Source organism: Fringilla coelebs (assembly GCF_963513975.1).
Source record: "Fringilla coelebs genome assembly, chromosome: 3".
Lineage (NCBI taxonomy): Eukaryota > Metazoa > Chordata > Aves > Passeriformes > Fringillidae > Fringilla > Fringilla coelebs.
In genome coordinates, this window is record NC_140030.1 from 100,280,206 (window position 1) to 100,423,806 (window position 143,601).

Below are 143,601 nucleotides of genomic sequence, written 5' to 3' on the forward strand. Positions count from 1 at the left end.
GCACTAAAGATGTGAGACTTCATAAAGGAGTCACCAAGAGGATCCTGCTGGAGGGTTGTGAGCACTCTCAGCACCCCTCAGCCGACGTTGGCAGTATTTGCAAACAAGCCACGTAACATCCATGCCAGTGGGTGTGTTATGCAATCATGTGCCTTGAGTCAGAGTGCCAAGGGCAAGATTCTCTGCCAGGAATCTCTTAAGCAGCTGCTCCTTCAGTCTCCCGGCATCCCTCGTGGAGGGGAGGGATAGGAGATCGTACTGCCTTGAGCTCAGAGGTTCATCAAGCACCACCATGTGAACAAAAAATACAAAACACGTAAAAAAGACAAGAAGGACCAATGAAGGATGTTTATTTCCAGGACAAGGCTCAGCCATATTCATAGAAATCTTGTGCAAGGACACGCCAAAGGAGATTGCTGTGGAGCTAAGTCCAAACAAGCATCACAGTTCGGTGTTCAGGAAGTGCCCATGTGGGCATAATCACCATCACTCAGTGCTGTCCAATTTTAGTGACAGAGCTCAATTCCAGTATATTCTACATTCAGTACAGAGGGGGAAAGGGAACCTCAGCAATATTTAAAATAAGAGCAAAATAGATCACTGCAGGTGGGCAGCCTAGCTTCCCTACAAGCCAGCACCTAGTCCCTTAGGCTCTTGCTTGAAAGCCGTTGGTCCCTTATTTAGGACAAAATCACAGCAGCAAGAAGCTAAAGCTTCCCCCAGGCTAAAGCTACACATGAACACTGATCAATTCCTAATGACAGCTGTACCTGGCTCTCCCTTCTCTTGTGTGTACAAACTGCCTCCCCAACCCAAATCAGATGCTGGAGGCTGGGCCACAGTTCATGAATCCTTTCCAGCCCTGATGTTCCTTGAATGCCTTATTTACTTGTTCCTGCAGAAAAGGGGGAGAATAGGTATTTGGTGAGTCCTTGACAGAAAGAGGTTTTAATAAGATTCAGAAAGGTTTAAACATATTCCCCACACAGGATTCGGTTGCATTTTATGGAGAAGTCAGATCCCAAGGGTGTGTAATTCCTGCCTCCCAGAAAGCATTTGTCTCAGGCTTCCAACAAAACATTACATTGTCATTTGCAGAGGGTGAATTTTATGGGGTTTTAGTGAAGTGACCTAGAAAAGGCTGTGAGGCTCCACTTATCTCTGGATACCTAAACAGGGATGTAATGCTCAGCTGCCTGATAAGGGTTTGCTTCAGTGATTCATTGATTTGCAGTGACTTAAACAGAGCTGCTTGCTTTGTGAGTCAACATTTCACAATATTTGGGTGCAGAACCTAACTCCCAACCACCCTGATGAAGTAATTTATGGATAGGAAGGGTTCTTACAAGGCTGGAGTTTACTTGATACACTAATTTAAAAATGGTTTCATTCTGTGACCTTCTAACTGCAATAATCCTAACTGCACTTTGCCACCTGAGAGGATGATGTCACAATGCTGACAAATGGACAAAGGATGGGATGGTTTGACTGCACTACTCTGACCTTGGTAAATTAATTTTGTGTCCTTGTGCCTTGTATTCCTGCTTGTGAAAGCAGAGGGAACTAAAACCTCGTTTCTTCCCTGATATGGTTATGGTGCCTGTTCAGATGAAAGCTTTTCAAGAGAGGACAATGCAAAGCAAACCACAACCCATGAAGAATACTAAAGCAATAATCAATGTCATGCATTTTTTGGCATCAGTTTGCAAAAGTGATTTGGTGGTTATAAATTGCTGTGGGCCCATGACAAGAATTGCAGAGAACTCTGGTTTTCAGAAATGAGGCAAAATCTGCTTTCATAGGAAGAATTTACAGATGATCAGCAAGTGAAATCATATTTTACTTCCCAAAGAAACAGAAAGATTAAATAAAATCCTGAAGTGCCTTATTTTCAGTAGTTGGAAAATAAATCAAAGTGAGAGTTATTAATCTGAGACATGTAGGATTAAAGCAAATTTGGGAAAACAAAAGGAAGAAACACAGAGATAGTTACAGTTTGGTTAAAACAGCAGAGCTTGTATTACCCATCACATGCCCTGAGCTGAGCTCAGCAATAAACCAGGGGTTTGGTTTGAGAAAGAGGGACCTTTTCCTTTTCTAACTCAGGTGTGTTAATAAAGAAGAATATATGTTTGCCTTGGGAATTACTTATTTCTGGTATGCTCACTAAATTCTTTTAGGTTGCCAATTGAAGTGCTGTGGATCACATGGGAAGACTCATTACTTGTCCGGTAAAAAGGATGTGAAAAATCCATAACTGATTGATGTCAGCTTCCCCCCAATTTCCACTTCAGCAACACTTTAAACTAGGTCAGAGCATTAATTAATTTTTGTATGAAATCTCTCCTCGGCCCATCCAGCCTCCCATTGGCTAGTTAATTAAAATCAGCACCATTATTTGGCTGCTACTTTGCAGCAAGAAAAAGAAAAAGCTAGTAATTATCCACTGGGGGAATAAATTAATTAGGCTACTATGTGTTAACGCTCAGCAGCTCTCTTGTAGCTAGAAGCCAGAGTCCTTTCTGTCCTGCCTGGGTTTCTGGAAGGTAACTGGGTCACAGGAACATGTGCCTTGGCTTCAGCCTTAGCTGTACTTCCTCTTGACAAATCTTTGTTGAAGATAATCTCCTTAAAATAGAGGCTGTTTCTTCCTGCCTCCTTGTTGGAAACCGACTCCCTGAGCACCTTACAAGGACCTTGGAAAAGTTTGATTTCATGCTGGCAGTGAGCTGGGCTTCCCATTCATGGAGCAGCCTCCAGGGAGCCAGGCAGGGTATCTCCTGAGGCTTTGCTGCCCACCCACTGCAGGTTCCTGCATGGGTGTGCTCCAGATGCTGATCACTCCCGGGAATTATCACATCCAGGTAACACCCATCAATCACACCTGGCCTATGTGGAGTGGGAAACTTCTGTGCAGCAATATTTAGACAAGAATCTGATTCCTGTTTTGGGATGGGTCTCTGCTGCTCAACAGGCAAAAAGGTCCTGATGCTCACCAGTTCTTTGAAAGAGAATCCAATGCCAATAAAATGTCACTTATATCCTGACTGGTGAATTTATACTATAAAAATGCAATTTCATGCTTTGGATGTATGAGGAAGAGCTGAAGAGATCAAACAAGATAATTGCCAAGGTAATAAAATCAGAGAGATCATGGCAAACAGATCGGTTGAACTAGGGGTTCAAAGGACAGAGGTTCTCCCCTAGCTGGCCACCAGAATAATTTTCCTGCAACAGAAGGAACTTGCCTGTGTTGCACCAGAAAACTCCTGGTGTTTGAAGCCATGCATTTTGTTCTGGCAATACAGGTTTTTGTACAATACAGATTTTACTCCTAAAGCCAAGCACCATTTTCTCAGTTCTTCACATTACACCAGCAGTATCCATAGGGATATGCCATTGTGCAGCACCTCTGAGACTGAGTGCCACAAACTTGCAAGCAAATCCTTTATTTTTGTCTTTGCAAAACCTTTCCCACTGATAACTGAATCCCTAATGCCAACATTCTTTCTTCCTTCTCTGTAAGGAAAATTGCTAGCAGTTTTTTTTCAAGCCAGGCTTCATCCCCCATGGCTCCTTTGCTATCTCTATCCAAGATACTGCTGTTGTTAGAAGTGCCAGACATGGTGCAGTATTTTGTCTGGGAAAATAATAGAGTCATGCCTGTTCTTTGCAATCTGAATATGATAAAAGACAAATTAGGCTCCTTCCAAACCCTCAGCTCTCAGGAACTCTTCATCTGTCTTCCAATTTTGTCTTCCAGATTTTATCTGTATCTATCTAAAGTTTATCTGCAGTTTGTGCAAGATGCAATCACACCATGAGATAAAGAAGACACAATGATTACATACTTCAGAAGGAAAAAGCACAGTTGTAAAACACTGATTTATCCTAGCATTTGTTCTCTTAGCACAACAGTTGAAAGGTAATGTGTGATGTAAACAATGACAATTACTTCCTCTTGCCTTTTGAATTCTGGCAATTGCAACAAAAGAGGCTTTGTACTGCTCATAAAGTAACGCATAGTAGTCTACTGTTTATAAGGTAGCTGTGCATACTGAGATATAAAGCAGCCAAACATCAGAAAATAGTGTTAAGATCTCAAATCTTCTGAATTTGAAGGGTTACACACTCATATTGGCCCTGTAGACTTTGCTGGCCTGCAATGAGGACTGGCTCCTTTCCTTCCCTCACCCCAGTCTCTACAATGTTCCCTACCCTTGCTTCCTTTAAAGAGGTGTTCAGTGGAGAAGTCACCAAATCATTGATGGATACAGATGCTGGATCAAGCCTTTAGCAAATAAAAAAATCACTTCTTGGGTTGGGGACAGCTGAGTGGAGTGTAGGGGGTTTATGGACGTGCTATCCAGTTATTAATTTGTTCCCATGGATAATCCTTCATTGTGCAAACAGTCCCACTGAACACAGGGATTACAGTTAAGGCAGCAGGATGGAATGGTGAGATGCAGAGTAAACAAAGTATGATATTAAAGCTATTAATGTGTACTAATAGGCAGCTAATGAAGTCAGGATGGCCATGAATCACAAAGCTTCACTGGTTCCTGAGCCTATCAGCAAAACTGTTCTCAGTGCAAAGCCAGAGTGCCATTTTTAAATATAGCTGCTGTCCATAAGCTGAGGCTGTGTCCTGTCTGTGACTGGGCAGCTAGAGGTGACAATGTCACCCTGGGCCTAAAGTTTCAACAGGAGCTCAGTGTTTTCTGCTCAAGTCACTCTCCCTGCTAGCCTCTCAGCTAGTGATCATTTTGCTTTATGTTTTTATCAAGCTTAATTTCTTTTGCCCAGTACCCCAAGAACAGTCAAGGTTCACTTATCTAGGCAGTGTGTTTATATTTTCTTATTTTCCAATACATTCTGAATCCATACACTGGTTTTGGATTATACTGACAAAGGGGCAAGGCCATGGGAAAACACATCATGATGCCATCCCATGTCCTTTGCAGGCCAGATTCCCAGCACCTGAAGGTGCTGGGAATCTGCTGTTTGTTTTTATTCCTATTTTCATTCTACTGTATTACAATATCTGTTTTATTATGCCACTTGTTCTTGGGATTTTCTTATTGAGATCTGGAAAAGCCATGCACCATCTTGCCCACTTACCCTCCCAGGGGTGCAGAGCAGGATCTGGGTCACGTTGGAGAGAGAGTGCACAGGCAGGACAGGAGAGGCAGAGCTCATGTGCCACTTCTGAGGGAAAACCTATTGCACAAAATTAGTCTTTAAAACACACAAGTGGGAAAGAGATGCTGACAAAAACTTTTCTATTCCAGAATCTGTAATACTTAATTTTAAAACATTTTTGTGGAAGGTGCTGCAACTCAGTTGATAAATATAAAACCATCTCTGAGCACTGAAGGCGTTTTGTGCAAGTGCATCAGTTGGAAAAGCAAGATATCTTTGTTTTATTTCTACAGTAGTTTGAAAAATACTGAAAAAATTTTGAAAAATAAAAAGGATTTTCTGAATACTTACTTTTGTAGAAACATCTGCTGTGTGGGAAGTTATTTGACCAAAAAAAAAACCTCTTTATTTATATTAGAAAGTTCTAAAAGTCTGGAGCATGTTGCAAAACAAAGCAAAGAGAAATAAACAGGAAATAAGTGACTGAGTAGTCACAACATTCTAAGGTCAGCTCCCATTGCTTTTGATTTAAGCTGTGCTCTTTCCCATTGTGTATTTTTTCCAAGGAATTTTCTCTCTCTCTTTTTGCCTTTTTTTTTTTTTTTTGGTGACTCCTTTTCCTTTCCTGTTGTACTTGAATTATTCCCTTTGGTCCTCTAGAGGGTTTGAAAACAAACTTTATTTCTACTTCACAGTGAGTGTGACAATACCTATGCACAAGTCACAAACTGCACTTCAGAATATGTCAAACCCTGGTTCATTCACTGTCTTTTCAATGACTTTGATTTGATTCAGCCTGATCTTTGGTGCGCTTCAGGACAGGATCCTTTGCAGAAGATCTATTGGATAAAGGAATTAGAAAGATCACCTAACAGTTTGTTGAGATGAGGTAGTCTCCTGCCTCAGAATCAGCCTGCTCCATTCAAAATCCTCCCAGTAATTCCATACACCCATTCCCTAGAAGAGTTCTCATTTCAGGCAGCATCTAAGAATCTCCACAGATTTTGACTGCATGCACACAGTCCTGAGATCTGCTGAAAAAGAGGTTTCTGCTCTTGTATTCTCAGCATTCATTAGTCTGAAAGACCTTATTGTGGCCTTTCAATACTTGAAGGAAGCTTGTAAGAAACATGGAGAGAGACCTTTTCCCTGGGCCTGTAATAACAGGGCACAGGGTAATGGTTTTCAGCTGATTGGTTTAGATTGGACATCAAGAATTAGTGAGGCACTGGAGCAAGCTGCCCAGAGAAGCTGTGGGTGCCCCAATCCTGGAAGGGCTCAAGGCCAAATTGGATGTCACTCTGAGAACTGCATGGTGCCCCTGCCCATGGCAGGATGAGATGGTCTTCAAAGGTCCTTTCCAACACAAGCCATGCCATAATTCTGTGTTCCTTAAAGCTTCCTTCCAACCCAAACCATTCTGTCATTCCAGTTCCAGTGAACTAGGGTGAATGTTTAGTCTCCAAAAGAAGTCCTTTGAGTTTCTTGTTATCCTTTTACACAACTTATGTTCTGAGTCCACAGGATACTGGAACTCTGGTTTAATAATGTTAAAAACTGGTTCAGTTCTTGAGGGTTGTAACTATTTGTGGATCAATACTTTGAATGCAAACAGCAGAAATAATTACAGCTGCACCTTGTTCTAGAAGAGAACAGGAAAACACCACAGGCATGCCATTAACACTGAGATAATTTCTGTGCTCATTTTACTCCTCAATGCTACCCATTCAACTGTACTTTAGAAATGTGAAAGTTTTGTATAGTACCTAACTGTTCAATCCTATCAGAATTTAAAGGCAAATACTATTTCACCTTGGGAGTAGATGGGTGCTGTTTCTGGAGCAGTCTCTCTCTGTAACACAGTCTGAGCCCAAGGCAATTGCTAACAAAATTGGAGAGTGCCTCAGATCACCTCCCTGCAAACCGGAGAAGTTTTTTGGCAGCTCAGAGAACCGCAAGGTGCAACAAAAAGATACTTTCTGCCACCTCAAAGCTGTGCCTCCTTTCCAGCCAGCACCCCCAGGGAACTAGCCGCGTTCTGTGCTGCTCTGGGTTCAGGATGACCCTGAACTGTCTGGGACTGCAGCGCTGCTCCTCCTCACCAGGAGCCTTCCCCATGGACTCTTTAGTCATTATTTCACCCAGCTCCTCAGCAGGGTCAGGTCCCTGGAGGAAGAGCTGCAATACAGCACAGAGGTTTTGCCCATCTGCAGTTTTTCCAGCAAGAAGCAGTTTCCCTGGATTGTGAGCAGCAGCTAAGCTTTGCAGCTGCAATCTCACTGGCAGAGCTGCCAGCAGCGCCAGGACAGAGGCTCACACCCTTCAGTTAATCAGTCATTTATCTGTCTGGGGCATGTCTGTGCTTTATCTGTGCTGCCCATGCACACAGGCTTGGGACCAGGCCAGTACTCCAGCACACTTGGATGTCTTTTGCTCCCATGGCTGAGAGCAGCTGGGCAGGATTTTCAGTGCTTTTCTGTGGGGCTTTTTTTCCACATAAAAGAGTGTTCTCATCAACCAACAGGCTGGCTTTGAGTTCTCACTACCTCACACCAGTTACAGCCTAGACTTTGCAGCTCTTCTTTTGCCACCTTTGGTCCTCTTTTTTTTTTTTTTTTTTTTTTTTTTTTTTTTTTTTTGTGAGAATATCCACTGAACACTCCAATAGATTTTGTAGTATTTCAAGAGTTTATCTATACTTGTCTGCAGTGAACCTGATCAACCAGTTTTTGCTGTCACACAAATGCTACGTATTGTTCAGCTGCACAATGTGTCTTTTATCACTGATCTTGCATTTTCATGGGGGTTGCTCTTAACTTTTAAAGCTTTGACTAAAAGGTAAATGGCAAACTTGTGAACAGCTTCACATGGAGAACTGTCAGACTCAGTAAAGGATGTTGACATCTTTAAAGTTACCTGTACTCATATGGATCCTCAGAAGCTTGAAAATGAGAGTTCTTTCTTCTTCCCAGCAAGGAGAATAAGAGTCAGAATTACTCAAAAAAGTTTTCTTGGTTTGTATCTTATTAATCTTATTAAAAATTAAAAAAAAATAGTTTTTTGATATTTCCAAAGCTGTGGGCAGAATAGGAATGTTTTGTTTACAAGAGTTACTGGCTAAGCACAACAGAGAGAGCTAAGAATACAGAGTAAGTGTCAAATAAGTGACATGTTCTCACATTTCCCCTCACAAGTCCACTTTGAGGTGGCTCACCCTCTGTTTTAAACATAAATTGCTAAATCTGCTTGAGCTGCTCTGTCACAACAAGTTCCCTAAAAACTAAGGACAACTCAGCTTCTGCCTGCTGACATCCCCACTTAAACCAAGACAGCTCCAACATTCATCCAACTTGAATGTGAATTGTTTCAGCCCACTGACTCAACACAGAACGAACCTCATTAAAAACCAGCCACCCAGCAACAAAACAAAAGAGAACCCTAAGCAAAACGCCCCACTTTCTGACTGAGAACTGTCCTAGCTCAGTGAAAGGTTAGACAAGGGCCAGAGAGAGTACAGAGGGCAGGTAGGAGTGCAGGAGGAGGTGTAGCACATCCAAAATACTGCAGCCAGGTGTGAGGCTGCCTTAAGGCAGGGACACCCTCAGCTCCTCCTCAGGCTGACCTTTGCTCCCAAGAAAGAATCTCTCTCTGTGATATGTCTGCATTTCCAGGCACAACAGCACAGTGCTGCAGTAAACATGGGAATTGTTACTATTTAATAACCATAAAAAGGAAGATGATATTTCATTCTACTTCTAAGGACTTTCATGTCAATAACTGAAACTTAAACCACATTTCTCTGTCATTAGGAGTATGTGTGGCAGATGGAGGAGAAATGCAAGTGATGGAGGAGAGGAAAAGCTAACATTTTCCCCCAGTTAGATTTGTCCCATTTACTTTCTGCATATTGGTATATTCAGTAGAGGCACACTTTAAGAAATGTGGAGTCTGGAAGTACAGAGACCCAATGGCCAATAAGTAGCAAATTTCAGGCCCTGTTGGGCCCTTTGGTGTTCCCACAGGTCACTGTGAACATCACTTTCCTTCTCTCCTGCAAAACACAGCACCACCACACCACAAACCCCACACTGTAGCTACTCCTTACCTGCAGAATTCAAAGGAAGCACTTACATCACTACTACTGTTATCTGGCAGAGCATAAAGGTCAGCCTCACATTTCATTTAAAACACAAACATGACCTTTGGAATGGGATTTTAAAGGACAGCAGAGTCAAACCTTCCTGCTGTCATAGGAAGCTCTGTCTCTCCTTATCTTAAGGTGTTCCTCCCTTTTTCCGAGATTAAAAAAAAAGGAACAAACAAAGCATTATCTGTGTCATATTCCATAACTGCTCTTCATTTTCTGACCATTGTCATTGCTTCTTACACTGTGAAATGGGTACTGCTGGGAAAACTAGCACAGGAGCACAAATCCAGAGATAAGATGGAGATAGTAACACAAGAATATTTTCTGCAAGAGCACAAGAGAACGGCTTGGCACATAAACAGAGCTAGGAGTTCACAGGAACCACATACAGATTCATCTTTACAAATGAATGTAAATATTTGTAGTACTATTAAGTTATGGATATAACCTCAGTTTTATGTTTATATACAAGAAATCTGAATATAGAACTTACTCTAGTTATATTAAAACTTTAAAACCTTCCCATTTGCAATTGACTTTGCCAGATGAAATGTGGTGCTGTGACTGTGTTGCACTTGAGTCTTTCAAGTGTTTCACAAACAAACAAACCCACCACCACCACCAAAACCAACCAAAAAAAAAAAAAATCACAAAACCAAAACCCCCCAAATTATATATGTTTGATTTCAGAAACTATAAACCAGCCCAGATCAAGAAGCAAATCATGCTGGAACCCTCAAAACTAAATCATAGCATGTCTCATTTAAAATCAAAATTTAATGCCTATTATGTAATAATCTATTGGCACTTGGGGTTTTGTGGGGTTTTTTTAGAAAACTTTTTGCTGTAACATTGTCTATCCCAATGCCAAATTATACATACTAATTAACAGTGTTTGAAAGGGGCTGAACTTTTGATAGAAGAAAGTGAAACTCTTCTTTTTCCTGTTATAAATTTGATTATTGTTAATAATAGCTATAAGAGGGTTTCATTTTATATTTATGATAGTTTGCACTTGATACTTTGTTACTTTATATTTAGTGATTCTCTCATAGCCCACCTTGCAAAGCTCTAGAGAATATGACAAAATATTAATTCTCACTGAAGAATGTCTTAGCCTTCCTTTCCACATAAAAATTGGGACTGGGAGGATGAGAGGGAGGGTAGAAAAGAATCAAAATTGGGGAAAAAAGCTCCTAAACAATCCATAAATCAATGTCCCATAGAATGGTTTTGGCCATGAGGGACAAGGCATCCACAACTCCCCCCAGCATCCAGTGTCTTGATCCAGGTAAAGAATTCCCTCCTAATATTTTGTCTGAAGCTCCCCTCTTTCAGTTTCAAACAATTCCACCATCACAGAATGCCCTTGTAAAAATCCCTCTCCAGCTATCCTTGTAGCCTCTTTTGAAGCTCTGAAGTCCCTAAAGGACTCGAAAATCTCCTTGGAACCTTCTTTTCCTCACACTGAGTAACTCCAGCTCCCTTATCCCGTCTCCATGGCAGAGGTGCTCCAGCCTTCTGAGCATCTGCATAGCCTGCTCTGGACCCCAGAGCTGGCCACAGCACTGCAGGTGGGGTCTCAGCAGAGCAGAGGGGCAGAGCCACCTCCCTCAGCCTGCTGGCCACCCTGCTTTTGATGACAAACTGCTGACTTGTCCACAGAGAAAAATACTTTATTCTGTACCACAGTAAACATTACAGAAAAAAATGCCATTGTGCAATGGGCAATTTTTCTAACAGTCCTTTCTCCTCATTCTCCATGAGACTGAGAGGCTTTTGCCATGCTGACAGCATGGTTCTTTCTTGCAATTTTTTCCATCTTCTTTAGCATCACTTTTCTTTAGTGCCTATAAACTGTCCAGATTTCCCATTAGGTAGTGATACAGCAATATTCTCAGTGCCAGAGAAAAGGTCAGAAGTGTATTTTCAACTGTGACTCTACAAAAGATCAAAGAACATTAATTTGACACTTCATGCCTAATGCTGTGCCTTCATTTGCACTGTTTTACCAGCTATTTTTATTCCCAATTACCCACCAGACCCAGAACAAGTGCAGAAAGATCAAGTGCAGTAAAATGAGGAGTGAAATTCATCTGTACATGCAGCTTTCATCAGCTGTGAACACTGGTGTCAGTAAAACCAGATCAGTGGAACTCAATGCAGGCTGTGAAAGAGGAAGCACAGCTGTAATTTGATGTTCACAATCTTTATAGCTACTTGTAGCATCAATGAAGCTTGATTATAGGTTGAATCTATAATTCTGGCAGCTGAAAAAATAGTCCATCGGCTACAGAAACAGACAAAACCCCTTGAAGGCCTTTCCTAGTGCCTTTTTAGTATGGGCTTGCCAGTGTATTGTAAATGTCAGCCTCAACCACTTATTTCCTGCACTTGGGCAAGTATTTGTCTCATTATTTATAGAAACCATTGCAGTCCCATTGGGCTCCACGTCCCAGCCAGTGCAGCCTCAAGGCTGCTTTGATATTCCACCTGCAGCACACAACACCTCCAAGCAGCTTCATTGCACATCATCAGGGCAGGGAATGAGATACAGTGAGAGGGCAGATTCCCCAAGGACCTTCAGCACCTTCCTTTGGCTCTTTCACGCCTGCTCAGGGACTTCATCACTACAGTGTCACTGCCAGGACAAAGACAGAACATTTTACCCTCTGGTTAAGTATTAGCAATTCTCATTCACCTTGTTAAATTTTTATTCAATAAGAAAACATGCTTTCCAACCGGCACACACATGGTTTAAATAGAGTTTATCCTTAGGCACTGGAAACAAATCTTATAACCTTGTCTTTCTGGATCTCTTTGGGACTTCTGCAAACAGCACCTCAATTCAATGAAGGTTTTATATTATAAAAAACCCATTTCTCTTGTTTAATTTCTTTTTTTTTTCCTGTATAACAAAGGAAAGCAGATTATCAACCTTAACTTTTTTAACAGACACTTAAGAAGAGCTCTATAAACTGAACCACATGCTCTAATTACTGCAGTTTTATATTCTCTTAAAGACTAGCTGAGACTTGTCTGCTGCATCATGGCAAAGTATGAGTTTATCTGACTCAGCCATATTGAAGCAACTCCTTAGGGTGGAAAAAAGAAAGTGTGCTGGCAAGTTTAATTAAATGTAGACTTTTCTTAAGTCAACATAAAACAGTATTTTCCATCCCACCCTTTTCCTACTTGCTCCACACTGGTGCTCATCTTTAATAAAATGAACACATGAGTATTTCTTGAATCCATTAAGGGTCTAAATTGTAACTTTTAGCTACAGTGAATTATGGAATGAAATGCAATATTAGTTTGACAAAATAAAGTCCTTTTTTTTTTTAATTAACACTAGGGCTGAATGAAACCAAGTGTTACTTTTCTAGTTTTTTAAAAAAAATTAATAATACAATTCTATAATATTTCTGGCATGACATCAAATTTTTGAAAAATTTATCACAGCAAACCATGCTTGAAAGTGTTCAATTCTATCCCTGCTTTACAACAAATTCCTTGAACTAATAAATCTTAAAAACAGAAAAAAGAAAACAAGTAGACAATTGCTTTTCTAAATACTGTTTTCTCTAAAGTTTCTTTATCCTCCTTCTTCCCTCAGTAGTGAGTACACCTGGAGAAGTGATAGCTCCTAATGTTTTCCCAAATACTGAGGGCTTGTAATTAGAGTAGTTCACATCTGGATTTAACAAGGAAATCACTTTCCACCAACCCTCCCTCCTCCAGAGGAATTAGCCAGAGGAATTCCTCTTATCTTTTTCACTTAAAAATGAACTGCTTTTAGCTATAATTTCTTTTTTTGCATGCTTCCCCCTACCTTTCTTTCCTTGAAGCTTGAAACACTAACACAGAGACCTCAGCTCTTTGGATACATTACACACTTTTCTGATATTAACATTAGTTCTGCCTACAACACACGGTGGAACGTCACAAATTACTTATAAACACAGCTAGATCCGCAGGGCAGGAAAAAATGGAAAAGAGCCCTCTATTTAAAGGGCAGATTGAGGGACAGCATTGAGCAGCATTCCTGTAACAGCACTAACTCCCGACACAGGATAAATGGCTTCTCTGCACACAAAAGCTCACAGGGACAGATCAAAACAAGTGAAATCAAAGCCCTTGAGGAAAGCCAGAGCGCCGACCACTTTATATCACAAAAACAACCCCCAAAAAAAACCCGAAAAACCATCATGGCCTTGGCGCCATAGGCTTATAGCCAGCTTTAACTACGGTAAATCGCTAGGAAGCAGAACTCCCTATCCTTAGGGCAACCCGTACCCTCCCAGGCTGGGCACGGAGGACACGGGCTGAGGTAGCGGTGACCTCAGAGAGCGTGCGGATGGCAGCAGAAGCCAAACTCGCCTCAGCAGAGCCCCTCTCCCGCCCCAGCCGGGGCCGCCATCCCAGGTCCCCTCACCATCCCCAGCGCTCCCTCAGCGCCGAGGCTTTCAAGGGAACGGCGCGCGCCCCTCCCGCCCCGCCCGCCCGGCCCTGATTGGCTGCGCTGGGAAGGGCGGGGCCCGCCGCAGAGTGACGCGTCAGCCGGGCGGGTCACGTGGCCGCGCCCTCTCCGGTGCGCTCGGGGGCAGCTGGATCCGGCTGCCGGCCCCACCGCCCCCTGCCTTGCCCTGCTTCCTCCGCGCTGTCAGCGGCCCCGCCAGCGCCAACAGGAGCCCGGCCAGCGCCGCTCGCAGCCCCGCGCCAAGGGGTGGGCAGCCGGCTGCAGCGGTCGGCCAGGTCAGTGCACGCCGCCAGCGGAGGGGGCGCGGGGCAAGCGGGAGTGCTGTAGGCGGGTGTGGTGGCGACGGCGGCAGGGGGCGGTCGGGGCGCGCTCCTTAGGAGGTCTTGGAGGCTGGAGGAGATCGGGACGCGCTACGGTCGGGAGAGCGCTGGGGGAGCGGTGCCGCGCTCTCTGAGGAAGGTACCGGGGATATGGCGCGGGGAAGCGGTGGTGCTTGGCCCTCGGGAGAGGTGGGTAGGGCAGAGCTCCCCCGCCGTGTGCAGGCGGCCGCAAGCCGCCCCCGAACCCCCCGTGCCTCTCAGAGCCCCCCTGCGCCTGCCCCGCTCCGCGCACTCCCCACGCCTCCCTCAGCCCCGCCCCGGGCCCGCGGCTGTCGAGGAACGGGCCCGGCCCCCGGCTCTTCCCGCGCTCCCATTGGCGGCGGCGGGACGGGCGGGCCCGCGGGAGCGGTCACGTGTTGGCGGGGGGCAGCTGGAACCGGTTGGGGCCGCGCCGCCCCCTCCCCACCCCCGTCAGGCGGCCCCGGGCGGCGGCCCCGGAAGGAGGGTTTGCTGTCCGCAGCCCCGCACAAAGCGAGCGGGGAGCCGGAGCGCTGCTCTGCTCCGCCAGGTCAGTCGGCGCCACCGGCCGCCTGTGGCGGTGGGTCCGCGCGGTGGCGGAGGGGGCGGTCGGTGTGGCTGAGCAGGGTCTGTTCGAGCCTGTGCGGAGAGGGTGCTGAGGGAGCGGTGCCGCGCTCCCCGCAGCACCGCGGGGCCGGTGTGTTATCTGAGAGGACGTGGGAGAGGAGCGCTTTGTCCGGGCACCGGGACGTCACCTCAGGTTCCTGAGAGGCGGGAAGAGCGCGGCTCCGTGCGCCCGGGGGCGGCCGCTGTGCTGCCCGGCCCGGGGCGGGAGTGCCGTGCCGGGAGGGCTGCGGGCGCGTCGCGCTCCCCGCGCCGTCCGGCCGGGCCCTGGCTGTCACCGGTGGGTCCTTGGCGGGCGGCGGGCCGGAGAACGCGGGGCCTACGGCTCTGTTTGTTTACGTCGCCGCCTAAAGCCCTGGCCCGGGGCGGTCCCGCGGCTCTGCCGCATTATGCAAGCGGCCGGGCCGAGGCGGGCCCGGGGACGTGGCGCGCCTCCTCCCGGCCGGGCTCCCGCTGCGGGCGGTGCCGTGCGCGGCGCCGGGAACCCTCGGTCCGTGTCCGATCGGGCAGCGAGGGGCGGCGGGCTGGGCACGCTGCAGCGCCGCTGGGCTCTGCCGGGCGTGGGGGTGTGCGCTGTGCTGTTCTTTGTCTCGGCTCTGCGCTAAAGGAACACAGCGGTGGTGCTGCCGGCTCGAGGTTTGATGTTTTTGATCGCATAGGAGCTAGTGAGGCAGCTCTAGATTAAACTGAACTTTAAAAATTAATCTGTTACCTGCACCCTAACCAGGCACAGATTTGTTCTTCCATTTTTCTCTTTTTCTTTTTCCCTTTAAGTTAATAGCTTGTCAGTGTTAGTGTTTTAATTTATCAGAGCGTGCAGTGTTAGATGGAGATTAACCTTCAACATATTTTAAATGTTAATGGTAGGGTGAAATGGTTGATAAGTGGACTTATTTTCATCATATATGTTTCTATTCTAGCACTGCTTCCTGTAAAATAACTATATAAGATCTTAAAAAAAATAGGAGATTGCCATTGATTTTGAATAGACGCTGGTAGCCCAAGCTGCCATGTAATTAGGCTTTCAGTAAAGCATGTAGCCCCTCAATAGAATGGATCCAGGCTTTGGAAACCTGTTAAAAAAGTGGTTTGTTGAGAGCTGTGGGGAGCATTATTCATATTATTTATCCAAGTCATTCCTAAGTGAGGAATGTTAGTTTGATCACAGAGAGCTAAATTACTCCCTGCCTAAGATCTTCTCAGCCGTATGTTATTAATAAGCAACAGCTCACAAAAGAGGAATCAGACTGATGCTGCTCTGTCTCACTTACAAATGTGCCCCAGCTGTTTCCTGCCTGCTTCAAGAACTTAGCAAAACTGCTGTGGCATAGCTGAGGCAGAAGAGTCTGTCACATGGACAGGTATTTGCTAAATGCTGAAACAATTAACTTATTGTTACTTAAAACAAAGCAGATACATTCTGGGTAAGCAGAGATAACCATGGCTGATGTGGCCCCTCACATGGGGAGCTAAATTGATACTGAAAATACAATCCTCAAGATATTTTTCTCATTTGCTGTGTATTAGTGTGATGCAATTTCAGAGGTGTCACTTGGGCTTTGCTGTTTTCTAAATGTCAGCATAAGGCTGTTGGTAAAATTTCAGCCTTTGAATCAGAACAGGGTGTCCAGATCTTCTGTGCAAGTTTGTTTGCTGTCCAGTGTTAGCACTGCAATGCAGAAGGAGAGACCTGCTGACTTTGTCCTTGCTCCTGCAGTCAAGGTGCAGTGGGGGGGAGAGGAGGGGGCAGGAAGAACCCTCTTGTTTGGTTGAACATGAAGGAGTTGATGCTGTAATGCTGTTTCTAAAAATTCTCTCCCAGTTTTTAAAGGGAATGCCCTGACAAATATATCCTCTGACGCTGCTCTAAAACCCAGGTGTCGTCAGCTACTGTTACATAATTTTCTTGCATGTCTAATTTGTTGCTTTAGATGTATTCTGTAATATCTGATACCTCATTAGGACCAACCACAAGCAACAAAATCTGTTCATCATACTACAAGATTAACCAGATACAACATGGTATCTTTGGAATATCACAGTGTGTGTTTTAGGCTTATGTCCCTTTGTTCAGCACAGCAGTAGATTTGATGCAAGGTGAATTTTCTGTTGCTGTGTGTAGCACATCTTTTAAGAAGGTAAAATCTGAGCACTGTACCTTCTCCAGCAGTGCTGGGCTGTGTTCAAATTCATGGTTCGTGAGGGAGGCTGTTTGTCTTGCTCTTTGTCAGCCCCAGTGCTGCCAGTGTGTCCTCCCAGCTGTCAGATGACTTGGCTGGGGCTGTGGCACCTTTCCCCTGCTTCAGCCTGGAGTTGGGCTCTCCTGGGTGTTGATACAGCTCATGAGTCTTTTCTCTTAAGGTGGAAAGTGTCAGCTTAAGACAACAAAAATAAAACCAAAAATACTCCAGCCTTCTAGTCCTTGCTGATTTTATCTTTATATGCAATAAATGGAGAGATATTTTGAAATAATTGAGCATGTTTACTTTTAGGATTGTGCACTTCCAGGACTGTGCACCAGGATCTGTGATGAAATGTGTGCTAGCATTATGAAAGAGCCTGTTTGTGCACAGCAGGTGCTGGTGGGTTGACCTTGGCTGCGTGCCAGTTGCCCACCAAGCAGCCCTGTCATTCCTCAGGGGGAGAAAGGTGGAAAAAGCCTCAGGGGTCAAGGTAGAGGCAGTTAATACAGCAAAAATAATTTCTGCAGAAGCAAGGGGAAACAGAAGATTTTGTCCTCTGCTTCCCTATTAGGGAAGGAGGGTTTCCATATGAATAGGAGTTGCTCTGGAAGACAAAGGTCTTAAATGACAAACACCCTCCTTTCTTTTAGCTTTTTTTTTTTTTCCCTTTTATTTTTTTATTTTTTTAATCTATCAGTCTCTGAGCTGATGTCATATGATAAAGAATGTCCCTTTGGTCAGTGTGGGTCACCTGCCCTGGCTGTGTCTCCTCCCAGGATGTTGCCCACCCGCAGCCTCCTGGTGATAGTGGGGAATGTTGGAGAGACAGTGCTGGTGCTGTGTGAGCACAGCTGAAACTCTGGGTGTTATCCACACCTTTCTAGCTGCCAGTACAAAGCACAGCTCTGTGAGGGCTGTTGTAGGGAAAATTAACTCCCTCACAGTCAGACCCAGTACAATGGGCTTCCTTTTTCTGCAGCTAACCAAGCAAATTTGGTAGTAGAGCAGGCAAAAGTAATTTGACACTAAATATCAGGTGTTTGAAAGTACTAAAATGCATTCCAGAAAATTCGTGGCACCTGTGTACTTAGTTGTCTAATTACCTTTCAAAAATCTCATTAAGTATCTATAAAATTTATTAGTTAAAAAAAAAACCCTCCCATTAAAATGGTACTTTGTGAGCTGTATTTTTCCATCTCATTGGAAAAATCTGTGCTGCATATTATCCTGTCATTTTAAAATATAATGTTACCCAAGAGAGTTTTGGGTTGATAGCTTTCCATCAGATTTTTTTACTTTTTGTTCATTAGATAGAGATTGGTGGCTTTTTGTGGGGAGAGGAGAGGAGAAATGTGACACTTTGGTGTGAGTCTGATACTTTTTTGCTTTCTTACCAGCGTGTTGCCAAAGTCTGATTATCCATAATGGATATGCTAAGTGTAACCTGCCATTCTACAGCCCTTACAGTCAACTTAGAGTTGATAAAATCAGCTTTTCATTCAGGCCTGTCATGGTAGTTGCTTGAAGTTCCCTCCTAATTTTGAAAGCCATCTGTCTATGCGACTAAGTTCAAGGTCTTCAGGCTTGTAAATCTCCACAGTTTAAAAAAATATCCCATTGTACTTGGAGCCTGCCCTTGGACCACTAGAATCAAAGCCTCAAAACCTTTTCAAGTAGCTATTAAAAATATTGGTTGTAAGGAGTAGAGAGCAGGCAACCGGGCTGCGTGGCTGCTGTGAATTTTTGACTCAGGAACTTGTTCAGCGTTTGTCAGATAGGCTGTTACATTCCACAATTGCCCCAGATTACCTGGTGTGTATTTAGCTAATCCTGAAAAAACATACAAGACATGGTACAGCAAGCAGCCGGCACCTCTTAAATCATATTGGAAAGGTTAGGGAAGTTAAGGGTGGTGCAGAATAATCCACTAAAGCTGAAGGCTTGTGAAGGGTTTTAATATATCATCAGACCTGTAAGCCACAAGATTCAAATAAACTTCAGGATTTGAATTAATAAATCAAGTCCCTGTCCTGGTGTATTTCTAACTACAACCAAAAATATTTTGGTCTTCCCTATCCACGATGACATTTATTACCTCATTTTAGAGGAAATCTATGATACTTTGTGGCACTTTAATAGTTGATTCTGTTAGGTCATCTTTTCTTTCTTACCTGCATTTTCTAGAAGTTCTCTTTTAGAATCAGGGAGAGGAGAGTTTGGATTTCCTGTTCTTCCTATTAATGTTTCATGTTGGGGTTTTTTTGTTTGTTGGGGTTTTTTCTTTTTTTAAGGGCTGAGAAGTCTCTACCTGTGTGATATGTCTTTCCCATGAGAAGAACTGAGGTTCAAGTGTTCACTGCTTTCTTGCATGTGGTTGTAGTCTGTAAAAACTGACCAAAGGAAGAGGAGTTCTGAATGTTTGCTGCAGCAGATGTGAATTCAGCTTTACTTTTGGACTCAGAGGTTGTTTAAAAAGGGTTGTTGCACAAGGATTTCTAGTTTGTAAATCAGCTCAATCGATTTTATTAATATTTGCTGATGAGGAAATATTTATCATTTTTAATGTACCTCCTCTAATTTGCTTCAGTTCCCCATAGCAGTTATGACATGACCCCTCTGAGCTGAGAATTCTTTGCATTCCCCAAAAAGTCCCATCATTACAGGGGTGGGGAGTGAAAGAGGATTTTGTTAATTCTTTGCCAGCTTCTTTGGTTAAGCAGTGCTGAAAATCTGAAGGAAGGAACATCCCGTTTCAAAGATGCCTGACACTTAGAGGTCAGAGGATTTGATTTTTAAATCTTGTCATTCCCCTTTAGGAATTAAATTATTATCTCTTTTCAGGAACCATCAGTAACTAGACAGCTAAACTTAGGTTATTAGGTTTTTTTTGCCTCCCCCCGCAGTAAAATGTTTTTGTATCATGTCTTGAAAACACAGACTGCTTTTATAAGTGCATTATAATATACCACATAGGTTTGATTCCTTAACAAAAAGCAGACCTCGTTTTTCCTTGCCATGTGTTTGCATTCAGTGCTCTGCTAGAAATGATGTTTTTTTCAGAATGAGAGACGGTACTTTGACCCTAAATATAAGAGCAATACCTGTACCTGCAGTTCTGCTAGAAAAAAAGCATGCTCTTGCTTGGTGAAATTTTTGTTTTCTTCATACACATCCCTTGGGTAGGCTGAGTAGATTTTTGAGATAAAATGCATTTTGGGTAGAATTCTGGCATATTTACAAAGTCAGTTTATCAAAACCTCCTTACAACCGGCTACTCCTATATAGAAAAGTAAAATTATTTTACTAGGTACTTTAGAAAACCCACACCTGTCTGGAAAGTAGGTACATAGAATTTTTACAAGATTGGCTAAAAGCTTTATAGACTTAGAAGGATTTTGGATGATTTTCTAGGAACAGTTGGGTAGTTAATTTGCAGTAGGACACATGTTGGGTTTTGTGAAGTTTAAATTTGAGTTGTTGCGTTGGCTCTGGAAACAGGTTTTTGGGTTGTTTTTTTTTTTTGTTTTGTTGTTTTTGTTATTGTTGTTTGTTTGGGGTCTTTTGGTTTTGGGTTTTTTTTTTTTTTTTTTTTTTTTTTTTTTTTTTTTTTTTTGCAAGCCAAAAGCGTATTCTTGCTTTGGGGAAGTGTCACACGTCAGCTTTCGCTTTCCTGCTTGACTTTTGCAAGGCATTTTTGCCTACTTCATTTCCCCTTTGGCTCCTCTGCCCTTTCAGTTAAAGGCTGTCCAAACAGGCATTTGGTGAGCACAGCCAAGCCCTTGACTACTTGGTGTCATCATAAATCCACACTAGTAATTTATATTCTCTGCATTACACTGAGATTTCTTTGTCACATTAGGCTAGTTTCGTGAGTCCAGTCTTAGTTTCAGCACTGAAACGTGCTGTGCTTCTCTGTCTATAAATAACTGCTAAAAACAAGTGCTAGAATGTGTCACTTAACACACACTGGTGAAAAGCTCCTAAAGGGCATGCTCTACATGGAGTTCCTGTTTATCAGCTGTGCTTATTTCTAGCTTCAGTAGTCTGGGATTTTATCATTTGCAGAATGATAAAATTTGTGAAAGGCCAATGCAGAATTGGAATATGTGACCAGAAACCTTTATATGTCTACTGTTTTTTTTTGCTCTCATTTCACTACTGAAAAGTCATTTTCCTTGACATGGAGAGGGAAAATAAGGGAGGAAAAAAAGGAATGTAAAGTAAAGGCAGCTGTAGTTACAGTAGGAATAGAGGATAGTTAGAATTCGGAGGAGGAGGAGGAGAAAATTCAGAAGAAACAGTTCTGAAGGTTCAATACCTGCAATAACATTCTAAATGCCCACAAAGAATGAGGTTTGATGTTGAGCTTTTTTCCCCTCCTATTTGGTATCTGTCTTTTGCTTTCAAGGCATATTTAACTGTCCTGTGCCATTTGAAGGCAAGGGCTTCCCCTTGTAGTAGTAGAGCTAATGAAAGGCAAATTTTTCTTCAGTGTTGTTAGTTCTTTCTGATGTTGTTATTAAAAGATTGCTGACCAAGATTGTACTGAAATAAAGTTCTATTTGTCCTGTTCAAAAATAGCAATAGTAACATTCTACTTCCTTGGTTAAAAAAAAAAAAAGAACCAAACAAAACACACACAGAACAAAAAGCTGCCCACAGTGATGTAGAGAACTGGATTCATTGAAACCATTGGAGAATTTATTCTGCATATAATTGGTACAATTATTTTGTAGCCCATGTCCAGATGGATATACTTGGGTGATGACAGTCTAGCCACATCCATATGTGGATTTTACTATGACTGCTGCTTTTGTAAATAATATAAAAGGATGTGAGATATCAGTAGTGTTTCTGCTGTAATGGTGAAAATGGCATTCTGCCAGTTTTTTTTTCAGTCAAGGTGTTGTGCATTGGAGGAGAAAATTGAGGCAGAGTCAGTCTTCCAGCTGCTGTCCTGGCTAAAGGCAGTTTCTTCCTGCTGTGCTGCTTTGAAGACTGCTTAGTGCTTCCAGTTGCTCCTGGTGCTTCCTGTGAAAGCCTGGAAGTAGGGGAGCAGAGTCTACAGGGATGGACAAGTGACAGCAGAGAGCTGTCCTCTCTTATGAGTTGTTCCCCTTTTCCTTCAAGGTGGTTGTGCTTCTCTGTGGAAACTTTCTTGTGCCTTGTAGAGGATTCTTCAGCACTGAAGAGACAGAAGTTACTGTTTGCCAAGGGACCTAATATTAAATCTCTTAAAACCTTCCAGTGGCCTTCTTGGAAGCAAAATTAGTCAGAGAGTTTTGAAAAATCTCTGCTGAAGACTGACAAATGTTGCAGAATACTGATACTTGCATATGGTATTTGATTTAGCAGTCTTTTTCTTATGCCAGTGTTGCAGCTGGATGCTGTTTTCTGGGTCTGCAGCTGCTTTTAAAGAGCTTTCTACTTCTACTGCTCACTCAGGCAGTAATATCACAAGTGACTTGCTTCCCTGTGAGTGGTGGGATTTCTCTTTCCTCTTACTTAGAGCAGCAACAAATGTAGTGATTGTTCCTCAAATTAGTTCTCTTTCTTTCCACTATAGGAGATTTCAACGATCCCAGGACATAAGTTCTGCAGAAATGACGTCTTGTCAAGTCACTTTTGTAGTAAGAGGACCATCAGCACCAGGTACTCAAATCATGCTTTCTCCTTTTTGTATGGTTGGTGTAAGAGAAAACTTAACAGAGGAGTGTTCAAAGGCTGTCTTGTGTTTTCCTCAGAGATAAAAGAACATATTAGATCAAATATCAAGATGATAAATCATTGTAAAATATATTAAGACATTCCACCAATGAATTTGAAAGTGAGAGCTGGGAAATAAATTTTACCTCTTTCTTCAAACAAAATTTCATGATGTGCTAGGGATTTTGATGCTAACTGAAATGGTTATGATTGGTTTAAAATCTTCTCTCTTTAGTACTTCTTTATTCCATGGAAACAAGCATTTGTATTCTGACCCATGATACTTAGGCACACATTGATGTGTTTGTTCTGGTTTTTATTCTCTCTGCATCCCTGTTGAAAGTTTCACAGGATGTGACCTCTATCAGAAGTTACAGGCAGAAAGAATATGCAGCTTAATTCAGTATTCGGTCTATGGGGGAAAAAAAAATGTAAAATAACTTCTGTTATCCAAATGAGGAACACAAGGTATCATGTCAGGTAGAACATGAAAATCTGGTATTGATAAATTGTGGATATTATGTTAACCTTCATCTTCAGGATCTTGGAAGGAAGGAGTTGTGTTTAACCACAACTGTAACTGAGATCCACAAAACTGCTCCCAGCCGTGTTCCTTTCCAGCTTCTTCCTTCCCAGCCCCCTCTCTGGTGGGGAGAGAACAGAAAAGGCCTTGATGCTGTGAGCACTGCCCAGAAGTAACTGAAATATCCCTCTGTTATCAGCACTGCTTCCAGGACAAATTGAAAACACAGCCCCTACTAGCTGTTGTGAAGAAAATTAACTCTACCCCAGCCAAAACCAGCCCAGAAGTTACACCAAAAAAGAAATTGATTGTTGCCTAACAGAAGCAGATGAATGTGGGAGCAGATTGGCAAAATTCCTGTGCCAGGCCAATACCAGATGGCAAAAGTGTCCCCTGTAGTTGGCGAGGAAGAAAATGATAAAAACATTGTACAGGTTTGACATCTGCCCTGTGTTAGACCTGTCCTGTGTTTCTCCCTTGTGATTTGGCATTTGGGAACTGAAAACTGCTACTCTATGTTGGCATAAAGCTGTTAGTAAGGAGTAGAGTTTTCTGTAGCATTCTGGAGAAAATTTTAGAACTTTAGAGTAAATTGACCTTAGTTCAAGACCTGTGTAGCTGTACCATGGAGTATTGCAAACTGTGCTCTCTTTGTCCTGCTTACACTGTTGCTTCCACAGCTGTGATGACACTGTCACTAGCAAAGCTGACTTTGGATGTATAACTTCTTCCTGTGCTAATAATATCTGCAATGAAAAGTAGGATTAGTGAGGACCAGATCCTGCCTCAATGGCTGCTCACAAAGAATTATCTGGAAATACAGTATAAAGAGATGACACAAAAGGGTGCTTTGGCTTATGACAACAGTGAAATTGTTGGGGTTGTTATTATTATTGTTGGATCAATGAGGATGTTGCAAGCTTTGAGTTGGGGCAGAAGGCTTAGATTAACCTTCTTTGCTAAAGTAGCTGAAGGAGCTCTGCCAGGAGCAGCCTTGAATTCCATGACAAGGAGAGGGGAGAAGCTGAGGACCCCTGAGCTTGAAATGCAAACCCAACCCAAACCCCACTGTGTTCAGAATTGCCTGTGGGGAGGCAGCTTGCCCTGCATTTCACTTTGGCTTTACTGGGATAATTAAGGCAGGGTTTTACAAATCATAATTGAGCCTCAGTGCAGTTGTTGAAGAGAGTTCAGGGTGGCTGCACATCCTATTGCCTTTTGTGTGTGGTGCCTTACTGAGTGGGAGGTGGTCACTGGGTGTTTGCATGTCTGTTTAGAATAGGAGCCCAGAGAACTGTGGCACCTGTGAAGAGGAAGATAATTAGATGGCACTTCAAAGGTTAGCTGTGTGTATATGAAGATGTATTAAGTACTGCTATTTTAAAAGGGATGTTAAAAGAATTTTAGTTTTTTAGTATCTCCACTCAGAAGTTCTACCTATGTGGTGTTCAGGTGATCTTCCTTCCCCACTTTATTTACTCCCTGCAAAAACAAATGATCACATGCCTCAGGATAAGGTGGAAAAGGTAAAGCTAACATAGGCAATTTCATACTAAATATACTCATAATTTAGATTTTTCTCTGCATTTGTATGCTTACAGTAAGCATCCAGAAAGCTCAGGCTTCTTTTTTTTAATGAATTGCAGCACAAGATTTAAAAAAAAACAAACTGCTGAAGTTCAAGGTGTTATGTAAAATTATTTCAGTAAGCTGCTTTCAGAGAAATGTTGTCTTTCTTTCTGTCTTCTGTAGATTTTTTCCAACCCTGGGTCTGCAGAGGTTTCTTTCATAAGCAGGCCTGTGGTATCCCTTATTTAACTGGAGAAAAGGAACACAATTTTAGAGACAAAAGGGCATCCTCAGAACTGTAACTGTGTGCTTTGAAGTGTCAGCTATGATTTGTGGCTTAGGGAGAGGTAGTGTACACTTGCTGCCTATAGCTGGTCTACATTGTATCTTGGGATTATTGTGTCCCCCACACTACTCATTTTGAGAACAGGAAAGAAGTCAGATGCTTGTATCATTCTTTTGTGGTGCCTAACTGTACTTTAAAACTCCACAGTTTCTCATTCTGCAACAGCTTTTTATTATGTTTAAAAATCTTGTTGAAACCCTGTGAGAGCAAAATACGAATTTGTTCTTTCCATTAGTTCTTTCCATTACTTATCATTGTTGTTCTTACAGTCAGATACATACAGGTTTTATATAAAAAACAAGGGTAAGTTGCAATGGTCACTTGGGATATCCAAAATTAAATATACTGTTGTAACCTTTTGGGTTCTGTGGGCTAAGTGTGACAATTTCATGTGGGTTTTTTGTGTAACAATGTTATGTTTTGATACCCAGTAAAAACTGAAAGCATAGCAGCAAAATTAACTTTATTTCTTTTGGGAATCAAATTAATTGGGTATGTTGCCTTGGGAATAATGCTAGCAACTTCCTGTTTGTCTGTGCTTTCAAAATTGTTGGGATGAATTTGAGGAAATATGGACATACATTAAAAAACACAGAGTATCTAGGGAAATAACTGTGTTATCTTGAGATTAAACATTTTACTGTGAAAATTTGCCTGCTGCATTCCCAGAGATGTTTTGAACACTATTCCTTAAGAATGGTTTGGAAGTCAACCTTTTTAAGGGCTGGGGTTGTCATTAGTCCCTCTCTCAGGTCCTTGGCATGGTGAAGAAAATGCTGTTGTAGTTTTGGGTGGGGTAAAATTCCTTTCTGGACAGGAAGGATCTTACGATGAGTGATTCTGGTGTATATGTTTAAAATACTTGAAAGTTTGACTGTGGCTGTACTTTCTAATGCCATCTATCCTGAAGTAATGATGACTGTGGGCTTTTTTCTGTTTGGATTTTTTAGGAGAGGTTTTTGCAATATGTGGGAGCTGCAGTGCTTTGGGAAATTGGAATCCCCAGCTTGCAGTGGTCCTCCAGACTACGGATGAGTAAGTTGGTTTTGATTTTTGTTTTTTTGGGGGGTTATTTTTTCTTCCATTTTGAATTTTTTTTACTTGTTCCATTTGAAGTAGCTGGAGTTCTGGAGCAACAAATTTATTCTGTCTTTGAGTTTGTAAACTCCTGAGCTGCATGTGCTGTTAGTAGAACTCCAGAATTTCTTGTGTTGCCCCTGAGCACTTTGAACGCTTAGGAATATGTTTAAGAAAATATGAAACTTGTGCGCTTTTTTAGATACAGATGATGCTTCTGCTGTTGTGGCTGGCATTTCAGTAGTTTAGCTTTAGATACTTGGAGTAAGAGACTGCTTTGGGGCAATTCTCAGTCCCATGGCTGTGCAGCAAGTTATAGGAGACATACGGGACAAAAAGAAAGTAAAGGCTATAAGCAAGCTATTATTGTGCTAGAAGGTGATAGGGAGGAGATTATTTAAACTGAGAGTTGCATTGAAATACTTAAGGGGGAGGGGATGTATGTATAAGCATGAGTGTACATAAAAAAAGCTTAAATGCAGTGGAAGAATTCGGTATTTTCTTAAAATGGTGCCAGCTTATGGCAGCTCTGTGGTGAAGGAAAGTAAGGTTTGCAGGCTGTGTCTGTAATTCTGTCAGTGACTGGCTGTGTTATCTTGGATGAGTCTCTGAATCACTTCACCATGTTTTCTCCATCTGTTCAACGGGGATGAGAATTCTTGCTCTCTTAGAGCACTTGAGATCTGTCAATCAAAACGTTCAGTTTCAATTCTAGGTACATCTGGTGTTCTGTGCATGTTTGGCTAAGGTACTCTGTAATAACTTTCTTTGCAACAGTACACTAGGCTTTATTTTAGAATATTTCTTAGACATGTGTCTGAGGTGACTGTTAGGCTGTATTTTGAAACATTTTTTTGGTTAGCTGTTTTCTTTTTTTCTCCACAGTATGTCTGAGGAAAGATGGAAAGCTACTATAGAGCTTCCTAGAGGAATTCCTGTTCAGTATCGGTATTTTAAAGGATACTTTCTAGAACCTAAGGTATGTACAACCTTGTCTACTTTAAGGTGGCACTTCTCTAGGAAAAATTCCCATACTTGAAATAAAAAAAGGATTTCCTAAGTTAAACATGAGATTTTTTTTTTTTTAGAAGTAAGTCTTGAATTGCTACATGTGAAACACTAAAACATTTGTGGAAATACTCACACTTGACTTCTGGAAATACATGACCAAATGCTCTTAACTGTAATTATATTCTCTTCTTTCTTTCACCAGTGTTAGTGTTCTAAAAGTTTCAGTGGTAAGGCAATTCCTGACATTATTATAAAGCTTAAATAATATGGTGAAGTTCTCATAATTAGGATTATAGTTGCATATGGACTTCAGTAGGGCATGGATCTCAAGTGATCCATGGAAGGAATGTGATAGTATGTGATACCTGTCCTATATGATAGGATGGAAGCAAGTGATAGTAGGAGAAAAATGGTCCATGTAGGAGGTGCATTAAAATTTTAAAAGTTTTTAAAATCGCTGCAGATTTGTTTTTGTGAAGCATGAGAAGTATCAACCAGACTTTGTGCTGCATAATTAACATAAGTTAATCTCTTGAAGTGAAAAGGTGAAACAAGGGATGAGGCATCCCATTGTTTTCTGTATGTTTGTATATAGGTATTTGAACGACTTGGAGGGGAAAAAAAGAGCCAAGAGGCAGAGACAGATGTGTTTTTACAGGTATTGATGTCAAAGTTGCATATGACTTTAAGTTACGTAAATTAGAGTTTAATGTATGTGGCAGTGTACTGGTTTGTAAACATTGCACTAGAGCAGGGGGAAGTTCTTCAGATGGGAAGAGGCTGCATCCAGGAAAAAGTTGGGCTAAATTGGGTAAATAAGCAGCTACTCTCAAACTGCTTTTCATAAAAACAAGTAATAACCTTAAGAAATTTAATGCTGCCTTTGCTGTCTTTCTTATTCTATTAATATCCTGTAGCTGTTCACCCTGGGCTTTAGTTCCTCATTGAAACTGGGATTGTGAAGGCTGTAGCTAAATGTGCAAAGGAGTTACAGAACCATCTCATCAATACCTTTTAAAAATTTCAAATTACTGTCAAGAGCATGTAAGTTTTTGTCAGCCTTTTTTAACTAAAAAAAAATCACATTTGATGGATGTATCATTTCAGTGAAGGATACTACTTTCAAATGAAACACAGTTCTTTTTTTTTTCATTAGACCATGTGAAATAGTCTAGTCAGAAACTGGTATTTAAATTGGTACTTTGAGGCAACAGAAGGGAAAGCCAATAATAGATTTCTTTTGCTGAGGCCAATAATTCTTACAACTCAGCAGCTCTGATGGGACTCTTACTTTTTTTTTTTTTTTTTTTTTGCAAGTGACCAGAAGTTTAAGTGTAAGCAAATGTAACACACTCAAAAAGCAGAGTTAGTGGGCAGAGGCTGAGCCATAGTTGATAGACAATACAATTTCTGTTTTACCATTTGCAAAAGTTTACCCTCTGTATTGGTGAGTGTGTTTCTTTGAGTAGGTGCTCTGTATCTGCACACTTATGCACCGTGTGATGCAGGGTCTGCCAAGGTAAGTATGAATTTAATGCAATACCAGCATAAAGGGCTTCTAAGTGTAGAGAGCAGGAGAAAAAGAAAACCACCCTACAAAACGAAGTTTGGGAATTCCTGGGGTGCAGGGTTGTCAGCTTAGTGGTGTCCGACTTGTACCTGTTAAATGCACAGGACTTTATTTCTTATAAAGTCTTTTGAAGGAAAGAAATCCAGGTACAATGTTGTTTTCTTCCTCTTTTTGTAAACCTCTTGCAGAACAATGAAAAAGTAACAGGAATATGATGTACAGTATAGTGCAAGTGAGACAGTACGTGGAGAACTTTAGCATTAAGAAAAGGCTGATAAGGAAAATATACTTTTAAGGTAAATTATTCTGCCTCTTTTTATTTCAGAATTTTTTTCATTAAGCATTCATTGCACATGATTAATCTCCTAAATTTGACAAGCTGACAATATATGATCTCTGACACTTAATTTTTTATATCAATTTTACATGTAGTGAAACAACACTGTAATCTTGACTATATGTTCAAGTCTAAGTGTATGAATTTGACATCACATAATTAGTAAATCATGCTGAGGACAGATCCACCTGAAGTTAGCAACTTCTACAGCAACTGCCTCTGTGAAGATGCTTGAGTTGGACATAGGGGCTGAGATGAGGCTGATACATCTTTACACAGAGAAATGGTAGCTCCTAGATTACCCATAGTAGTGCTACAGGCTAGATGTGAAAATATATAGAACATTTTATTAAAAAAAAAAAAAAAAGTGATGTCTTTTTCTCACCCCCATTATGGAAGATCATAATTTGATCTTAAATTTTTTTTACTTGAAGAAAAGTATGATGTAATGGAAAGTCTTGTTTGTAGTGAAGCATATTGCTGTTAACATAATTGTGGTTATGTAAATAGAGCAGTGGTTTTTTTAAAATACTCAATATATTGAAATTTGTAGAATTTTTGCATGAATACAAATATATATCCAAAGAACATTTTCCTATAAAATTGGTGTCAGGTCTTGGCTCGTGCATATCAAGAGATTTTACTGTGTTGCAAACATTTTGATCTTCAGCATTTAAAAAGAAAAATAAATACACACACTTGGATGAAATGAAACAGTAACTTAAACTATTTTGGTCGATGTTGTTCTTTCGTTGAACATAGTCTGGGACCAGTGAGCTCCCTGTGAAGGTCTTCCTGGGTTTTATTCTACACTCACTTTCTGTTCGTGGCAGTGGGTTGTGAGGGGGTTTGTGTCAGACACACCAAAACTCCCTTGGCTGGAATTTGTCTTCTGTGTATCTTGTGTTTTAGAAGAATAATTTTACATGCCTTGTTTGCATGATGCATATTTGAAAACCTTAGTAAGGAACACACCTTAATCTGTTCAGCTGTGTTCTGTATTTGCTTTTAAAACTGTAAATAAGCATGCAAGTTCAAGGTTACTTCTTTCAAGGCAAGTATGAAATAACTAAGCTGTCTGTGCATGTAGCAGGACTTAAAAAACTGGATTGGAGGACATTTTTCACACTTTCTACTTAATTACAGAGGTTTCAAATGAGAGTTAGATTTACTTTTTTAAAGTGCAATTAAATAAATCCATTTAGTGCCTGAACTGTAGTAATAAAGATGAAACTTAGACCTAGACTCAGTAATTAATGCCTTAGAAAAGTTTTTTGTAGATTAAGAACCTGTGGTTGTCATGATAGTAACAAAGGCATTATTATCTGCTGAGATAGCAGATTGTGTGTGAAACTGTTATTGGAAATACCAGAGCTATAAAATCTCTACTGAGCTCAGCATTTCCTGCCAGGTGACTTTTATGTGCTGCTGCCTTGCAAGTTGGATGCAATGGCTGAATGGTTTTAATTATTCAGTTTAGTGCTTAATTATTGTCTTCTACATGGTATACAAATCCAGAGAGATTTTGGTCAGAAATGCAGCTTTAGCAATTAAGTCTAATTTAGCTGTTTCATATGATTGAAGTAGATTATTATTCTTGAAACATAGTTTTAATTAGTGAAGTGCACTTGGATAAATGTGTTTGTGTGGCGTTTTTAAGATTTGGTTTGGGGTTTTCCCCCCCCTCTAATGCCTACTCTATTGTGTTGCCTTAAAGCAGGAACCTTGGAACTGATCTCCTAAATTACCATTTAAACATCCACAGAAGTGTTTTCATTATTTAATTGTACTGAGAACCCAGGCACTTCATGCAAATGGTGCATCTGCTTGGAACCTCAGAACCATTATGCTAGATAGGCATTTTTCCCTTCATTTCAAAAGTGTCTAATGACTGCTGGGGAGGGAGGCCCCAGCTTCTCATAATGGAAGAAGATTTGTTTTTTAAAGAAAGTTCTTGAATGTCCTTTAAAAGCTTGAAAATTGAATCAGATGTTCAGCTAATCAAGACCAAGCAACATAAAATTCGTGTTGGCTTTTAAAAAATTTTTAAGTGTTTGTATTAGTAAAAAAAGATCCACAATGCCACTTATCTCAGTGTACTGCCCATGAGATGGTTGATGTGACATTTGAATGGATGTCCTTTTATAACTGTCCTCTAGAAACTCTCCTTTTAGGCAACGTTACCATACTGTTAATATTGATGATACGTCATTTAGTTCTGCTGCTCAGCTGGCTGCTTTTCAGATGTGGTCAGTATATACCACAGAAATGACATTACTGTGTTGACCTCGTAACAATGGCTTCTGTTACATGTAATTGAAAGTTTTTTAAATGCCTGTAAACTCAGAGAGGGTCTGAGCAGAGATTGAGAGGGTTCTTGTCTGTGTCTGTTCTCTAATCAATTGCCCTTTTTTTCCAGGTAGCTTTGCTTGGCTCTTCTTAGTATGGAAAGTGTTGAGGGTTCCTGGGATTAAATGCACAATCAGTCCATTGTATTCCTTTCAGGAGAGGAAATTGTGCTGAATGTATCTGGCATGGTGTCCTTATTATTGGGATAATGTTATTCAAATTCATTCATCATTTCAGAACCTAACTTTAGAATGGACAGTTACAGTAGTGTAAGAAATAAATTGATGTTTTCATACAATACATTGGGGGTTTTACAAGGAAAAACCTTTGCTTACCTTCTGAAGGAAACAGCTTAGTCCATGTTAGGAAGATTTGCGTTGCCCACATTCACAAATTAAAGCTGTACACGTGTTCATGGGAGCTGCTGTTGGAGATCTTGCATGCCTGCATGGTGGGAGTAAATGGCAGCCTCCCTGCTGACAAACATGGTTTGAAGCTTTAGAAACTGTTATTGTGACAGGCAAATGTCACTGTGCTGTGAAAGAAGGGGAAAGAAACTTCTCATTATTTACTTTTCTAGAAATCCTAAGTGTGGTCACTGTGGCAGCAGTGAGAAATTGGGAACTAAAACTGCCCCATAATAGGAATAAACTGGAAGCAGTAATATAATTTTATTTATATTTTACATGCATTCTGTCTTTAAAACATAAGTAAGCATATGTGTTTTATTCTGACATGACATTTAAGTGTGGATGGCTCCCAACTCACTAGGAACATTGCTTTAGCTGAGACTCACAGAGCAAAGCCATTCTACTGAGCTCTTGTTAAATGTTTGGTGTTTGCTTGATGTTTAATCACCCAAAGGCTTGAGAGATTAAATGTGCTCAGTGTGTGTCAAGAAATCCCATCTGCATGTGAAGAATTTCTTGGGTGAGCTGTAATGGAACAAAGCATTATGGTGCTGTGTAATTATACTGCTGAGTTTGAAGCCTGTCTGGATGTCCCTGTGGGTCTGAAATCTGTTTAACAAAAACCTGAACTACTGGGATGAGCTGGCGTGGAAGTTTCCATGTCTTTGGCAATAGTAGCAAATTTTTTTGAAAATAAGAATTACTTAGGCTCCAAAACATCAAAATTACATATTGCGGCTATTTGACAGTGATTTTTACATCTGATAGTAACAACTGTGCCATGCTAGGGGAACTTTCTCAGGGTGACTGTGCTGGTAATCAGGCATGTTCTCTCTGTTGTTAAGTTGTGGTTACCTACAAGCTTTTACCTCGAAAGCTATTTCAAAGTTAAATTGTTCTGAAAGAAGAGCTTGTGTTACTGTTCTGGTTATCTGAATCTTGGCTATGTTTGTCAACAAATGTATTCTTTTGGTGGACAATATTTCTTTTTAATGAAAGTATCTAATTTATCCTGCTCCAGCTGGAATAGACTGCAGGGTCTTCATTGCTGGCTGATTGGCTGAATTATTTATGTTTTAATTAGATGATAAATAACTTGCTTTCCAGTACCACAAGTAAAATAACTGTGTTTTATAGTCTTTGAATTTAGTAAGGCAAATTTTGAAGGAGAAGTCACCCCTGCAACTGCTATGTGCATGAGTAGGTGCTGAGTGCTGTTTGGAATTAGAGATGTGGGGTATGTTTTTCATATACTGTTGCTGTAGCTTGAGAACAAAGTGAGCACTCTTAATGAATTCAGAGATTTTTATTTTTGGGTATCAGAAGGAAACTAAAGTAGTCCAGCAGAGCATCTGTTAGCAGTAAAGGTTTAATAATTCCATGTAACTTCTCTGCCGTGTCAGACTGTCAAAAGTTTTGTCATATGTATTCACAACACATCAAACAGTCATCAGCAGTTGCAGGGGTAAGAAGCCTCATCTGTTTTCTTTCTTTCTTTCTTCTTCAGTCTTTTTCTCTCTCTGTTCCTCTCCCTTTCTTCTTCTCCTTCTTCTTTTACTTCCTTAAAACTCTAAGTTTAGTTCACGACCATCCCAAACAGCTTCATGGGTGCAAAGTCAGATCTAACAAAAGAAATTATTGCAGACATTTAACTTTTAAATTACAGACTATCGATGGTCCCTGCGAAGTCATAGTTCACACGTGGGAGACTCATCTACAACCACGATCAATTACCCCTTTAGGTATGGGCATCAACTGCATCTGTTTGAGGCATATGCATAAGATTGCTGATATGCTGCACACTGGTTTAGAGGGATTGTTAGCTATAGTTTTAAAATACTTAAATTTATTAATGTGTGGGAGGTATAGACTTTTTCTTTGCACAACATGGGCCTTACTCTCAAAATATATATGTTTATATACATAAGTGGCTTCAAAATGGATGTGAAATTCTTTGCTGTCATCTTTAAGATTATGTGGGTTGGTTTTTTATTAATTTGAAATTTTAATAATTTTCTGTAAGCTTAATTCTTTGAGACTAAGGATCCATATGATCTTTTTTAAAGAAAATGTGGGGAGGGTATGAAGTCACTGCTGTTTTTTATTTAAGTACTATTTAATTAGTAAAATTTTAAACAAAAAATGTTTAATTAGGCTTCTATAAGTAAATGGATTAATGAAAATAGAAACATGAATGCACTTATTTACCCGTCAGTTTAGCAGAAATGTATTTTGCTGAAAGAAAGGCTGGCATGCAGACTTGCATATGAGTTACTAATGCATTTCTGAACAGGGAAAAAGTTTGGGTTTTAAGAGTGACTGAAATAACCTTTCAATGTAGCTTGTAGTTTAGATCTCTTATGCTGCTATGGCATGTTTTATGCACTGTCTTTTCTAGCACATAAAAAATACTATTTTCTCCACACTTAGCAGTTTACATTTGTTAAGAAACTTTCTAATTATTTGAAAAAATGTCTTTTAGAAAGAAGGTGGTATCAAAGAATCTGTTAGTCATTAATAGTACCATGATCATGTTCCGTTCTCCCTTTGCCTTTTTTTTTTAATTTCAGTTGAATTAGTAGTGTTTTTATTCCTGTAAGAAGGTTATTTCTGTATTTGTCAGTAACTGATAAGAAAAGCAGCCTATCCTCTGCTAGGGCCTAGACTTTATCTCTTAAGTTTAGATTACCTCATTCCAAGTTGAGATTTTTTTTTTTTACCCCAGGTAATACTCAGTTCTTCATAATTAGAAATTAGGTTAGGAGCAAAATGATTCTTAGGGACAAAAAGGGATTAACCACTGCAGAGGCAAAATTATGTGAAGTTTTATGTTTTGAGAAATGGATGGTTTGTTTAGACTATCTGTTTTGTTAATGCTGATGAATTTACCTAGTACCTTAGGATTTCAGTTCTTAAAGCTTTGGAAAGAGTAAGGATAAAAGTAAGTGTGAAGTGAGTATTCAGTATTTCATGCTAGGTTGGTTTCTGTCTGGCAGAATAAGCATTTTTATTGTGACTGACTCAGTTTAAAAGCTTTAAATGTGCAGCAGGACAACTTTCTTGTATGTTTGCAAGAAAATTTAATGTCTTTGACACTACTTTGACAAGTACAGCATCTTAGATACTAGTGGGATGTAGTTAGCAGCAAAATACTGCAGCAAGCCAGAAAATAGTGCAACCTTTTTACTCTCAGTTCAGATTACTTGAAGTAAAATGTGGTATTTTGTGTGTTGGTTGGTTTTTTTCATGCAGAAACTGAGAAAAAACATAAATTGAGATCAGTCTTTGTAGAGTGTTGCAAAAAACATGCTGCTTTGTCTGTTTCAGTTTTCCTGCATTTTTTAGATACACTTTTTAAAAGTGAAGTGGAGAAGTAGAATTAATTTAACTTGGCAATGATTTTTAAATGGGAATACTAATTACTTTTTTCCGTTCTTTTCCCTTCCTTTTAATTCTAGAAAATAAAATTATTGTCGACGATGGAGACTTTGGAATCTGTAGTAAGTGAGATATATTTAACCTTTATTCCTTACCATGAATTTAATTTAAACAAGGTTAAATCTTGTAATTGAAAAATGTTTGAGATGATAGGTTTTGAGAAGAATTGCCTATGATAGTTTTCTCTGCTTTTACAGTTATTTTTGTATCCAGCATTTGTGAAATCACACTCAGGCTGTTATCCCTTCTAATGTTAATAAAAGTGTGCTAGGAAGCGTTGAAGTCTTCTCACTCTCATGGTGTTAAACATTGAAATTTGGGAACTATAAATCGTGAGCATGCATTTTTTGAAAGTAGAGAATAGGCTTAGCTTTCTCTTAATACCTAACCTCAGAAAAACTCCTCATGCTTGGAAAAGCATAATCACTCACACTGAATGTACCCACTCTGCCTCTTCAGTCAGAGATGCAGCTGCCAAAGGGTTCTTGTAAGCCCACACCTTGTGTTCTTGTGTGTGCACAAATGTCTCACTTCTGACAGCTCTGACCCACCTCTCACTTAATGTTCAATCTTCTGACACTGAAAGTAACTCCTTATCATACCTTATAAATCTTGTCTTCAAGCTTTTCCATTTCCCCCTCATATCCTCTGCAAATGATGGGTTTGGCTCTTTAGGAACTCGTCAAAACTCTGAGGTTTGCTTTGGCACCTGGTTTGCAGCTTGTGTTTCTGGTCCTGCTTGCAGGCTTTCCTTGTTTTGATGTTCAGGGCGAGGATTCTCCATGCTTTTCATCAGAACTGTTGCTGTACCCTGTCCTGCAGACTTACACTGCTTTACTGGTGCTGATTATGATGGGCTAATGGACACCTGTATCTCATCAGAAACAGGGAGCCTCTGATTGCTTGTGAGGCTTCAGAGTTCCTGTCAGTATTATTCCATGTGCTGAGAGGTCCCAGGACAAGGGAATGTTGCTCAGTGGTGTCCTGCAGATAGTTCAGATGTGATCATTGCTCCTGTTTAGTCCCATTAAAATCCAACTGGAGTTCCTGTTGGCTGTTCTGGGTAATTCAGAAAGACTGGGGAAGGGCTGCACCCACCTTCCTGCATTACTGTAGATCAAGGCTGGTGATAAGGAGGATCATCTGGAAGGTGATGGCAAGAAGAACTGCCTAGATCTCCCTAAAATAAGTTACTAAAATGTCTTCTCCTTTCTGTTTGGCTTTTGATAGATGGTATTAAAACTGTGGATAATGGGTGGCTGACATGTCAGACAGAAATAAGGCTACGTCTGCATTATTCTGAGAAACCCCCTGTACTGATATCTAAGAAGAAATTTAAAACATCAAGGTTTAGGTAAGAGCCTGCTCATCTCAGTATGCAATTTACCTCATGTTAATTGTCAATACTAGGGATATGTATTTTTTTATTTAATTGATGTAGCCTTTAAATTCATTTTGGGTTACTAATGGCCCAATTTCCAAGTGTTAAAGCACAAATATTTACTCCGTAACTTTCTTGGTGTTTCTTGCTTTTTGGCTGGAACTGTAGGCTTTTCAGGTTCTTACTTAAATCAGTTTGGTGCTTTTCTGTGCAGAGGTGCCTCAGAAAGCAGGCATTTTTATAACTCCACAGCTAATTGTCAGAAATGGGTATCTTAGCCCTGGTGTTTGGGGGACTGCGCTGTTGCACACAGTGGATAAGAACTGGCTGGGTGGTTGCCCTGGGTCTTGTGGTCAGCAGCTCGATGTCCCAAGTGAAAAGCAGGGATGAGGGGTGTCCCTCAGGGGTTGGTGGTATGGAAAACAGGGTTGAGTGTCCCTTCAGTAGTTTGCTGATGACAGGAGCCTGAGGGGTGCAGTCGCACTGGAGGGAAGGGATGCCATCCAGAGGGAGCTGCACAGGCTTAGGAGTTCACCAAGGCCAAGTGCAAGGTCCTCCACTTGAATTGGAGCAATTCCAAGTGCAGGCTAGGTGGAGAATGGATTGAGAGCACCCTGAGGAGAAGGACTTGGGAGTGTTGGTGATGAGAAGCTCGAGGTGACCCAGCACTGCACACTTGCAGCCCAGAAGGCCAAGTGCATTGTGAGCTACAGCAGCAGCAACAGCAGGGCGGCCAGCAGGGGAAGGAAGGGGATTCTGGCCCCCTGCTCTGCACTGGTGACACCACACCTGGAGAACTGCATCCAGCTCTGGGACCCCCAAGATAAGAAGTACATGGAGCTGTCAAAGTGAGTCCAGAGGAGACCATGGAGGTGCTCAGAGGGCTGGAACACTTCTGCTGTGGATGCAGGATTAGAAATTCTGTGTTCTTCAGCCTAGAGAAGAGACGACTCTGGGGAGACCTTTGCAGCAGTCCCTAAAGAGGGACTTTGGACAAGGCCTGGAGTGATAGGGCAAGGGAGAAGTGCTTTAAACTGAAAGAGGACAGGGTTAGATGAGATATGAGGAAGACATTCTTTAGTGTGTGGGTGGTGAGGCACTGGCACAAGTTGTCCAGAATTGTAGGTGCTGAAACCCAAGAAGTGTTCAAGACAAAGTTGAATGGGGCTTGGAGGAGCTTGGTCTAATGGGTGTCCCTGCCGGTGGTAACGGGGTTAGAACTAAATGATCTTCAAGATCCCTTCCAAACCAAGCCATTCCATGGATCTGATATACTTGACTGATTTCTTTTTTTTCTAGTTTTGATTTGATTTCCCCTCCCACCAATTCCAGATTTGCTCATAAGGGGAAGAGTTATTTAATATGATGCTCTTCAGTGAAATTTAATGCTTACATTGTGTTCTGTACAGCTTTGCCTTTTTTCCTTGCAAGTTACAGCAGGTAGAGAGAGCAATTTCTGAAGCCAGCTTCTTGTCTAAGTTAAATGGTTGAAATAAAACTTGATAAGCTAGATGCATTCACTAAATACTCTATCCTAAAATGTTGGATCTGTCCAGTAGTTTCTGTGACTGTCACTTGCTATGGCAGTGTCATTTTTCAAGTTTCTGGAGTACCTGTATTGTAACTTCTTTTCTTTTTTTTTATGAGGATATATTTCCATGTGGACTTGGTGTAATAGATTTCCATGATTGTAATTATTTCTTTGAGATATGTCTTCAGTTTTACTGGTGACTTGGCATCTATAAATGATAATCCTGTATCTCATCTGCTGTGTCTGTGGTGCAGGAAGGGATTTGGCTTACTCATGTATGCTTACTTCACTGACATAACTAATTTTGTCTGGAAGGTTTGCTCTGTATGATAAAAGACTCTGAGAGGCTTATGCTTCTCAGTCCAGGATTTTTCAGAAGTCCATTCAGTTTAAATGCTCATTCAGGATTTTTCAAGGGATTTAATTACTTCAGCCTATATTACTTATGTTTATTAGAGTATACTTATCTGCCTTATCAGAGAGACATAGCAGCAGCCACCAATGTTCAAGTCTTGATCTTGATGATGGCTTCTGATTTCAGTGCTTTTCATCAGCCTGTTGGCATTATGGGTGTACAGCCTACCTGTACAGGAAGGCTGTCTGTTTGGCAGCCCAAATAGCCTGGTGGAGTGCTGCTTCTCAGACCACTAGTAGAGTTTTCATATTCAGCTTCTAGGAGTGACTTGAGCACTGAAATCTGATTAAAATAGGATTTAGACAATGGCTGCAAACTCTTGCTCGTGTGAGGAGCCTCTGTATACAGTTCTTTTTTGTGAGTGATGGAGAAGAATTCTTGCATTGTATGAGCTTCTGCTCAAGCTTCTTCCTAAATCTTTATCATTTGTAAAGGCACTGCAGTGACTTAACCATTTGTTTTGTGTTTCTGGATGAGTAGAGTAAAATTGACCCTAGAAGGCCTAGAGAAGGATGATGATGAAGAGGGCCAAGAGAAGACATCCCCTACTGTCCCTCAGAAAATGGCAAACACGGTGGAGTTCTCCTTGATCAGTGACGACGACTACAAATGTCGGCACTCTCAGCCAGACTGTGGCTATGCTTTGCAGCCAGACCGATGGATAGAATACACAATACAAACCATGGAGCCTGATAACTTGGAATTAATATTTGATTTTTTTGAGGTATGTCTCTTTACCCCTATGAAGCAACTCCATTTTGCCTTTTGGAGCTCAATGGTTGTGAAGATTTCACTGTTGAAACAGAGCTACTGCCTGATGTTCTTCATCTTTTGGATTTATTTACACAAGTGTGAGATTACTGACTACCAGCCCATTGTAGAAAGGTTTTTGTGAGCCTTCATGATGTGGCACAGGAAGTTTTTCAGTTCTGCTTGGTTGGTACAAATTAGACTTGAATCTGCATGTGTGCAGTATTGCATGCTGTTAGGTTGGCTTGATATTAATTCTTAATCAAGATATTAATCCTTTATCAGCTAAGTTATGCTTCTCCTGCTTCAGCCCCTACAATGTGTATATGAACTGGTTATATCACAACTATTGAATCTAAATTTTATATTATAAGCAAAAGACATTTCACTGAACTACCTAATGCAGATTAAAACTGGATTCTCACTATTGTGTCGGTTCTTTTGCACTGTTTTTTCCCCTGAAAGGTCTTAGTGTTTGAAGTTCTTTTTAAAAGAAAGCAGCTTACACAGAATAAAGTTTTTTAAGCATTCTCTTTTTGGTCTGAAAATGCTTTCAACATCACTTACACTCATAATTGTAAAGTGTCTACATAGTTCCTGAACTTGACTATGGTCAAGTGCACATTCTGTATATTAATTCTTTCCTGAAAATGCATACCAAATTTTTTAGCATTTTGAGCATAAATATTATTCCAGTTAATTTTTGTTCTAACCAGGACTTGGGCATTTTAGAAGACAGACTATTCCATGCTTGCTATTTTGGTGTGAAAAGCTTATGAGATGTAAGGGGTGTTAGAGAAAAATGTGAATTTTGTAGATTTCTGTTCAAGCGTTCATTTTCCTGATAGTAATTCATAACTTGCTGTTACATTAAACAATTTTAGCTGAAATTAGTGTTTTGTGTAACACACAAGAAACTTGTGTCCTGAGGCACAAGCCAGAAGAGTTTGTTTAGAATTCTCACTCACATCTAACAGTAGGGGTTGTGGGTTTTTGTCTGTTTTGTTTTCAGGAAGATTTGGGTGAGAAGGTAGTACAAGATGATGTGCTCCCAGGTCACGTAGGCTCTGCCTGCCTCCTGTCATCCACAATTGCAGAACTTGGAAAGAGTGCTGGAGTTCTTACACTTGCTATTATGAGCAGAAATCCAAGGAAGACAATTGGAAAAGTCAGAGGTACAGTTGATGCCAGCAAGAAATGCAGATAACCTTCCTCAAAGCCATCTGCTGTTCACTGACATGTGAAGCATTGCTGTTTTCCTTGCAGTGGACTACATCATTATCAAACCGATCCAGGGATACGCTTGTGATATGCAGGCTTCATATGCAAGGTACTGGAAACCAAGAACAACTCTGGATGTCGGACACAGGGGAGCAGGGAATTCTACAACAACCACTAAGTAAGTCTGTTTGCATTTTAAACTGGCAAAATTGTTTAGTGTCACTGACATCAGTTGAGGAAGTGGACAGTTTGAAAAGCTGCAACCCATAGTCATTAACTTTAGTATCAAGTTGTGGGTATTCTCTAAAACTTCTGATTTATGTTTCTGTGGTTTCAATTCTGTGCTGTACTGCATCTAACAAACCCTTTTTCTTGGCTGTTATTTCAGGCTTGCTAAAGTTCAAGAGAACACCATTGCATCCATGAGGAACGCTGCTAGTCATGTATGTACACACATTTTCATACACACAGCACCTGTCTAGTGCAAACTAGATTGGCTTGTACACTTAATTTGCATGATTCAAGACAGTGAATGGTAATTGAACCTGATGTAAATGAGATAAAAATCACAGTGGAAATTGCCTGAGTTATGGGAAGTTAATAGTAGGTTAGACTCTCATTCTCAAGTCCCTTAAAAAAATCAAAACTTCCATTTAGTATATTCTGCTGGTATTCTAATACAGGAGAATTTTAATCTCAACCCTCTATAGATACTGAGAAGAAATGAATCAAATTCTGGCACTGCCAGAGTCTGTCAGCATCCTCTCATGTGGCAAAGGTCTTGCTCAGGGACTACTGTGTACTGAAGCTTGCTGTCTGAAAATGTGACTTGGGAGCTGAGCTGGTAGAATAAACCAGTCCTTGTTTTGGTGCTTGCTGCAGTGAAGACTTGAAATCCTAAGACAGAACTTCCAGTTTGGGAGATAATAGCTCCATGTGCCTAAATTCTGAGATGGAGGTGGTCACTTTTATTCCTTCCAATAATCTTGATCACTGAACAAAACTGTAGCTGCTAAATGACTGCTTTGAACAGTAGTTCTTAATCCCTGAGTGGACACTACATGTTTATAGACAAGCTTTTAAAATGCTCACAAGAAATATGCATTGAGGCAGAAATTTGCAGTGAAGTCATCAGCACCATCACGAGAGAATTGTTTTGATCTATTTGCAGATTGAAAAGGCTGACAGCCACCACTTTGAAAATATTTCTGCTGAGAAAAGGGCCGAAAAAAACCCATGTCCTATTTTCTCTCTGTGCTGATTGAAAAAGTGGGTGTCAGGGTGATAATTTGATGAGTGGTATTCTTGGGGGCCTTCAAAGGAATGACTTGCAAACAGTCAATATAAGTAAAAAACCCCAAACCTTTCTTTCTCTTCCTTTCTGGGCCTCCCTCTTTTCTGGAAGACTGTATGTTCCTTTTTGAAAGCCTAACCAGAATCATTTACAGCTGAAAAGGGCAGGAGAATGCTGGATGCAGCTATTTCTGCTCTTGCACAGATTATAACACACTGCTGCTGTGTTAGTCACTAGTGACTCCAGAAGTTTGTTCCTATATGGAATAGCTCCCTAAAGCCTTTGCAATATGGAGCCATCACTTGTCTCTTGGTGTGGTGGTGGGGAGGAGGGAGGAAGATGCCTCCAAGTTATCAGTGTTTAGAACATGTGTGTCTAAAAATATTGTCATGGTCTTTCTCTGTAATCAGTTCACAAGACTTGAATCTTATTAGAGGGTTTTACAAGATGAAGCAAGATAAATATAAATATATACACACACACATATATACATACACACACACATATATATGTCTGTATTATGGTAATTAGGATAATTTGCCATATATTTTTTTCATCTTTAATAATCCATTACTGAGCATGATTTGATTTAGCTGGTAACAGCCAGGTGTATTCAACTTCTGTTTGATGTCCAGGACCTTGAATACTTGACAGTACTTGCACGTAGTTCTGTAGTCCTTGTGCATAAGTAGTTAATGAGCTTCTGTTTTGTTCTGTGTGATTTTCAATTTTCTGCAGGGAGCAGCATTTGTGGAATTTGATGTACATCTTTCTAAAGATCATGTGCCTATAGTATACCACGATCTCACATGTTGCATGGCCATGAAAAAGGTAAAGATGATAATAGCTGTATTTTATGTATAGATGTGCCCGTTCTAGAAATGTAAAATGTTAAGCTCTCATAGAAACAGTTCTGGGGACTCAAGGGATGGAATGGCAATAAATATGCAGCCTTACTTAGTGCATAGAGCAGGGAAGTTGAGTTTTTTCCTTTTGATGTTGGAGCAGCAGAATTTCAGATGCATGGTTTGGCACTCTTCAAGCTGACATTGTAGTTACTATTTAGCTTAAGATTTGGAAGAAAAAAGCAGACAACTCTGCAATATTCTGTGGTGCCTATGGGGCTCTCTTATACTGAGGCCTGAATGTTTGCATTCTGTTCTGTTCTGCTTATCTTCCCTCCTAGTTCTGGCAGTAAATCCAAAGAGATTGCAGAGCACACTGCTCTGTCTTCTTGGCACTGGGTCTTGTGTTTTCAAACTCCCACGCTCATTACAGTATTGCACTTGTATAAGAAGCTTGGTTTAGAACAGCTATGGAAATGGAACTTTGAAGGGAATGAATATTCCGTGTATCACTCAGTATTGTCTTGCTCAGTAAAAATTTCTTAGTGAAGAGGGGAAGTGAGAAATGGACAGAATTTTTTTGACACCAGATCTTTATTTTGGGAGTGGTCTGTGTGTATGAATTTTACCCCAGCACATTTATATTCTTTTATTAGTTTCTGAGACATTGGATAAACAGCAGGAAAGTGAACTGCCTTGGAATATTTTTTACTGCATTTCTTTACTTGTAAATATCTTTCCTGAATACATTAACCAATCAAGTTTTTAGGGAATAATTTTGCTACCTTTTTGGGAGGAAAGAACTTTAGAGCCTCTGACTTGCATGAAAGACAAAACACTGGGTTTTTTCAAATTGTTTTGTGCTTTTAAGTGCCTGTGCTGTCTTGTGAAAACAGATCATCTTATTCACATGATATCACTTTTATCTTTATCAATAAAATAGGAAACATTAATTGCCTTTATGGCTACTTTATGAAGGGTGTGTAGGCTTCTTTGTTGTTTTCAGTGATGCTTAATTGTGTGTTGGTTCTTTTCAAAGAAACTGGATACAGAGCCTTTGGAACTGTTTGAGATTGCAGTCAAAGAACTCACATTTGATCAGCTGCAGTTATTAAAGGTATTCTTTCCTTGTCTAGTACAATATGCCGTGTGTAGAATTTTATGGAGCTCGGGGGTTTTGGGAGTAACTACAGATAGTTCTGGAGAGTACAGTTTTAAAAAGTGTTCAAACAGAACAGTTAGGTAATTCCAAGAAAAATTCTTTTGCACTGTTTTTACAACTTCGATAAATGTCATTACTTTTATCCTCTAGAAATATGGTATCTAATTTTCAAATGATAAAGGGACTGCTCTACCTTCCAAACAGAAGTGCCCTGTCTAGATAAAAAAGGATGAGTGGGCTACTGAAGACCCTGCTGAGATCCCTGCCCTCAGTCAGGGAAACCATCTGGCTGGTCCAAGAACCATATGATTCTTTTTACTTAAAATTACTTGGTCTGCTCCTTTTTGTGAAGAGAGAATTTGAATGGAGCAAGGGAGTTGGCTGTGTCTGGCCTGATTCTAGCTCAGTATGTGTGACTGTAATATCAAACAGGTCAACTGGATTGAAACACAGAGGAGAGATTAGTGTTCAGACTTCTTCACATCTCAGTGTTGAACTTAGCATGATTCCTGAATTTTCAGTGAGCATGTTTTCAGTTTGGTTTTGAGCTTTTCTTGAAATGGTTAAAACAAAGTTTGAAAGAAAATTGTGATGTGTACAATATGTCTTTTATTCTTTTATAAATTACTGTTAACTATGTCTATAATAGACTTTTAAATTGTAAAATTATTTACAAGAAAAATTAGTTCGTTTTACATGTAGGAAGATGTGGGTAGAGTGTTAATGTTGCTCTTATGCTCTTTAGCTGGCTCACGTGACGGCCCTGAAAGTAAAAGATCACAATGGTATGTACTAGTTTGGAAGAGTGTTGGGATTGATTTATTACCATGTAATTATATAAATTCTGTGGTTGCAGCTTCTTGTTGTAATCACATTTGTCCTGAATGTTTCTAAATGCTTATGTGGTTAATTTTGTGCATGCTGTGGAGTTCTTTACTGGGAAGGAAATATCTGAACAGAAGTTACTCCCTTGGGAAGCAGGGACAGAGAGTAGAAGGCAAATATATAGATCAATATATATTTCTGAATAATCATAACAAAATTGCCACTGATGTTTCCATCTTATGCTTCTCCAACTGTACCTTCAGCTCTTCAGACTTGCTGACAAGAACTTTGGTAGCTGCTGTAGGATGTCTTATCAGTGCTGTAAATTTTTGGCCTTAATTATCCGCTTTGTAGGGACAGCAAATTATCTCACACATCCTACCTGTATAAGAAAAGATAAAATTTTAAAAAAATTAAACAAATAAGCCTTGATAGCCAAGGTTTATTGTGGATATAATTCACTGAGTGAAGTGGTGAGGGATGGGAGAAGCCATTCTGATACATATATTATGGCAAGGTTTTAAATTCCAAACCAGGAATTGCCAAGAGCGTCATGGGAGTATGCCAGTGTTAGAGGAAAAGGTGTAGGTAATCCAAAGGGAGACCTGGTTTCATTGGTCACTCCTAAAGGCCTTACGATTTTGAGCCAGTCTTTTCTTGCTGCCATTACTGGGATTATGCTTCTTTTTGTTTTAATTCAATATTTTATCTTTCTTTACAGCATCTTTTCAAGACGAAGAGAACTCTGCTTTTGAGATGCAGCCATTTCCTTCTCTGCAAAGAGTGAGTAGTGAATATGGAGCAAGATGATTGGGGAACATGAAAACCTGTGTTTTACTTTCAGCTTTGCACACATAGCAAGGGGGATATTGGTTTTTGGGTTTAGGCCTCTGGTATCAATACTGGAACTGAGAAGAGGGGTTTCCTTGTTGGACACTGGAGGGTTTTCAGTGCTTACAAGTAGCAGTCTGTGTGTATTTCTGAATTCATGACCCCAAACTGTGTAGCTCAGGGTGCACTCAGTTTTACAGCTGGTTAACATGTGGGCATTGCCTATTAATGCATTGACAATTGTTTGTAATTTTGAAAGAAACCACACCTGGCCTTTGGCAGTTCCTTACAGTGTCTTGGCCATCTCTCAGAGCCAGACACTGAGAAATGTTGAGTGAATTTTCCAGTGTGTTTCCATTTAGAACTGGTTTGTGTTGGCTCCACCTTTTGAAATCACCTTGCAAATAAGTCTTTACAGAAATTTCAGAGGAAAGAACTTTTGTTTTCATGGTGATGGCAAGCTTCTGGATTTCATACTTAAGATGCATTTTGCGTTCAAAAGAATTTTCAGGAGAAAGAAAAAATATTTTTTTCTTTAGGAGTACAAATGGGGCATTTCTTACATGTGTTAAGGTGAATTGACTGACATTTGTACCTTGTCAAAATCTTGTCCTTAGGATTGTATCCACTTTGATGTATTCATTAAGTTTAAACTGGAGTAGAAAAGGGTGTATATGTGTGTTGTATAAAATGTTAGAAACCTAGGGTTTTGAATTGTACTGTTAGACACCATTAGCATTAAACTCCAATGTATTCTCCCAACCATTACCTTCACACTGCTTTGTTGTCCTCCTTTGCTGTGGAGTCTCTTCATAGTAAAATTTTTTTCAGGTCCTGGAGTCTGTTCCTGATGATGTTGGGTTCGACATAGAAGTAAAATGGATCTCCCAACAAAGGGTAAGTAAACATACATGTGATTTACTTTGATTGTTTGACATTCTTATGGCTAAAGCTTGTAATTTGATGTGACAAGTTATGAGCTGCAAAGGCATAATTTTTGTGGGGGTTTGTGGCAAGTTTTTTAAAAAATACTGTTTTATTTTTAAACTGGGGGTATAGGAGCACCGCTCCAACAAATGAACAGTCTTACTCTTAAAATGATAAAATTTACAGGATTGAGTTCAGACTGCTTTCGGTAGGAGATTCTTTTTAAAATCAACAGATCACAACAGGGCAGACAGGAAAGTGCCAAGAAATTCAACTCTTCCTGACCCTGGGCAGGAGCAGCTACAACATGGTGCAGTAGTGCAAGCAGCTGCTTCCTTCTAGTCAGCAGGGTTGCAGACTCAGCTGGATTGTGCAGCACTCAGTCCAGAGGGAAATGGTTGTAAAGGCTGGGATTGAAAGCCTGGAGTGGGGGAAGGAAGCTAAGGAGAGTGGTAGGTGGAAGTCAGTGTGCTAGAAATAACCACAGAGAGTAGCTGCTGTAATTACTGGTCTTCAGGGAATCTTTGTGTTTTTGTAGCTGTAATAGGCTTCCTAGGAATGCATTCCTTGGATGGGGAGACAGGGAATTTTTCAGTGAATTTTATTGCTGTGAGAATTCAGCTGCACCTCTCAGGCTGTCAGTCCTGGAGAGCTGGAACCAGCACTGAACAGACTGAAGGATTGATGCTGCATTCAAACTGGGCAGCTCAGTTCTCACCTTGCTCAGGTTGACTGAGAGACTATTGCTGGTGAAAATGATTTTAGTAAGCATTAATTTAAGTGACTCAAACTTGTGCTTTCTTTTTCCAGGATGGACAATGGGATGGCAACTTGTCAACTTACTTTGATATGAACCTTTTTCTAGATATTATTCTGAAAACTGTTTTGATGAATGCTGGACAAAGAAGAATTGTGTTTTCCTCTTTTAATGCAGATATTTGTACAATGTAAGTTAAGAAGAGAGAAATAATGTACTTTGTTTCTGAAATTTATTTTTACTTTTACTTTGTATTTAAAAATATACACCAGGAAATAAATAACAGGTGTTTTCCTTAGACATAAAATTCGGGTGCCAAAATAGTTGGGAACTGAAATGAGACCTTTTTGCTATCTGGAATGAGCCTGAAAAATGAAAGTAGGCGAACAAAGTCATAGTGAATATTTTTGTCAAGTGCATTTCTGGATGCTTCACTCTTTCTTAGCACAACAAAAAAGGTCATGGTTTCTTCCAGTATCCCAAAGTCTTTTCCAGTCATACTTCAGTGGTGTGCAAGCCTAACTTAGGAACAAATAATTTTGTTCAGTATTCAGCTTGAAAAATGCATTAGTAAGGTTAGGGGCAGTGTATTAACCATGTTTAGAAAATCCTGTCGGGGATCTTCATGATCATCAGGAATCTGTGCATTTAAGAAGAAAATTACAGAATTAAATGGCCTTTGGGGATTATATATAAACATACTGAGGATGTAATGCTGAGTTCAACATCAAGTCTAGCTTCCCTTAACATGTGTGTTAATCTCCAGTATTGGCAAAAGGACTCATTTGAGCACTGTGTCAGCACAGTTTGATGCTAAACTGTGGGTCACCAGCTAGGAACTAGAAGAACATGCAGGAAAGAGAAGAATTCCCCTTGAAACAGTGAGATCAAATCTTTGTTTTTTCACTTTTTTTTTTCATTTGCTACTTGTGGACTTTTTTCCTGACAGGATCCGGCATAAACAAAACAAGTATCCTGTGTTATTTCTCACCCAAGGGGAATCTAAACTCTATCCAGAGCTCATGGATCTCAGATCTCGCACAACTCCAATTGCCATTAACTTTGCACAGTTTGAAAACTTGCTGGTAAGCTGACAAGTTAAAATCAAACTGACTTATTACTGCTTGTTTTAAATCTTATCATTTTTGGCGCTAATGCTTTAAATTATGGCTAACCTCACAAAAGAAATACACTAATATTGGGTAACTGCCAAAAAAAAGTTAGTTGTTTGAAGTGCTTTTTCATACAGCGTTTTAAAAATAGCACTGTAAATAAACTCTCTAATTGTATTAAATATTTTTTATTATTACGGATGAAACAGTAAGGAGCTGCCAGTGTTAAAAGATGAAAAAAGCTGATTTAAGTGTTTCAGAAACATGGATTTTAATTGAAGTCTTTTGTATTTCAGGGAATTAATGTGCATTCTGAAGACCTGCTGAGGAATCCAGCGTTTGTTACACGGGCCATATCCAAAGGCCTGGTTATTTTTTCATGGGGTGATGATGCAAATGACCCGGATAACAGGAAGAAGTTGAGAGAATATGGTGTTCATGGGTTAATATATGACAGGTACTTAGTTGTGGCTTTTTAAAAGAATAATCATAATCACCACCATCATCAAGCTTAGAAGCTGCTGTAAATTGATTCTGGTGAAATTTCATGTTGCTTCTTGGTTGACTGGGTGCAGAAAGTACAAAGGCCCCATAAACCTGGATCAAGAATAAGTCTAACACCAGTTCCTACTCTTTCAGCTGTATCTATGAAGCAAAATAACTTTTGTTTTTCCTGAGATCAACATAAATGTAATTTGATCCTTTAAAGAACAAGTGTATGGCATACACATCTAAGGTGCTACTAATATTCATGATAGTAATTTTTAAGTTATGTATGTGATACAGCAAGGAAAATGTTATTTAATTGTTTGACTGGAAGTTTCAGTATTCTACATTGAGCTGTGGAAGTAGTTAGCATAACATTCTCCTGTGTTTCAAAGCTGTGAATTCACATTTTTCCTATTAAAATTACCTTGGAGTGATTCCAGGACAGACTGCCAAATTAGTAATTTCAGAAAGGAGCTGTTACATCCAAAAATTCAGGTAGAAACACCAGAATACTGTGTTAAATATTTTGACAAAAGTGTTATGTTATATGGTTGCTTATAGCAACCCAAAGTTTTAGGTCTTTTGTCCTTGAAGATGAGAAATTCATCATTATGAGGTGAAGTTTAGTTTGAAAAACTGTATTAAACTAGAATTTCTGATAGATAAGAAAGTAATTGGGAAAGCATTAAGTGTAACTGAAGTTTCAAACTACAGAAGGCTTTCAAACCTTCTCCTTCAGCAAGGGTATTGCTTTGTGTATTGTTTTACCTAAAAAACACAAAACCAACAACAACAAAACAAACAAAACCCCAAAACAAACGAACCAAACCAACAAAAACCCAAAACCAAACCCCAAAAAACCAAAGGAGAGGGGATCAATAATTGTCAAAGGCTCTGTTTTATAAAGTGAAAACTGAGAGTCAATTTAGTCATCTCTAGGGGCAAGAAACCAAATATGTTTGCTCCTAGTGTTCTAGGCTCTCAGTGTAGAAAAAAACAGTTAACTCTTTTCAATCTGTTGTTGACTGCTGAGAGTCCTTTCAAGGTGGTGGGTCCATTGCTTCTCAGGTTTGCCAGAGGTGCCCCTTCTTGTGCTGTAAGAATGTCTCCCATTCATTGGCAGTAAAAAAGGAATAACTAGGTTTTTACACTGGGGATCAGCTTCACACTGGAGACATGGACACCTAAGTCCTCTTTCCTGCTACAGTAGTGCTGCATGTTGCACCTCTGCTGCAGCTCAGGATTGGGGCCCCCTTTAGTCAATGAAAAATACCTCTGGATTAGAATGCAGGGGAAAGAATCCTCTACTTACCTAACGTGCAATCACAGGGTAATGAAATTTTATTCTGTGGTGTGCAGAAGTTAAAGTGATATATATTGTTAGTGGGGTGCTTTAATCAAACTCCACTGCATAAAGTGTTTGTGAAATGTCTCTCCATCTCATGTCTACTAATCCAGAGTTGTTAATTACTCCTTGTGCAATAGATATTCACTGCTGTGGTAAAACAGTAAAGCAGGGGACAGCCTAACTTCTGACTTCATGTTGCTTTTATTGCTTTAGATACTCCATGCTACTTAAATGTTGTGGCATTTATGTTGAGGCTGCAAGTCAGCTACTTGTCACCTTATATGTCCTATTGTACTGTTTGGTGTGTTTTAGGTTGTAGTAGGACAGTAGAACACCTTTTATCTCACTTTCTGATAACCAGCCAATTCGTTGGAAGGTTGAATTCCCTTGTGGATTTAACTGAACAAAAATTTCTTAACCTTCCTTCACTGTTTAGATGATCTGGATTCTTAATAGTGTTCATCTCTCCTCTTGCTGCCTGCCTCCTCTATCACTTCCACTTCAACATCTTCCCATTTTTTGGAGAGGAACCCCCAAATTAGTATTAACTCCAAAGCTGTTATTGCAGGCTTGTTAAGTGTAATTTCTAAATGTAATTTCCCTTTTTTTTTTCTGTAGGCCAAAACAAACAATGGGATGTCCCTTTGCAATTCTTAATTACTTTTCAAGTTTTACTAATTGTGTGAGTAAAATTAAATTCACTCTTAATGGAGGTTAGGGATATAACAATTTCTGAAAGTTGCATCAGATGTCTCAAGGTGAACATTTTGAAATGCAGGTGGTATCTGCAAGTCCTGGAATGCAAAACCTGGCAGCAAACATTTCCACTCACAGCTGGAGCTGCTGGTAAAGAACCAGTCTTTCAGATCACTGGAGACTTGAAGTTGATATTTAGAGTTTAAATAGGTATGGTGTCAGCATCCATATCCTGTGCTGTTTGGAGTTTAGAAAGAAATAAATTTAAAACTAAATTTAAAAAGTGGAACTTAAGAGAGAGGGATGTACATGACTGTTCCAAGGTCTAATTAATAAGTAGGGACTGCAGTAATCTGTTTTAGTGTAAAGCCAGTTCATGCTGTTGTTGTGTCTTCAAATTCCAGAATATTTCCAGGGCTGGATTAAGATGGTGCTTCTTCCATGGTTTCTGTATTTTTGTTCTCTGGATTTCTGGCCAAGTCCAGATATCTATTAACTATGGTATTTTGTGTTGCTGTTTACTAGGCCTTTACTAACACCATGTTAAGTGCTAATTATCTGAATAATCTAGGAAGTGAATAGAGGAATTTTAGTGAATTTTAGGTTGCTTGTGTGTGGCCCTGAGTTACTGTGTGCAATAGTTATTTATGAGATTATGAACTGTGTGTGCATAGAGATTATTTCTGTAAGCTATTTTTTCCCAAACTTTAATCATCCATGTAGAATTGGCCAAAACACTGTAGCCAGTTGTGAAGATGGCAGAAAAACTGTGTCCTGAATACCAAAAGTTGGTGATACCAAGCTCTGAGGGAAAAAAAAAAATGCAGGTAGGGGATCTGGCTTTGCTTTGCATGGAGAAAAACTGCAAGACTAAATCTGGGAAGCTTACAAATGCCAAAAATATTAAAAGGCTGATCTCACTGGGGCAGAGGAAAGAACACAAATGCGCTCCCTCCCCCCATCCAGGCCTTTCTCCACTTGGGCTGCAAATTATTTCACACACCCAAAGTCATTAATCCAAGCAGATGTTCTGGGATGCTGGGATGATATTCTCCTATTTTCCTGTGTTAAACCACCATTCATCTCAGTGTTTAACCAAATTATTTGAATTAAAAGGGCAGCTTCTACAGAAAGGTGCCATGGCTGCCTTCAGGCTTTTATTTGGGCTCTTAAACAAGAAAGTACTTTATGTGCATGACTGGGTATCTTCTGTCTGCACAGAAATCACATCCTTAAAATGCTTTATTAGTCTGATGTTTCAATTTTAATTAAAGAAGAAATTTCAACCTATTGTGAAATTACTCTGGCTTGGTTAAAATGCTGATTTTTAACGCAGGGTTTCTGAGGCGATTGATCTGGTGTTTTTCTCCTGGATAGGCTTTGGAAACAGTCCAGAAAATATTTCTGTATTTGAAGATACTTATCTCAGTAAGAACAATGCAGCCTTGTGTTTTTACACCTGCTGGCTGTATATTGAATACCAATGTGGAGAGGGGGTGGGTGCTAGCTTACACTTGCATCATCTTTTCTCATTCACTTTACATGATCTGAATTTTGTTTGTTGAATAATAGACAGAACTGCATAAAAATACTAAGTCACTGTTTCCCAAACATGGATGCTGAGAGCTTTTCCATGAGAGCTTTGTCCAAACACTGCAGTTCCGTAGGCTGCATGTTGCATTTGCAGGCAAAAGCTGTGCTTGACTGGTATTAGTAACTTCCCAACATTTGCACAAATTTAGCTGGCAGTCAAATCACTTTAAGCACATCTGAAAAGCACAATACTGCTGAAATCTGGGCTGCCCTGTTTGCCTGAAACTGCATGTTACCTAAATAACAGCATGGATATGTGGAGGAAGTGTAGTTTGAGTTGATTTATAATCTACTCAGCGATTGAATTAAGATGCTATGCAATGATAGTTTGTCTTCCCTATTTTGTGAATTGCAAAGTAAACTCAAAGTTTTTCTCGAGATCATAAGAAAATGAAAAGCTTTAATCAAAAGTTTCAGAAAAATCTTTTGAGCATGAAAACAGTATTTCAGTGCTGCTGCCTCTTGTCTTGTATGTGTTTTCAGAGGTTGCAAAACACCTTTCAGGAACCAAACACATCAGTTTTACACCCACTGCAGAGCCCTGCAAGGTCCTGCAAGTCTTTTGTAGAAGGTGCTTACTTAAAAAAGTGATGTTTAAAGGATTTCTCAGTCTTCTGCAGGGCATGCTTATTAACAGGAGGTTGGCTGGAGAAACTTCAGTGCATAGTTGCTTACAAATTATTGTCCTGTTGAAGAAAGGAGGATAGGGAGATGAGAGTTTATTCCTTATCTTTATGGTGATGTTGGAAATAATTAAAGAAGTACTGGAGCTCTGTTGCTGCAAACTGGTGGTGTACTTTTGTGGACCCAAACAAAAACTAGGGTCAAGAAATTCTGAAGTTTTGCTTTGAGTTGTCTTCTCTGCCTTTGGTTTAAAAGAAACCAAAGGCCCACAGTGGAGTGGATTGGCTCTAGTAAACAGCTTGAAAGGAGCTTGGAGGGTTGAATTCATCCAGAATCTCAATTGAAAAGAATTCAGAATGGAGCAGAAACTAAAGAGTTTGTACTTGTTGTGGTAAAGAACTAGTGATAAAATGCTTGCCAGAAGCTGCTTGGAAACATGCTTAACATGTTCTAGGAACAAAGGGCTTAGAAGAACCATTCTTTTGCTGTTCTAGTGTCCAACTGATGGGAAAGACTTCAGATTCTTAGTTCCTAACATGTGTTTTATATAGAATACTATCGTCCAGTTTGTGTTTTGTGTGGAGTTCGCAGGGAAATTCATAAGGTGTCAGCTGACTCGACTGAAGAAAGCACAGGAAGGAAGGAAGAGCTGTTTTTTTGCAGAAAGCTTCCATTGGGCAAATTTGGGTCCTATCTTAGGCCTGTATTGGATTACAAGTGGTGTGCAAGTAATTCAATTGCTATGCCTTCTGTTTGGAGAGCATCTATCCTCACTTATAGGAGTTTTTTCACAGAAATTGTCCTTGGCCGTACTGTGATCCATCTCAATATTTCCTGTGGAAGTGTTTCCTCACTTGAATCCCATTATTGTACCCATCTTTGAGCTGCATGTTGGTTTTGGTGTCTTGGAGTTGCCAGCAGTTCACGATTTGTCTTGTTGGGGTAAAAGGGCACCTTGCAGTCTCTCACTTGAGCCCTACATTGTTAGTGGCATTGTTTCCTTTTGGGCATAACTTGAAAATGTGTGAGAGGCAAAGGATGATGAAATAAAAGCAAACTACTTTCTTGAAGGAACCATAAGTGAAGTATGATCATGCCTAAAGACTAAGGCAGAAGCCATGGTGATTTCTTGCAGAAGTTTTCATTTGAAGGAGAAAATCCTGAAGACCTGCAATACCTGGAACTGTGTATGTGCAGCAACTGAAAATGAGAGCAGCTGGGTGCCAGGATTAAAGTTTTGTGTATAAACCTGCTGATATTAAAAATGAATGTTGGGAAATCAAGGTATATCCTTGTTACAATAGGTGTTGTACCAATGTTAGGTTACAGGAGCACCAGTGCTTTTTCTTTGTAATGAATTACACCAGAACAGTGTTTGGGTTGTGCTCAGTGCTTGCACTGTCACTCAAAATGTGGATTTGGACAATCTGGCATGATGCTGACATTTCAAATCTGCAGCTTTGTTTACATGTGTGAAAACAAGAAAGTGAAAAGAGGATAGACTGTTTAAAACAAAGTAGTGCAGATGGTTAATCTGCATTAGGTGTGCAGAGAGGTCAGATTTTCCATTTTTCACTCTTCACTTAATATTGTGGTAATGATGGTCATTTAAAAAAGAAAAAATTCTGAACTGGGGGAGGCGACATACTTCTTGAAACAGTAAGTATAGACTCAATGCAGTATTATGTGCAAGCAGTATATTACAGTATATTATATCTGTTCATATAATCTCAGGGCTCTGAAATTTTTTATGCTTTGAGCTTTGAAGCCTGGAACACTGCTCTTGTTTCACTGCTTTGTGCCACCTCTAAAATCACATTTGTCAGGAGATTAAGTGAGTATATGCCAGTAAGTTTTTAGTATATCCAATGAAACACTAACCAGTCTGTGTAAAGGCAATACCATTTTATATTGTGAGATAAGCAGCAAAACTTAGGGTACTAATCCCAGACAAACTGACTTTGGCACCTAATTTTGCTCTGGTAAGGAAAAAAACCCAGGTGCTTCATCTGTGGACTGCTAGTTGATACTGATCAGTGTTTTGTCTTTTCTCATTTATAGGATATACGACTCAAATCCTGAACAACCAAATATATTCCAGGTGGAGCAGCTGGAACGTCTCAAGAAAGAGCTGCCAGAGTTGAAAAGCTGTGTGACCCCCTCAGTTAGCCACTTCAAAGCCATAACTCCATGTAAATGCCATCAGTGTCACCGGGAAGAGAAAGCTGTAGATAACTTGAAGAGTTTTAAGATGCAAAAGGACTAATTTTAGGCAGAATGCTGTTTTGTATCTATAGAATTTTCACCATTGGAATAGTTCTGTCTATGCTTTCAGGTTGGTTTGGTTTAATTTTAAGTCTTCAAATAGCAATAACTGTGTTCCTCCTTCCTAACAGTACTTAGTAAAATTTCAAGCAATGTTAAAATATTCAGCCAGCGACAGTTATTGTTCCAAATTACATATACAGTTTTAACTTTTTCCTCACATCATATCAAGTCTTGAAAAAGGAAATTATTATTGTATTATTTTGCTTTTAAAAAAACCAAAAATTAATTAAGTAGTCTCAGTAGTGAAAGCTCAGAAACTAAATTGTAGAGAAATTACAATAATCTGATATTGAATATGCTGAAAATTTGTTTTGATTTTGATTTTACTTACAGGCTGACAAGCTGTAGCATTTATCTGACAGCAGGAAATTGAGTGATTTTAAGATACATATAAATAGATCTGGCCTACAAAAAGATCTGAACAAATCTGTACCTCATGTATATGTATTTGCACTGGTAGATCCACCTGTACAAAGCTTCGTGCCATTTTAAAATATTTTATTTTTTAGCAAACTGCAGCTCGTTTTCCCCCACTTCATTGGAATTGAGGCTGCTGCCTTTGTTTCCTCAGCCCCCAGTTGAGTGGTGCAGCAATCAGGGGGGAAGCACAAGTACAGGTTTTTCATTAATCACACACAGGCCTGCTAAACTTTCAAAATGTTGCTAATAATCATAACAGAATTACAGAAACATCTTCAGTGGTCGAGAATCTTTTTTTGCACAGTAACCTTAATGAACAGATATGTACCCTGCACAAACTCTACAAAATGCATGCTTTATCTATTAAGCATGAATTTTAGGTGTTTGCTGAGGTCCTTGCATCTTTATGGTGCTAGTTATGTGTGAAGGGTGCAAGGACCAACTCAACAACTTAATCTCCTTTGCCTGAGAAACCACAAGCCTGTTATTCACAAACATTTGGAGAAGAGGCTCTACTATATGTGGTATGTATGTATACCATACGTGGTTTGTCTTACTTACTTATAATGCAAGCTACTGGCTTTTGTATTTTGCAAGATTTTTGGCTTTTACCATGGAGCAAGAATCACAAATGTACTGGATTCAGATAATCAGTATTCTGTTGGCTGGTATCTATCCTCTGTAATTTATTACAAAGTCATAGTTTAGAGTTCTTAATAGATAAGTATGCATGTCCCTTCTCCTCCTGATGTTGCAGGTCATGCCAACACAACAGCTGTAACTTTCTACTGAAATGTTAATGTATAATAAGAATGGAAAATATTTATTTTTTTTTCTCTTGTAAATTGACAATGAAAACAATAGTATGTACTATATTCTTTATATACAGTCATTGCTACATATAGAACTGGTTGTACAAAGAGTAAAGCCATTGCAACTAAGTGCTTGAGCCTGCACTGCTGAGCAGTTCAAAACAGCTTGTTTTGACTTGTGCATTTTAGAATTTAAAGTTTGTCCTGCACAAACAGCACAATAGTATTAGGTATCTGGAAGCCTTCTTTTATTAAAAAAAACAAAACAAAAAAACAAAACCACAAAACAACCCTAAACCAAAACTGGAAGTGTGTGAGCTGTTTTTGAGAAGGGGAGGGGGCACTAACCAGAATCTTGGCATCAGGAGCCTGTGGCTGTTTCTTGATACATTCCTCATTATGTGATTAATTTTTAAATTTCTTAATTTTTTTTCCTCATTTGTGTACCCTGTGGGATCCTCTTGGCGGGTGTTGAGGGCTTTGCCAACTGATACTCAGCTCCTAGCAGAGTTTGTGTCACTGCTTGTGAAAGCTGGGCAGCACATCCTCAGAGATGCTGAGACACCTGTTCTGTGCAAAGGGGGTTTGAAATCTGTGCTGTGTGCAGCACCCTCTCAGACTAATCCCAGTGAGATGCTCAGGTACCCTCAAAATCTTGTTTCCCAGCCTTCAGTGCTCAGGGAATAGCACTTGCCAGTTCTGTTTGGAGGGAGTGGGTGGATTTATTTCCACCCACTGTGATGATTTTACAGGACAGTTTTGAGCAGTGTTAGTGTTGGTGTTTTCTTGCTGACTCCTTTTTTTCTGAGTGAGTTGTGTCGGCAACTTCCTCCAAACCTGAGGAGCTCCAGCAGCTCTCCTGCCGTGCCAGTTCTTGGAGCTGAGCTCACAGCTTGGGCACGCTGGGCAGCTGTCACTCAGTCACTGGCATTGCAGAGGGGATAGAAGGAACCAAAGAGCAGGAATTTGGGATCTGGCAGGGGAAAGTGCCCCCTTCTGCTCTGGAGTGCTTGTTGGAAACCAGCGTGGTCCAGGCAAGAGATGGCTTTGCTCCAGCCAAGGGACTGCTGCAGAATTTTAATCCAGGGATGTGGGAGCTGTAGTAGGGGAGACAGAATTTCTCTCTTGAATTTGGAACATTTCCTTCTGGCCCACCCAATGACTGGGCTCTACATGTATAGTATTGGTTGCTGAATGACACTGCCACATGATGCCTGTACTTGTGTGTGTTCATGTATATATATTTATATATTTATGTGTGTATGTAGCTGGATGGTGTGGGAGCTGGTCATGACAGAGCTGGTGTGCTATGATACACAGTTGGATTCTACCTCCAAAGTTTCTCCAAATAACTGGGCCTTCATGTATTTTCAGTCACATAAATCTTGTACCTTAACTGTAAACGTGAGGCAAAGGTCTTGGTTACAACAGCTGCCAGCTGATGAAACTTGCTGACTCCACATTTGTCTCACACCTCTGGAATTACACCCCACATCCTGGAGTTTTGCACTTTCCTTCTCAGCTGCATCCATCATATCAATCTCCCAGAGCCCAGCTTTGACACTTAAAACAGCCAGCAACTGCTTCCATACAGTTCTTGGGGAAAAAAAGCCAGCCCTGGCCTTACCCTTCCTCTTGCAGCCTGTAAACTGCACGATGTGCAGGTCTTTGGTCTTTCTTTTCACTGTGTGTGCCCTCAGATTCTCTCACAGAATCTATGTCCAAAATTGAAAAAACTCCAGCAGCTGCTCCCTCGCAAAAGATCCTGGAAGAAAGAGCCAGTGCTGGACTATACCTTTCTTTTGTAGCCTCTAAACTTTACTGAGGTGATTCACTTTCCCTTCTTCAGGATCCAAACCTGAAGCCCTCCCCTACTTGCTCCCACTAAAGGTTCCAGGACAAAAAAGAAGTTGGCTTTTACCTTCCCACTGTCACCATTCAGAACTCCGCCCTCTATCCCTGTGTACTTCTCAGATAATTGAATGTCCTGTGATACTGCCTCAGAAACCCAAAGGGCAGATCTGAAGCCAAAAGTGTCTGGACCCTACTGCAAAATGTGGCAGTACAGAAAGAAATACATTTATTTTGGAAGGCAAGCAGCTCTCCCTGGTGTTCCTGGTGCAGATAAGAGGCTCCCCAGGGGAGGTGAAGGCCAGCACCTGCTTTCTTTCATGGCACTTCCTGTGTGGGAGCAATCCCCTCCCAGGAGATCCCTGCACCAAAATTAGAGTGCTGCCTCCAGTGTTGAATACATCCACCAGGGACTGCTCTAACACAGGAGTTCTGTCCAAGGAGCTGCTGCTGGTTTGTACCTCCCTGGGGCAGCATCTCCTGCACCACCACTGATGGGGTGAGGTACTGTCCTTAGCAGATAAAGTGTCCTCATCCTCTTTCTGGAGCTCACCTCCAGTATTTGGATACCAGCTCCAAAGCTCTGTGTGTCCAGGGGTCTCTTTCAGAGAAGCCTTTCCAGAACAGAAAACTCAGTGGTTTATACCTCCTGAGCGAGCCCTGTAGTGTCATCCTTTTCTTTCAAGTGGTCAGCAGCTGACAAGGATGAGGATGAATAAATGACTGCTTTATTTAAATTGACAATGATTAGATGAAAATGTAAAAAGAGAAAAATGCAAAATGGCAAAACTACAATCAGAGTAATTTACTACCCAATCAAGCTGCTCATACAGTGCTCTATTTATTGCACCAATAACATAGCCAGTTCCATAACTATCAAATAGAGGTTGATGTTACTCACCCATGTTGCTGACCATGGGCAAGCTTCTCATTCAGCCTCCAGAGCTGTCCCTGAGGAGTGTTCCCACCCAAGGGAAGGATCTTCATGCATCTCAAGGAGATATGCTGGGAAAACTGGGACTGATCTTTTGTAGCATGAAGAGGCTGACTGTCTTGCAACTTTTAGATTCTGTGTTGTCCTCAGCCGAGCATGTTTGAGTCAGATGTTACCAGCTCTTTGGTTTCTGCTCAAAACTTCCATCTCTCACTTCCCTACCAGGCTCTTCCACATCCCTGTTGATGCCCGCCCCATTTAGGAGGAACACCCTCATGAGGGGCCTAATTTAAGAGAGTTTGGTCCAGCTGGTCTCAGCATTCTTCACCTACTAAACCCCCTGGTTTTTAATCCATCACTAAAAATTTGTGAACAAGACAAAGAAGGGGTTCTTTAAAGCTGTCAGAGCCCTTCCAAATGGAACAGCTCCAGTGCCCCTGCCCCTCATAATGCAGTTGCTTGTTCCTCCCACCAGTCCCGTGGTCCCAGGAACAGGAAAGCTTCATCCCTCTGGATCTATGTCTGTGTCTCCAGCTCCAATGCCTACGTTCCCACTGCTTCCAGCTCTCCCTCTTTGCTGACTGGTTTCTAGGTCTGCCTCCTATCCAAGGTTTCATCCATCACCTGTAGCTGTGTCACCTTAGGGCAAAGGGATCTCACTGGAGAAGTGGGAAATCACGTGGATGCAGGAAAAACACTCCCACATTTGAAGAAGTCATGCAGGTCAGCATGGACTCTGCATTTAAGTGAAAAAAGGTCTCCAGAAGAAAAAGAAGGATGGCATTATCTACTTAGATGTTTTTGCTTCAATAGACTGGAAATAATAGAGCTCAAGGTCTGGGTAAAAGAGACCTTCATCCCACCCCTTCACTGCCTCACCAGCTCTGTGCTTCTGTGCTTGCTCTGACATGTAACCCTGCCCCTCAATCTGCTTCCTAAAAGCATTTCCCCAGTTTTTCTGATGTTGCAGCCTCCTCCACTCATCTGCCTCACTGCTTTCTCCAAGGGAGAGGTTTTACCCTGTCTTCCTTTCTCAAAGAAAGTCCTTTCTTTGCACTTTTTGGCCTCAGCTTCTGGAGTTCTGTGGTTTTCTGTGTGCCCAAGTGTGTAAAAAAGGAGTAAATATTCCATATAAAGAAGAGGGGGAATGACTTGCTCCCATGGACGACGGACAAAAAGGTAAAATTTAAAAAGTTAAACTGCCTGGGAAGTCTCATCATTTTTGGTTATTTGTGTGACCTTGGCATTTCCAATCTCCTTCAGAAATGGTGGAGGTGGTTTGCCTTGCAGTTTGATTGCCCTCATCCCTGGATGTCTGTGGGACGTTTCTGGGCCCCACTGTTTGCCCTGTGTCACATCCTGGCCTGCCTTGGCCACCGGCCCCCCTCGTGTGCTCTGCTCTGACCACCTCAGGTGTGCAGGGGCCACGTTGGCTCACTGTGCAAATCAAAGGGGACTGTCCAGGTGGATGGGCACGGGTGTCACCCCAGTGCCACTCGGCCCTGCCCAGGCACCTGCCTGGCACGCTGGGTGGGTGCAGGGACAGCCGCACTGCCACCAGCGCCCCGGGGCTGCCCCTGCGTGTCCCGAACACCTCCCATGTGACTCCAGGTCACAGGGTTTGGCCACACCTGTGCCACTCACAGCTGTCTTCATCTGTCAGCAGGGAGCAGGGAGGAAAGGAACCAGGGCAGGAAGGGGAGGAAAGAGGAAGAAACGAGAGCAGGAAGGGCAGGAAAGAAGGGAGAGAGAGGGAGAGGTAAGGAGGCTGCATTCAGCAGTGAGGAGCAGAGTGGCCGATAAGCACCGTGCCAGAGGCTTCCAATGTCCTCCTCAACTTCCACCAGCACTTTGCCCAGCGGCCTGGCCGTCCTGACGACCTTCCCAGATGTGCTCTTCATCCCTGAAATCGTGAGTGCTGCCTTGTCCCTGGGGGGGGGCCGTGGCTGCTGCCTGGGCACTCAGCGCAGGCTATGCTGCAGGTGTCCCAGGGGTGACGCTTGTCCCCAACAAGTGGCTCAGGACCCACGCCAGGTCCCTGAGCCACAAGGGGCTGGAGGGCATCTCATCCTCGGAGAAAACCACGGGCTCTGAAGCTCTCCTTTAGTCCGCAGTGGGATCTTTCTGGAGCCTTTGAAAAATGTTTTAATTTCCTGCCTGAAAAAGCAGCAGGGGTTGCCGGTGGGTTGAAGTAGGTTGCCAAATGGAGCTGGTAAATTACCCGGAGGTGATTTTAGCGGATAGCACGGGCAGAGAATGAGCTTGGAGCAGGGGATTAGGGAGGGCGGAGGGAATTGTTTGCAGCAGCCGGGGCTGCGCTGCTCCATCGCGGCATTCCTGAGCCGCAGGTGCGGAGCTGCTGGACCCTGGGCGTGCGAGTGAGCGAAAGGTGAGCAAAGGGTGAGCAAACACTTTGTAACTTCTTTCCACATTGTAACTTCATTGAGCAGGAGAAGATCGTAATCTTAATGGCCTTGGCGCAGGTGGTTAAAAGCATTTGCTCTGAGCATAGGTTATGAGATACAAAGTCTCAGCTTGAACTTTTCCCCCCTGTCCTCGCCCCACTCGCGAAACGTGCTCTTCTCACAAGAGCTTGGGAGGCTTTCTTCCAAATTCCGAGCGCTTTGGTGCAGCATTGAAAGCTCTGGCTGAGTATTGTAGGATGGCATTCAGATTATTTCATGGTATAAAAACTTCATCTTTGCCATCTGGCACCAAATCCTTTCCTGTCACCCAGCTTGCCCCCCACTCCTGGGATTTACAGCTTTCCCTTCGTTCTCCTGGTGATAACAACGTAGCAAAGAGGATGTAGGGAAAGGCTTTGCTTCAGCCCCTCCACTCGTGCTCTGCAGACCCGATCTCTGCCCGAGAGCAATGCCCAAGTTTCCTGCAGCTCCAGGAAGGAGGATGTTGAGTGCCTGTGGAGGTTTTGGCTGGGCTGACACTTGCCAGCCACCCCTGCCCCTGAGTTATGTTAGCCCTGTTGGCCTCAGAGAGCTCATTCCCCTTGAACTGTTTGTTTGTAATCCCTGTCTCCAGGGGATTTGGCAGGGCAGCTTGCTGAAATGAGCACCCTATCCTTGGTTTGGGTAAGGTCTGGAAATGTGCATCCTGAAGGCCCAGGAAGGAGGAATGCTGCATGACTGGATTTCTCCATCTCCAGGCAGATTCTGGGCTGTGCAGCTGTGTGACCTCTGCTGTGTACAAAGGAGGCGGCTGCCTTGAATCAGAGGGATAAAGAGTTAGATTCCTTAGTGGAATCTCAGATTGCCTACCATCGGCCAAGATGGTAACATAACAAAACAAAACAAAATTGGCATTTTAAATGATGGTTGTGGCATTTTCAAAAGATCCTACCTGCAGCTCAGATGATTGCCACATTTGCATGGGCTGATCAAAAGCTACCATTTAAAATCTGTGAGGCTCAGTTTAATTCTTGCAATCTATTTAATTTGAAGAATTTTCTGCACATATGGATACCCAGACCTATGTGGAAAACCTGAAACAAGCTGAAAGCAGATACGTTTGCTTTGTAAAAGCTATTTAAAGGATGAATTGTTTTCTTAGACTGCTGTCCCCATCCTGCTGTGAGTTATTGAAAGCCTCTCAATCCTTCCTTTTTATTAATCTTCGCCATAAAACCAAAGTCAATAATCAAACCACGTCAAACAGACTTTTCTGAGTGGGTAAGCACAGCCTGCAGGAAGGAGAGTGGTAGGAAGTCAGCTGTGGTGCTTTTTTCCCCAACCTCATATCTCACCATAATTTGTGCTTGATTTTAATGGAGCATAACGCTTTTCCCCAGGATTTTTAGCTGCAACACACTCATTGTGTCAGCCCATGAGTGATTAGAAGGACTGGATTAGTGTTCAAGGCTCAGCCTGTGGTTGTTACAAGAGGGACCAGAAGAGCAGCACTTTGGAAGACCCATTTTCACTCAGGTCTTTGCCACATCTCAACCACATAATTGATGTAATGTGTCAATTTGCATAATGGCACCAACAAACTTTCCTGCAACTGTGGGGTGACACAAATGACGTAACATTCCCTGAGTTACCATAAATCAGAGACTTTCTTTCCACTTGTAAAATGATTGGAAGAAAATGGAAATGAGTCTGAGCTGGCACTTGGATGCTGACTGGAATACACTGGCCATACAAGGATCAGAATGACCTTAGACTCAGCAAGGCGCTCCTACCTCTGGACATTTGCCTGAATCCCAGACTGGCTGGTGGTGATGGATAGCTCCCCACAATAGCACAGATCCACAGAGTGTGGGTTCAGCTGTGGAGCTCCTTATCACAGGATGCTGCACAGACTGAACTTTGCACAGGTCCAAGGAACAACTGGGCTGATTTGTGGCACAGAAAAGCTACTGAGGGCATTTCAGTGCAAAGGCACCACTTGCACTCCAGACATTCCACAACACTGAACATAATGCTCCCATCCTCTTGTGCAGGAGTCTGCTGGTGAAGGGATGGAGCCCAGACGTAGCTGTCCCTGTGTACCACCAGGAAACCCATGGCAAACTCCCAAGGCTGGCTGAGAATGTCCCACCCGCTCCCACACCAGCGGCTGGAACCAGGCACAGCTCTGGTGTAGGAAATGAAGGATGACCCAAAGAACTGGAGCAGCAATACAAACTTCCTTTCCCAGGCAGGAGCTGGGAGCCTCAGGCCCTTTTCCCCTACCCAGGGAGTCAAACCTCTCCTCAGTCTGTTCCCTCCTTTCAGAGTGATATTTGCATGTGACCTTTGTGAGGGCAGATATCTGTGCTGCTTGTGCAGGTGAGCTGGATTTGACACTGCTCCTGGCAGGGATCTGACACGCTGGGTGTGAAGCACACACACCTCTCCTAAGTCAGCCTCCCTGCTCATTAAAGCCAACCTCCTGAGCACACTGGTGTAGGGAGGGTGTGAGTGGCAGTGGCACCAGTGAGGAATTTTTTTGGTCAGGATCAGTGGCAGATACTCCCAGCTAAATGCCCATTTTCGAGTGGAGGTTGGGAAGAACTCGTGGGCTGCTGCCATGTGCAGTGCCAGAGGCGTGAGTGGCTTTTGGCTCTGCTCTGGACAAGTCACTTTATCTCCACTCATCATGTCCCCCACTTTGACTTGCAGATCATTGGGGGCCTTGTGTGGATCCTGGTGGCATCCTCGAAGGTCCCAGACCCCATGCTGCAGGGCTGGGTGATGTTTGTCTCCGTGTTCTGCTTCGTCATGTCCATCTCCCTCCTGTGCCTCTACTTCTGCGGGGCTCACGGCGGCGGCAGCTGCTGGGTCGCCTTGGTACGTGGCTGTGACAAACCCTAGGGGTGGGTTTGTCACCAGCAGGGTGCCGCTGCTGCTCTCCAGACTGCAGCCTGGGGATGGTTGTAGGGGCAGTGTGACTCCCTCGGAGGTGACTGTGTGATCCTTGCTCCTTAGGATGCCATCTGCCACTGCACGGCAGCGCTGTTCTACCTCAGCGCCGCGGTGCTGGAAGCCTACGAGACCTATTCCCTTCGCCTCTTCCCAATCCTGGCGCAGCAGTACAGGGAGAACATTGCTGCTGTGGTGAGTGCCTGGCAGGAGGGCAAGGAATGGCAGCAGGTGGCTCTGGAGGGGCCTCAAGTGCAAATCTGTGTTTGCACCAACAGTTTGGGGAGGGGGGAGAGAAACCAGTTGCCATCTCAGCATGCACGGGTGTCCCCAGACATGTGGCACGTCACGTGGGCTCGGGGCTGGAGTGGCACCGTGCCACAGAACACTGACGGGCTGCTGTGTTTTTCCATCCCAGGTATTTGCATTCGTGGCCACCCTGCTTTACGTGATCCACAAGGTGTTCTCGCTCCTGCGGTGGAAATCGTCCTGAGAGCCTGAACAACCCCAGGAACAAGGGCCGCCCTCGCCAGGCTGGGTTAGGGTTTTGTTTTCTAATGTATAGCCTAGAAACAAGCAGCTTTCTATGTGGGATCTTGGTGATGAAGATGAGGAGCTTGCCAGAGAAAGGAATATCTCGGCACAATCTGTTTCCCTTCAATATCTTACAGGCTGGGTACAGTTTGATGCTGCGGCCAAAAAAAAAAAAAAAAAAAAAGCCAGCCAGTTTTAAAAAAACATAGTATAGTTGGGTTCAAAGGACTAACATATCCCTGGCCTTCACCTTTATGTGTCCAGGGTTGTTACTGGGAAAAGTGAACAACAAACACCAAGGAGCACAAGTGTGAAACTGTGTCAGTTTAATTGCTGTGTGCTCATTTAGGTGTGTTTCCCCCCCTAAAACCACTGTACAAATTAATATTTTCATGCAGTTTCTGAAAATGCCTTCTCTGACTTGCAATGAGCAACGGGAACAATATTTAACTCAGCTCAGGAGCAATGTGGATCACTGCAGCTCCTGAAGGGTGCTGCTGAATTCTGAGGTATGACTGTAAGGCCAGGAATTACCACTGCCCTTGATCCCACCCCTACAAAGCACAAGCTGGAGGGGCCCAGCGGGCTGTGGGAGAATTCTCTGGGTGATCAGAATCAAATCCTCAGTAAGCAGAGGCAATCAACTCCTGCATTTGGTGGATGGCTACTCTCTCACACTGCCACGGTGTCACTAATAAAGATGGGTTTGCTGTGATTTGGAGAACTGGTGAGTCCTTGCTGCTCTTTTTCCCTTTGCTGCACCCAGGCACGCCCAGGAGCTCTGCACCCTGACAGGGCAGTGCCACCACGGGGGCTGAGTGAGCGGCTGTGTGGAGCTCAATTGCCAGCTGGGGTTAAACTTTGACAATGAATTTATTGAAATGGGGTTTAGACCCAGGAAGGGATGTTTTCAATGTGTTAGAGGTGCCCGAAAAACAGTGGTTAAATTATCTCTTCCAGCTTGTGGGGCAAAGAATGCTTCCATTTTAAGTCTGAAGTTCCTAGATAACAATGAGGACTAGAGGACGAGAGGGAAATAGAAGCTGACTTGGAGGCTCCTCTGTTGCTTTATATCCGAGGAAACTTTTGACCTGTGACCATGGGTTTGGTTTGAAGTTTTTTAATTGCAAACTAAGGAAAATATTTGTGGAGATTTTTTTCCTCGCTGAAAACCAGCCTGACTTGTTTTGCTTGTGTTACTGTGACAACAGGGAACTGGTTGCAACAGAGATGGAAAGAGAAATCCCTTTTCAGAGCAGGGAGGGAACTCAAAGCCACTTTGGACAATGGCACATAGCTCTGAAGTTCAACATCCACCTGTTGAAACTGGTTTCATCACCCCATTATCACGGGGTGTGTGTGGGGGTGGTGGTGCCCAGGTTCTATGAACGCCCCTGAATGTGACAAGGGAACACAAAGGTGCCTTTCTGCTTGGATGTGCTTACAAAGGCAGGGATCTGCAGCCCTACCCTGGGCCTTGGGATGAGCTGTCTCTACTCCACCTGTGCACCCAGCAGTGCTGCCTGTACCCACACATTCCTGTCCCTGTGCCTTGTGGCCATCCCATCGACAGCCCATGGCTTGGCACGGCCCCTGTCTCCTTCCTTCTGCTTTGCTTTGCCCTTTGCTTTCCCCTTGCCTGGCACACACCAGCCCTCTCCATGTCCATCTGTCCTGCCCTGTTTGCTGAGTGCTTCTCCCAGAGCATCAGCCCAGCCCTGCTGGAAGCCAGCACGGGGGGGAAAGCCCCCAGGTGCTGCTGGCATGGCAGTGTCCATCGGCTGGAGGGACAGAGGGAGGCTCTGTGGCCCCAGTGTCACCTGGGGAGGGCTGGGCATATGGAAGGGACCCCCCCCACCACCACTCACAGAAAATGGAGCTGGACCTTTGATACCCTCCTGGTGTGACCCCAGGTTGAACCCCAGGGCAGCTGAGCAGGGGGAAGGGGGTCCCTGCTGGGCACAGGGCTGCAGCACGGGACAGTGACACTGGGAGGGGTGACTGCTGAATTGCAGCAACGTGCACAGTCCCTGCACAGTGGAAAGGGGAGAAAATGACATAAAGGTTCATCATGCCCAGCTTTCCTGTCGTCTCAACACAGCCCCAAAGACTGCCATCCATGCTCTGGAAGCTGGGCAGCCCAAGGGAGCTGTCTGGAAAATGGCACACCCCCAGCACTCCCTGAAGGGAAGGATGCTGCCCAGAGCTCAGAGAATCTCCCAGGACCTCCAGACCATGTCTGCAGCACATCTCTTCCCCACAGAGAGCCCTGAGGGCAGCACTGGCCCCAGAATTTGCTGACACACATGGGGCATGATGGACACTGCAGGCTGGCAAGCCTTTTCCTTTGGGGACACTTCCATGGGGCCAATGGCACTCTGGCAGGGCTCCCCAGGATGTGGGATGGCTGGCCCTGCAGTTTGTTCAACACAGACACTGCAGTCCCTGCCTGCAGAGCTGCTCCCAGCCTGGCCCCAAATCCCAAATCTCCCCTGCCTTTGCTCAGGAATTCCCAGATGCCCCCAGACTGGTATCCCTCCATTGCTGGGATTCCCTTGCAGATGTAACTGCCAGATGGAGCAGCCCATTTAAAAAGCCACAAATCAGGCTTTTCCCCAGAGCATTTACAAGTCCCATTCACACTGCTGAAACACCGGGCCTATTGTGCCCCTGCAGCCACCACCAGGTTTCATCTGGTCGTGTAAGTGGAATCCTCATCTCTGCTCTTCTCCAGCTTCCTCAGCAGGACAAGGAGGTTTGCAGGCATCTGCTCTGGAGAGCAGGCAATTACATGCTAGTTAAACCAATCTGTGCACCTGAAGGCAAGCAAAGCCTCAGTTCCTATTAAAAACAAGATTGCAGACATATTCATTAACTATGCCCAGATTGTAATCTTGGTTGCTCTTGCTTAACTAAGTGGTTTAACCACCCTGTTAACTATTCTCCAAATATTTGCATACTGGATACCTTGCCTCCAGCAATGCAATGAATTACATGAAGATGGAGAGGAGAACATCCATCTTCTCCTGAATTGCAGGAGAATTTGATTTTTAATAGAAAATTATGACCCACTCCATGGAAAATGCAGGAGTTTCTCATTTTACAGCCAGCTTCGTCTGTGAGCAATGAGCAATCTGTGTGCTGGGTAAAACATCTACACGAGCCCCTGTGTTAATATGAACAACCCTGTGGGAACAGTAAAGCCACAAAAGATGAAATTTATGTAGGGACCTAAGCTCAACAGCAGAGATGCCAGCTGAAGGCAAGCACACATCCCCCAACAGCAGCTTGATGTGCTGGGACAAGAAACTTTGCAACCTGAACACCTGGAAATCCCTGCTGAAGGTATATTTTGACTGAGATATTGAAGGTATTTTTTTCCTGGCAAACAGGGAAGAAACCTTCATCCCACTGCTCAGCAGGCATGGCCTTGGAAATAGAATTTTCATTGCAAGAGTGAGATAAAAGTTAACTAAGTTCACCCTGCCTGTCTGTATATACACAATCGCTATCTTTAGAAACCTGCACTGAAATCAGTGTAAACATTGCTCCTAAATGTCTTTAACATCAGAACTCCAAATGTAAATTCCCAGGCTGGTCTTGGAGGATTTCTAAGGTATTTTCTCCCATACTAACAAAAGAGGTGGCCCAAGGATCTTTTGGCATTTGGGGAAATGCCATGACAGGCACAGAACTGAACTCCTGAGCCTCGGCAGTGAGACACAGGCTGCACACATGAGCCCCCACTGCTGCTGCTGGCTTCAGCATCTCCCAGACACCAGCATGTAGCAACAACAAAAAGACCCAAACAAAGCCAAACTAAACCCACTCTGATGATTCTTTATTGCTTTCACAATCTTGTATTTTCAACAGTTTCCCAAGAGCTTGTGAAAGAAACATGGACAAACCATCCCCTGGAATGGAGTAAATGCATGCTTGAAGCCCAAGACTTGTTCTCTGACTGCTTCCATCTGAACATTCCCACTCGGACAGGCTCAGGGGGATTGTGGGAAAGCAAACAGTGCTCCTGGATGGCAGCAGTGACATGGATGGCACAAGAGAGCTCCTGCTGCCCTCCCAGAAACTCCAGCCTAGGCACCCTTGCCTTGAGCCAGGCTTTCCCAGCTGCACTGAGCTGGAGGCACGGCGGGCCCGAAGCCGTCAGCACGCCGCCCGTCTGACATGGGCCCAGGGGGATTTCAGCATTCCCTGGGCTTTCTTCACCTCCCTCCACTCCAGCTTTGTGTTGGGAACCTCATCCTCGGGCTCAGGCTCCCCACGGACAGGCCCCTCGGGCAGGGCCACCACGATGGGCAGAGGGCCCTGCTCCTCCCGGAACTCCACCACGTACAGGCTCTTCTGGTTTGCCAGCTGCTGGTGAGTCTCCTGGGAGCAGGACAGGGAAAGGACAACCAAAACTTTACTTCAGGCCAAAACATACACAGGATGTGGGGCAGGGGAAAAAGGCCCCAAAAAGTCATTTCCTAATAAACAGTTTAAGCACTGTGTAAATGAAATTACTTGTCAGGCTTATCTTACTGGGCAAAAATTCAGATAGCCAGACCTCAGATACACTGATCAGCCCTACAGTGCCATCCCAGAGGAACTTGCTTCTGGAAAGACATACCCTGCTCAAAAACATGCCTGTTGGCAGGAACATTTTTATGTCTTTATGTGGATATAAATTTTGCTTTGATAACAGAAAAGTGCCTGATACTGCCCAGAGAGGTGGCATTGACTAACACAGAGGCACATTCATAAAGATATGAATGTAACATTGTTTCCAATTACACCTGTCCCTTGTCTACAAGCTGTTTTGATAACACTCAGATTTTATAGAGTAAATGTTTACAGGCGACAGAAAAGTTTTCCTTCTCAGGGCATTGAAGAAAACATATCAAGTGCATAACTCCAAAAGCAATAATTTATACAGCAGGCCTTTCTTCTGTTTGCTCTGTGGAAGATTCTCAGACAATGATGGAAAATACAATGCCAGACTTCTCCAAGTGTGAGTGCCCTGAGGTATTGCTAAGCTGGGAGATCTGTGACTCCCATCAGGCAAAGAGGATCACAACCCCCTCACCTCCCGAGGCTGAACTGATGACATTGGCCAAGGCAGGGTGACAGATTTGACAGCTACACCTCTGCAGGGCTGTTCTGGGAATAGAAACAGCTAAACCTTGGCAGCCACCAAAGCTGCAAACAAAGGAGATAACCAGGAATTTCCAGAGGGCTGACTCATCCTGAGGCTGCTGTTCAAAGGAAGTAGGATATAATGCTGCATGCTGGAGCTTTTCCATCAATTCCAGGCAGCTGGCTCAGACAGAGACATCTCCACTGTGAGCACTCAGAGGTGGAGGGAACACCACCACCTCCCTGAGTGAATTCAGAGATCTCAATTACAGCAGCAATAGAAGCAGCTCAGGCCTCAGTCATTGCTCAATGAGAACTCAGAGCACAAACAAGCAGCAGCAACCAAACCTGGCCCACAATTCCCTCTGCCCAGGATTTTTTAGTAGTCACCAAAATCCCACCAAATGAAAGCCCAGGAATTCAGACATCCCCTGCAGACACCTGGCTGTGGAACAGGCAGAGTTACACACAGCTCTTCCTGACTGGACAACTCCATAAAACCGCTGAGGAATGATCCCCTTTGCTGATTTTGTTTGCTCTTTGTAAGATCACCTCATTTTAAGCCCGGAACATGAACTGTTTGCCCACAAACCATTACAACATCCATCCCCTCCTGTGCCCATTCCCAATGGACACTGGGAGTGCACCCACCTGGAGGGTCAAGCCTCTAAAGAGAGCTCTGGTGATGTTAATCAAGTTTTTGGATCCAGTGACCTTGGCGTACATGTCCTTAATGCCAATTAGCCTGCAGAGGGTGATAATGGCTCGGTGGCAGTGCAGGCCATACCCTGGGGGGAAAAAACATAAATGAGCATTGTGTGATTATTTATAAGCACACAATTTACTCAGAAGGGAGCACTGAGATCTCTTCTTTGTTGTTTTTGTTACCCAGCATGGTAGAACACATTAGATGTTGAAAACAGCTCCAAGGGCTGCGCAGAGGCATCACTTCCCTTTTCCTGGCCCAGCAATTGGAATCAGTTATAGTTTGTCATAATTTTAGTGGCACAGAGTGAAGGAGAGATAAACATATTTCAAAATCCACAAACACAGAGGTTTGTGTGTGACCTGCATCCCTCTCCATCACAGAGATGGAGATTTTATCAGCTCCAATGCATAACTGAACTACACTGGCATTAATTGCAAATGGTTTTAATGGAAGGGATATTTTTTTGAAGAGTCTACTTTTGCTCCAGAGAGGTTTGTTTCACATGGCTTAGCTCTAGTGATCTTTAAAAACTGCAGGACAGTCTTGCTGCTGCTGAGTAAAGGACACAAAAAAGAAATACATCCTGGGGACCAAATGGATGGAAAGCTGCAGAAAAGGGCTAGAATGTTTATTTTAGTGAGGTTATCTGTTTGGAGACCTTGCCAATTAAGAAATTGAGGGAGAAAGGGGAAGCCAGAAACAAAATATACAGACACACAGATCTGAAAGAAACCCAAAGAGACAAGGAAAAGGAGAAAACCACCCCCCTAACTGATGAGCCCTCATGAAACTTCAGGTGCCACTTCCAGGAAGATCAAACTGACTTCACCACCACCAAGGCTGTAAAGAAAGGGAGATCTGGAGTGGGAGAGCTTAGAGCTCTACACAAACCCACCAGTGGCTGGAGTAGGACCAGGCTCCACACACATCTAGGTAATTCAGGACTGAAGGAATTACACTTAGGAAGAGTGAGAGAGCTCCCACCAGTGTAAAAGGGACAAATCCCAATTTGCAAGAGCAAAGCCATGTCAGCAACAGTGGGTATTTCTAAAGAAAAATGACTGATGATTTTCAACATTTAAAACATGGTAGACTAGACACTACATAAGTTTAAGTTCATCAAATAAATACCAGTCAGTAATTATGAAAAATTCAAAATTTAAACTTCTTTAATTACCTTTGTTTTGTTTCTTCATGCGGATTTTTGTCCTTTTAAATTTCACAGAAATGTCGTGGTAAACTGGAGAGGGGGGAAAAAGGTATTACAGATAAATTCTTCCTTCTAGAAAAGCTTTAGCTAGTGCCCTTCTTTTTCTGAACTGTGAAGTTGGTTTTACTCTCCCCTGCCTTCTTTAAAGAGGATGATCAGTCTAGGTACATTTCTGGAATGGATTATGAATGCTGAGATACCTGTGAATACTATGTTACTATTGAAAAATAGGGAGGTGTGCCTCCAGTGAGCCTCATTTAGTTTTGAGCTGAGCTCACATGACACAATTTGACTCATATTTTTCTAATAATCTAGTTTGTAAACTAAGATTTCCCCACAGGCATCAGCATTCTTGGATTTTCATACAGAATACTAACAAAAAACTACTAGGAAACATCAGGCTGACCCTCCAGCCCAGGTTCTCCCTGCCTGCAGGGAGTCATCCTCTCTGACACAGTAAGGGGAAAAAGCTCAGGAGGTCACTGTAAAGAAAAATGCCCTGACAGTACCTGACTCCCTTAACTCAAACTGTGCCAGAAAAGATCTAACCTTGCTATTAAGAGCTTGAAATAGTATGTATGAGGTATCCAAATTCTAAGCACAGAACCATGGAATTGTTTGGGTTGGAAGGAACCTTTTAAAGGTCAGCTGGTCCAACCCCTCCACAATGAGCAGGGAAACCTCCAACCAGACCAGGTTGTCAAGAATTATAATACAATGCAACAGACCAGAAAAACTTGATTTAACATCTTCTTATGCTTTGCAAGTAGTTGCAACCAGTTCTTCCTGCCATATTCAGTGCTTACATTGAAAGAATAATACTTACTTGTGTGGTTCTGATACATCTCTATAAAGTGTAAGGAGCTTATTGCTTTATTCTTTGCCTGGGGAATAAAAGCAGAAAACATTTTTCTCCTTAAATTCTTCTGCTAAGCATTTGCAATTTACCATTATTCAGTTCATTAGATATTAAAAAAAAAAGAGAAAAACAACGTAGGAAAACAGATTTGCCACATCTTAACTCTGTGGAAATGAAGATGTTTGGTCTGGAGAAGAGAAGGCTCAGGGGAGACCTTACTACTCCCTACAGACACCTGAAAGGAGACCCAGGTGAGGTGGGGGTTGGTCTCTTTTCCCAAGTAGCAAGGGATGGCATGAGAGGAAATAGCCTCAAGTGGAGGTTTAGATGTGAAAAATTTCTCCCCTGCAAGGTTTAGCAAGCACTGGACCAGGCTGCCAATGAAGTGGCTCAGTCACCATCCCTGGAGGTGTTTGAAAGATGTGCAGACAGGGCACTGAGGCACTGAGGCACTGAGGCACATCAACAGCTGGACTGATCTTAAAGGGCTTTTCTAACCTAAATCATTCTATAGTTATCTGTATCAAGACAGACAAAGCAAACACATGGATTTACTTTGCAAAGTCAACAAATTACATTGATTATTAGGGAAAAACCCCCTAAGGGTAGGTATAAATTATTTGTAATTGTCATCAAGTAAAAAAAATCCAATCAACATACTTTCCTTAAAGCATTTGTCCTGTCACCTGCCTTCCCTATGGCAAAACCTGCAAGACAGAAAGAGGCATTTTCTTGCTGAGAAACAGATGATGCAGATGATCTTCAGAAAGAAAACTGAAAAAACCCCCAAAGAACTTCACAGCCACGTTTAGCATTTGAATTTCCACTCCACTGCACAGACCATACTCAGCAAGTGGTTCAGAGAAAATCACAGAGACAGTTTAGGAGTTATGAACACCTAACATCTGGATGCCAACTGCTTGCTGTCAAATGAAAAAGAATAAGGCCTAAGCGGTTTTTGTGTGTTTGACCAAAATTTGTTTCAAACAATTGAGTGGTGGTGACTGCTTCAGACAAAAGAAATAGTCCTGTGTTTAAATATAAAGAAGAGAATGAAGAAAAAAGCCTGGGACAACTTCAGTTCCATCATTTAGGACATCTGGATTACAGTGATAACACATTCCATGAAGAAGCTTTCCAAAGAAGAGGCAGGAAGAGTTTTTTCACAGTAACAAATCTTTCTGCAAGGGAACCACACCTTCCTCTCTTTACAAATTTTCCTTCACTCCCAAGCGCAAGCAAAATTCAGCTGGAGGAACACAAGGCTGTGAATCTTTCACATAAGCAAAGTTCAGCAAAACTCTGGCCGACCATGAACACAGCTGTCTTATGAAAGCTGCCACAACATATGCCACCACCAGATGTTACCTTGTACATACAATAAATACATACAACCAATACATACCTGCAGCCCCTTTACCATTCCCAACAGCCACTAAGGCACGTACTGATTTTTTTCTGCCTTCCTTTGCCTTCATACAAAACACATTTCTCACCTGAAGGAAAAAACAACACAAAGCTTCCTGTTATTGCACATAGTCCAAATGGGTTGGGTTTTGTTAGTTTTTCTTTTCTTTTTTTTTTTTTTAAAGAGAATTAAGTTTGCCAAAAAAGGTACTAGAGGTCTGTAGTGTACATTTAAAATATCTACACTGTCTTTGTCAATGGGTAGCATCTGCAGTGGGACACTGGCTTTAAGGCACTAAATACATAAAGGTTGTTAAAAATCCACACTCAGAGAAAAAGTTACCTCATGAAAAATGCCTTTCATGAAAGCAACCCCTCTATTGTGTTCAGCTGCACAACAGATAATGCTCTAATGCTGCCAGCTTTATGTGTGATTTCAAGCATGATGAAAAAACATGGGCAAGAAATGGGAAGTAATGCTAATATTGAAAAAGTGACACCAATATTGAAGTGGGCCCCTCATATTTTAATCTAATTTAGAGGCACTCTCAGGAATTGCTCAAGGTCTGTTGTTGTTTACATGAATTAAAATTTAGGACTGAAATCTACTTGCATGCTGCAGAAGGCAGTCTCATTACAGAGATGACAGCTGTTGAAAAGGAGATTCCATTTAAGAGAGGGGAAGAAGGAGGAAATAGCCTGAAGCTGTGTCAGGGGAGGTTTAGGTTGGATATCAGGAAAAAGCTTTTCACCCAGGGGGTGGTTGGGCACTGCAACAGGGATCCCAGGGCAGTGGTCACAGCACCAAGCCTGACAGAGCTCAAGCAGTGTTTGGACAACAACCTCAGGCACTTGGTGTGACCCTTGGGCCGTTCTGTGCAGGGCCAGGAACTGGACTCAGTGATCCTGATGGGTCCCTTCCAAGCCAGAATATTCCATGATTCTATCAGCAAGCCCTGCTTTACAGCCCCCCACCTTATATGGTCTCATACATCCCAAAGCGGACAAGAGACAGATGTACAGGTGGGAGGGAGAGCATGTTCTGGGAAAAGGGAGGACAACCTGCCCTAGAGAATGCAGAACGTGGCAAAAGGTCACTAAAATGATGAGATAAGGGGAAGAGACTGGTTACATGTCAGCCCAAACCAGCTTTGGTCTGCTGGGGTTTAGAAATAGAGTTTGTCCTTTGGTGAACCTGGCTCGTTTTGATGTGCAAACCCCAGCTCTGAAGCTGCCTGTGAGTGGGGACCCCTAACACCAAACAGGGATTCAGAATCTGCTGTACCCTTAAATCCAGGTGAGAGACAGCTAAGCAAGGAGCAGCTTAGCCAAGCAGTGATGTAGATTCATGATGCAGAACTGTAAATAATCAATCTGTATAAATATGTTTGCATTTTTGGCTTTCAGTGTGCTAGCTTTATCCACAGCACCCCCATTGGAGCAGAAGTATAAATAAATCAAACAGCTCCACTGTGTGCGCACTGACTTCTTGCACACTGGGTGAGAGAACCCAATTTTGGGACAACAATCTGAGGGGAAAACAATCTGAGATGTTCTGTCCATCTGTTCTAGTTCCCTTGGTTTTGTTTATATATTGAACTAAATGTTTATTTAAATACAGACATACAGTTTATATGCTGTATGTAATACATGAATTATAAACTAAGTATCAAAAGATAATACATAGCATATATAAAAATCCTTTTCCCTATATATAATTCTTCAGTAAGCTACTCTGCTTGTAGTGTTATGCATCTGAAAGTAGATTATTACAAAATACTTGGTCATGGTTTAAACATTCTTACTAAAATTCACCATAAGAAATCCAAACAAAAAAAACCCCAACCCAAACCCAACAACCCCCCCCAAAACTCCCGTGTCTTCACTAGGTACAGATTATGGTTAGGGTTTCAAAAATTTCACCTTGCTTTCATTAAAATAAAGATGCTGTTTAATTCAAAGTGCCTACACATTCTAGAGAGCACTTTGAAGAAATATCAGCCTTGCCAATTGCTTATTTCAAGCTATTTTTCTTTCTTCAAACTCATTGCTGACAAGAACAAGCTAAAAAGCCACACCCCATAAGATGAAAGTGCCTGTGTAAATGGGCTATTTAGAGAAAATGCAAAATAATAATGGAAGAAGAGAGAGTGAAGCAGAATCATCTCCCCAGGAGCATCAAGAGAGTACTATTTTTGCTTTGCACACACTTTTATCTTCTGCTGCCAACCTCAGTAGGTATCTGTACAAAAATAGAGTCAGCATGTCAAAAATAAAGGATGTGATGTTTGTAGAAATCTCCTTAAGGATTATTCCTCTCCCTTTCCAGAATGTGGCAATAAAGACACATGCAAGGAGCTTCTGTGCCACTCTTCAAACAGCACAGCCTCTGAGAAGCGACTGAAACCAGGCACAACCACCCCTAGGATCAGATTGCCACTTAGGTTAGACTGAAAGACAAGTTTTAAACTCTGAAAGCAGAAGCAGCACATGCTCAACCTAAATCCCAGTGTACCTCAGATTAACTGTCCCCTTGTATCCAGCATCCAGTGGTGAAATGCTGCTAACTCAGCTTTCTTTCTAGACCTGAGGGAAGAGCAGCACCTCAAAACCAAAATGAAGCCACCTCAAACATCTATTAAGAGGGGAAATGACAACGTGGAAGCAAGTTACACTCATAGAAAGGCTGCTAAATATTATTATGTTTTCAGCTGTTGCACTTGGTTAAAAAACAGGTCAAAATCCAACACTTCCTGTGAGGCTTTGTTTCTGTAAAAGCCAAATGAATACTGGCCAACTTGATTGCCCTTGGGAATCCCTTCTTTCTAGAAATCCTATTCTAATGATGATTTCTAGGAACCTGCCACCTCTAGACCACACTCCTGACACTGGCACTCTTTTGCTGCTGCTCTGCAGAGAAATGTCTGCACAGGCTGATCCCCTCAGGGGATAGGAGCCTCTGGTCCCAGGGGTTCTGCAAGGTGCAAGGGGAAATGGGATAAAATGAGAGCAGGGTGCAGTGCTGAAAGAAAAGCACTTCCATACCAGTGAGCTTAGACAGGGTCAGGGGCACAGCTAAAAGGTGTGGGAATCCCGTTACCTAAAAGAATTGAGTAATCAACTTGTTAACAAAACCCAGGCTACATCACGTGCCCATCAGCACTCTGTGCACCAAGGCTGGAGCAGATTGGTACCACAATGGCAGAACACCTCCCAGCTGCAACCTTTACACTGAAATGGTTCTTAACCTTGCACCTCAGAGCAGGACATGCTCTCCCCATCCAAGTACCCCTACAGAAAGGTGGGGATGCAATCCCACACTGAGCCCTGCAAGCCAACACAACCAGAAATAACAACACTCACACAAACACAAGCAGCACTAATAACCTTGTCCTGCTCCTCTCTCTCTCCTCTCTCAGTGTGGCCTCATACCTGAGTACAGATCCTTTGGACTGAGCCCCCAGTAGTGCATCCTCAAAGTCACTCTGCATCTCAAATGGAATTATTTCCCTTTCAAAGGATGAGCCATAATTATGCCCAATTAAAAGTCACTCAAAAGCTTCTGGGTGTTCCAAATGTCAATTATTCCTTCCATACAGCCTGACAGGTAAAAATCATCAAGTATTTATTAAACAGAACCAGCTGAGGGTAGCATTCCTAAACTTTACTTTTAGGGCAGGCCAAAATCTTTTGAGTACTCCAAGAGTATCAGAAATAGTGCACAGCTCTGACCTCTCATGTTTTCCTGTGACAGGTAGCTTCAGGTGCTATGTTAAAAACTGTCTGAAATTTTCATTGCCAGTCTAAAGATACTGTCAGCATCATCTAGGGAACAGAAGAGTTCCCTGTATTCTAAAAGCAAAATGTAGAGCCTACAAATACCCCAAAAGCACTTCTGAGGCAACATCTCATTAGAAGCAAATTATTACTCAAAGAGTATCCTTTATACCATATAATTTGTTAGTCAAGGCTGTCAAACAATGGATCTCAGACACTGTAATTCATGCAGCATTTCCTTTTCACAAGACTTTTTTTTTTTGCACTCTGCAAAAACAACTTCCAATGACTTATAAAATGAAACAAAGGGGTTTAGCCTGTGCATGAAAGAACATTCTTTTTGTCACAAGTAACAAGTCTACCACCTTGAGTCAAGAAGAGGCCTGCTGTAGGCAGGGAAGCAGCTTCCTCATGTCAAAGTGACAGCAACAAGGCAAACAAGATGTCCAGGAAGGAACAGAAGCCACTACCACCCAAAGCTTTGTGTCTCCTGCAGCCACCATCCTTTCATGCTGTGTTTCTGGCAGCTCCTCAGAGTCCCCTAACTGAAGGCACAGATCACATTTCTAAGCTGTGTGACAACAATGACAGGGGTGCCTCCCAGGGCCACACCTGCACTGCAACAGAGGAGGAAGGAGGAACACTCTGACTGTTGGTTTGACAGCTGTTTCCTCACAGTTATCAGTTATGAACTAGGAACTTTTCGGTTAGAAACCTGATGAATTAGGTGAAGAACTAGTGAATTCCTGTGCTAGATGAGTCAGTACAAATGGGATTGAGTGGCTGGTGGTTTTCCTGCCTAGCAAGCTCATGAAATAAACTTTAACTTACAGGTTATATTGCTCTGTGAATCTGAGTGATCCAAATGGACTGAGACAAGAACACCTATTGCTATTTTGCATTCTGTAGTTCAACACTCAGACACAAATCTCTGACTGTTTTTGTTGGTTTATTTAAAAATGATAGTACCATACCTGAACCATCTGGCTCAAAACCAGATCTATTCTGACATTGGAAAGGTTGCACTGACCGTGCTAAAATGGAGTCGTGCTTGCACAAAGTTCTTCAAGTTGCCTTCACCAGAAACAGGCAATGGAAACAAAAAAGCATGAACAAACCAGCAAGTGATCACCAGGCACAGTTTTCACAACTGGTAGGAGGCAATTTCAGCGTTGGACAAAACCCTTTTGAGATCTGTCTTTTACAAAGGGTTTTCTTTATAACTTTATCTTCTCCTTTAGAAAGCTCCCCTTAATGAGAGATTCAGTGGGCCACTAACCTCATGCTCTGTGCCTTCAGGCCCTACTGAGCACAAGGTCTCACTTTCTAATTTTAATTGCACTACAAGGCAATTACTATTACAGCACAGGATGTCATGTAGGCTACTTCTTTTTCCCCTACGTTACCATGTTCATTTTGGAGAAAAATTAAAGAAAAATTCATCTGAGGGTTGATGACACATGAAATGAAGCCTTGCAGTGAAAATAATAATGGCACATGTCAGCTGCACCTGCAGCTTTTAATTACCACTGTGATTATATTATGTTAGAACACCAGTTAAGCATTACCATCAGTTCTATTTAAAGAGATTGTTCTTATCTCTAATATATGAGCAGAACAGGAAATGTTGCCTTAGGCTGGCAGGGAAAGTAAGAAACTGTTAACCCAAGTTCTCTATGATAACTTTAGTTCTAGTTGACATGAAAATCTGAGCTTGTCTGTACTCTATTTTTCAGTCAGGAGAAATCAAATTACAGCTTTTCTGTTTCTATATTATAAGAAAACACTTTAATAAGCCATTTCTCTCTTTGTTTAGCAAAACAGCACAGCCTTTTCAGTAGCATAATCACAAGAGAAAGGGCCTATTATACCTTTGTTCATAAGGCAGCTTTTTAAAATGGCTCTGAGTTTCTTGCTGTGCAGCACAACTTCCCAGAAAATGTTATTTTAATCTCCTGTACTGTGGTGAAGGCAAATATAATGGAAAACACATCCAGAAATAGCAGTATGTCTCTCACCTATTTAAGCCAGGAATGCTAAAATGATCTATTTATTTCAAAACTTGTACTTGTTATCAGGAAATTGTAAGACTCAATTATCTTGAGCTCACTGCTGATTTTGAACAGAGAGTTTTTGCTGCTGCTATTTTTCTGCAATAGCATTCCACTTTCTCAGTTCTCATCTGTGGCAATCTCATGTAACAGCAGAGCCCCAGCCTGCTTCTAAAAGCTTTTTTATTACTCAAATATAATAAAGCATTGAGACAGATTTCTACAGCACATGGAACCACTGCAGAGCAGCTCAGCTCTGCTGTTTGTAAATAATTCAGCCAGTACAGCAGGACAAACTGCCCTGCTCTGGCACCCAAAGTGAGAGGCAGCTGTGACATAGCACAGCAGCAGACCAACATCCTCTGCTCTGCAATGTGCCCCTTCAGGCAGCAGAAGGCACTGCCAGCTGCAGGGCTTGGGAACAAAAATCCCTTCTTCTAGAAACAGTTCCTGTGCAATTCAATTTTTACAAATGGCCTTCAAACACAGACTCAGCTAAAGGCCAAGTGCTCCAAATGGTCTTTGCTGTATCAGTCAAAGCCCATAGTCTGGTCTAGTCCACTCCAAAAACTCACTGAGATATGAAAATGGGTTAACAGGTCACAGATTTTGTCTCCCCATCCCTTCTGATAGATTACCTAACTTGTTTTTAAAAAGCTCCAATGACAGACATTCCATATACTCCCAATCCATTCCAGTATTCAAATTCCCATTTGCAAGTCATTCTTTATGTCTAAATTTACCTTGCTTTTTATTTATATCCATTGCTTTTTATCCTTTGCTTTTTATCCTTACAGCAGACATCTAAAACACTTTACATCTCTCCCCTCTGCAGGATTAAAAAAAAAAAAAAAATAGAAACCAACTCATGATTTTTAATTACCCAGACTGAGATTACAGCATCACTGTTTTCCACATCTCAGGAGGTACCAAAACCCACTGCCACAAGCAAAGATTTGGATTTACCTAGAAAACACTCAAGCCACTGGACAGAATTCCAACTGATGGTCATATCAACAAAATGCAGAAAGATAATCAAGGACAAGGAAACCCATTTGCACGTTTACCAGAAAAGGAGAGAAGCCTCAGATGCTTTTCTGGAGAACAGCTGTCAGGTAGCTCAGCTTTTGACTTGCCTGATTATTCTTTTAACTTTCAGACAAGGAACTGTTGTGAATCAGGCTATTGTGTTAAGAAAATGTTTCTCTTAGCCCTTCTCTCTCAAATGAAGAGACAAGGGAACTCACTTTCTCATAGGCAGTGCAGCTGAAACAGAAAACCAGAGTAATTCCTACTGCTATAATACTGACTTAGCAAAGACTTGTTAAATAATTCCAAGGTCAATATAAAGTAGTGATAATTCTTCAAAGTCCCTGGAAAGATTTGCAATGCTTACCTCAATGACTCTTGTTTCAAAATCTTCATAAGTTTCTGTAGGGAGAAAAACAGGGTGTTACATTTCCTTGTGTTCCTTGTCTATCAGACACCCTCCTGTAAGTGGTACAAATTAAGAAGGACAAAACTTCTATGGAGCTGTAATTTATAAGGCAGTCTCAGCAAGAAGTAGAAAAGGTAAGATTAGAATAATTTGAACCATCAGTGTAAACTGCCTTCTTCCCTAAATACTGCTCTAAAACTGCAAATAAACCTCAAATTTCATATAAACAGAGCAAAAGTTGTAAATCATTAAAATCACCAGATGGGTCACTTCCATTATGACTAAAGTATTATCCAGTATTATTCAGAATATTCTGAAGCTTTTATCATACAATTAACAGGCATTCAAAGAGATTTGGGGTTTGGACTACATGACCTGTAAAAAGCTTCTTCCAACTCAACCTATTCTTTGATTCTATGGAAATGCAAGTACTTCTTCCTCCACACTTTTGTGAAATTCCAGAAAGGGGAGGGGGAGCAGGAAACAAAACAATATATGACCACTTCAAATAACCATAGTCCTTACAACCTCTTGCTTTTCCAACTTACCCCACGAACAAGAGCATTTCAGTATAACACAGAAAACCTTTACTTGGTGTGGTTACAGTGAGATTTTGGAGGAAAGCTGAAAAGCCTGTAATGGTGTAGAACTGGGGCCTCAGTCCTTGACCAAACATTGGTTTATTATTTACACAAAACCTCCAAGATGCTTATAAACACGATCATCTTGGCACAGTTTAGAGATCTGTCAGGCTGCACAAAGCAGATTTCTAGCTCACAGTAAGGATATGAATCCCAGCAGGCACTCCCTGCTCCCTCTGAAGCTCTTCAGTTGCTAAAGGAACACTGCAAACTTGGGAGAAAAGCAATTTGATTTCTAAGTGGAAAATACTGTTCCTTCTCCACTCCCAGCTAGCACAGTAAGTGACACCAGGGAATCCAGTCATGCCACAGTCTCAGGCCAAAAGGATTCATTGGGTTTGGCAGTTTCAGGTCTGTTCTTCCTGTCACCTTGACATTGCTTTGCATACAGGGATTGTCCCAATTCCCCTGCAAAATCATTAATCCTCTGAATAAAAAGAAAGGAACTGAAAGAACTGTAGGGGCCTGAAGATCCCCAACATTTTTTAGCAGATTAAAAGGAAATCAGTGCATGCTAATCAGAAACTGCTTTCTCTCAAACTCATTTATAATGCAGGCTGACAGCTTCATTCTCCTATTTTGATTGCAGTGCCCTTTCCTCTTTTTGGCAGAACTTGATCTGACTAGAACAGGCTCCACACTGCCAACTTTAATGCAAGTAATCCATATCAGTAGTAAAAGCCAAAAGCAAAATCAAGGAAAACACCAGAAGGTAAAGTTCACAAATGCATAAACACTGTTTACAACAGCTGTCACTTCTTTTAGTGGCATAAACTCAACACAGTCTTGTGTTCAGAGCATGGAACTAGAACCATGGCACTTCCTTGACTTGCTGTGTGCTCCACCACTGACTCATGGGGAATTTGGAGCAATTAACCTCTCAGATCTCCTATTTTTACACTGACAGATTCAGTGACAGTCAGCCAAGTCCATTGTCCCATCACTGCCTTCCACAGAATATTTGCTTTTAAGGGTAACAAAATGAAATGCAACAGTGCTAGAAAATACCACCTGTCTTTCTTAGCTACTCATACTATAAAAGTGTACAAAAAGATGTCAATAAGCAGAGTTTCACAATAAAAACTCAGCCCAACAAGTCTTTTTCATGTTTAATTAGATGAAAAAGATTAGGTTTCTAAATGTTAAAGCTACTATAGAATTTCCAGTAGTCTGAATAACAGCACTGTAAAAAAGTCACCTCTCTGCTGTAATGTAAAAGCTCTAGCTTCACTATACTGAACTACTTAGGAAATAAAAAAATAACTTTTATAGCTATTATGGTAGTTATTTATTGCAGCTTCTTTTAAAAGCTACATTCAAACTACATAATCTTTAACCCTATTTCATTATTTGAATTAGAATTTCAACAAGATTGATTTATCCCACAGGATCCTTTAAGAAACTATAAAAAAGACACGACTATACTTCATACTCAAGACAATTGATGGTGGACACAGAAGAACATTTCCATCCTTCAAGACTCCTGTAGCAGTCTGTGACAGAACAGAGTACTCTGTAATACCACATAAAATCATTCAGTCTGTAATGTAACAGAACAGTGTAACAGCTGCAGGAAATAAAGCAGTGTTTTAACAGATTTCACTGGTGTGAGCAGTACCTGCTCTTTGATTTAGCTTGCTTGGGCTTGGAACAAAGTACAAAACCAATTTTCAATCGCAGAAAAAGTCTGGATCTCACTTTCTCCAAGTCTCCCCTCAGAAAGGTGAAGGGAGTGGAAGAAGATAATTGGTTTTCTTACCTCCATTAGGACCAGGGTCAGGAGGATCCAGAATGACACCTCCCCAGCACTTTCCACTCCATCCTCCCTCTCTCTTAATTTTTATTTTCTTTTTCTTCTCAAATGTATCTCTCTGCTGAATAATTTCAGACTGAATTCTCTCTCGTTCTTCTTTTTTTCGTTGGGTAACTTCCTGCACTTTCCCAGTTTGCAGCACAGGAGCATTAAGACCAGGCCAGAGGAAACCAGAACGTCCTTAGAAATAACAGAGAAAAATTATGCTTTGCTCCAAATTAGCATTGCAACTCTGCACTGAGGAAAAATGCAACAAAATGGAAAATTCTCACATATTTCAAATGCATTCTATGATGCAGAATTTATAACCGGAAAAGCAAAACCAACATTACATAATCATATCGAGATTTTTTTTTGTTTAAAGACAAAAATATCTCAAGGAGTTCTGGCACCACAGAAAGAAAAAGAAATTTGTCCACCTATGAAATCAAGAAACACTACACACAAAAACATCAAGATGTGTCTTCAGCTTTGTATTTGTGATCTACCTTCACCAATCTCCTGGCCTCTATTGAGATTCTTCCTTAGCTTTTTCTTCTTCTTCTTTCCTCTTCCTTTCTTTACTCCCACGCCAGTCTCTGCCAAAGCTCCTTTCCATAGCTGATCAGCTGTCACTGAAATTAAAAAAAAAACTTCCTTAAGTTATATTCAAGTACAGCTTACACTGGAAACTGAAGCTGAACAAAAAATAACCCCAAACTTGAAACCTGCTTATCTTTGCTTTGCTGGAATTTAAACTGTAGCATTACTGCCTTGCCAAGAAAGTAATTTCCTGCTCTGTGCATATGTATTTGGTGCAAAGATGTGTCTCTACTCCTGATTACTGCACTGAGAGAGGCCCACAGCCAAGGGCATGTTTTTTACAAGTCTTTTCAAAATTTATTTAAAGACAAATATTCCTAACAAGAAACCAGTATGATATTCATTTCCAGGTCATGAAAAGAAAATCATTCATTAGTAACTCAGAGCAGCAATACCTTGCAGTACTTATCCAAGGACATTGATCAGTGATAGTCAACTTGAATCACCCCTAAAAATATCCAAGGGCTACACCGCTTTAAAATGCACAAAACACAAAAAATTAGGCAAAACGTAAACCTGCTGCTTTTCTCAAGTTCTGAAAATATAATATCCCCCTTATTGCCTGTGTAAGTGGAAAGGAATGTAAGGAGAAAGGAATACAGAGCACTTTAACAGCATCATCACAGAGCTCTGGCTCTGTCAGGCCCCCCCAGGTAGTGGCTGTGGCCAGGACCATGCACTGCCTTGGTGCTTCACCCAGCACAGGAGAGCAAGACTTAGGAAACATATTCAGTAGTTATCTGCAAACTCCTGCTCACCCAGATGATGGCAATACAGGATACCACAGCAGCTTAGACAAAAACAAAACCAAAAAAAGCAAACAAAACCCCCAAACAAACATAACCCAAAGAAAAAATATACCTAAAAGAAACTGATTATGTGAAAAGACACCATAGATAATATTTCACAGAATCACAGAGGATGGGTCAGGCTGGCAGGGACCACCGTGGGTCATCTGCTCCAACCTCCCTGCTCAAGCAGGGCCATCCCAGAGCACATGGCACAGGAGGGTGTCCAGATGGTTCTTGGCTATCCCCAGCGAGGGAGACTCCACAGCCTCTCTGGGCAATCTGTCCCACTGCTCGGGCACTGCACAGGGAAGCTCTTCCTCATGTTCAGGTGCAACTTCCTGAGCCTCAGTTCCTGCCCCACTGTCCCACTGCCTCTTGTCCCATTGCCTCTGGACAGAGCCTGGTCCGTGCTCTGGCCCCTCCCTGCAGGCACTGACAGACATTGATGAGGTTCCTCTCAGTGTCTCTTCTCCAGGCTGAGCAGCCCCAGCTCCTCCAGCCTCTCCTCAGAACTGAGGTGCTCCAGTCCCTCCATCATCTCTGTCCCCCTCTGCTGGACCCTCTCCGGGAGCTCCACGTCTCTCTTGTCCTGAGGATCCCAGAACTGGGCCCAGCACTCCAGCCTGGCCTCCCCAGGGCTGAGCAGAGGGGCAGGATCTCTCCCTGCCCTGCTGGCAGTGCAGTTCCTAATGCAGCCCTTGGCCCTCCTGTCCCCCAGGGCAGGGCTGGCCCAGGGACAGCTCGCTGTCCAGCAGCACCCCCAGGTCCTTCTGTGCAGAGCTGCTGCCCAGCAGGGTCACCCCAGCCTGAGCTGCTGCCTGGGCTTGCTCCTCCCCAGGTGCAGGACCCTGCACTTGCCCCTGTGGAATTCCAGGAGGTTCTTCCCTGCCCATCTCTCCAGCCAGAATGCTGAGGCATCACCAAGGTTCTGTTTGCAGATCAATGCTATCATGCACTTGACCCAGGGGCAGTGTTACTATGGCAGTGTAAATCTTGTCTTCTCTGATTACAAACTGATTTTGTTTATTTAAAGTAGACCAAAAAAAAAAAAACCAGTAAAACCTTTTAACCAGGGGAATTAAAACAACCATAAAATCATTACCACTTTCCACCAGCAATTAATTATTTTCAGAATAATGTGGTTGAGAGATCCTGCCCCATAGACTGAAAAATGCTTTGGAACTGGGCAAGCTCTGCCATGCTGACAACACGGTGAGGGACAGAAACAATCCAGGAGGCCCAGAAATGCCACTAAGTGCCCAGGTTTATTTTTGTACTAAGTTTGTTTAAGGTGTCAAGGTGGTTGTTCTAAGAGTTTGACACACACCTATTCACTCAAACATCTTTTTCCAAGTAGGAAGCATAACTGATTCATTTTTGAGAATCCTGAATCCAGCAATCAAAGCTCAGTACATTGGAAAGCAAGTAGACAAAGAAGGACACACAACTCTGCATGTCCAGGGAGCTACAAAATAATATTACCTCAAGACAGCCAAGAGCAGAATGGCCTCCAAAGTCACTACATACCCAAAAAACATGGTGCATGAACAGCTCAACAAGGCAAAACATGTAACAGGGATTTTGGCTCTACTGCAGACAAGTGGAAATCTGTGTATTACAGACCAGCACAAAAGCCCATGGATAACAGCAAAGTTTATCCCACTCCTTATATGCTGTGAGGCAAGAATTGAATTTGCTCCTGGGTAGGCTTTAGTCCCTGTAAAAAAGAAGTTTTTGTCTGAAATTACATGCTCTTTTCCAGACATTCAAGTGAACCCTAATATCCTGAGGTTTGGAAATTAAAACAAAAATCCCACAAACAGCAGCTGCATCAAATGTGTTAAAACCAGTGCCTGAACCGTCAGCCACTAAAAACCTTCCAGCTGATTACAACACACCAATGCATGTAGCTGTGAGCTACATGTGCGTGGGGAAACAAAACCAACAAAAACTTATACAAAAATGCACTACCTCCTTACTGCAAATTGTTTTAGGGGGAAAAAAAAGCAAAGTAAGTAGGTAATGTGTTTTTCAGTAAAATCATGCTAAGTTAACTATGGGGCTGTTCCATTAGGTGGAAGGCTGATCATCAATCCTGTTAAATTTCTTAGGTGATTCAGAAAACATTGTGTAACTAGCAATTCTTTATAAAAAATTATAATCCTGTTAGCCTGGAAACATGGAATCACAATAAAGGTACTTATATTTTTCTTTGCAAGGCTATTTTTAAGCTGGAACAGTCCCTCCATCTGCAGTTTGGGTGACCCTACAAAGGGTCAAACAGCTACAAAAGAGGCAGAGGGGCAGCAACAAGCAGCTAAGAGAAAAGAGCATCTCTGGAGCTGGTAATATATGCCAAAAAAATCCTGCACTTTGAGCTGCACTCCAAATATGCATACAATCAGATCACTTTAATTCCAATAGAGGGAAGTAGCAACAAAGGTCACAGAGTAAGGACATTGTCTTGCACCAGAGGAGAACATTCAATGCCAACACATCCATGAAGAACAGGTCAGGCCGAGTCAAGCTTTGGCCTCAAGCACTGCACAAATTCTGACAAAATTAGAACCAGATGAAAACATCACATTTGGTCCTGAAGTGCAGTTCATCTCATCAGTCTATAATAATACCATCATGTGTTTGGAAAGCAGCTGCATTTAATGAAACACATCAGAAGCCTGCAGGCTGCAGAGCTGAAATCTTTATAGGATGGAGGTATCACACTGATTTTAAGACAAAGTGACAAGAATGGGATGTGAAAGGGATAGGCTGTCATCAGGAAGATTGCAGTGGTGGGGACATTGCTTATGACAGACAGACAACACACCACTGGAGAAAATAAAAATCTGTGTGTAAGAAAGGTCAATCTGACTTGGCAGCAAAGCACCAAGGTGATTAGTGAGCACACACACAGGCAGGAGGAATGGCTTGATTTGGAGGAAGTAACTGCAGACAGAAAGCAGGACCAGTGCACTGCTTTCACACTTGTGGAGATGTTCTGGAATGAAGACACTACAGCAGACATGCAGTGTCTTTGAGATTTATGGGCTTATTTTATTTTGCCTTTGTAAAATAGGATGTTGCATGCATTCCTCAAGAGCTAAAATAAAACCAGTCATAAAAGCCACTACACATTTTTAGTCAGTTACCCAAAAGCACAGAGCTACTGAGTGGGGGGAAAAAGTGTCATCTATAAGATTTTATTTTATAGACTAGAAAAAGATCCACTACTGAACTGAGCTGAAAGCAGGCTTTATGCAAACTGATCACTAACAACAGTAAGTCTGTGTGACATCACTCCATTTTGCTTAGTCTACACAAAAGGTATTTGTAATACTCTGGAAAGGATTTGGGTTTTTGTCTTTTTATATTATCCCTGAATAGCTGGAATGAGACAGCTAATTATCACATTAATATTTGGGGCCACACCTCAGTAAACCAAAAGTATTGAAAGACTTGCTGTAAGCTCCATCAGAAACCAGTATCCTAGATACTCATTAACTGAGATTAAAATCAGATTTCTTTGTCTCCTGCAAGATGAGTTCACAGCTTGCTGAGCATATAAAGAAAGACAAAGAGCAGTAAGCTGGAAAACTAAAGGGAATAAAAGGAGAAGAAAGAATCAATTTTGTAAAACAGTTAAGTAGCTCACTTCTTTCCAATACAAGTAATCTTTCCCTAAGGTTTTTGGTGACAAGTAGCTTGTGGCAGCACAGCAGCAGAGATACAAAGACATTAATATTGACATAATAAAAAGAGTAAAGAACTTGTTATAATAATCATACTTCTACTTGCAATAAACAGTGCCTCAGTGCACTGCTGTCCACTAACACCATTACATTTGTGCAGCTGTATTACCTAAGGAACTCAGTAAGGTCTTTACATTCTCTTCCAAGTTTCAGCCTGGAATACACACTTTTATTGACAGATGAAATCTTAGAAAACAACAATTGCAACCATCTCCAAACAAAAACAGGATTTAGAAAAAAATGCTTCATGCATATGAAATATGAACAAGCAGAGAATGTGCTGCTACAGATTTAATGATAAGTTAGAGTTTATACACAGCTACTTAATTACAATAGTGAGACATTTCTTCTTGGATGCAGACCTTTATCTTCATTAACTTACCCCTTTCACTTAATCCAGAAGTTTAACACACTTATCTGGAACCTGGAGACCCACACACTTCCTGATATGAAGGACTTAAACCTTGGTCTCCCATTTTCTGCAGGAATATACATATCTCTGTTGTTTCAAAAACATCATCCCAAAAAATAACTTTCTGCTTTCAGCTCTCTTTCCACATGTACTTTAAAGATTCCTAGGACAGAGGCTGGCACAAACCAGGCCACATCAACCACTCTAACCAGGATTTGGCAAAGAACTGTAATTTAAGTAGCTTAGGTAAGGAAAAGTAGTGATTCAAAAATCTAAGCTTATGATGTCCTATTCTCTCCTCACCATCTTACAAAATGTGCCTGACAACAATATCCTTAACTACAAAGCATTTAGGGTAAAGGTGCTAGGAAAAAACATACACAGAGCATCTGTCTTAAGAGCAAAACCTACAACTCATTGAGTGGCTGAACATGACTCAAATAATTTAGATGTCATTTCCAATTGCATGTATTAACATTCAACTTCAAGCTCAATTCTTAGGAGTGGCTGCAGTCATTCTCACAATTACATTAAAACCTACTTCCAAAACAACAGCAGTGAACCATCCAAAACAAAGATGGAGTTTGACTTTATACACCTCAATCATCTTCAGCTGAACTCATACACTGTTCAAAACCTGTCAACTCAGTTCACACCATCTGTTATTCCTGACAAGTTATGTTTCTAATATATTTTTCTTTTAGCTTTAAACGTGGAAGTCTTTCATTCCAAGACCTACTCAGGTTTTGTAAAGTTACTTATGGAAAATGTTTAACTCCTCTAGGTTGAATCCTCTCCTCCATGATTCAAAAGGGAGTGTTCTGCAGATGAAAATACAAAGAGATTTATTAATGAGAAAAAAAAGGAACAATGGCATACTAATACCAGAGGGATCACTTTTAACATATGAGATTCTACAGCAGACTCATCAACATCAGTGTGCTCATCCCAAATGAGAACTGCTCTTGCCACCTGACCTCTGAAATGCAACTGTCTGCCATCATATGACATCAGTTTCTTGATTTCCTGTCTAACCCTGGCCCATGATCAGAAAAGCATTGATCTATAAGATCAATAAAAAATGAGATATAGTGCCAGATTATTCTCAAGTGTATTAAGTCACTACACTCAAAACATTGTTTTCTTCAAAGAAAGGGACCTTTTCTCAAAAGAGATCTCTCAGATTTTTAAAATGGCAGTGTATGATGCATATCTGATACTGAGTTCTGCTGGAAGATAATGAGAAGACAAAAAATCTCCCCCTCCCTGGTGAGGCCATTAAAAACCAGGGCTGCTTAAGCAAAATACAGGCTCCTCTTTGCAATGCTGCCTCCACCCCTGCAGATGTCATCTTCTGTGAGCTCTCCAGGGCCTTTACACAAACCTGGGAAGCTCTGAAGACTGTAAGTGTTCAGTCTGGGCAGCCACTGCTGAGTCCCCCAGCATTAACTGGTGGCATCCAGCTGCACCCTGCCTCAATCTGGGCACTGGAAATGTCTCACCAGGACAAGGGCTACAGCAACACCACAAAAATCAACATGAGGCCATCCAAGAGACCACTACCACAGGACAGATATAAAAATGGTTTTAGATAAAAGTTAACAGATTAAAACTAAGAACTGCACATACCTGGTATGCTTCCACTGAAAACTTAAGCTCAGTTCTACTTCTCACTGCTAGAGGGATTTCCACAAGAGTGAAACAGGGAAAAAACCCTCATCTGCTACCAAACTTTCTCTGTTTGATTTTGTTAATACAAGTCTGAAGCTCTTGGGACTATCTATTATTCATAGTAATTTAAAAACATTGTTAAAAAATGAAAAAGCTCCAATTATGTGGATTGCATAAAAATTTTGTTTAGGTGGGTCTGCAAATTTGTTGACACTAAAAGACATCTATAGTCTAATTATTTTTTCCCCCAAGATAGAATGGGAAAGTTTTGGGCATTTTCCTCAAAATCCAGAAACAAAACTTGCATCCTGATAGTACAACAAAACCTGGAAAATATTCCAAAAGATGCATTCCCACTGTTACACTGACAGAGGGAATAACTCCACTTAACTGCAAACTCTGAGCACACTTCCACAGTGCACTCAGATTAGAATTTCACATTTTCTAAAACTGGCAATTTGTCACAATGTCAGCAGAAGCTGCAGACGTGGGATTGTCAGGTTGATTGTCAGTCTCAATTCAAACCCTGAATAAATCCAGCTACAGTTCCAGCATCTGAAAAATTGGATTTTTTTTTTTTTATAACATTTTATGAAAAACCCAGGACCTTAAATGTGGCTAGTATATGTTGCTGTAAATGCTACTATCTTTTGAAGGTTGCTTTGATTATTAAAGCTTTAATTTTTTATTTTTAGTAACTATCATGTCTCAGTGTCACCAGATGGATACGGAGAAATTTCAGTGAGGTTTCTGAAAACTAAGTGCCTTTAACTTGGTTCAGTTCCTCAAAACAAAATGAAAATCAGGCTAAATGCCTTTGAAAAGTAATATAATAAAACTATCAAAATAAATATTGTAAAAAAAAACCCCAATCAAATCAAAACCCGATAGAACTGTACCTCTGCAGGTACAATTAACTCTAAGGCATTCAGTCCCCTTTCTTTTGACTAAAAGCAATTAACTAACTATTTTTCAACATATAGAGAACTCTCTTGTAAGAGGAAAAAAAAATTAAAAAGCAGTTGTACAGATGTAACTCTACAGCCTTAATGCTGAAACATCAAACCTCTTCTTATGGTACCACTGATAATGACAAGAGGCAGCTCTGTAATTATTTATCTGGAGTGCTCATACTTCAAGAAAAATTCTTTGTAAATTGAAAAAGTAAGTATTTTTAAGTTTTGATCATGGAGTAAGATACGGCTGTCGAAATGAACAATTTATTGCAAAGAAAACTCACGTAAGACTACAAAAACGTGGTACAAAATGTAATTAAGGAGCAGCCTCAAGAACAGTGGAAGGTGTAAGAAATGTCTCAGATGTGCCTGTGGAACAAGATGCTCTTTAAGGTCCTTCCTACCCAAACCATTTTTTGATGCCATGAGTGGCTCCCAAGGGTAGCTAATGCAATCACCTGTGAGTAGGACAGTCTAATTTTTATATAGTCCCAGTAGCAAATAAAAGCTCTTCATCTCACATGCGCTTGGATACACAACAGATGTTGAGAAAATCATGCTGGTTTGGATGCCTGGGGCCAAAGGTAATTCCTAAGGCTGGGAGACAGCCAAACCAGTAAATGAAAACTGAACTGCTTCCCATGGTCAGGAAGGTGCAAAGGGGAAAGAAAAAGCCTGGATTAAGAAGATAATTTTACATTATTTCATTAAAAACTCACTGAAATATTTCACAGGACAGGAATAAATCCCTGTGTATGTTTTTGTGTCAGAGTTGCAGGAGAGAACTTCCTGGGTAAGGATCAGACAAATGCCTAGGGTAATTCCAATTCCTCCTATTTAAATGAATTCCTTCTATTTAAACCAATCAAAGCATTAAAAAGAATAGTTATGTTGATGGTATAGATGACCCTAGCAACAAGAGTACGGTGATACTGCCCAAGGAACGATGGAAGATCATTAAGCATTCACTGAGGAGAGAGAAAAAGCCAGTCACCCTTCTCAGGCACAAAGCTCTGTCATTTGGCTGACATTTCACTTGACAGCTACTTCACATAAAATGGTCATATCTGCATTTTAAATGTTGCCACTTCTGAAGCAACGGCTCTGCTAAGGATTTGAGTGATTTATACTGTTTGTATCCACTTCATTTGAATTGTGAAGATTTTGCTTTTTATTTCTGTAAGAGAAAGTTTTCTTAGAGTAATTGTACTTTGAAAAACAAACCCCTGAATCTTCTGAATCTCATGGCTACTGTCTCTGCTTCATACATAAAGGAGGTACACTTTCATTTTTCCAGCTTGTTACATCTCATTAAATAAGCCAATAGTTTTAGGCTGTTTGCTTAAATACAGCAAATTTTACTTAACAACACAGATGCCATCACAGCAAATATTTCTAATTCAGTCATTTAACCAGACATCTGGAAAAGCTCCTGGTAAAACAGAGCTCATCCAGAGCTTGTGAGTATGAACACAAGGCTAATTAAGGAAATAATCTAACCTACAAATCCTAATCACACTGCAATCACTTGTGGTGCTACACGTCTAATTTAAGATAAACAAAATAACAGAGGGTGGCTTCCATATTCTCATCCTGTTGCTGCCTGTCTAAACGAGTTCTCCCTGCAGGGGGCATCCTTAGAAAGCCTTTTCCTTGCAGAGCCTGCAGCTCACACTGCAGCCTTTCCCAAGCCTTTGGAGAGCTCTCCACCCACAATTACTTGGAATCGGTCAATGGTCAGAATTTACTGGGTAAGATGAGCAGCAAGCCCAGCCTGACCGGTTAACTCCTTTTCTTGAGCAGATGTAAAGAAAACAAACATAAAAAAACCCCAAATGCAGTATTCTGCACCCAGATGTTGAGAATGGGAAGAGACCACCAGTTCTGAGAGGTTGTTTCTGCAGAGCTCTGAAATTCTATGGATTAGAAACAATCAAATTTTGACCCTCTAATTGCTGCAGTTACCTCTGCCAGAGATTGTGTCCTTACCACTTCTTCTCTTCCCCTATGGGACAGGATAAGGGAGCACAAAGCTGGTGGAAAAGCCCCCCAGCTACCTCAGTTCACAGTCCTGAGTGTGGATTGAAACAGCCATCATTCCTCAGCTATGGTAAGCATGGGTGAAAGTCCTTTCAGGGCTGGAGGAAAATGCACCAGAGCAGACAATCTGCAGGGTTGTTACCAACAGGTTTTGTGTAACTCCTTCTTGCACTGCAGCAATTTCACTTTTGAGGCAGCACAGTTGAACAGCAGGCCTTGCCTGTAGCTCAAAAATAATTTAGGAGATAAACACACAATTTATACTCTGAATAAAGGCCTAGGAAACAGAGGGGAAGCTGCTTCCTCCTCCCATGCAATGACATACATTAGAGGGATTCACTGTGACACAAAGCAAACCCTTGTTTGCTATTAAAAGATGATAAACTGATTTTGTGCACACACTTCTGTCAACGCCTGCAGCTGCCACTGTAATCCCAGGAGACACAAAAAAGTCAGTATACACAGATTTTCAGGACCGTGTCTCTCCAGAGCAGTGTTTTCTTTCCCTCTCCTGATTGTTACAGTCAATAATTTTTATCCAACTCAGCACTTACAGGTATTGAAGAAACTGCTTTTCCTGCACTGCTCCACTGTCCCAGTCCAGGGGGCAGAGAGGGAGCACCGTGTCTGGAGAGCCCATGCCAGGCTGGAGTAGGAGCTGCAACTCCCTTTCGCTGGCACAGGAGCAAACCCTGGGAACAGAGACAGACAGGTGTTTACAGATAGCACATTCCCTTCCTTGAAACTGTGTTTTCTGCAAATATAGGCATGGGAAGAGAAGCCAGTGATTTTCAAAGGGAATCAGACTTGAACCTTTTGTCTTGAAGTGCAAAGCAGAATGTGGGAGGGAAAATATTGCAACAGAAAATGTCACAAAGAGAAGAAGGCACTCCGTCTTGCTGACAGAGTGATTTTAATGAATTATTAAGAAGTAGTTGCAGCCTTTTAGTTTTCCTGGTTTACCTGCAAGAAATGGTTGGGGTTTTTTAAGGATATTCTTGTGACTAGACTGTGGAAATGTTCCCCTGCACTAAGGAAAAACCACCAGCCTGTTTTCAAGCCCTTCTTAATGTTCAGGCTCTAATATCACAGTTTGACACCACTTCATTAGAGATTGCCCTGAGGATGAAAAGAGACCTGAAATTCATTAACCGCTTAGATTTGGCTGAAGAAAAGAAAGGCAAGAAACTTTTCAGAGGAACTGTGGAAGATAAAGAGGTTTTTCCTTCCTCCTATGTATACTTTAAAAAATAATACATTTCAGTTTCCAAAAGTGACTGAAGAGGATCCTTGTGCCCATGGATGTCTGCGTGTGCCCATGGATGCCTGGGGGTGCCCAGGAGATCTGGGTGTGCCCATGGATGTCTGTATGTGCCCATGGATGCCTGGATGTGCCCAGGGATGTCTGTCTTCATGTACCCATGGATGCCTGGAAGTGCCCATGGATGTCTGGGTGTGCCCAGGGATGTCTGGATGTACTCATGGATGTCTTCATGTACCCATGGATGTCTGGGTGTGCCCAGGGATGTCTGGGTGTGCCCAGGGATGTCTGGATGTACCCATGGATGTCTTCATGTACCCATGGATGTCTGGGTGTGCCCAGGGATGTCTGGATGTGCCCATGGATGAGGGTATGTGCCCAAGGATGCCTGGATGTGCCCATGGATGTCTTCATGTACTCATGGATGTCTGCATGTACCCATGGATGCCTGGATGTACCCATGGATGTCTCGATTTACCCATGGATGTCTTCATGTACCCATGGATGTCTGGGTGTGCCCAGGGATGTCTGGATGTGCCCATGGATGAGGGTATGTGCCCATGGATGCCTGGATGTGCCCATTCATGTCTTCATGTACCCATGGATGTCTGCATGTACCCATGGATGCCTGGATGTACCCATGGATGTCTGGACGTGCTCATGGATGGCTGGGTGTGCCCATGGATGCCTGGGTGTGCCCATGGATGCCTGGGTGTGCTCATGGATGCCTGGGTGTGCCCATGGATGGGGGGATGTGCCCATGGATGTCTGCATGTACCCATGGATGCCTGGATGTGCCCATGGATGTCTGGATGTGCCCATGTGCCGGGAGGTCCGTGCGTGCACCCTGAGCGCGCTCCCCTCGCCCTGTGGAGAATCCCCCCGCCTCCCGCGGCCTGCCCGGCCCGGTGGCCGCTGCCCTCCCCGCGGAGGCTCCCCCAGCTCCCGCCCTGCCCCATCACCTCGCCAAGCCGCTCGGAGCGCGCCGCGGGCACACGCCCGCCCGGCCGCCACCACCGCCGCCGCCATGACGGGCCCGCGCCCCCTCCCGGCCACCGTAGGGAGGTGCCCGCGCGCTGCCTGACGACAAAGTGCAGCGGCTGGGGATAAAGCGGGGCGGAGAGGCGAAGGGCAGCGGCTGCCGCTCAGCTGGAGCCTTTGCTGCCTCTGCAGTGACACCTCTGCTGACACTGTCCCCTGCGCCGCGAGCAATCCCGCCGGCAGGCAAGCGATGGTCAGCCGCAAAGGGAAAGGCCCCGGCAGGTCCCCAGTGCCGCCATGGCGGGGCCCGGCCGTGTGTGCGGAGCCCGCTCCGGGTCTGTGTTCTGTGGGCACTGAAGTCTCCCTTTTAGAAGCGATTCTTCTTAGGTGCTTCTGTTCCAGCTCCGCTGGTGCCTCATAGTTCGAGCTACACCTCAAGTTGTTAATGCTTCGTTCCTCGATTCTTGGAATAAATCCTGGCGTTAGGGAGGCGCTCGGGGCTTTGCTCCCATTGCGGCGCTACTGCTGGCCACAAACGTCGTTCACACTCGGGAGAGACATCCGTGCTTTATTTCAGAGTGTCACAGAGCTGGCGGCTCGGTGATATCCCAAAAATCAAGGAATGAATGCTCACCGGCTACACGTTACACAGTTCTTTGTTAATTCGTATTCTCTATTGTTTAATGACTCTCGCTTCTCATGCTGATCAGTCTCCGTGCCCAGGCTGTCTCTTGCTCCGAGGTGGGCTCTCGGCTGGTGGTTGATGAGGAAAGCCAGGGCACCGGGAATATTTCTCTATCTGCTCTGGGGTGCCCTGACCCCCAGGGGAGCCCTGAAATTGACCCTCATCCATGGAGAAAGTTTCCTAGACTTCAGGATAGACCGGAATCCACAGAAGTGTGAATATAGGCGGTAGTGTAGTAGGTGTGTCACTTAGGTGAGAAATTCAGGTTTGGGGATTTTGAATGTGTTGTGGATGGAAGCCAGATGGAGGGCACAGGGTGTTGTCCTGGGTTTGTTCCTCATGCTTCTTCCTGGGTTTGGGTGGCACTCTGCAACTGGGCAGAAAAGTTTGCATTGAGGGCTCCTTGGGATCAGTTATTGGGTTAAAAAGGAAAATAATCCAGGTGTCAGTTCTTAATTGGATCATTTAGTCTTAAAAGACCTTGTAACAAGAGATTGTGAGGCATTTTGTGCTTCTAATGAAAAGCTGCCAAACTCACAGTAGTGAGACTGTTCTACTGATAAGAAATAATAAACACTTGAGTCTGAACATGAATTACCGTCTCCAGTGCCTTCAATCCAGACCCAGAGAAACCCATGGTTGTGGTCTGTCCCTGCTGGAATCACCTTTTACCCAGGCACAGCTGATTCAGCACGGTCACTGCGTTGTCTTTGTTGGTTTCTTCCTTATCTTGGGAGTTCTGCTCAATGTCCTTGGGGCCCATAAATTCTGCATTCTTTGTGTCCACTATCAGTGGTACATCCTTCTTCCCAAGCCTGGTTAATAGAAATAAAAACTGTGAATATCACTTGTTTTTAAAATTTTAAAAGTTTAATAATATTAAAATGCCTATAAAAATAGCAATATAATTAGAGTAATAAAGATTTTGGACAATTTGGATTAGGACAATATCTGACAATAGAAACAAAGAGTTACAGATGTCCGGGTACCTTTTTCTGGGCAGCATAAGCCCGAAAAAGAACACACATTAACAGAGGATTAACCCTTAAAAACAACAGCCTGTTGCATATTCCTACTCTTCATACATGATGCATAAATTCCATTCAGACAAAGGATTCTGTCTGGTCCTCCTCAACTTCTTCCTCTTAATCCTAACGGTGTCTCATGGCTGAGAGAGGCAGGAAGAAGTTCATTTCTTTGATAATGGGGCAATAAATTCTCTTTCTCTGAAAGATTTAGGTGTCCTGTGGCTGCTCTCTCACTACAACTCCTTTCTTTAGAAAAAAAAGCATCCTACATAGCATAGTTTCTATTTTAACCTAATGCTATGACCTAAAACTATATTTAACCCACTACTGAAAAAATTAGTACAGCATAACTTTCTAACATAACACATATTCATTTTAATATTTGCGAAAGCCAATCGTAAAATATGCATTTTTCACAAAACTATATCTTTATAACAAAGTTACTTTAGCACTACACATATAAAATCCAATAAAAAAGCCAATATTAGAATATGTATCTATAACAAGCTGTGAAGAGTGCTGAGGTCATCTCTGAGCCTCCTTTTCTCCAGGTTAAACCCTTCCAGCTCCCTCAGCTGCTCCTCACAGGACTTGTGCTCCAGCCCCTTCAGCAGCTCCCTTGCCCTGCTCTGGAGTCTTTCCAGTCCTTCCTGAACTGAGGGCTCAGAGCTGGACACAGCACTCGAGGTGTGGCCTCACCAGTGCCCAGCACAGGGGACAATCCCTGCCCTGCTCCTGCTGGCCACACTATTCCAGATCCAGGCCAGGTGCCATTGGCCTCCTGGCCCGTGTTCAGTCTGCTGTCACCTGTGGGAAATGAATCTAGAGACTTTTTCAAGTCTGCTGCTAGAAGGTTTATATAGTGTGTATTTGTATGTAAATTCTGAGATCAGAAATACTGATTTAGAAATGTTGTGGAATAGGGTAGGTATGGTTGAGAGCGAAATAGAATTAGAAACAAGTTTTAAAGGATGGTTTTATAAATAAGGTGAGTAATTTTGTGAAGAGTAATTTTAGATGATTAGCTTTAAAGTATTTATAGTATAGTGCAGTAAAAGTTGATCAGCTAAGAAATGTTTATCATGTAATTAGGAAATAGTTGGGTTTTGATTGTAATGGTGGGAATTATAATATTTGTATTGTTTTATTTTTTATATGAGATTGAAAATGGGATAAAAGTTTTTAAATTTTTTTTTTTCGTTTAGAAGCTGTCTTGAGTTATCTATGTAGGGTAAAATTTTTGATTGTGGGTGGTTTTGTTGGGGTGGAGATAGAGTTTTTGTTGTGAAATATTGATAAATAGTAGGTGAGGTGTCTGTCCTGAACTGAGGGCTCAGAGCTGGACACAGCACTCGAGGTGTGACCTCAGTGCCCAGCACAGGAGACAATCCCTGCCCTGCTCCTGCTGGCCACACAATTCCAGATCCAGGCCAGGTGCCATTGGCCTCCTGGCCCCCTGGGCACACTGGCTCCTGTTCAGTGCTGCCATCCAACACGCCCAGCTCCTCTCTCCCTTCCCGGCCCCTCTGCCCCACCCGTGCTGCTGCAGGAGCTGGCACCTGGCCATGCTGAACCTCACCAGGTGGCTCAGCCCATGGACCCAGCCTGCCCAGTCCCTCTGCAGAGCCTTCCTGCCCTGCAGCAATCAGCACTGCCACCCTGCTGGGTGTCATCCACACAGTTACTGAGGCTGCTCTCAATCCCCCCATCCAGATCAGGGATAAAAGACATTAAACAGGACTGGGCCCAGCACAGAGCCCTGGGGACACCTCTGGTGGCCAGACACATTCTGGGGGCAGAATTCCCCATTCCCCACCACACCCTGGGCCCAGCCATCCAGGCAGTTCTTACCCCAGCAAAGAGAGCCCCTGCCCAAGCCGTGGGCTGCCAGCTTTTCCCATAGAATGCTGTGGGAGGTGGTGTCAAAGGCTTTGCTGAAGTCCAGCTGGACACATCCACAGCTTTTCCCTTTTTCCCCACCACTAGTTAGGTCATTTGGTCATGAAAGGAGATCAGACTGGTCAGGCAGGACCTGCCTTTCCTCAAACCCATCCTGGCTGTCCTTGATCCCCTGGCTGTCCTGTGTGTGCCCTGTGATCACACTGAAGATCTGCTCCATTACCCTCCCAGGCACTGAGGTCAGGCTGACAGGCCTGGAGTTCCCCAGATCCCCCTTCCAACCCTTCCTGTGGATGGGTGTCACACTGACCAACCTCCAGTCACCTGGGACCCCGTGGTCCCCAGGACTGATGGTGAATGATGGGGAGTGCCTTGGTGAGCCCTTCCAGCATCTCCCTCAATGCCCTGGGATGGATCTCATCCAGTCCCATAGATTTGTGAGAGTCCAAAGGTGATTTAGGAGCTGCTCAGGACCCTAAAGTGCCTCACAGCAAGGGTGAGAAGGTGGCCTGGTAGTTCAGCTGCACACACCTTGTCCCCTTGGGTGCAGTCCCCCTGCACAGTGCCTGCCACTGCGGCTGTGGGCCATTGCCCTGCCTTGAATGAGAAGGCAGAATACTAGGGAGTGAATTCTTGCTCTTTCAGAACATTTTTCTGAAGGGAAAATGTTTCTGGAGAGGCTTCACAGCAGCTTTTTTCCCCTTGTTATTTTCTCCTTTCTGTGCAGCAAAGGCAGTGGAGTTGTTGGTCTGAGCAGCATCTTCTACAATACAGGCATGTCTGCATACTGCATTACCCATCTGCTTCCTGATGCACTGGTTTTTTCAGAATTAAAGACTACAGCAATAACAAACTGCTTCATTGGCATCAGTGAGCAGAAGCACGCAGCCTACAGTGTCCTCAGTATTTGTCATATATTCAACATGCAACACAATGATTGCTTTGTACCTTATGGGACAAAAATACACCCAGAAGCTGTAAAGAAGAATTTCCTGTAGTGTTCTGGCAGATTAGCTGCTGGCAGAAAATTGATGCAAGACATAATCTTTTAAACAGGATTTTTATCTTACCTTCTGGCACTTTAAATATGCCCATGCTCACAGTGTTAAGATATCACATGTGCCAGGACGTGACCCTGCAGTGTCACCCTGGATAAAACCAATTAGTCCCTCATAAATTCCTGCAGATATGTTCACTGAGGTCTTTATTTCCAGTTCTTCCTTTTGGAAGTAATTGTGTCATGTAGAGAATTAAACCCTCTTTTATATTTATGCACTGGGTGATGTAATGGAAATGCCACTTTGTGCACATCATTTACCAAAGAGAAGGAATTTGCCTTGTACAAATTTGTTACCCAGGCAGTGAAATGGCTCTTTAGTCACTGTACCTTGTTACACTGGGACAGATGCTCAGCGCCAGCAGTGTGAGCAGAGCCGAGTTTTCATGTCTTGTGCCAGTAGGAATTGCTTTATGCACTAACCAGCCTCTCAGAATGCTGCATAGAATAAAAAAGATGGAGAAAAAGTAATATACAGTCCTGAAAGCCAGTTCCTGAAGTTCAGCTTAAAGATTAAACCTAAAGAGGATGTATTTCCTCCTTCTTGAGAGTTACTGCACTTATTTTCTTCCCACCCCCTCTAAAAAATGGAGCTACATTTTAAGGAAAGAATTTCTAAAAGGATCTAAACCATCTTGGAGCAAAAGCTGCATTTAGTATCCCACTGTGTTCCTGTGAGACACATATCAGGTCTGCCCTGCTCTGGAATACTTTCAGCAAAGTGATGTTAACAGCTATTTCTTTGCTGTCTCACGGCACAGAAAACAATTCCATCATATCCGATAACTGACTTGGACCGGGATTAGTCATCGATTTGTGAACGGTGCTGCTGCCACTGGGAGGGGCACAATGCAGGCTGAGAATGGACCATACAAGGGCAGGCTTCCTGCTCCATCAAAGGAGGAGTTGTGCACTCTAATGCCAGCAGACAAAAATTCCAGAGGAGATGTGATTTTGATTAGGGTTTTCCCTGTCTTTGAATAATAGCCCAGTCTCAATCTAGTTAATTTGTATCTGCAAGACTGATAATTTTAAACAACTGATAACATGAAGCCCTGGGGTTTTTTTTGCCTGGCTCATTGCTTGTCAGTCTCTAATGTTTTAAGACATTCCCCAGTGCACATTTTCCCGTGGTAATAGCAGTATCAAACAAATACCGCACACTGCTTTGGCTTCTCCTTGGTAGGAACTTCCGATATTCAGGGAGAAAACAGAAGAGATTCTCCATGGAAACCTGGAGTTTGCTTTTGTACATCTTGGGGGCTGATGACTGAATCCTGTTTCAACGAGGTGTCATGAAAGATGCCAGACCAAGGCCATCAACAGCAGCCATGAGGCCATGAGGGTGCGCCTTTCCAGAGTGCAGATGCCTTTAGTACCAAAGTGGTTTTAGGGTTTCTGCCAAAAACCTGTTTCTCCTCAGCCAGGCAGCAGTGACTGGCACACTGTCTGCTAGGTGGTCATTCCTTCATTTTGTGGCAGCAAAATCAGAATTCCCTTTGCAAATACTACCCCTGCAGCTCCTGCCTGTTTATGTCAGGGTTTAACCCCAGCCAGCAAGAGTTGCTACAAGATCTCTGGGACCAAAGATCAGATGCCAAGGAGAGTGGCAAAGCCAATACAAATCTCTGCTAACCTAGAGGTGCTGCACAACTGCTGAAAGCAGGCAGCTTTCAGTAATTTGAAATCTTCAGGGGGTGTTTAGTAATACACCTGCTCATTGATTTGGGGTCAGAAACATTCCTGCCCTGGTCAGTATGCTCTCTCCTCCTCTCTGTCTCTCCCCCTCTTTTTTCAGTCCATTTGTCTCACATTTGTCTGATCACTTATTTTCTTCAGGAGTTCCAGGTACTTGACTTTTCTTATTATTTGGGCATGAGCATCAGTTTTATGGAGGTGGTGGTGACAGGTGAATCCCAGGTGCTTTCATTATCAGGGATATCCACAACAGAGTTGCAGCAGCTGTAGTGATGCTGCACCCAACAGCACCGTGTGATGTGGCATCAGGTGAAACCCTTGCAGCCTCTTCCCAATAAAAAATGGTACCAAAAATGATACCAACATTCATATCTAAAGCACTTGCTGGTTGCTCTGGCTGGCTACTCTTTCACTTTTGATACACAGCTGGTCAGCTTGGGCCTTGCAACTGCTGCTTGTGCTGGGAGTCACACAGGAAATTCAGTCACTCATAACAGTTAACCTCTTTTGAAGGCTGTGCAGTCAGAAAAATGGTCAATCAGTTATACAGACCAATAAACAAAGCAGGATCTGGCAGGATGCTCAAAGATACCTCCCATCCAAGATAACATTCATCTCGCCCCTGCTTGGCCACACATTTCCTCTGAGGTGAAAATATGATTGTTACCTGGCACCAAATGCATTGCAGCTGGATTCTGTATGGCAGCAGCCAGACACACAGGAGTAGTAAAAACAGCAACTTGTCTGCTCTTCACATTATTTGTGTGCTCTCCATCCCATTGCTGGCAGGAACAATCCATACTCCACCTGTCTCACACACATTATTTGCTAAGCAGAAGGCTGCTGTCCCCAAAAAGCAGCTGCTGGCACTCAGGTATACAGTGGGCACATCCAAAAGCTCTGGCTGAGCTCTGCACTGGCAGCAGAGCTGGGACACACAGACACTGGTGTGGCGGTGACACAGGTGGCGGTGACAGCGCACCTGACCGATCCAGGGTCTCTGTACAAGTCCTCTTGTCCCTCTTGTGCTGGCATAAACAGATCCCAAGAACAGGGAACCAGAGGGGTCTGTCACACCAGGCTTCAGGTGTTCTACACTTGACTTTCCCAAGATCTGATGTGAAATAGAGGGTGCAGGGATCCTACAGAATAGTGAGGAATCCCACAGGAGCAGCTGCTGCAGTTAAGCTGGACACTCCTTCCTCTCCCAAAGGCTCCTTGCCAGGGCCACTGTCACATGGCAGCAGGAAATACAGCTGCAAGCTGCTGCTGGCAGGCTCAGATCCCTTCCTCTGGCTGAAGCATGAGTGTAGACAACAAAAGACAGAAGAGGAAACTTTGATACTGGTCACCCTGAAAGATACCAGTTACCACAAAGGAAGGCAGAAACTCTGTACAGGACCAAGGCATTCTCTACCAGCACTAAACAAGTTGGAACCTCTAAACTTTAAGTTGGAATTTCTCCTTTGACTGTGTGGGGTCTTTGTTTTCCTTCTCTAAAAATGTTGTACTGAGAGAAGTAAGAGCAGTGTTTGTCATGGAGTCACTCCATGAGGAATTTTTACCTATGTGGTATCTGCCAGGATAACAGGTTATTTATTGTCCTGCAGTATCTCAATTTTTGCAATGACCACAGGACCCTCAGGACAACATTCTCTTGCATATTTTTGGGTCATTAAATAAGCTCTAGCAGTCAGTGGTGGGCACTCAGGTGGCTCAGAGCTGGCAGGGAAAGGTAGCTTAAAGAGTTCTGCCCTTACTTGGGTTTGCCTCTTTCCTGTGCTGGTGGCAAGGACGGTCCTGCCACAAAGTTCACCATCTTTTGGAGTGCACTCCTGGACTGTCCTGCTCCCTGGCAGCCCAGCACCTCACATTCACTTGCCTCCCATCTGCATGACTTGTCTGAGCCACACCCAGCTCGATTTGTGCATCAAAGGCTTATTCATGAGACAGCAAATATGGTGAGGCACCAAGCAGAAAGTCAAATCTCATGTTGCCTGCTCGCAGTAGTAGCACAAAATTAGGAGTCTGGAGTGCTCAGAGCTGGTACTGGGGAACTGCTTCTCTCCCAGCCACAATGAGAACCAGCCTGCCTTGTCTTCCTGAGGAGGAACCCAGTGTTTTCCCAGAAGTCACTCAAGGTCCGTAGAAATCAGTCCTAATGAGAGTGACATGTTGCCAGGGACTGGGACATCTCTAGAGAATGTCAAGAAGCCAAAGGGTACATTGTGAATTGCAGAGATGAGAAGTTATGGCTCAGAAAATAGATGCTTTCAGGCACAAAATGAATGTTCATTTTGCTTGAGAGGACTTTACAGAAATTAAAGCATACTGTCATCTCCTCTTTAAACTACATCGCTAGAAAAGAGGTGATGAGATTTTCTTTTTTGCCTCCCTGACAAGTCAGAGATTAAAGAAATTTAAAATTAATGCAATACTAAAAAAAATTAAAAAAAAAAGTAAAAAGAAACTCCCTGTCTGCCAATCCTCTGAGCTGAAGGAGGTGACCTGGGCCAGGGCAGCTGAGCTGGTTTGTGTTGGGGTCTGAAATACAGAACAAACAAAGGCAGAGTAGCTGTCAGGCAGGTCTGAACTCTCTGTCTCAGACATCCCAGACACTGGGGGGGAATCTCAGCCCCTTCTCTCTTGGGTGTGGTAGGCAAGCATGAGCACACTGGCAAAAAGGATGTAAAAAGCTACTCTGCCTATGAGGAAAGGCTGAGAGAGCTGGGGCTGTTCAGCCTGGAGCAGGGAAGGGGCTCCAGGGAGACTTTAATGTGGCCTTTCAATACTTAAAGGAGCCCTAGAAGAAAGAGAGGGGCAAACTTTTTAGTAGGGCATTTTTTTTTAATGGAAGGGGGATAATGGTTTTTAAAAAAAAGAGGGTAGATTTAGGCCAAGTATAAGATACAGTTTTTTATAATGAGAATGATAAAGTGCTGGAAGAGGTGGCCCAGGGAGTTGCCCCATCCCTGAAAACATTCAAGGTCAGGTTGGATGGGGCTCTCAGCAAACTGGTCTGGTTGAATATGTCCCTGTGAATTGCAGGGGAATTGGACTAGATGACCTTTAAAAGGTGCTTATCAACTCAAATGATTCTAAGAGGGCTGTCAGAAAGCCTGGCAGGTGGCTCTGGGAGGGGAGGCTGGTGAGGACAGGCTTCCATGAGGCACCTGAAACAGGCTGGGGAAGATTCACAGCAGGGACAGACAGCTGCATAATTTCTAACACAGCTTTGAGATGTTCCTCCTTCTTTTTATTGCTCCCTACTTATCTGTGTTTTCCTCTTTTCCTCTCCAATCCTGGTTTACCCACAGCACGAGGCTACCCCTGGAGGGGCCCTGGCTGATGCTGTGATGTGTTTTTACAGGCTGGGATCTCCAGGCAATTACAGACTGACTGGAAATCAGTGGAACAACTTCACAGCCACATCCTGTCAAGATTTGATCTAAGCAATTGTACAAAAATGGAGAACTAGTATCTTCACATGCATAATGCATGCTTTGATTTTCTGCTTGCTTGGCATCCTTCTTAAGAAGCTGTTGAAATATTTCATCAACAAATGAAGATCTCAGCAGAGGCCTGGGATAACATGCTGAAGGAAAGGAAACCAAAGCAATGGGAGACACTAGATTCTCCTGAAGCCAGGTCCTGTCCTGCTCCTCAGCATTCCTGTGGCAGATCCTGATCTATGAGCAGTCCAGCCACTGCTGAGGGCCCAGAGTCAGGCTGATGTCTGGCCCTGTGCTGGACAATGATGTCCAGGCAGCTGCAGGAACAGCAGCAGCAACTCCCAAGGGCACAGCTGGGAGGATGCCCAAGGAGCACATCATGGCTGGGGCCAATGTTCTCTTGCCAATAAAGGAGGCAAAGAACAAGGCAGAAACCTTTCACTTGGGCTGGGCTTTGGGAAAAAAGCAAAGTAAGAATGTTTGGAAGCCCAAAGAAGGATGGTCTCTCAAAGAAGGAGGTTTATTTTCCATGCTGAGAAATTTCACTGGAGCTCCAACTTCATTTACTGGGTTTTGCCAGTGTTTATAGCCAGAAATAAAATAACTACTCACTGTAGCTTCTCCCTGGCCACCCAAGTAAAGCAATGAAATTTAAGTTACCTGCAGTGAATAATTTCTAAAATACTGCATAGAAAGTTTCCTGAGCACTTGCAAGCAATTGAAAGGGATTATTTTTAGCAGTGTGTTTGGGATGCTCTGCTCCAGAACACACCCTGTGGAATGCTATTAGCACAGTGGGCCAAACCTTTCACTGGTGGGAAATGGCATAACCCCACTAATCCCACTGAGCCCACTGCTTCCCCTTCCTCCTCCTGCCTTGGGAAAAACCTTTCTGGTTTGCCAACAAAGGATACTTCAGCCTCAGAGAGAAGAAGTCAGTCATCAACAACTGAATCAAGTGCAATATATCCCATCCATGGTCTGCCGTCTGCGCAGGGCCTTTGAAACCACTCAGGATGTGCAAACTCCTCCATTTTACAAGGAAAGAATCCCATAAGTGCCATGGAGTAGTTCAAGACCATGGACTGAGGCTACAATTTTGGGAGCTTCAGGGCCTGAAGTGCAGAATTAACCCTGGTATGAAAATCTGATCTTTAGGCCAGATGACCCATGGTGGGACAAAGTCATGTAGCAAAGAACAGAGGTCTTTCTTGGTGAAGGCACACTGTGTCCCCAAAGATCCTATTTCCTAGCAATAGGAAATCCATGCAGAGAAATCTGTTCAGTCTCTATCTTCAGGCCATCTTTAAAGATCCCCAGAAGAAACCACCACCACAGATAAAAGGTTCTTGTCATTGCAAGGTCATGCTACAGAAGCAAACTGGGAGCTTTATTCTCTTTTTGGATGGCCATTGAGAAAATATTTGTTTTAGATATATCCTTACAAGGGTGTGAAGCTGAACACCTGACTTCAGAAAACAGCAATTCTCTGTCAAGGGAAACAAACTGAGGGTCTTTTGCTTTTGGGAAACTAAGAGCAATGGCCTTGCCTTGCCTTGCCTTGCCTTGCCTTGCCTTGCCTTGCCTTGCCTTGCCTTGCCTTGCCTTGCCTTCCCTTCCCTTCCCTTCCCTTCCCTTCCCTTCCCTTCCCTTCCCTTCTCATGAATTTAATGGAGAAACAGCTGTTCCCTCTCAGGGTGGGAGAGGATAAATCCTTAGACTGAGCTTTTCCCCTGGCAAATGTTACCAGGAAGTGAAGGTCAGGATTGATGATGGAGGTTTCAAAGGTTTTAGGAGACACCAAGTGTCCCAACCCTACTGGCCATCACTAAAAAATATATCTTGGAAATTGTTTCAAGAATCTTCTTTTTATTCCTCTGAATGAGGCAGTCATAGGCATCCATTGCTCCACCCACAGAAAATAACACACAAAAATATGTTAATGCTGGAGACCCAAGACCTTGAAGACTCCAAGGGTTGCTTAGATTTATTGCTGGCTTCAAACCAGTGCACCTTCTGCCGTATCACCAGAGTGAAATAATACTTAAAACCAAAGGAACAATGCTGAGAAGGCAAACCATTGCTGTGTTTAAATCCTGAAAATAATGCATTTTAAAGACTGGTTTAGTCATCAGACCAGGCAGAACAATGAGGAGTAGGAAAGTGAGTTATCCAAGCTGCTAGCAAAAACCTGCTCCAGGCATTGTGAGAAAGGCACATGTTGACCTGTAACAGGGCCACAAGAAGCTCCTGAACTAAAACCAAAGGCTCTCATGCAGAACTGCAGAGCATTTGTAAATCTGATGAAAGCCCAGAACAACATGAGGAAAGGCATGAACTAGCAGGGATGGGCAGTGCAAGCATTGTGAGGAAAACAGACCATCCTGTTCCACTCCTAAAATCCTCTGAACTAGCTGCTGAAATATTGCCACGGGAAGAAATGGAGACTATTGCCACTGCAGCCAAAAGCCAGCAAAAGGAAAGGGCATGTCTGTGGTTTTGTGAAGATTTCAGATATTGCATCTCATTGTCATGTCTTGGAACCAACACAGAATCACAGAATTATAAACAAATCCAATTGTAACATCAATTTGCTTGAGCACTCCTTCCTAGAGGGTCTCCAAGGCAGAGGTGGGGCATACATCTGCCTAGACCTGTCCTCATGTAGCTTGGGAAGCTCTTGGAGTGATCCCTGCCTTATCAAAGGGGAACAGGTTCCTGCCCCAAACCAGAAAATATTCAGTGTAAGGTCCCTGCCAGCCCCCAGACATTCCCCATTTTGCTTCAGGGTTTTTTTTTAAGCTGTGGCTGTCTCAGCAGCTACATGAGACTGGCTTGGATCAGCTGCTGAGGGATGTGAATGCTTCAGGGTGAGCAGGAAGTGACACCCTCACTGAGCTGCCTTGGGGTTTTTGTGTCACTTCACCCACCCAGGGCGTGCAGCTGAGCTGACTCACGTCTGGCACAAGAGCTGCACGGCCCTCCCTGTGCTCCCAGAGAGCTGCACCTGCCATGCAAGCCAAAGAAAAGCTCAGTTATTGGTGTCATCCCCATCTCCTCTTGGTGTCTCTGTGGTTTTTGCTGTATCTGCTGACACTCACCAGGGTGCACAGTGTTAGCATGTCGCAGACCCTGGGTACTCTCAGCATGTTTTACTTCTGGTCTCACCAACACCTGCAGCATTTACCCCTGGACCAAGTGAGGCTTTTCTCCATGCACTGCTGCTCAGCCCTTCAGGGGCAGATTCCCCCTGCCGTGGGACAGTTCTGCCCATCCTGTCATCCTCACCTTCTCCCAGCACCCCCTTTGCCCCAGGAGCAGGGAGGACTGCGCCATCCCCACTACTGTCACTCTCCCAGGGCAGGGCAAGACCAAACCTCCATGAAAACATGAATGCACAAAGGGATGTATTGGCTAAGAGGATGAGCAGGAGACTGATTCCTGTTTCTCTGCTTTGAGTCCACCAGGAAGGCTGGAGGAGCCTCTAGAACTCTCCGTGGCTTTCCTGATTCTCTTCCCTCTGTTTCCTTCCTGCGTGGATGATGAGTTGGGCAGCATCCAGGGAATTGAACCCCGAGTTCAGGCAGGTGAGTGGAAAAATCCAGGACATAAAGACCAAGATGGAAAATTTGTCTGTGTTCAAATCATCATTAGATTTCACAGAACAAGAGAAATACTTTCCCTTAAGAGAGTGTCTTGTTTTCGTGGGATCTAGGAGTTGTAGGAAATCTGCCAAAAAAATAACATCTCTTCTCCATTTTCTCTGCCCCTGCTTCCCCCTGCCCCCTGCAAACTTGAGTCAAGAGAGTTTGGAGGTTTCCATAGTTACACAGCACCATTAAGCAAGAGGGAAAAATAATACCTTGGGGACCGTGCAAGAAAAAGCAAAAATATGTTTATTAATATGTCCAGTTGAACTGCTCCCTGTTGACTACATCACAATGAAATTAGCTGTGTAGCAGAGGGAGGCTGCTAGTGAAAATCCTGTGAATGCCCCGTTCACTTTGGGTGTCAGACCTTGACTCAGAGTGTGATGTCTCTGCTGCTTCTCTGCCAGCCTGGTGCTGCAAGTGCCTGAGCAGAAAATGACCAGTCCTCTCCCAGATTCCTGCTCAGCAGCACTTTGAGCAGTGACAATGGGGACCTCTTGTGGGATCCCATTACAGCTCATCACCAACATGCAAAACACCATTCCCCAACCCAGGGAGGGAAGGCTGGCAGCAAATTTACAGTAAACGCTCAGAAGATGAGGCACGTTTCTCATCCTGCTCTGTTTTCTGTCTAACACTGAGCTTGCAGGCTGCATTGTACTAACAAGGCAAAGAGGTTCCAGTCTGGGGCAAACTATTTGTTAGGAAAAGTGGATTGATCCAGAAGTTTTCCCATCTCCCTTACAAACATCATGCACTGGTTGAAGTCTAAAACAAAACAAACCAAACCAAAACTTTTTGAATTACTCTAGGGCAAGGCCTAATATTCCAAAATAAGATTTATGCCAATTAACTTCCATTCTCTGGTGACAAAGCAACATAGAGGAAAGCTGCTAAAAACAATATTCATATTATTATACTCTGTTCTGTCTTGAGGTAGGGGTGTGTGTCCCTTTTAAATTTAGGGGGTGTCCCATGTATCTTTAGGAACATTGGACATTATGGTGTAATAAAGTGCTTCATTTTTTCCCTGGATGCCATATGTTATATTGATTGCTAGAAAAAACAAAATCATGCCACTATTTGTGAACAACAGAAGTGAAATTATGTCTTTGATGCTCTGCAGATAAGGTACCTGGAAGAGGCACTGTGGAACAAGGGTCAACCCCCAGGGCTGAAATTGGCCCCTGATGAAGAGAGGAGCAGCAGCAGCACAAAGGAGAAAACACTTGGTACCTATGGACACAGGGGGAGAAATACAGAAGTTCAAAAGGGGAGACCAAAATGTGGAGAAATCTCAAGATTGCTGTTTGGGAGGAGTAGGGTGGAGACAGGAGAGAGAAGGGTGGCAAGTCCCAAGCAGATGCTTGATTTGCAGGAGGAGCTGAGATGCTCAGATGGAAAAGTCTGCCAGGGCCATGCAGTGGCTTCACAGGGGATATGTCCCCATCCTGTCTGGAAGTCAATCCTCCCCTGCCATGCTATCAGCTGGGAGGGCACTGGATTGAGATGAATGAAAACCACTCTCATGAGGAAAGCAATATTAGTTAAAATGTCTTCTCATGCATTTAGTTAATTACTATGTGAATTGCTTTAATGCTACACAGAATACACAGCTGTGTTTAATGAGCTGCTGAAAGGCTTTCTGGGCAAACTTTAATAATATCAGTATTCTCACTGAGGAAAATTGCTGCAGGGGAAAATGCAGCTGTTGGCACCTCACATGTTCCGAGTGACAGCTCGCCAGCTATTATCTTCAGGGCACACGGGAGCCTGTTTCATTAACATGAAATGTTAAATATTTATGCTTATCACCAGTGTGCAGCCGCCTGGGCAGGCTGCAAGCCCAGTGCCTCTGGTGACAATTTCCAGGACAGGTTAAATAAAGCCAACCCCTCCTTTTCACTTCTGTCACAGCTCCCCCTTCCCAAGCCTCAGACCTGGAACCACCTCACGCTTTCCTTGGGACTGTCTCCATGAGGAATGGATGCAGCTCATACACAGCTCCCCAGCTGACCTGCTGCAATTAGCAAAGAACCAGCTGATTGATTACCCAGGTGCAGGGAAGCCCATGGTACATCCCAGTGCCAGGCACGCCTTCCCTGTGATGCACAGCTTTGCCCTGCCTGTGCCTTGGGCCACCTCAGCAGCTCTCCAAGCCAGGATCCTCCCCAGGGACAGGCTGCAGTGAGCTGCCCCTCGCTCATGGCTCTGGCTGGAAGGTCCTGAGAGAAGGGAAGGGTCCTGAGAGAAATGGCAGGTTTGTCTTTACAAAAAAGCTGTGGGTCTGCTGGTAGGTAAAACTAGAAGAAACAATGGGAAGGATTCCACTGATTGATGAATGGGAAAAGATATTTTCTTTTACAAATGGACTTTAGGGTTGCTGATAAACGAAATTAGACATTGAAAGATGAAAGAAACAATGGGGAAGAAAAACCCCTAAATTCCATAAGAATTAAAAATGAAAAGGGAGGGCTATACATTAGAGGGAAATCTTTGGTATCAGGTGTATCAGGAAGTCTGTACCTCTCAAGTACCTCAGCCAGTGGGGAAAGAGAGAAGGGAAATGCAGCTGGGAAATTGGGATAAAAGGGAGGCTGTGTACTCCAAAATTCTAGAGACCCCAGGGGAATACCCCATGGCGTCTCCCTTTATTTGAATAAAGCCAGAAAGGACTCCTCTGTCTCCTCTTTGGACATAAATCTCTGGTGTTTGTGGATTAGTTTTCCTAAGAGTGCTGACAGTTTTCTTCTGAGAACTTCCCCCCGGAGTCTTCTGCTGCCTCAAAGTGACTTTGGGTATCGTGACGAGTTGAGACAACCTGAAGCACTCAGAGATCTGGGAACACTGCGAGAAGCATTTGTTTATCTTTGCTTGGAAGAAGCACAGCCACTTGGGAAAGATAAATTTCAGCGATGTTTTTGACATCTATAAACAAAGTCAAATATTTTGACTGTAGCGATGCAGTGACTGCCATGCATTGCAAACACAGTCAGAAGCACTTTCTGCTGAGCACTTGATCAGGCTGGTGGGTACTTGGCTGGCCCTCTATTTGTTGCCTCATTCAGAATAAAGTACCAATGTTCTGAATATAATTTGTGAATACATTACTCTATTTTCAGCTCAGGAAACGCTTCAGTCTTTTCCGATTTTCAGAGCACTTGAAGGACCAAGTGCAAACATTCTCGCCTGTATCATTTATTGAGGAAAGAAACCATTAGCTGCAGCAAGAGCAATATCTTAGCTGTGCAATTATGCTTATGGCTTGTCATCTGCCACTAATGCCTAGGGGAAAGAGAGCTTTTATTGCAGAATTATGCTGAAAAAGGAACAAGCACCTGCGTGCTGGGGAAATCTTGCCTTAACTTGCTCAGCAGTAGTGGCCAGGTCTGTTTGCTCCTTCTCTTGATGGGCATTCTTGCTATGGGGTCGTTCTGCTTGATGACTCTTTGCTCAGGTTGCTATGGCTGACCTGTGAGGAAATGCTTTGGATGCTCCCTGCCCACTCTGTTGTTTCCCTGGATGCTTCTGTCCCTGCCTTGCAAGAGCCCTCGGAATTACAACTTGCTCAGGGCATAAACGTATTTGTGAATATACATGGGGCCATTAAATCCCACTTTGCACTCTGCAGTTTTAAGATCACCGCTTTGAAGGAGGCTCACAAGATATTTAACTGGCTGAGTTGCTGGATGGGAAGTGGCTTGTGGATGGAGCTAAGAGCTTTCTGGAGATTTTTTCCAAAGCAGGCAATTCTTCTCTGAGCCTCTTTGATCTTCAGTAACAAGACCTCCCAGGAGACTTGCAGCTCTTCCTGGCTTCTGCCAGGCTAAAGAGAACAGTATTTTTCTCTCCCTTTTTTTCTCTTATTGAAGCATTTTGCCTTCTGGGCATGGTTTTCCTTCATAATAACCTGATTTTGCTTGTCTTTTTTTTTTTTTTTTTTTTTTTAAAGGAGAGATGGATTGAAGAAAAAACCAAACCAGCAAAAATCTGAGGCCAGCCAAATCTTTGTCAGGGCAGATTTAATGTTATGATCTGAAAGGAGATTAGGAAGGAGAATGTGTCCCTAATCTGTCCTATGGAGAAAAGAAGAGCCAAGGACAGGCAGAGGGGCTCTGCTCTCCCTGGTGCAGTGTGAGCCAGCAGCTACCTGCACAGTGCAGGGCTCCAAAGTTCACAACAGACACCTTGGAATTGATGCTGGGAGCTCTTCATCTTCTGCTTTCTCCCAGCACTGTTCCTGCAGCAGGTGACAGTGCAGAGAAAGACCGAGAGAAGCCTGGATTGTCCCTGTTGGAACCCAGGACATTCCTCTGACTGCCCTGGAGGACTCGAGACCCTGACAGGGGGCTCAGAGACCTTGGCATGGAGTCAAAGGCACCTGTGCCTTCCATTTTAACCCAAGGAAACAATTACCAACTTTGTGTGAGGAGTTCCAAGCCATAAGGGTTTGAGTAGAATGACAGTGAATTTATCACTGGGTGGAAATGTACAGTTTTGGGGTTTTTGGAATGAGGGTTCAGGAGGCAAGCTGGAGGAATCTGGGCGTGTCCAGCCTTTCTCCTTCTTCTTCTTCTTAGCCTCCATCTTCTGCTGTGATGGTGGCACTTTTAGATTGGTTTGGAATAGAGACAGAGTGTCTGACATAGGTGATAGGTATTGGAAAATTATTGTAAATAATGTACAGCTAGTTTTTAGTATAAAAAGATAACACTGCCCTGGAGGTGGTCAGTGTGCCATGGACTGGCAGGAAAGAAATGTATAGATGTATAGGCCAGGAAAGAATGTATAGATAACAGAAAATAAACAACCTTGAGAATGAGAGCCAAGGAATTCTGCCTTTTTCTTTGGTCTCAGGGCTGGGAAAAAGAGACTTTCTAACACCTCGGGGTCATCTCGACACCAGAGACCCCATTATGTCCCCTGAGCCACCAAGCCCAGGACCTGGATTTCCATGGCACTCCTGAAGTGACAAAGAGCACATCAGCTCCACAAAGGAATAACAAGTTGTTCTCATCCCTCATGCCCAGTGCAGAAATCTTGTTTTCTTTGCTCTGCCTATGACTCATAGAAATTTTCCTCCAGGTGTGCAGCAGACACCAACAAGGAGAAGAGCTGGCTAGTGACAGTCTGTAGGATCATCATTCATACAAATTCCTGCAGGTCACTTGGATTCATGCACTAATTTGACTGTCTCTGACTCTCTTGGGTTATTTTTTTATTTATTATTTTTTAATAAGAGAAGAGCTGTCTTGTCCAAGTAAGTAAAACATTCCAGGCCTGAAGGGGTTTCCAAAGGGAATGGAGAGTTTCCTGTATGAGAGCACATATGTGGAAGTGCCAGAAGAAGCAGCAGAGCCCAAGTCAAGGAATGGCAGACATGCAGCAAGTCAAGAGAGCAGCTGTGCCGCCCAGAATGGAGCACAGATCATTCCTGGGAGCTGGCAGCAGGTGGAACTGTGAGCACTCCTGGGTGCACCGTGCTGCTGGAACACCAGGGGTGTGACTTCTCCCTTGGTTGCTGAAGCCAGCTGAGGTCTGGGTTGGGTTGTAAAGTAACAATGACCCAGTGTCATGGGTGCTCTCAGGAGACTTGGAATCTGTTTTTTCTAATCTTCTGTGTTCCCACAAGGATCCCTGGACAGCCACATCTAGATGCTTGTGAGTGCTGAAGAATGGGGGAGCAACAGAAATGAATCTTTCCAGAAACCAGAAATGGTTTAAAATCAGCTTTGTCCTCCCCTTTTGCCTCACCGTGAGTTTTGCCACAGTCCTGTGGGCTCTGCACTGTCTCTGCCCATTTAGCCCCTGGGGAGAGATGCCTCTTTGCCAACAGGAGCTGGCCAAGGTGCCAGCTCTTGTGTTTGGGAGGAGCAGTTTGGCATCTTCCTGGGAGGGCGGCGTAGCCAAGCCCCAGATCCCCACAGAGGATGGCTACTGCATGACCTTTATTCCTAGAGACACTCTGCACCTCTGCTATTTTGTGCTCTTCTCATTTGTGTACCCCATAAATGCTCCATAGGAGATGACCTGCAGCTTCCTTGGTTACCCATGGCATGGACAGCTGAATCTGGCAGCTGTGAGCTCTTTTTCTCCAGGGACTTGTGCCTAACAAATGCTGAAAGCCATTAAAGACCAACTCACGTGAATAGATCACCTATTATTCATATATTAGGAAAAAACCCCCATGGATGACTGCCTAATAAATAAATAAATGGTAAAGCCATTAAGTGATGCATTCTTTTTATTGTTGGTAGAAAAATCCATATGGGTAAAAGATGTGCACAGGAATGGCCTAGGGTGCTGTGTCCTAACCAAAAGCCAAAGCCATGGAGGAGAAAAGATGGCAAAACTTGATCTGTTTGCTCTTGTGTCTCTATCTAAACAAGAGCCCTGGGGCTGGTAGCCCTCAGCAAGGCTATTTCCCACCTGGAGGAATGCTGGTGTCATTGTGTTCATTCAAGGCAGAGCAAGAGCACACCAGGAGGCAGAGCTGAGTAGCAGAAAAATGCCCTGGGAGACAACTTGGAAAAAGTAGGTTTATTCTCAGCTGCAGGACAGAACTTGTGGTCGAGCCAGCTCCTTCATCTATAAAGCAGACATCTGTGCTTAGAAAGTCAGGTGCTGGAATTGCACAGGAGCTGCTCTGTGGAAACAGATCCAGCTTAGAAAAGGATAGTTGTTCTTGGAAATAAGTCATATGTATATGTGTGTGTGTATATATATATATATTTAAATTTATACCTACCTATATTTATTTGTCTACATAAATCTGTATTTGTGTACCTATATTTATGTACAAATATGTATATTTGTTTATATATGTGTATGTATACATACATACACATATTCATGTGCAGAAATAAATTGGTTCTGTGCAGGACCAGAATCTCAGCTTGTGCTATTCTCCTTCTCACTTCTCCTTCTCCTCCACTTTCTCCTTCTCCTCCTTTTCCTTCTTCTTTAATGAAATGGAGTGAAAAGGCTTGAAACTGTGAAATGAGTGCCAGGAGGCAGAACAGAAGGCCTCTCTATCTGTGTAAGGATTTAAATAACCCAGCTTTCAGGGGCAAGGCTCAGAAGTTTTGAATGCTGAGGGCTGGTAGATTGCCCTGCCTCTAAAAGCAGTTCTCAGGCTGCCCTTCCTGTGGCTTCCTCCAGCTGACATCTTGCTGTATTAAATCTTGCCAAATTAGGGGGAGATAAATGGTGAGGTGTGCAATGTATATGGTAGTGCTTTTATGGTGGTATTTGTGTGGTATTTATCCTTCTGCCCTGCATAAGGGAACTTTTGGGCAGGCTCACATCAGTGACCAAAGGAAGGTCAGGTCCTTGACATTGTGATTTGCTCTTCCTGTGATAAAAAAAAAAAATTTCCATGCAGGGATAACCTGCAAAATGCCCAGGTGAGGCATCCTCCTTCCCCTTCTCTGCTCAGCTGGGCTCAGATGTGCCACATTGGCTCACCACAGAACTCCCCCAGTGCTGATGTGAGATGAGTGCTTAAAACCTGTGCTTAGGTCTTCAGGAAGCCTTTGAAGCAGTTTACCCAGCTTTTAATCAATGCCAAGACCCTTTGAAAGACCTGGAAACAACAAAAGCAAACCAGAAAACTTCGTCCAGTCACTAAAATCAAAGTGTGCAACAATGGAAGAAGAGAGCAATGCCACATATTGAGCTGTAAACAGCAGCACTGCACATCCAAGCGTGCCTGCCAAAACAAAGAAAAGCACAGTGCATGGAGCAAACTCCCAGTTCTGGGATTCCCAGAGCAGTCTGCTTGGCTGAGAGGCTTTCCAATGGCAGAGGAGGCAGGCAGGGGTTAAAGAATCAAACATGTCATCACCATCTCTTATTCCAGAGCCCAAGGGAAGAGGAGGGCTCTGGGCTCTGTGCCCATCACACACAGTAACATTATCCAAAGTTCTAGTTAGAGCTGACTGGGAAGATTTAGACCAGGCAACAAAGCCTAAGAACATGCCTTTCTGTCAAAGCTGGAAAAAAACTTGTGAGAACTGTGTGATTCTGACAAAAAACACAGTGAAAATGTTTTGCACTTCATTTTGGAATATTTTATTGCATCTGCTGTTATTTCTTGATTTTGTTTTTAATATTCTGACATCATGGGAGAAAATATGGATTCAATATTTTTATGGGAAAATGCCATGGTCGAAAATCTTTTTTTCTGTGACTCTCCATTTAACAGGGCAATGGATTTTTCACAAAGGGTGCTGGAACAGAGTGACTGTGGGATTGCCATCCCTGCAGATTGCCAAACCTCAGCTGAACATGGCCCTGAGCAAACCCATGTAATTGGACCTGCTCGGAGCAGGGAGTCAGGCTGGAACTCCTCCCAGCCAACCTACATCATTCTGTGTTCTGTGGTGCAAAGGATGGGAAGAGGCTTGCTATGACACAGGAGAATGAAAGCCTAAGGAAGATTTTTTTTTTCCCCATTTCACTCTCCACAGAAAATCATGAAGTGCAAACCATTAAATTTCAAAAGCCTAAAAATATTCCATAGTGCTGCCTCCTCTGGCAGGAGGGTGGTGGGGTCATTTCATCTTCTTTTTAACACAGATTTTTTTTTCCTTTTCAGTTTAACATCAAACAGCTCCAGTTAGAAGCGTGACCTGAAGGATTTGCCCTCCTTGGACCTGGCCTACTCCTGCAGAGCTGTGACGAGGCGATCCAGCCTGGAAATTCACAGTGCTGGGTGGAAGGCTCACAGCAGGGACTGGCAGCAGCACCAGCTCCCCTTCCTCTGCATTTCCCAGCTGCTCTTTGCACAGAGCCAAACAGGATTCGTTGCTTTTGCAGATGGATCACCACAATCTCTGTTCCTTCATGTTAAAGGCAATTAGTGGATATTTATAGTGCACCCCACGTGGAGGGACTACTTTGGATTTAAGTGCTTTGGCCCAGCCCAAAGAGAGATTCGTGACTGTGGCTGCCTCTGCTGCCATGCTTTAACTTCAGATTTAGTAACCCTCAAACAGTTTCTGTTTCCTCTCTCCTCAGCGCTTCCATGCATCCACCTTGACATCCCCACCTCTCTGAGGCCCCAGTGCTGGTGGTTTGGGAGCACAGGAGCTCCCAGGGTTTGGAGCAGGAGGTGGAAGCAGCTGCCTGCACTGGCACTTCCCCTCTGGCAGCTGCCAGACCCATCCTGTGGTGGGCCCTGGATGAAATGTGCTTGGAATATCCTGATGCAGTGCCATGTTCTGGTACCCCTTGCAGATTCCCTTGCTGAAGGCACTGATTTAAACAGACCCCAGTCTGGAATTAGTCCCCTCTCTCTCTTAATAACACTCTGCACCCCGTACTGCAAATACTGTGCTCTGCTGCATGCAGAGAAAATGAAGCAGCACACAAACCTTTGCAGTTCAAGCGTCCCAAATACCATTACACAGCCTCTTTCAAATTCTCAGCATTTGCCATCCAGGCTGCTCAGAAGGAACTCACATCAACAATATATTATAGTTAAATATTATGCAGTTAGAAAATCAAATTTCCTCCATAAGAGAGACATAAGCACTGTAGAAAAAAAAGGAGTCGATGACATTGCAATCAGGCACTCTTGTGGGGTGGGGGAGAGTGCAATAAAGTTCACACAGGCAGCATGAAATCTGTTACCTGCTACATCATGGGCACTTGATTTTTACAGTGGCAAACATCTTCCTTTAATGCTCTTTCCTGTTATGCATTTTCTTGAGCCACAATTTATCCTGGGCAAAAATCCCTACAGATCCCATCTCCTGTGGATATTTCCCCTAGGACAGGTTGGGAGTGGCTGGGAAGCCTGTTTGAACTATGGTTTAAAACTTGCACTTTCATTGCAGCAGGGCACAAGCCTGGTGGGCAGGTTGAAGCAGATGTGGACAGAGACTCCCCACAGTGAATTACAGACCCTGAGGAGCCAAATTCTGGACCTCAAATCCTGCAGAGGAGCCTGTGAGGCTCCTGGACACCCACTAACTTAAAGTGTGCCTGACGCCAGGTGCCTCTGAGAGGATGGTGGGATCTGTTCCCTGGCTCGTTTGCCTGACCCTGTACAGGGTACTCAGTTTACTGTACTCAATTTAATTCAAATTAATCCACCATGAGAGGAGGAGGCTCAGGAGAAGCTGCCACCACCAGGCATCTCCTTGCAAGTCACCAAGCTTCCATGGCCCTGCCCTCTTGCCTCTGTTTAAAAGTACCACGGTGACTTCCCAGGGGGAAAGGGTATCTCAGCGGGGTTTAGAAGGAAAGCTCGTTCTTCTTGACATCCTCTACGCTCAACTGCTCCAGCATTCACAGAACCTTTCTCTTTTTTGTTCACCTCAACCCTGCTCCAAAACTACTCCCTTCCACTTCTGCCTTCTTTTCAACATCTGCCCAAACATGCAGCAGCCCACGTGCACAGCCACAGGAGCTCCTTTGCAAGAGAGTTTTGGTCCCTGAGAGAAATGAAAGCCCCAGTTGCTTATTCAGCCTGCCCAATACAGGGAGACTGTTCCCCGCCTCGCTTTTACGTGGTGTAATTCAAGTTTGACAATTGCCTGGTCTGTTTCCTTCTGTGATTACAAGTTTGAATTTGTGAAAACTGCATGAACTGGATGCCTCTTAATGACTGATAATATTTCTACCTCACATTAGAGCTTGGGGATGCACCCTGATCTCCTCCTTATTTTACCTTGGCCCTCCACTTCTTATTTTGATGAGTTGCTTATGTTGGGCGCTTCTGACATTTGAGAGGAGACAGTGATTCCTTTTGGAGCCTTCCTTTTCCTAAGCAGGCACATCACAGCCAAAATGTCAGCTATTTCTTGGACCAGCCCTGCACTGGCAGCCCAAAACGATGGCTGTGTGTTACCAGTGGTTATAAGCAGTGTTTTACAGAACATTTGCCCGTCCTTGCAATGTGTGTAGATGCAAAGCAAATCTGATCCCTGCTGTTAACAGGCTGGGCAACTAAACCAGCTCTGGGGTTATTCTAATGGTCACCATCAGAGCTGCTGTTCTAGAAGGAAGAAAGCAAGCCTGAGAGGAATGATGCTTATCTCAGCAGGATGCCTCTTGGTTTTCTTTCCTTTAATGCTCTTTTCTTTTCTGTCTCAGGAAGCAATATGTTATTAAGTGTCCTTTGTGTGAGAGTTCAGGGAGCCATGGCAGGATCTGAGTCTCTCTTTTGCTAGTTGCTAATGCAAACAGCATTTTGGGTTTGGTTATCCAAATGGAATTACTCTAAAATCAGCATTTACCTTAAAAGCACTAAAAACTTCCTTCTGAATAAATGATAGCAATAGATACTGAAAAAGCCCAACATATATTTTTGTTAGGAACACACAGTGTTGGCCTCTGAGCACTTATGATGAACTTCACCTTCCAAATTGCTTCAAGAAATGCTTTCCACTCAGCTGCAGGACTCATCTCTCTTTATTCTCCCATTGCTTCTGTGCAGAGCAGTGCAACTAATTGATGTTTATTTCCCTGGCTGTTAAGAAAATGAAACAATTTCCATTGCTATTTTTGTTTTTAACTGAGGTCCCTACATGAGTTAAAAATACATTTCACATTGGCCAATGAAGTTTAGCTGGAAAATGACTAAAAAATAGAAGTTGACAAGAATATAAATTTGCATTAAAAGTCCAACATAGTGCATTAAAAAAGGCAAGAGTAAGATTTTCTGAGCTGCTGTGAGCAATCTGGTGAAACAGCATAGACTCCATAGGACATTTTGGTGTCAACTGAATCTGCTTTGCTGCTTTCCCATTTTTGGGAACCAACTGTGCTTTCTTCACAGAAACTGGGTGGAGAACAAACAGATTGTGGACTGCTGCTCTGGCCACAGAGCCCGTGTTGTGGTGAGCAGAACGCAGGTGTCTTGTCCTGAAGAGATTTATTAACTGCACTGGGCAAAGACCTTGTAGCTGGGGATCTGACTCAGAAAGCAGACAGGTGTTGGCCGAGCTTTGCCTTCAGCAAAATCCTGCTGGCTGCAGCACAATTGAAAATCCTCTTCAGTGTTAATGCTTGGGAGCCTGATATCTGACTGCTTGGAGGAGTGCTTAGTCACGCTCAAATGTCACATTTGGGTTCTGCTGGCATTGGTCTGGGGTGTTGCTCCGTTCCTCAGACAAAGAGTGGACAATACCTCCCAGGTTTTAAAGGGTTTTGCTCCCTGCAGACGCACACAGGAGGAATAGATTTAGGTTCCTGTAAAAATCATGAGCAACCAGGCCCTTACAATACGGTAGGGTCTAGTGTTTACATCCCAAAAGGGTTTTATAACATGAAGTTAATTGTATCTGATGTATCAACTCCTCTGTTCTGTAGAGCTCATAATGAGAATCTGGCAAACAATTTCTTCTGTATAATTTGCTGCATGAATCCAACCCCTTTCCCAGCTGACAGGAGCCAGGAATACTGTGCAATTCCTTCAATATATTCACTGCTGCCCACATGAATGGAAATATGTTGTTCCCAACTTGCCCTTCTTGGTTGGGAGGTCAGGTAGAAAGAGACCTGGGAATTAGTCTGAAGTTGGTTGCAAATAAAACTTGCCAGAACTGCAAAGCCAACCCCAGAAGAGGGCTGTGGGGCTTTTTTTGAGACTATGAAAGCTGATATCCAAAATACCTTCATAGCAAGCCCTGCTGGAACAGAACAGGTGGGTATTTTTTCCTCTCTCAGTCCACTTACCTAAGGTCAGTCTTGGATCATAGTTAAGAATTGGATAGTCCTTTGCCCTGATTTTTTTTGGGGGGTGGGGTTGGTGGTATATGGAGTGGGGTTGTGGTTTTTATTTTATTTTATTTCTAACTGATCACCCTCCGAATAAAACACTGCTGGAGAAGACATGTGACTTTGTGAAACACTTGGTGAGAGAAGACTGACAGAAATATTTCCTGAGCCCATCACTCCTGACTAAGAGGGCCAGGAGAAATTAGCTGTTGATCTTGGTAGTAGATAAACTACTGCTGCTGAAAGCAATTGCTGAACAAAGGGGCAGCTCCTTGTGGAACTCTGGCAATGTGTCTTTTTTGAACAATTCCATGGTGTTGCTGTGTAAACAGCTCAGTGCCACAGCTTGTCTTGTTCTGGTACCTTCCAAAACACTGCATAAATGCATCATAATTACCCTCAGTGATCCACCAGTATTCAAACAGCAATGTAGTTTTTTCTTTTTTTTTTCCCTAGAGATTTCCTAGTTCTGTTTTACCCCATGGAGTGTGGTTAAGGGCTAAGTTTGGGAAGATGCAGTCAGCTCCTTTCAACAGGAAGAGAGGCCACATTCTTTAGGGCAAATGGAGCATTAAAGCTCCTCACACACCAGTGGAAACAGAATTTCAGTTGTTTTGAAACAGGTGGTTTCAAAAGCAAAGACAGAAAAAGAATTGAGATGATTTTTCCCCTGCTGCCCCTAGGACTGATAACTCAGTTTGTCACTGTGACTTTGGGTGGAGAACAAAAAAATATTAATTTTTTCCACCTGAGTGTGCTTTACAAAATGTGCCCATTGAAGGTGTGAGAATGCCTGAAGGGATGTGATGTGTTTGCTGTGCAGAATTCATGACTGGTGATTTTATTTCCTCTTTCTGCACAGAGTTCATTCCAGCTGGTGCATGAATCTCAGCACTGTTCATCTTCCAGCTCACCCAGCTCCCTGGGATGCACAGCTGGTAATCTGGTTTCTAAAAATGCTTCAAAGTCCCCAAAATGATACTTTAAAACAACTAGGAGGAGTGAATAATCTCTTTAATTTAGGCCATCATACTACCTGAACCAATAACTCCTCTAGCTCAGAGAATCCTGCCCATTCCCTCTTCCTTCTCTTCTCTGATGGAAGAGACTCACTTGCCACGACTCCCACACTGCTCTGCCCATTTCAGACCTGACCATGCTGCAAACATTTCTCATCACAATTATTTAATGCCTACTTTTTCCTCACAAAAGGTCATATTAACCCAATTTCTTTGTAAAAGAAAAATTACCATTCTTGCTGATGCCTATGAGGTGCTAGCTAGGAGCCGTGGCAGGGTGTTTGCAGCAGACATAGTTCTGTCTGAAAAGTCTTTTAGAGGAGAGGAGAGAAGAGAAGAGAAGAGGAGAGAAGAGAAGAGAAGAGAAGAGAAGAGAAGAGAAGAGAAGAGAAGAGAAGAGAAGAGAAGAGAAGAGAAGAGAAGAGAAGAGAAGAGAAGAGAAGAGAAGAGAAGAGAAGAGGATTTCAGTTTGAAGGGACCTACAATGATCATTTAGTCCAGCTGCCTCAGTATTTCAGGACTGATAAAAAGAGAAGTTACAATTGGAAATGAGAAAAAATGATCCCCATAAAAGCCATGCCATTCTGAGATGCCTTTTCAAAAAAAAAAAAAAAGTCTCTAGAGAAGTTCTTGTGTCCATGTGCCATTTCCAAGAAGTTTAGCTGGCTGATCAAAAGAGGTTCTTTCCTGTCACAGGACTTTCCTGTGCAATCACTATCAGTGATAAAGAAGGCTGCAAACACCATTTAATTGTGATAAAGACCCATCAGCCTCTTTCCTCAGGGGAAAAGATCTTCCCACTGCACTAATTCTAGCCCCTTCCCCCCCCAGCATGGCTCCTGGAAGATCCCGACATGGGGATGGAGATGCAGCAGTTGGGCACAAGCAAGAGCAGTGGATAAGTAGGAAAACATTGGCTTCCTCTTTATGAATTCTGTGCCTGAGTCCTGCAGTCCCCAGAATAAGAGTGCCCTCTAGAAAACCCTGAATGTTTTGTTTTAACATTAATTACAGCCCCACTGCACTTGCTCTGCTTGGGCAGCATCCTGCTCCAAGAGTACCTAAGATGACCCAGTCTCCTTGAGGCAAGGTCCATCTCTCTATGTCTGGATAGCACCAAGCACAATGTGGATTTTAGCCCCCAACTATGCATCTTTGGCACAACTGTAATAATATCCAAGAAAGAATATTTTTCAGGGATATATTCAGGGGTAGAAGTAGTATCTGTGTAGGGACCCATTGACTTTTCTCCAGGCTTTCTAAATGTGCAGGGATTGCTGAAAACCTCTCAGCTACAGCCACATAACCTGCCTGATGCAGGATGACTGTACAAAAAGTCCAGTTTATTGGGGCTTGCCATCTAAAATTCATCTCCACCTCCCTGCTCTTGGCTGGGCAGAAGGGGAGCAGATTTCCTGAGCAAGACTTCATTAAGATTGAAGAATTGTTGCTGTAGGCAGAGATATTTTATGTAGCAGGGCTTGGCTATGAGTGATGCTTTATATTAAAACTGATTAGTGTTCACAGCAGAACAGATGTGGAACTCTGATTCCTTTCTCTGTGTTGGTTCTGCATTTTTGATTGTGATCCTAAACAACTTTTTCTCTAGGGAAGGTCCATGGAACTATCCTAGCAGCACAAAGCTCCTGGGGCACCACGCTGTGGGCAGTGGCAGAGGGGTGGCAATCGTGGGGCAAACTCTGTCCTCAGGGTGCCTTGGGCTGGCCCAGGTCACACAGCACATGCCAGGACCCTGTGCCATCAGCAGGGCTGCACTGCAGGGTGGGAAGCAGAAGAGGAGAACAGGGCTGAAATGCAGTGCTGACTTTAAAAGAGGATAGCAAGGAAGAGCTGAAATTAAAGCCCACCATGAGCCCATTTCCCTCCCCTTCCTGGGGGCTCACTGTATTAGATGTAACTATTTCCCTTGGTTCATGGCAAATTAATTTCTGAAAAAAATTGAGCGAAAGAAAAATGTTTCTCAATGTGACTTCAAGCATGGTGGCATTGCAGGAAAAAGCTGGAGCCTTTCCTGCAGCAAGCTTCTGAGGACACTCCTGGCAGGACAATCACTGCAACATCCAGTTGAAAACATTCCTACTCCTTGCAGGGGCTGGACTGAATGGCATTTAAAAGTTCCCTTTGAACTCAAACCCTTCTGTGATTCTATGATCCCAAAGGTCACAAGCCCCATTCTGCTAGGAAAGCCAAGGAGGAAGGAAGCAAAGCGAGTTCCATCTCCACCTGTGAACAGAGGGATTCCTCCAGGGCAGTTCATTATCACCTGAAAAGACTCTACTCTCATAGAAAGTTTTTATTAGTGCCACAAAATTATTTTATTACTGTGGCAAAAGGCGCAGCGAGCACTCAGAACCTTTGCACTCAGCTGAGGCAGCTTGGAGAGGCACCTACACCTGGCAAACAAAGCTCATAATTTTTTTTTATTATTCAGGCAGGTTTTTCAACTCTGTAATATTTTTCTGCATAAGCTTCTGGAAGGCATTTGGCCCCTGAACCCCAAAATTCAAACGGGCTGGGTGTCTGCTGGCTGAGCTGGGGGTGATGAGGCTTTGGTGTGAGAGTGGGTTTAGGACAGAGCACCAAGACCACGTGCTAAAATAATTACAACCTGGCTAATGTGATGAGTATCAATGGTGTTATCAATGCTGATAACAACTTCAGATGAGCAGGAACCTACCAGGAGCTGCACATAATTAGGTACACCTATGTATAATAAATGTCTAATAGAGTACATAATGAAAATGATGGGCCACTTAGTTAACTTACACAGTAAGTACATCCCATCTAAGGAAGTGCATTTTAATTAGGGATGGACAGACAATATCCACCATGCAGGAAATGCTAGTGCTGCAATGCTTAATTTAATTATGAAGCAGAAAGAAAAACAATATTTAGGCATCGTTTCTGCAGGATCAATTCCCTCTCCTGCACAAATTCTTTTAAGTGCCTTGAAGGCATGACAAAAGTCATGCTGTGGTTTTACCAGCTAAATTATGTAAAGGGGTGTGGATTATGGAATACATCACTCTTTGTGAAGAATGTAACTTCTTGCTGTAGTTATATTAAATTCAGATTAATCAAAGGACCACATAAAACTTTATTTACATGAAAGGAGAAAGGTGGAGGAATTGGGGTGAGGGGCAGCTACTTCTTGCTTAAATTCTCGTTGCACAGGAATATTCTGTTTTCTCTGGTTCCAGTCTTGGTCTCTGTGGTTTTGATCAGCAAGGATTTTTAGAAGGGGAAAAAAACACAATTGCCTTTTTTCCAGGTCCCTGTGCTAGTGAAGGACACAGGAGCAGGAAGAGTAAAGGGGGATTGATGGGATGCAGTGGTGAAGAGGGACATTGCCACCCAGCTGTGCCAAGGACCCTGGCCCTGAGAAGTTTGTGTGCCAGGCCCAAACCTGTGTTTTTTTAAAGCCTGCTGAAAGGCTGGATAAAATCCAGAGGAGGACAATAAAACTTGGCCAGCAGCTGGAGATGATACTTTGGAAAAGAGAGCTTCTTCTGCTCCAATTATTGAGAGAGAGAGGTGAGTGGTGCATGAGCCTTTAGGAGACACAAATGTTGAAAGGATTTTTCACTGAATGGGGAAAGAAAACGCTAGTGTTTCTGTTTGGGATTGGACTTGGGGCTTGCTTGACCAGAGAGCAGATTCCTGAGACCAGCTCAAGGGAAATGTGTGATGCAGATGGTTTTGTCTGGCGTGAGGGGTGATCCCTTGGTGCTGCATGCACAAAGCCAACCAGGGACATCATCTGGCTGGAAATTACTCAGAAGTGGCTCCTTGATTTTTTAATGCCACTTCTACATCCCTGTGCACTGCACTGCTTCATCTCTCCCAAAGTGGGATGGGGTAAGGCTGAGCCTTCAAAGCCTAAGTAGCTTTAAATGACAGTCCCACTGCTCTTGTTTTAAACCCATTATGTAATGCTTAGATACCTTGACAGAAAGCACATTATAAATTTGGATAAATACACCAACACTATGTTCCTCTGCTAAGCAAGGTATCCTTGAAAATTTTGTGTTCTTTAGCCTTTCCCTCTGAAGATTGCCACCTTTTCCTTTTTTTGCACCATAGCTATGTTTTTCTGCCTGTAAACTCCAGGCAGCTCTGAAGGATCTGCTAAAAAGAGCAAGTCCATTACCAGGAAGCTTAAATGTACCTGCACAGGAAAATATCTAAGGGCCCAGAAAATAAGAAAACTAGATGTCAGCTTAGCTGGCAGCTATGACTATACTAAAGAAGGAAGATCTATTGTTGTCTTTGCAATGGTGTTCAATATTTAAAGTTAAATGCCCATCAATTAACTGGAGAAGAGAGGTCTAAGAACATTTCCCTGAAGTGACTATAAATATAATTTGCTGTAATTATGAAGCCCTTTCTGTTGCCATAGTGACTTAAAATGGCTTTAGTCTACCTGAGAATTTGGTTAATAGATTTTGACTTCAGCTCACTGTCGTGGTTTAACCCCAGCCAGCAGCCAAGCTCCAAGCAGCCGCTCACTCACTCCTCCAGCAGCAGAGCTGGGAGAGAATCAGAACAGTAAAAGCTGGAAAGCTCATGGCTTGAGATCAAGAAATAGGGAAAGCTGTGCACACAAGGAAAGCAGAACAAGGAATGGACAGCAGTTCAGCCATCTCCAGGAGAGCAGCACATAATGGTGACTTGGGAAGACAAGCCCCATCACTCCAAGTGTGCTCCCCTTCCTCCTTCTTCCCTCCACTTTATACACTGAGCAGGATGTCACATGGTCTGGGACATCCCTCTGGTCACTTGGGGTCACCTGTCCTGGCTGTGTCTCCTCTCCACCTCCCCTGCACCTCCAGCCCCCCCATGCCAGCAACTCCAGCTGTGAAAAGCAGAAAGGGCCTTGGCCCTGTGCAAGCCCTGTTCAGCAATAATAAAAACATCTCTGTATTATTAGACCTGTGTTCAGCACAAATCCAAAACACAGCCCCACACCAGCCACTGAGGAGAGGGTTAAGTCTACCCCAGCCAAAACCAGCACATTCATGTATGCATTTTCAAGGAGCTGATGGATTATCATTGGGGGCTTTTGGTTTTTCAGAGTAGATAAAGACATTGATGCCTTGTGAAGGCTGACCTAGAACAGAGACTAGACAGAGCTAAAGAATAAAGTAGGGATTTATTAAGAGGCCTCAATAGATCCACCTTGGGCAGCACAACCCAAAATGGCCACAAAATGGATAACAGGTCCTGGGGTCTTGCACTTTTATAAGTTTTGGTCCATTTGCACATTGGAGCTGATTGTCCAATCACAGCTGTAGCCCATGAAGTCCCATCCTTCTTGTTTTCTCTCTTCATTCCACTGTTGTTTATGCTCTTGGGCCTGAGATCTGGATGGGCTGTCCTTGGTCCCCAGCTAGAGAAGGAATTGTTTTGTCTCCCTGCTCTGTGAAGAGAGCTCAACACCCCTTAATATGAAGCCCAGACCCACGCACTAAAGCAGCACAGAATCTGAAAAACACAAAAGCTGAAACCTGAGGCATCAACCCCATCTGCATTTGGTGCTGTGTGTGAGCACAGAGCGCCCCAGGGCAAAAGACCACTCCAGAGGGAGAGCTGGCCCCTTGTGGGACTGTTTGTCCTCCCATGAAATGAACACCTCTTTGCCTGGAATGCAGCTGGGGTCAGGCAAGGAAGGTAGGAAGGCATTCATGTTTTTATTGAGAATGCAGAGAGAATATCCATAGCCCCTGTACACTCTGTTGTGTAACCATGACCTAGATGACGACTTGTGGGCTAAGCTTTTGTCAACGCGCTGCTTTGATTTAATAGGGCACAATCTGTTTAGCTGGAGCATTTGGCTCCTAGGTATATGAGCTCGGGAAATATCTGAATGTTAACTTCCACGCTCCTGTCTGCTTTCTAAACGTGTCTGAATGCTCAAATACATGCTTGAAGTTGCCTTTATTCCAGATGGCATCTCATTGGAAACAGTCATGCCCGATGTGTGCAAACAGGCTATGATGTGCAGGAATGTTTACGCGGCAGCCATAGGTCATCTGGCTCCTCCGGCTGCTGCCCAGGGCCCAGCACTTCCTCCCAACTGAAGGAGAAGCTCAGTTTCTCCCTCCTCAGCTCCAGCAAGGCTCTGGACACCACAGCCACCACCAGTGGTGCAGGTGGCCGGGGGTGGCGGCGCAGTCACCTCCGGGTCACCGCGCGTCACGGAGAGGGGCAGGGAGCTGCCCCCGAGCAAGGCACCTGCCACCTGTCTCAGCACATTCCCACTGCCAGCCTGCATTTCAGCCAGGAGAGGAGCACATGGAGGCAGGTGAGCCCAAAAGAGCCCCCCTCGTGCTGGAGGCACCAGGGCTGTGCCCCGTGCGTGTCACCGTGAGGCCAACACACTGCAGCTACACCTTGCTTGGAGGATGGGACACAGCCTGTACAGTCCCACACTGCTGAAGTTTAGGGCAGCTCCTGGGGGACCAAAAGATGTGGGAGGCAAATGCAGTTGGCTTTCCACAGAATATACATTCCCACGGAATGTGCATTCCCAGAGCATTTGAAAAATATCTGCTCTGAAAGCCCCTGAGCACAGCCTGCCCTCTGCATGGATGCCCCCTGTGCATTGTAGTTTTTCCTTTGACAGGAGTAACACACCAGGCCATTTAAGAAGGCTGCTATAGATTCCCCTGCATGCTTTGAAATTAAGTCTCAGGTAACCTAGGTTCACCCATTTTTTCCATTCTTAGGAAGAACCACGGGAAAGGTATAATAAGAGTGATAGCCCCAGGTATAATACCTGATATTTCCATGTCTTATCCAGGGTCAGATTTCATCAGATCATTATGGGCTGACCTTGGCACATTCCAAGATTTTTTCCCCCTATTATTGTTATCACCTTCTCTGCTCTTTAAAGAAATTCTCCATCCACATTAGCAAAGCATTCCACTAGTTAGAAAAGTTGGACATATTTTAAGAGCTGTGTGGCCAGGGGGTTTTTTCCAAAGTGCTCAGGTATCTGCTAGAAGTGTTCCAGAAATATAGCTGTCAACATGGAAAAATGCTAACAGCAAAATGCTGAGATGAAAATTTAAGATGTACAGAGGGGAAGATATTAAATTTCTGATGCCCTGACAGAGGTCAGGGAATCAGAGGAGTCAGTCTCTCAGCCTGCTCCGTCTCTCTCTCCTGGAAATGCTATTGAGAGTGAAATATTACCAGCTCATCTCATTGTGGGGCTGCTTTGTTCCCCTCCTCCTGGCTCCCCAGCATTTTCACTCTGTCATGCAGGCTCACCATCAGTTGGAACTATTTTTCTGTGCATGGGGATGAAGGTACTGATGTTTTTAGTTTTCCCAGTGGACTATCTCCAGGAAGGGCAAGGAGCTGAAACTGTAATTTAAGTGAATTCCATCTCTGATTTGGAAAATCCTACAGCCTTTATTGCTACATCCATTCTCCTTTACCTTTCAGGCCTGGATATTGCAATGGTAAATATGGGTCCCAGTTCCTTTGTTTTTAGTACAGGAAAGAGTCTACCAGTGACAAGTTAATGTCATCATCTAGATATTGTTATTTTTATATGTGGACATAATTCTGGTATTGATTAGCAATTTGTGCTCTTACAGCACTGAAGACCAAGCAGAACCTAAGAATCTTGCAAATCACACCTAAATTTTATAGTCATTTACCAACCTCATATTTAGCAGAGGGCAAACCTCACAAAGCTCCCCTACCCAAAGTGGTGGGGGACTCAAAATTTGTTTGCATAATATTCTTCCAGTGCAGGATCTTCCTTTGCCCTTGCCCCCTCATGTCCTGGTGCCCTGTAGGAGGTGTACAGCCCCCAGCTCTGTGCCACCATCCCTCTGAGCTCAGAGGAGCTCTTGGAGCAGCAAATCCACGGTGGCACCAGCCACATCCCAGCTGCCTGTAGCCAGTGCAGCCCACGGGGTGGCACAAAGACAGCCAGCCTTGTCCCTGTCACTCCAGTGTCACTGCACACAGGAGCACTGACATCCCCTACCAATGCAGGCCATGGGCTGCCCTTCTCTGCTGCACCTTTGCTGGGGACAAGCGAGTGGCCTCCAGGGCCACCTGCGGCTGCACAGCAGGAGCTCATCGGGGATCTCGTCCCCAGCAACATCACTCAGGCCAGCAGAAGAGGCTGGCTGTCCCCACAAAGCCTGGTTCTGCTCACAGGACCAAACCCCAAGAGCTGTACCCACCCAGCCAAGACAATTCTCTCTCTGCTCACAGGTGTGGCACAGCCTGCTGCCCTCGGGGCTGCTGGCCATGCCCATTTTCTGGCCCAAGTGCATTTGTTGTGGTCAACCACAGCACTGGATTCTGGTGTGGACAGGCTGCTTTCCCCCATGGAAGGTCGGCAGCACAGCTCCCTCCTCTCTTATTCCCTCCAGGCACCTCCTTGCCGCCTCTGCTGGTGATGCCACAGCTGCCAGGCAGCTGCTCTGCTGCTCCTGGGGGCTGCAGCCCTGGCCACCCTGGTCTCTCGGTGGAGCTGCCTGCCAGGGCTGGGGCAGCACAGCCTTGTGCATGCCTCAAGGTGGTACCAGGGCATGGAACCACTGCCTTCAGGAGGCTGAGACAATTAACAATTAAAGTCAATCAATTAGAGCGATGCCTGTGTTTTCAAACCAGCTTCAAACTTAATTCTCATTGATTTTAGTTTTGCCAGCTGATGGCAGAGAGGCAGTGGGGTAGGAGCATTGGTGGTGAGAAGAAATCAGTGTCCATCAAATAGACAGAGCCATAATAAATGACCAATTAAGATCAGCAAGCTAAAAATGGATGTGATTAACCAGAGGGAGTGCAAATGGGAGCTGTGAAATTGGAGTCACAATAGCAGGGCAACGAGTTATTAATGAGATGTGGCAGCAATCAGAATGGCCTTACTGTATTAAAGCACTCAGTCTCTCGTGGGTTCTGTTAGCTGACCTGTCAGTGGCACACTGGAAAAAAGAAAAGCAAAACAAACAATCAAGCTTCATTTTAGAGGCTGGGGATTGTAACAGATGTGGTGTAAACACGCTTGCTTCAGATGTGACCCCAGTCCGAGCTGCTGTTGTGACATAAAGTCAGCCTGTATCAGCCTGTGGAGGGCTGTCCCAGAAGTCATTGTGTCCTTATAAAGGCTCAAATTTCACTATTCCAGTGAGATTATTTTCCAAGGCAAACTGCTTTCAACCTCTTTGATGGCTTGTTCTGGTATCTTGTTCCTTTTAGCAGAAACTACCATGAGTGCTGCCTCTCCTGTTAGAGCACCAAAGAAGGGGCAGAAGTGGAGCCAGTGGGAGATCTCTGCTGATGGAGACACCAGCCCCCTCCACTGGGCCCTGCCTTGGAGCCACTGCTGGATAACCCCTGCACATTTCCCACATCCAGCAGCCCCTCCATTGGCAAACCCATGGAACAAAGCCATGAACGGCAGCCAGGCACCCTCTTCCAGCTACACTCAGAAACATTCCTGTTAAACTCTTCTTGGCAGATGGGGGGTGAGTTCAACATGGCAAATTTTCAGCTTTTTAACTCAAGGAGTTTCACTTTTTCTACTATTTTAAGACTTCTGCAGACAAAGGCAAGTTTGCTCTGCTGGGGACAGCCAAGCATGGCTGCTAATTAACCCTGTGAGGAAGAGCATTTTTCTTTTATGCCCAGATTGGGATAATGTAATCTATTACAAGCAAAAAAAAAAAAAAAGAGTATATTAAATAATCAAGGAAAGAAATTACTGTAGAGTGGGAAAGTCTCACATAAGCAGAGCAAGAGTTGCCCCAACTCCAGATCTGACTGATGAGCTGTTTAAGCAATTAAAAAACCAGCAACACAGTTTCTGCTTTTTTTCTTTTCTTCTCTCTTTTTTTTTTTAATTGCAGATAAGGGACTGAATGCCTTACAATCATAAAGTTTAAAGGGATACAGAGAAGGCCCTTGCTGTGGAAAGGAAGGAGAGACAATTTAATCTCATCAGCCATGGGCTGTGCATCTCCCATCAGTCCTACTCCTGCTGATGGGCAAGTGCAGCAGCAGGAATAATCCAGCCTGACTCCCAGCAGCAGCTCTGCCAGGCAGCTCCCTGAGCCACGTTTTCAGGCAAGGAGAAATCAGTGCTCAGCCAGGAAAAGGGCTCCTGAGAGGAGGGAGGAAAGGAGCATCAGGTGGAGGAGCAGAAATCCTTCTGAAAGGCTGATTTGTAGGGAGGCAAGGAGAGAGACAAATCACAGGGAGGGATGGGCCAGTGGGGGTGCAAGCTCTCTCACAGGAAGAGGCAAGAGAAAAATGTCTCAAATTGAAACCCAGACCTCAGTCTCCTGTAGATTGGCAGTGACTTTACAGATGCACTTTCAGGTGAATGAGATGTCAAACTCCCACACCTCTCAGCAATTACCAAGACCAGTGCTTCACTAGGGTAATGGTGCACAGTCTTCAGTTTTTGATGTCAGATTTCAGGAGGATTCAATATTACCAGCTTGGTTGTCAGATAAAGCTAAATCCTAAGAGAAAATCTTCCTGCTGTCTTAAACTCTAGAAAAGTGCGCTGTGTATTTTTCTGGGTAATTTTCCTTACATGAAAAAGTTACTCTGCCTCCCTGTAAAAGCAGGTGATGGGGATTTGCTGTGTTTTGTGATTATTAATAGGCATAACAGGCTGTCACACAGAGCACTCTGAACAGAACATAACGAGTGGAAAGTCAATATAAATGGTGACATTTCAAATGAAAGAGCAGCTCCAGTCTAACTATAGTCTACTTTCAGCAGCAGAGAGCAGGCCAGCTTGGAGGGGTCTTTTATAATTTCTTCCCTTTCTTTGATGTGACATAGGTTTACAACTTAAGGGATTCCCATTGTGTTTCTAGCCCCTTTCACCAGAAGGTTTTTAAACACAAGGCAAAGTGAAGGCTAACTCAGTTACCTTGACCAGTTTCTTTGTGCAATGGCTTTGCAAAGTGCTTCAAACTGGCTCAGTGCTGGAGGTTATCATCTTGGGGGTCTGGTTCCCTGGACAGAAGAAAGGAGAGAAAAATTCCAGCAAATTTTCATATTTCCTGCCTGTTACATGAAGATGGAGAAACACAAATGAGCCAATTTCCTAGAAAAAGCTGCAGTGCTCAGAGAGATCTTGCAGGCTCACTGTTACTAAATTTGCCATGTCAAAAGATGCCAAAGTCATTATGACATTACTTATTGCTGCAAATCTTACAGATGGAAAGCATGGATAAGGTTCCCTGGGACTAGATCACAAAGTTCAAAAGTTTTCCTTGTTTAGTAAGATTATTTAGAGCTATTTTGACAGAAATGCATTGTGGGATGAAGGTGTGGTACTTAGGAACACTGTGTTACAGCAAAAATTGAACTTACTACAAAATTGCCTTTGCAAAACTCTCTTTTAAATAAATAAATACCTTAGGAACTGCATTTTCATGCTGTTTCAGTCAGAATATAAAGCAAGACAAAGATTAGCCAGTTTTCCACAAATAAGATGTGGGTTTGGATTGCTTTGCTTTATATGCTGAAGGACAGAATTCTGATATCCCTTTGAAATCCACAGTTATCTGAACACTAAATCTTGATGTATTTATAAAACTCCCTCCCTCTTGGGAGCTGCCAACATCTGCCCTGTGATTCCTGCCCACAAATGAGTCCCACTGCTCTTGGGGTTCTTCTGGAGCAGGTCATGTTTTGTCCTTTCACCTCATTCCTGGGTTAAAACCACTTATTCTCAACCACTTTCCAGACCAGCTTTTCTAATTCTTGGGTGTTTTTCTCAGCTTCCTGGGTGGTTTGGGTTTTTTTTTGTGGTTATTTTTTTTCCCTTTTATTTTCAAGAAAAGAATCTGTGTGTGTGTGTGTAACTTTGTCTTGACCACTGGGGGAGCATTACCCTCACCATGCAGATTCACATTTCAGCCTGCTTTATTCTTGTGACAAAAATATTCAGCCATGTTTCAAAGCTTCCCTGAGAGCTTTTTGCAATCCGTGGTGCACTCCAAGGAAGTCCTTCAGCTGGTGCACAGGGACTCTGCTGGATAATAGTAAGTTTGAGGTTTATTTTCAGGGTTTTGTCTTGTTTCAGCAGCTTGGGGGAGTGCAGTGCAAACCTGACTGCAAGAACATTTGTCTGAGGATGATTCCTTTCAGTGCACATGCTGCTAAGCTCCTAAGAAATAAACTAAAATTTGATGCTCCTTTCCCTTCTCAGACATGGAGGTTGTTTTGGAGGGGAGATGAGGCTGCTCTGATGGGCTTAATTGAGATGTGTCTCTTTTAGTCCCCCCTTGACTGGGTTGTCACCTGCAGGACACAAATCCTGTCCTTAGTACAAAATATTACAAAATGGGTGAGTGCCTTCAGGACAGAGTGGGTGTGCCAGGAGTCTTCTTGCAGAGTTCTTGGCAAGTTTTCAAAACCCAGGTGTCCTGGTGAGACCTGTCAAACCCTGCCCTGCTCTGCCAAAGGAATCACAGTCCTGTGAGGGGAAGAAAGAGGAGCTTGGTGCTCTCTTTAAGCTCACAGCAGCATTGCCTTGAATGCTGAGTGTGTGCATGGTGCTGGATTTCACTGGGGCTGGCAGTGACGGAGCAAGGAGCCCCATTCCACATGTCTCAGGATGAAGGGAAAGCTCTGCAGGCACATCAGACCAGGGGGAAGAGAAGAGAAGAGAAGAGAAGAGAAGAGAAGAGAAGAGAAGAGAAGAGAAGAGAAGAGAAGAGAAGAGAAGAGAAGAGAAGAGAAGAGAAGAGAAGAGAAGAGAAGAGAAGAGAAGAGAAGAGAAGAGAAGAGAAGAGAAGAGAAGAGAAGAGAAGAGAAGAGAAGAGAAGAGAAGAGAAGAGAAGTTGAGAGGGCCTGGGGCTGTGGTGGAGGCACTGTGAGCTCCAGTGAACCACAAGTGAAGAGGACAAAACAGAGACTATGGGTACAAATCCTCTCCAGCACACCCCATGGGTATTTCCATCCTTCCCAAAGCCACAGACATCGGCCCTTGCTGTGTGCTCCTGCTGCTTGGGAACCGCTCTGCTTGGCCCCTGCAAACCTTTCCTCCCACTTTGCACCTCCTCACCCGAGGAGACCCACATCTCTCCAGCCCAGGCCTTGTCACACACCTCAGATTTCCTTCTCCTTTTGCCAGCAGCTGCGTTTCCCTGTTTCTTAGACCTCCCCCACAGCTGCCTTTGAAGAGCAGCCCCAGGGTCTGGTGTCATCACCCTTTACTGTCACCACTGCTGCCAAGGACATTTGCCTCTGTCTGTGACTCAGGACTTTTTCTTATCTTGCATGGGGACAATTCAGTCTCTCAGAGGACCTTGTACTACTTTAACAACACAACCTGTCACTAATGAGGCACAAAAACTGGGGGATTTGTGCCATTGTGTTGGAATGGAAGACTCGTGGGGGTCTTACATATTTCACACTCTCTCAGGAGAGCTGAAGATTTGCAGGTAGGTCAAAAATTGGATTTTAACTTTGCTGTGACCAGAGATAAAAAAAGAAGGCTAAAAGAGTTAATTTCCACTAGCACTTTTCTCTGGCATGCAGTTTTCACCGTTGGTGTTTGTAACTAGGGAATATGCAGATGGCACGTGTGCCCCGTCCCTGTGTACCCAGGGGTGAGGGACTCTGCAGGACAGAAAGCTGGGCTCCTGTTTCACACTGCCCTCCAAGCACTGTGGCACTGTGAAGGAGCCATCCCTGAGGGGGTGGCAGACACCATGTCAGCATCATGAGCAGACAGGGCAAACATGGGGTCAGTGCCTTCTCTGCAACCTCTGTTCAAGGTACTGGGCACGGATCTCCCCGGGGCTGGGATGTGTCCCTACATCCCCCTTCTCCTCCATTCCCCATCAGATGGAGGCTGCATCTGTATGGCAGAGCACCAGCAGTGCTGTCAGCCAAGAGTTGCTAGGCAAATCTGAGCTGTGGGAGGATTTTCATATCCTGCAGCCACCTGAGCTGCTGCCTGCAACTCTCCTCCAGCTCTCTCCCCTCTTCTCCACCCTTGTGATACCCCTTTCCATGCCTTTTCTACTTTTAGGTCAAGCTCCTCTCTAACTCCCACTGAAGCTTCTTCCTTACCCTTCCCCATGGGACAATCCCCATGTGCAGCCAGTGAGGAGCAGCAATTTCCAGGGCTCTGAGAAAGCGCTCACTTTCCCTGGGTCAGCCCTTAGGCTGGAAATGCGAGGTGTAGCTGGGGTGTGCGTTCTATTGCCAGCTGTCACAGGCTGAGCAGTTATCTTCTGTTCATTGGGCAGTTTTCTTTATCTCTTCCACAACCAATCCTCCCTCCAGGAGATCCCTTCTGTTCATGGCCATTGAGTGCCACTGCATGGCTGATAAAATCCATCATCCCATTGGGAGATGCCCCACCCAGAGGGAGGAGCCAAGCATTCCTACCTGGATATAATCTGAGATTTGGAACACCACAGGCAGCCTTTTCCCACTGCATTCCCAGAGGAAGACCAGGCCCATCTACACCCCCACTGGACCTTCAGGGGAAGACTACACCTTCTCCAGGATCCCTGCTCCAGCAGAGCCCCACCTGTCCCTGCAGGAGCAATGCAGCCACCATTCAGTGGGGCTGCTGCCACCACCTGGCCCACAGGGTGCCAGGTCATATTCTGACTCTGTCAGTGTTGTTTTGTATTACTGCATTTTTATTTTATTTTTGCTTTTTCCCTGATAAAGAACTGTTATTCCTACTCCCATATCTTTGCCTTAAAGCCCCTTAATTTCAAGATTATAACTCAGAGGGAGGGGGTTTACATTCTCTGTTTCAAGGGAGGCCCCTGCCTTCCTTAGCAGACATCTGTCTCTTCAAATCAAGACAGTGACACTGAGGTGATGAAGAGTGGGGGTGAGGTCCCTGAGAGAGACCCAAGTGTGACACACAAAGCCCTCGGGGGGAGCCCTTCTCGGGTCTGGTGGTGCCCCATGTGCTCAGCAGGACGAGGACACAGAAAAGCTTCTGGAGGGGCTGGCAGAGGACTAAAGCCCCTCTGCCAGGAGGTCATCTAATACTGCAGGAGAAAAGCACCCTGCATTAAAGCTGCTGTAACTTCTGGCCTGGGGATAGGAAGCAGGAGGTGACACAGAGCAATTAAAACCAGCCACTGCAGGGTGGCTGAGCAGAGATCCCATCCTGTCAATCCCTGCTTGTTTTTCAGTTTATTAGCAAGAACTTAACTGAAGAGAGAGCTGGGAGATGATGAAAGAGCAGCAGTGGGAGCTTATTTGTAGGATGCCAGCCAAAAAAGAAGAAAATTTGTAGGAGGAGTTCGAAGGATAGAAATGGACTTGTTTTTTCAGGCATAGTCTAAAAAAATAGTTCCAGGGCTCAGGGTTATGAGAAGGGTCTGCAGAGCAGAATAACCTGCAAGGCTTTAAATGGACAGATTTGAAAGAAAGATACCCCCCCAAATGAAGTAAAGACTGAAAGAATAATGCACATTTGCTTTGTGTTGCACTAAAATATTCTTTTTCTTCCCCCTCCACTTTTGTGTTAAGGAGATTCCCCCCCTCCCCATCCCCCTCAACCTCCAAAATGCCCTTTGGAAACCCCAATTTCAAAAGCTTTTGAAGAACTTTCCCCCCATCTGGATGAAGCCTCAGACTGATGTTGCTGATACAGAGCTGAGAGCAATGAGATGTTGGACTGGCTGGAACAGCTCCCTTACTACATCATTCTGCAAACTGGAAACAGAAATAGGAGAGAGAGAAGGAGGGAGATTCCTACACTCCTTTAGACCAGCCATGCTGGAAGAACCCGTTTGCTCAGCAATCATCCCACTCTGTGAGTGGAGATGCTAGCTACAATCCCTATATCCAAGAAGTTTCCAGTGCCAGAGAACAGAAAAAAACACAATGGAGGCCTCCACAGTAATTTGTGTTTTGCTTGATCTGAGATTATGTTTAGGACTGTGGCTGATGGGGCGGGGGGGGAAGACCAAACAGCTTTAATAATAGATTTTGGGGAACTTTAAATTGTCAGAGCCATTTTCTAGTGACAGTTTGTCTGAATCATACTTGGCACTGGTAATATACCACATCTCCTGTCATTCTTTTAATTAGTTTATAGCCTTTTAAAAGAGCATTTTGAAACATTAATTAAGAACACCTCTGATTTCAGACCAAGCATGAAAAAATAAAACATCCCCACTGTTTCATTTTAAGTGGCAGGTTGTGCTGGTGCTGAAGATAAGCTCTCTGAAAAATCTGACATGCTAACACTGGAACAACCCCAAAAGAGAACCTAATTTTTTATCCATTTAAGGGCTTGGGAAATGCAATATTTTTGAGTTTAAGGAGACAAAGGACCTCTGTTAACTAATTATGTTACCAGAAGTCTGTGCTAGATGGATTGGTTCCACTCTTCACCAATTAAAGCTTGAAAAGAAACTAAGGTTCATCTAGAGCTGGTTGTAGCCTGTGGTAGGAATCACTTGCAGATTTCTTTTGTGCAAAACCAGAGGATATGAACTCTTTGAAAGACAGTAGAAATATCAGCATTTTAGGAGTCATGTTAGATTAGAGTTGAACTAGATGTTTTTGCTTTAACAGCTTATTCGATGGATTTTGATCTCTGCCCAGCAGATGTGTCTAACAGACATATTCATGCACTTTATTCAGGTGCAGGTCTTGCAGTTTATTCAGGTGCAGATTCAGTGGAACAGTGTTACCTGTTCTACAGCGGAGCTGTGTTGCTTGGTCAGAGATGGTCAGCTCCCTCCTGGAGGGGAGGGTGTGGGAGGGAATCTGGAGGACATGCTGTCCATGTGAACGTGGTTATCTGCTGCAAATGCATTCTTGTACCCCAAAAAAAGGTGTGTGTGCCACGTGTGTGATGAGAGGTATCCAAGGGCATAATTAGGATCTCCAATAGCAACACCTGAACCACTGACCCTGCATTACTCCATCTGACACAGGATCCAGCAGCAGGACCAATGGCACCAAAGGGGGAGAGGAGAGACCCAGAGGGGAATCTCACCTGGATTCATGGATTCATGGATTCATCTCACCGGTTCCCTGGATTCATGAGCCACCCTGTGAGTGTCTGTGCAGCAGGCTTAGCCAGCACAGCGAGGCAGGAGTGTCTCTGCTGCCCTTGTGACATCTCAGGGGGAAGAGACAGCCTGGCTGGAGCAGTGGAGTTCTAGAAAGCCTGTGTTTGCTCCTGGTCCTGCTGCCCACTCCAGCCCAGGAGGCTTTAATTGACCCATGCCCCAGCTTCTAAGATAAGCCAACAGTGACACCCTGGTTTGTAACCACGCTGCTGCCAGGTTGTTGCCTCTCTTCAGAACAAGACTGCCTGCTGTTAAGTGGCAGTAGGTGAGCCAAGGGCTCTTATTCAGCTGCTCAGAGCAGACTGGGAATACCTAGTTGGCAAGTTTGCAGCACCTACATCCAGGCCAGGGATGCTGGCAGTCTCCATGGCTTCTTCCTCCTCCCACTCCTGAGCACACAGAAGCAGAGCAGAGTTGCCCTCTCCTACCACTCATTCAGCTCTGACAGCCTCATTGCCTTTGTGCAGGGGCACAGGGTGAAAAAGGGTTGGCAGGGAAGGTTGCTCTGAGCTGCAAGAAGTTTTCAGAATAAAAAATATTAATGTCTCCTAGGCTGCCTCTAACATCTGGCGAGAACCACCTGCCCTCCAAGAACTCTCCTTGGTCCAAGGCTCCTGTGGGTCAGCACTTTGGGCTGAACAAATCAAACCAGGCTGCACAAACCTGTTTCAGACTCCATGGGATTCGTGCAGATGCTAAATGTGCACCCCTCCAGAGCAGTGTCTGATGCCCAGCTGCAGTGCTGAGTTTGCCAGCGCAGCACTGGTGACTCTGAGCAGCTGCTGCCTCCTCATGGCTCTTGGGAGCCCACCCCCAGGCACTGGAGAGGGGAAATGAGCAGAAGGACTCCTTCAGTCCTGGCATCCTTGCTGAGAGCATGATAGGTCAGAGCTGCGTGATGGCAGGGAGACAGTGTGAAAATTGTTTCCCTCTCCTTTCTGTAAAAAGTAAAAATATTCATAATGAGTAAGACCTGGAGCTCAGGCTCGCCTGTGCTGTCCACTGAGCACGGGGTTGGGACACATCACCCAGTGCATGTAGCACATACTCTGTCATCCTTCCCACGAGGGTGACAACTCTGCCTGAAGGTTCTTTTCTTGTTTTTCTCAGCATAGCATTGATCAAAACCCTGGCCTTTGATATCAGGAATGCTTTTCTCCCAAAGGAGAAAGCCAAAGGGCTGGGTTAAATTTAGGTCTGCTCTCAACTGTTCTGAGCACCAAAAAGGCTCTGTGCATATTCTACCACTGATGATAACTTAAAGGAAAACAACTGCAGATCAAACCAATGGCAACTGTTTTTCAAATGGCCTTTTTGCAGAGGTAACAGATTAGCTGACTGAAAAGGAGCAGCTCTCTCCCCTCCTCCCTCATCTCATGTGTGGAACACACTAAGGCTTCAACAGACAAAATATGTTCAATTCTTGACCAAGAACTGCTCAGCAGATAGGGAGAAGAAAAAAGAGAAAGGAGGGTATCACTTTTCCCTTTCCTGAATGTGAGGATCCACCTGTCCTGTACCCAACGTGTTCCCTGTCATTTGCACTCAAAGACCCAGAGAGCAGCCGGGCAGCTCCATCCTGACAGCAGCTAGCCAGTCCCCTGAAATTAGTGGGAATAGTTGCCTGTGCTGTATGAGAACATGTCTGATGGAAATATGAACTGGTTTCGTGTAAAAGGATGCCTCCACTCAAAGCAGCCTGTTCTTAACCTGGTTGTGCTGGGATACAAGATGCCTTTCTTTCCTGAATTACTTTTGAAGCTGACTCTTCTTTGAGAGGGGCGTTGGTCCACAGACCCTCACAAATCCTGTCCTGTACAAACTCTAGAATAAAAGTGTTAATGTTTTCAACACTAGATTTTTCAATGCTGCCAGACTTTTCCTTCAGAATTTCTCTATATTGCAGGTAGAAACTAAAAGCATTTAAGTTATCTTGCTGAACCCACAATCTTTTCTTCTTTCCCAACTCCCTTCCCACCCCAGTGCCATTGTTTCATCGTACCAGAAGTCAGTGACATTCCCTTACAACGACCTCAGTTTAGGGGTTTCAGAATCATCTGTAAAACACAAATCTATGGTTTTGGTCAGCTTTGAACAGGCATGAGTGAGTCAGGGCGATTCACTGCCCTGCTGAGGCGCTGTTTTAGCCACAGGTTAGTCCCTGCAGATGTAGTCCTCTTTGCCCTGAATAGCTGTTCTGGGGGCACAATTAATGAGTTTTAATTCTCTTCAGATGATGCCCCAAACTGCAGTTAAATCAGTCTGCTCCTTTAGGCACAGGTCCTTCAATCAAAGGTGCCATTGAAGAAATCTCATGTCCAGCCACTTCTCTATTCCAAGCTGGAAGTTGTACCTTGAGCACTGATGGAAAAAGGAAAGCAGATCCCATCAGTGCTGGTCCCACGGGCTCCTGCTTAGGCTTAGCTATGCACTGTGGTTATGGCATAATCCTGTGGAACAGGATTTCCTGGGCACTGCTCAGGCCCAGCTCTTCACAGCTTATGAATAATAACCCCACAGATCTCCTCATTTCTC

The 143,601-nt window shown here is 43.3% G+C and overlaps 3 protein-coding genes across 8 annotated transcripts; 2 read left to right on the forward strand and 1 right to left on the reverse strand.

Annotated features, from left to right (window-relative positions):
* Positions 1-13,875: 13,875 nt before the first annotated feature.
* GPCPD1 (glycerophosphocholine phosphodiesterase 1) lies at positions 13,876-57,344 on the forward strand. Of its 6 annotated transcripts, XM_084203326.1 has the most exons (22): positions 14,526-14,657; positions 22,481-22,566; positions 26,009-26,093; positions 27,021-27,114; positions 27,742-27,804; positions 33,479-33,554; positions 35,271-35,312; positions 36,481-36,604; positions 39,058-39,301; positions 40,340-40,502; positions 40,594-40,726; positions 40,937-40,991; positions 42,581-42,673; positions 43,727-43,804; positions 44,595-44,634; positions 45,396-45,457; positions 46,337-46,402; positions 47,243-47,379; positions 48,139-48,274; positions 48,598-48,758; positions 51,558-51,661; positions 55,113-55,250. In XM_084203326.1, the coding sequence occupies exons 2-21, from the start codon at positions 22,518-22,520 to the stop codon at positions 51,610-51,612; spliced, it is 1,956 nt and encodes a 651-aa protein (XP_084059452.1). In that variant the 5' UTR covers positions 14,526-14,657; positions 22,481-22,517; the 3' UTR covers positions 51,613-51,661; positions 55,113-55,250. The 6 variants fall into 6 exon arrangements, with proteins under 6 accessions (XP_084059448.1, XP_084059452.1, XP_084059447.1 ...); XM_084203322.1 differs by lacking the exons at positions 14,526-14,657; positions 51,558-51,661 and adding an exon at positions 13,876-14,044 and having other exon boundaries at positions 55,113-57,344; XM_084203321.1 differs by lacking the exon at positions 51,558-51,661 and having other exon boundaries at positions 55,113-57,343.
* Positions 57,345-61,220: 3,876 nt separating this feature from the next.
* On the forward strand, positions 61,221-65,249 carry MAL (mal, T cell differentiation protein (MAL blood group); the record flags this gene model as incomplete). Its single annotated transcript, XM_084202314.1, has 4 exons — positions 61,221-61,307; positions 64,517-64,684; positions 64,823-64,951; positions 65,175-65,249. The coding sequence occupies 4 exons, from the start codon at positions 61,221-61,223 to the stop codon at positions 65,247-65,249; spliced, it is 459 nt and encodes a 152-aa protein (XP_084058440.1).
* A 3,870-nt stretch (positions 65,250-69,119) lies between these two features.
* MRPS5 (mitochondrial ribosomal protein S5) lies at positions 69,120-96,840 on the reverse strand. Its single transcript, XM_084201964.1, has 11 exons — positions 96,753-96,840; positions 95,084-95,221; positions 84,817-84,942; positions 84,275-84,508; positions 81,833-81,867; positions 74,607-74,697; positions 73,862-73,908; positions 73,169-73,226; positions 72,310-72,372; positions 71,075-71,211; positions 69,120-69,676 (listed from the first exon to the last, which is right to left on the reverse strand). Exons 1-11 carry the CDS (start codon positions 96,817-96,819, stop codon positions 69,452-69,454), a joined length of 1,221 nt encoding a protein of 406 aa, XP_084058090.1. The 5' UTR covers positions 96,820-96,840; the 3' UTR covers positions 69,120-69,451.
* Positions 96,841-143,601: the final 46,761 nt, after the last annotated feature.

What these genes read in the sequence shown, in the direction of transcription:
- GPCPD1 (XM_084203322.1), top strand. Translation starts at nt 22,518, where the DNA reads ATGACGTCTTGTCAAGTCACTTTTGTAGTAAGAGGACCATCAGCACCA. An exon ending in GATACTTTCTAGAACCTAAG is followed by an intron (nt 27,115 to 27,741) that starts GTATGTACAACC and finishes GTTTGTATATAG; the next exon opens with GTATTTGAACGACTTGGAGG. An exon ending in AATGCAGATATTTGTACAAT is followed by an intron (nt 47,380 to 48,138) that starts GTAAGTTAAGAA and finishes TTTTCCTGACAG; the next exon opens with GATCCGGCATAAACAAAACA.
- MRPS5 (XM_084201964.1), bottom strand. Translation starts at nt 96,819, where the DNA reads ATGGCGGCGGCGGTGGTGGCGGCCGGGCGGGCGTGTGCCCGCGGCGCG. An exon ending in AAGCAGTTTCTTCAATACCT is followed by an intron (nt 84,943 to 95,083) that starts GTAAGTGCTGAG and finishes TTTTAATTTCAG; the next exon opens with TGACAGCTGATCAGCTATGG. An exon ending in TTGAAACAAGAGTCATTGAG is followed by an intron (nt 74,698 to 81,832) that starts GTAAGCATTGCA and finishes TTTTTCCTTCAG; the next exon opens with GTGAGAAATGTGTTTTGTAT.